The 144,179-nt window shown below is 42.6% G+C and overlaps 1 protein-coding gene across 2 annotated transcripts; it reads left to right on the forward strand.

Annotated features, from left to right (window-relative positions):
- The first annotated feature begins 42,723 nt into the window (after window positions 1-42,723).
- LOC135505735 (prospero homeobox protein 1-like) lies at window positions 42,724-96,665 on the forward strand. 2 transcript variants are annotated; one of them, XM_064924815.1, is made up of 5 exons: window positions 42,724-43,058; window positions 48,544-50,562; window positions 59,372-59,479; window positions 75,167-75,361; window positions 95,116-96,665. In XM_064924815.1, exons 2-5 carry the CDS (start codon window positions 48,610-48,612, stop codon window positions 95,299-95,301), a joined length of 2,442 nt encoding a protein of 813 aa, XP_064780887.1. In that variant the 5' UTR covers window positions 42,724-43,058; window positions 48,544-48,609; the 3' UTR covers window positions 95,302-96,665. The 2 variants fall into 2 exon arrangements, with proteins under 2 accessions (XP_064780887.1, XP_064780888.1); XM_064924816.1 differs by lacking the exon at window positions 42,724-43,058 and adding an exon at window positions 43,251-43,301.
- The last annotated feature ends 47,514 nt before the right edge of the window (window positions 96,666-144,179 follow it).

Consider the following 144,179-nt stretch of genomic DNA (forward strand, 5'->3'; position numbering starts at 1 on the left):
CTCTGTCCATAGGACAACAATCAGTTGTATATTGCACAAATCTGGCCTTTATGGAAGAGTGGCAAGAAGAAAGTCATTTCTTAATGATATCCATAAAAAGTGTTGTTTAAAGTTTGCCACAAGCCACCTGGGAGACACACCAAACATGTGGAAGAAGGTGCTCTGGTCAGATGAAACCAAAATTGAACTTTTTGGCAACAATGCAAAACGTTATGTTTGGCTTAAAAGCAACACAGCTCATCACCATGAACACAGACCATCCCCACTGTCAAACATAGTGGTGGCAGCATCATGGTTTGGGCCTGCTTTTCTTCAGCAGGGACAGGGAAGATGGTTAAAATTGATGGGAAGATGGATGGAGCCAAATACAGGACCATTCTGGAAGAAAACCTGATGGAGTCTGCAAAAGACCTGAGACTGGGACGGAGATTTGTCTTCCAACAAGACAATGATCCAAAACATAAAGCAAAATCTACAATGTAATGGTTCAAAAATAAACATATCCAGGTGTTAGAATGGCCAAGTCAAAGTCCAGACCTGAATCCAATCGAGAATCTGTGGAAAGAACTGAAAACTGCTGTTCACAAATGCTCTCCATTCAACCTCACTGAGCTCGAGCTGTTTTGCAAGGAGGAATGGGAAAAAATTCAGTCTCTCGATGTGCAAAACTGATAGAGACATACCCCAAGTGACTTACAGCTGTAATCACAGCAAAAGGTGGCGCTACAAAGTATTAACTTAAGGGGGCTGAATAATTTTGCATGCCCAATTTTTCAGTTTTTGATTTGTTAAAAAGTTTGAAATATCCAATAAATGTCATTCCACTTCATGATTGTGTCCCACTTCTTGTTGATTCTTCACAAAAAAATCATTTGAGAAACCAAGGCTGTTGAGTCTGCCAATAAGAATGCGATGATTGACAGAGTCAAAGGCCTTAACCAGGTTGATGAATACGGCTGCACAGTAATGTCTCTTATCGATGGCGTTTATGATATCGTTTAGGACCTTGAGCGTGGCTGAGGTGCACCCATGACCAGCTCTGAAACCAGATTGCATAGCGGAGAAGGTACGGGGAGATTCGAAATGGTTGGTAATCAGTTTGTTAACCTGTTAAAAGTGGGATGGCCAGTGAAATTGCAGGGCGCCAAATTCAAAACAGAAATACCATAATTAAAATTCCTCATACAAGTATTAGCCACGATTTTAAAGATAAACGTCTTGTAAATCCAACCACAGTGTCCGATTTCAAAAAGGCTTTACTGCGAAAGCACACCATATGATTATGTTAGGTCAGCACCTAGTCACCAAACCATACAGCCATTTTTTCCAGCCAAAGAGGAGTCACAAAAAGCAGAAATAGAAATAAAATGAATCACTAACCGTTGATAAACTTCATCAGATGGCACTCATAGGACTTCATGTTACACAATACATGTATGTTTTGTTTGATAAAGTTCATATTTATATCCAAAAATCTCAGTTTACAATGGCTCGTTATGGTTGGAAATGCATTGTCTCAAACACACATCCAGTGAAAGTGCAGAGAGACAGATAAAATGATAGAAATACTTATCATAAACTATACAAGTGTTAAACATACGAATAAAGATAAACCTCTCCTTAACTTTTTAAGGCTGCAGGGGCAGTATTGAGTAGCTTGGATGAAAAGGTGCCCATTGTAAACGGCCAGCTCCTCAGTCTCAGTTGCTAATATATATTATTATTAGTACTGGATAGAAAACACTCTAAAGTTTCCAAAACTGTCAAAATATTGTCTGTGAGTATAACATAACTGATATTTCAGGCGAAACCCTGAGGAAAATCAAAACAGGAAGTGGCTTCTTTTTTGAAAACTCCATGTTCCATAGCCTTCCTTTGCTATATTTAAAGGGATATGAACCAGATTCCTTTTCCTATCGCTTCCTCAAGGTGTCAACAGTCTTCAGACATAGTTTCAGGCTTTTATTTTGAAAAATGAGCCAGAACGATAACATTGCGTCAAGTGGTCTCATGAGTGGTCACATGAGTAAAGAATTCATTTGATTGCTTTTCTGATGTTCGCGACCGAGCTACCTGATGCTATGTGTACTTAATGTTTTATCGTACGATCAATAAACTTACACAAATGCTTGGATTGCTTTCGCAGTAAAGCATAATTTAAAAATCTGACGCGACAGGTGGATTAACAAAAGGCTAAACTGTGTTTTCCTATATTGCACTTGTGATTTCATGAATATAAATATTTATAGTAATATTTATTGCATGTAGCGCTATGCTATTCAGCGGTTGTTGATGACACTTATCCCAATATCGGGATCGCAGCCATAACCAGTTAATGCAACCGCTGTGTCAGATTTCAAAACGGCCTTACGGAGAAGACACACTTTGTGATTATGTTAGGTCTGCACCTAGCCACAGAAACCCATACAGCCATTTTCCAGCCAAGGAGATTGTCACAAAAGTCAGAAATAGCATTAAAATTAATCACATACCATTGATGATCCTCATCTGGTGGCACTCCCAGGTCTCCATGTTAGACAATAAATGTTAGTTTTGTTCGATAATGTCCCTCTTTATGACCAAATACCTCCTTTTTGTTTACGCGTTTTCTGCAGTAATCCGAATACTTAATAAGGCACTAATAAGTCCAAACGAAAAGTTTTTTTTAAGTACAATAAAAGTGAGTAGAAACATGCTAAACAATGTTTAAAATCCATGCTCCGGTTGTTTTTATCTTAAATAATAAATAATACTTCTCCCGGAAAAAAGCTTAGTCAATAAGAATGGAGAAACATGAAAGGCACGTTCCCGATCAGGCACATGGCTGATGAATGGAAATTTCCACTGGCCACTGATTGAAAGTGCTGTATCTCCCTCATTTTTTCAAAATAATAGTACTTCCTGGTTGGATTATCCTCGGGTTTTTGCCTGCCATATCAGTTCTGTTATACTCACAGACATTATTTGGTTTTCTATCCGAATCTACCAATTATATGCATATCCTAGCTTCTGGGCCTGAGTAGCACGCTTTTCATCCAAAAATTCCAAATGCTGACCCCTACCCTAGTGAAGTTACCTTGGCTTTCAAAGACCTTAGAAAGGCAGGGTAGAATAGATATAGGTCTGCAGCAGTTTGGGTCTAGAGTGCCTCCAACTTTGAAGAGGGGGATGACCACGGCAGCTTTCCAATCTATGGGAATCTTAGACGATACGAAAGAGAGTTTGAACAGGCTGGTAATAGGGGTTGCAACAATTTCGGCAGATAATTTTAGAAAGAGAGGGTCCAGATTTCTAGCCGGCTGATTTGTAGTGGTCCAGATTTTGCAGCTCTTACAGAATATCAGCTATATGGATTTGGGTGAAGGGGAAGTGGGGCAGGTTTGGGCGAGTTGCTGTGGGGAGCGCAGGGCTGTTGACCGGGGTAGGGGTAGCCAGGTGAAAAGCATCGCCAGCCATAGAAAAATGCTTCTTGAAATTCGCAATTATTGTGAATTTATTGGTGGGAACAGTGTTTCCTAGCCTCAGTGCAGTGGGCAGCTGGGAGGAGGTGCTCTTATTCTCCATGGACTTTACAGTGTCCCAAAACTTTTTGAAGTTTGTGCTACAGGATGCAAATTTCTGCTTGAAAAAGCTAGCCTTAGTTTTCCTAACTGCCTGTGTATATTTGTTCCTATCTTCCCTGAAAAGTTACATATCACGGGAGATGTTCGATGCTAATTCAGAATGCCACAGGATTTTTTGTGCTGGTCAAGGGCAGTCAGGTCTGGAGAGAACCAAGGACTATAACTGTTTCTATATTTTTTGAATGGGGCATGTTTATTTATGATAGTGTGGAAGGCACATTTAAGAATAACCAGGCATCCTCTACTGACAGAATGAGGGCAATATCCTTCCAAGATACCCGGGCCAGGTCGATTAGAAAGGCCTGCTCACTGAAGTGTTTTAGGGAGCGTTTGACAGTGATGAGGGGTGGTTGTTTGACCGCAGACCCATTACGGATGCAGGCAATGAGTCAGTGATCGCTGAGATCTTGGTTGAAAACAGCAGAGGTGTATTTGGAGAGCAAGTTGGTCAGGATGATATCTATGAGGGTGCGCGTGTTTGTGGATTTGGGGTTGTACTTGGTTGGTTCATTGATAATATGTGTGAGATTGAGAGCATCAAGCTTAGATTGTAGAATGGCCGGGGTGTTAAGCATGTCACAGTTTAGGTCACCTAGCAGCACGAGCTCTGAAGATAGATGGGGGGCAATCAATTCACATATGGTGTCCAAGGCACCGCTGGGGGCAGAGGGTGGGCTATAGCAAGTGGCAACAGTGAGACTTTTTTCTGGAAAGGTGGATTTTTAAAAGTAGAAGTTTGAATGATTTGTGTACAGACCAGGATAGTAAGACAGAACTCTGTAGGCTATCTCTGAAGTAGATTGTAACACCGCCCCCTTTGGCAGTTCTATCTTGTTGGAAAATGTTATAGTCAGGGATGGACATTTCAGGGTTTTTGGTGGACATCCTAAGCCAGGATTCAGACACGGCTGGGACATCCGGGTTGACAGAGTGTACTAAAACAGTGAATAAAATAAACTTAGGGATGAGGCTTCTAATGTTAACATGCATGAAACCAAGTTGATGGGTCTCTAGCAAGCCGGGAGAAAGGGCCTAGCATGGGATTCAGGCTAATTGGTGCTTGCTCCGGGACCGACATTAGCCAGTACTTGGATAGTAGCTAGCTAGCGCCGAAGATCCAGGTGAAAATGTCCTTAGCTCGCGGTAGGAATCCGGGGATACGGACAGATAATAGGTCCGGTATGCTCTGGTTTGAGACGCGTTGTACAAACTAGCGAGAGCATTCCGAGGTTAGTTGATGACCGCGAGCAGTGATTAGCTGACTGCTAGCTAGTAGCTAGTGAGCTGGCTAGTGAGCTGGCTAGCTTCTGTTGTGGGATTCCTTATTCGTGGTGAATAATACTTTAGAAAAAAACAGATCTGCACCACATTGGCTGAGGCGGGTTGCAGGAGAGTGTTTTGAAGTTGAGTTTTAGAAAAAAATATAAAAATAGATATGCAAAGAAAAATATATGAATAAATAAATACATGGGACACGATAAGATGAGGACAAAGGACGTCTGACTGCTACGCCATCTTGGATTGACAATAAATGGAGGTTGCTTAATCTTACTTTATGGGATAAAATAAATACTGTTGAAATGCTTGTGGCCCCACAGTTGAATTATGTGTCCATGCTCCGTGACCATTTCTCCCTTACTATTTAAGCAGTACATTCAAATGATTAAGGATTATCTTTGGGATGGGGACAAACAAAGACAAATGTGAACAAGTTACAGTGCATTGCAAAAGTATTCATCCCCTTGACATTTTTGCTATTTGGTTGCATTACAACCTGTAATTTAAGTAGATTTTAATTTGGATCTCATGTAATGGACATACACAAAATAGTCCAAATTGGTGAAGTGGAATGAAAAAAATGACTTGTTTAAAAAAAATGAAAGAATAAAAAACAGAAAAGTGGTGCGTGCTAAATACGATCTGGTGCAAACTATTACCTTCAGAATTCACATAATATTTAAATAAAGTCCACCTGTGTGCAATTTAAATGTCACATCATCTGTCACATGATCTCAGTATATATATACACCTGTTCTGAAAGGCCCCAGAGTCTGCAACACCACAAAGCAAGGGGCACCACCAAGCCAGTGGCACCATGAAGACCAAGGAGCTCTCCAAGCAGGTCAGGGACAAAGTTGTGGAGAAGTTCAGATCAGGGTTGGGTTATAAAAACATCTGAAACTTTGAACATCCCATGGAGCACCATTAAATCCATTATTAAAAAAAGGAAAGAATATGACATCACAACAAACCTGCCAAGAGAGGGCAGCCCATTAAAACTCACAGACCAGGAAAGGAGGTCATTAACAAAAGGCTAAGCCTGTGTTTGTATATATTTATTTCATTTTATTTGTGATTTTTTGCGTATTTATGTCAGCTGCGTTATGCTAATGCATTTGAGGCAGCGTAGCCTAGTGGTTGTAGCGTTGGACTTGTAACCGAAAGGTTGCAAGTTCAAATCCCCGAGCTGACAAGGTACAAATTTGTCGTTCTGCCCCTGAACAGGCAGTTGACCCACTGTTCCTAGGCCGTCATTGAAAATAAGAATTTGTTCTTAACTGACTTGCCTAGTAAAATAAAGGTAAAATTAAATAAAAAAATGATTACGCTCCCGGATATGGGTTTGCTTGTCGCAAGAGTTTAATCAGAGAGGCAACGAAGAGACCAAAGATAACCCTGAAGGAGCTGCAAATCTCCACGGGGGATATTGGAGTATCTGTCCATGGGACCACTTTAAGCCGTACACTCCACAGAGCTGGGCTTTACGGAAGAGTGTCCAGACAAAAGCCATTGCTTAAAGAACAAAAATAGGTAAGCACGTTTAGTGTACGCCAAAAGGCATGTGGGAGACTCCCCAAACATATCAAAGAATGTACTCTGGTCAGATGAGACTAAAATGTAGCTTTTAGACCATAATGAAAATGCTACGTCTGGCGAAAACCCAGCACCTCTCATCACCCCGAGAATATCATCCGCGCAGCATCATGCTGTGAGGATGTTTTTCCATCAGCAGGGACTGGGGCCCTGGTCAGAATTGAAGGAATGATGGATGGCGCTAAATACAGGGGAATTCTTGAGGGAAACCTGTTTCAGTCTTCCAGAGATTTGAGCCTGGGACAGAGGTTCACCTTCCAGCAGGACAATGACCCTAAGCATACTGCTAAAGCATAATTTGGATGGTTTAACGGGAAACATTTAAATGTCTTAGAATGGCTTAGTCAAAGCCCAGACCTCAATACAATTGAGAATCTGTGGTATGACTTGAAGATTACTGTACACCAGCGGGACCCATCCAACTTGAAGGAGCTGGAGCAGTTTTGCCTTGAAGAATAAGCAAAAATCCCAGTGGCTAGATGTTGCTGCAAATGTGGCTCTAAATACTTTCACAAGCCACTGTAGATGCTCCAGGGGATTAAGCAGGACTAGCATTACCCGATGTAGAACAATACACCATATCATTTGAAGTAGCCAAATTGGCCAGACAATGTGGCAATTATGATTCCCATTTGGGTTGGACTCAATTTGAGAGGTCTATCACAGCCTATTGAGGCCTTATCACCAAAACGCATAGAGAGGCAGCCAACTGAAGAGGCTAACCCAATCCTACAGCATTCCCAAGAGGTATGGGTTCCCAGTATTAAAAAAAGATTCTTCCATATTGCACAACCCATAGTTTTGCATAGGAAAACATACATGTATCTGGCAGGTATGGCTTAGACAAGGCCTGAATGCACAAGGGGATCTATATGAGAATGGAGTGCTTCTGTGCTCTTTTAATTAGCCAGATAAGGGAGATTTTTGGAAATACTTACAACTAAGGAGCAGCATGGGGTCTCTTATGAGTATTAACCTCCAGAGAGATGAAAACTTGTTAGAACAATATTTCATGTTACCAGGAATGTCATACTCCACTTCAGTGTGAAGCTGCATTACTCATCTCATATGTATATACTGTACTCTATACCATCTACTGCATCTGGCCTATGCCGTTCGGGCATCACCCATTCATTGTTGTTGTGAAATTGTTAGGTTATATTACTTGTTAGATATTACTGCATGGTCGGAACTAGAAGCACAAGCATTTCGCGACACTCGCATTAACATCTGCTAACCATGTGTATGTGACAAATACATTTGATTTGAGTGTTGTAACGGTTTTGACTTGAAGTTATTATTTATAGGGGTGCCAGGTAGGTTGTGCCTACCAGAGAAAATATTGGTTTCTCCTTTTGGTTTGGTAGGGAATGAGTCCCGTCTGGTCCATCAAGTCTACAGCAATACAAAGGACTTATATAGAAGTCAGGATGGAAAAACACTTTTCATAAACCCTTAACTTCATGCGACGAGCAATCCCGGATCCGGGATCCTATTTATAGCCTAAAGCTCATTAGCATAACGCAACGTTAACTATTCCTGAAAATCGCAAATGAAATGAAATAAATATATTTGCTCTCAAGCTTAGACTCTTGTTAACAACACTGTCATCTCAGATTTTCAAAATATGCTTTTCAACCATAGCTAAACAAGCATTTGTGTAAGAGTATTGATAGCTAGCATAGCTATAAGCCTAGAATTCAGCCAGCAACATTTTCACAAAAACAAGAAAAGCATTCAAATAAAATCATTTACCTTTGAAGAACTTCAGATGTTTTCAATGAGGAGACTCTCAGTTAGATAGCATACGTTCAGTTTTTCAAAAAATATTATTTGTGTAGGACAAATCGCTCCGTTTTGTTCACGTTTGGCTACGAAAAAAACCTGTATCCAGTTATAGCCTCAAGCTCATTAGCATAACGTAACGTTAACTATTTATGAAAATCGCAAATGAAATGAAATAAATATGCTAGCTCTCAAGCTTAGCCTTTTCTTAACAACACTGTCATCTCAGATTTTCAAAATATGCTTTTCAACCATAGCAAAACAAGCATTTGTGTAAGAGTATTGATAGCTAGCGTAGCATTTAGCGTAGCATTTAGCGGGCAACATTTTCACAGAAACCAGAAAAGCATTCAAATAAAATCATTTACCTTTGAAGAACTTTGGATGTTTTCAATGAAGAGACTCTCAGTTAGATAGCAAATGTTCAGTTTTTCCTGAAAGATTCTTTGTGTAGGAGAAATCGCTCCGTTTTGTACATCACTTTTGGCTACCAAAAAAACACGAAAATTCAGTCACCAAAACGCCAAACTTTTTTCCAAATTAACTCCATAATATCGACTGAAACATGGCAAACGTTGTTTAGAATCAATCCTCAAGGTGTTTTTCACATATCTCTTCATTGATATATCGTTCGTGGAAGTCTGCTTTCTTCTCTGAATTAAATGGAAAAATACTTGCAGCTGAAGTTTTACGCACCAATTTCGACGCAGGACACCGGGCGGACACCTGGTATGGTCAATCTTCCAATGATATGCCTACAAATACGTCACAATGCTGCAGACACCTTGGGGAAACGGCAGAAATTGTGGGCTCTCTCCTTGCACATTCACAGCCATATAAGGAGACATTGGAAAACAGCGCTTCAAAAATGTTGCTAATTTCCTGTTTGAAGTTTCATCTTGGTTTCGCCTGTAACATCAGTTCTGTGGCACTCACAGATAATATCTTTGCAGTTTTGGAAACGTCAGAGTGTTTCCTTTCCAAAGCTGTCAATTATATGCATAGTCGAGCATCTTTTTGTGACAAAATATCTTGTTTAAAACGGGAACGTTTTTTTATCCAAAATGAAATAATGCCCCTAGAGTTCAAAGAGGTTAAAACATTGGAAAGAAATTCAAAAACAACTGTATTCATTTGCGTGGGTTGTATTACCAACATAAATGATCACACACACACATAACAATATAACAAATAATGAGCTCTGGTTCCTCCAGAAATATCCTGTACCTCGGGCCTAAAAGAGTCCAGCCCGGTAAGGAAGTTCAGGGAACTCAAGTGACCTTTGTCACGCAATGTTTGTCCATTCATTCAAGTGTAGCATAAACCCCGTATCAAATCATACAATCAAAATAACAATTGTTTTACCACACAACCATCAAGCGTATCAACTTTTAATAAGTCCTCAACTACAACTAACTACATAAATCTTCACAGTATACATCACACCAAAACAAATGAAATACCGTATACAAAAAGGTTGTATAGTAAACTCACGTAAACTCGTACATCGCATTGGTCCGTTACAATTGCCCTTTTTTAGCGCCCCAAAAAAGTAATACTTCCAGATCAACTGTAATGTCAATACCATTTTAAAGCACAATTTCTCCCCCTTCCAACAAAATAAATGACATGACCTAAACGCTGCCCGTTTCTGTATAATTCAAGCAGGCAATGAGCCCCGTCGGGTGTTTTTTTAAATGGTGAGTGGGGAAGCGAAACTAATACGTGATAGTGAGAAGGAGAGATATCGTGTGGGAAAATTGCTTTTTTTCAATCGATCTGTCCAACTTATCACCTTATTGCCTCTAAAATGTAAATAAAACCAGATTCAAATGTTAAGACATGACATTTCAAGATATAGCGGAGGGTACGTTTTTTCAACTCTCCAATACTATAGAGCTATTACCATGTCGATCAACGCTTGAATAGAAACCTAGTTCACACCCCCGATTTGAAGTCAACACAATCGCTACAGTCCCATTCGTTTTCCTTGTAGCCTCTTTGAACGGATTGGGTGAGTTTAGGTTAGTCAGTCGGTCAGTCAGACAATCCAAGCCGCCAACAGATTTCCAGCATAGAAAGGCCACGAAGAACAACGGAGAGGTGTAGTCCACTGACGCAAAGAGTGGATCCGATCCTGGGTAAACTCTATTAGGATTCAAAACACACTTTTGAAGGCAACTTAACAAACGAATTAGAGATGCTTCGGAACTGAGGGTTGAACACATTCTCATTCACGTCTCCACCACAACCCCACTTTTGTGCAGCTGATGCTGGCTATTTAATTGGGAATTAAAGGGTAAGTGCCCTATTGGAAGGAGAAGCACTGAGACGGTTCAGAAAAATTCAGGGCCGTCACAGTGTTTTAAAAAAAGACTCTCATATGCACAATATGAAAACTGTGAGAAATTAAGGTTGATTTGGCAGAGGGATCTTAGTTGTGGCATTGAGGAGGATGTATGGAAATATGTTGTTTCCAATGTAGAGTGGTGTACCAGGGATACAAGTGGTAAATGTACACATTATACGATTATTCATAGATACTACTGGACCCCAGTTAGGTTACTTAAAATGGGTTTATTGCAAAATAATGATATGCTGGAAATGCAAGGGTGAAGTAGGTACCTTTCTGCATGCTACCATTTCCCATGTTGCTCCCTTTTTTGGAAGGGGGTTCTTAAGAAGCTTGAAGAATGGGTGGGACAGCCTATCCCAGAGTCTCCACAGCTGTGCTTATTAGGGGTTATAACTATTTTACTGCCAGGTATTAGCAAAGAAGAGTTTGGTCTTGCCTCAGTGGGTTTTCTTACCGCGGCTTGACTCATACCACGTAACTGGAAGGGAAGAGTTTGGTCTTGCCTCAGTGGGTTTTCTTACCGCGGCTTGACTCATACCACGTAACTGGAAGGGCGCAAATGGTCCGGAATCAACAGATTGGCTCAAACTCATGGTGGAGATTTCATCTTATGAATCAATGATAGCAAAATTACAGAAGAGGAAAGGGTCATTTTGTGAGTTATGAGAAACCCTTTTTGAATTATATAAGGGACTGGATGTGCGGGTGAGAAACTAGGGCATAAATTAGAACAAATGTACACTACCGTTCAAAAGGTTGGGGACACTTTGAAATGTCTTTGCACATTTTTTGGTCCATTAAAATAGCATCAAATTGTTCCGAAAAACAGTGTAGACATTGTTAATGTTTTAAATGACTATTGTAGCTGGAAACAGCAGATTTTTTAAGGAAAGTTTACATAGGCGTACAGAGGCCCTTCATCAGCAACCATCACACCTGTGTTCCAATGGCACGTTGTAATAGCTAATCCAAGTTTATAATTTTAAAAGGCTATTTGATCATTATAAAACCCTTTTGTAATTATGCTAGCACAGCTGAAAACTGTTGTTCTGATTAAAGAAGAAATAACACTGTCCTTCTTTAGACTAGTTGAGTATCTGGAGCATCAGCATTTGTGGGTTTGATTACAGGTTCAAAGTGGCCAGAAACAAAGACCTTCCCTGTCAAACTCGTCAGTCTATTCTTGTTCTGAGAAATGAAGGCTATTCTATGTGAGACATGTCCAAGAAACTGAAGATCTCGTACAACGCTGTATAGTACTCCCTTCACAGAACAGAGCAAACTGGCTATAACAAGAATAGAAAGAGGAGTGGAAGGCCCCGGTGCACAACTGAGCAAGAGGACAATTACATTTGTGTCTAGTTTTAGAAACAGACACGTTGGAGAAGAATAGATTTGAAATTGTGTTAACCTCTCTGGGCAACCCGACACGCAAGTGTCCCACCTTGCCAACAATAAATGCAAATGCGCTACGCCAAATGCTAATAGCACTCATTAAAACTCAAACGTTCATTAAAACTCACATGCAGGGTACTCAATTGAAGCTACACTCGTTGTGAATCTAGCCAACAAGTCAGATTTTTAAAATGCTTTTCGGCAAAAGCATGAGAAGCTATTATCTGATAGCATGCAACACCCCGAAATACCAGAAGGGGACGTAAACAAAAGAATTAGCGCAGCCGGCGCTACACAAAACGCAGAAATAAAATATAAAACATTCATTACCTTTGACGAGCTTCTTTGTTGGCACTCCTATATGTCCCATAAACATCACAATTGGGTCTTTTCTTTGATTAAATCGGTCTTTGTATACCCAAAATGTCCATTTATGAAGACTATCAGATCCAGGACAAACACCGTTTTTAAAGGCAACATTATTTTTTTAAATTAAAAAAGTTGCCTATAAACTTTGACAAAACACTTCAAACTACTTCTGTAATCCAACTTTAGGTATTAGGAAACGTTAATAAACGATCAAATTGATCACGGAGCGATCTGTATTCAATAGCAACAAGTTTGGAAAACGTAGTCCACTTTCCCCCTTCCATTTTATCCTGCTGTGTACCCGACGAACGGAAGTGCCTATAACTCAGATGAACAAGGATTTAGTTGCATAGATGTCACAACACTGGCGACATCGTGTGGAAGCTGTAGGAACTGTAAGCCCATCCTTATCTATTATGCCTTGCAATAGACAATACAGAGACTGGGGGATTGATTTTTTCTTCGCCGATTTTGTGATCAGGTTTCCTTGCGATTTTGACCACGAAACACGTTCTGTTATAGTCACAGACTTCATTGAACCAGTTTTAGAAACTTCAGAGTGTTTTCTATGCACACATACTAATCATAGGCATATACTTTATCCCAGCATGAGTAGCAAGACGTTGAAATGTTGCGCGATTTTTAACAGAATGTTGAAAAAAGTAGCCCGATCTCTAACAGGTTTGGACGTTTTCAGTGTAGGATTACATGTATCCCCTGGGAGCGGCCTACTGTACAAACACACCCACCCAAGCACAGAACTCATACTCATACACCAATGCCCTCACACAAATATGCATGAAAGTGCATACATACTGACAGGACAGTTTAAGAAACATGAGGCAAAACTTCACACATATGTACCATTTTCAAGGGGTTATTAAATGTAGACACTATCATAAGTACTGTAGGTGTGTATGAAATTTGTGGTGCAAAATTGTGTGTGTGTGTGTTGTGTGTGTGTGTGTGTGTGTGTGTGTGTGTGTGTGTGTGTGTGTGTGTGTGTGTGTGTGTGTGTGTGTGAGGTGGGGGTTAAATGGGGGTTGCTGAAGCATTCACATCATCACAGCCCACTTCCTCTCATAAAGTAAACCATTGTTTTCTCTCCCATTTAAATGTCTCCCCTTCAGGATGGAAATACAATAATCTCAGATTAGGAAAGATGGGTTAGGTTCCACACACTCACATACACAATAAGCCTGGTGTGTGTGTGCAGCATTGTTTTTGTTTACTGTACTGCTCAAACACCTGCGGGAGGAGGCTAAATGTTCTCACACGTCTACTGTAGTCAGCCTACTGGACGCTACGCTACAGACAGCTTCCTGCTGTCTGGGACATGGAACACATGGTCACAACTCTAATCAACACATGTAGGTTAAAGATGTAAACAATGTAATATTTTAGTGTAATACAATAAATGGAATGACTGTTTTAACTACAAGAGGCTGTGGTTTGTATTCCAATTGGACTGAACATTTTGAGTCGATTTACTTTCTTACAACCTTTGAGGCCTTGGATCAAACTGAACTGTTAAAATAATTTCAAATCACTCATGTTCAGGGAACCATATAAGCAAGGGTTACATTGGGATTTTGTAGGTGGTTGAACTCTCAATACTCTAAGATATTTAATATTTTACTCCCAATAGTGTGCTTCCCCTCCAATACCCCACATGTACATTCAGAGCCAAACAGAACATGTATAGGTACTAACATCTTAAAGCATCTGACAGGATGGCATCAACATACTCTGAGTATACCACATCTTCCAAATATTGAGTGCAGCTGGAGGACACCTAGCTTCCATCCAACTCTGGGTACATTGGCTTCAATATAAAGCAAATGATGCAAGAGAAATAGAGAGAGTGATTTTTTATTTCACTTTCAGTTTCACCTACTTAGCTAGCAAATGCAGCTAGCTAAATTAGCCTACTCAAACACCCTGTTTAAACAGAGGAATGCTATGTTAGCTTGCTGGCTATGACTATCCAACACAACACTGGAACTCTTCCAATGAAGCTCTTGGTTTTACAAATGTATTGCCACAGGGGACCGTCGATGTAAGTACTAAGCAGCTATTCTGACTGTACACTGTTGTACAGTTTTGGGTTTACAAACACGTTAATTCTATTAGCTATGTTGACTATGGTATTACTTTAGCTAATATGGTGACAACGATGTAGGCTCTGTGTAGCGGTTAGGATATGGTTTGGCTTGGAAAGTTTTTTTGCCTGGTCACATAGAGCAGATGCATTGTGCATTGAAGTCCACAGCGAAAGGAAAAGGAATACAACGTGTCTGCTATGAAAGTGAACCGTGGTTACACGTGATCAGGGGTGTATTCCTTCCATCAATTTTGTTGAAAAACATTTCTTAACCGGAAGCAAATGGAATGAAACTGGGATAAACATCCCTGAATTTGTCCAATAGAAACTCATTTGCAAATGTTGGACTAATTATTACACCCTAGATGCAGGCAAGAGTGTAATGCAGTATTGAATATGTCATTGTCTGTCCATATTTCACTGTCATCTCAAATTTTCTGTCTATCTCTGTGCATCTACATTGTAAACTTTTATTTATAGGGTAGGTTGTAGAAACCTCATGATGGGTATAGAGACAATGTGAGAATCATGTAGTAGCCTAAACCTATCGATGTAACATTGAGCTGGGTGAATGGATAATATAAATATCTTGTGGGGTCTCCCTGCAGTAAGGCAGGGGCTAAGGCCCTATCCCAACCATCATAGTTCTTGGCCAGTCATGCAAGAGAATCTGTGGGTCACAGAAGGGCTAGAAAAAGCTTGCAAGTTGTTCTCTGTGACAGATGTCCTCTGGAAGATCCCCCCTCTCCCTCCATCCCCCACCTTCACCCCTTCATCACCGATTTTTCACCCTTTATCACTCCTCCCTCCCTGTCTCCCCCATTCTCTCTGTCTTTCCTACCCTCACTCTGATAACTCAAAGCTGAGAGAGCAGTGACCGGAGGTCCCTAGCCTACTTCCCATGAAATGATGGGTGCGACGCATTGAGGGAAAGTGTCTGTGAGTGTGTTTACGCATTAGGATAAAGACAGTCTTAGCACTTTGCTCCAACTCTTTTATGAGTGGTAAAGACAACATGCTGCACCTCCCCACCCGACCCCATTAACCCAAACCCTATGACATCTATGTACCATGCTATACAAAATTAACTACTATATACGTGTTCAAATAGGGCACGGCTTACAGGTTAAACACTGGGGCATGAATAAGTGTGCCATTTCAAAAGGTGGGATGGACAGTGGAGATATACAGTACCAGTCAAAGGTTTGGACACACCTACGAATTCCATGAGTTTTCTTTATTTGTACTATTTTCTACATTGTAGAATAATAGTGAAAACATCAAAACTATGAAATAACACACATGGAATCATGTAGTAGCCAAAAAAAGTGTTAAACAAGTCTAAATATGTTATATTTGAGATTCTTCAATGTAGCTACCCTTTGCCTGAGGTAGTCACCTGGAATGCATTTCAATTAACAGGTGTGCCTTGTTAAAAGTGAATTTGTGGATTTTATTTCCATTTTTATGCGTTTGAGCCAATCAGTTGTGTTGTGAAAAGGTAGGGGTGGTATAGAGAAGATAGCCCTTTTTGGTAAAAGACCAAGTCCATAGTATGGCAAGAACAGCTGAAATAAGCAAAGAGAAACGACAGTCCATCATTACTTTAAGATATGAAGGTCAGTCAATGCAGAAAAGTTTCTTCAAGTACAGTGGCAAAATACGCCAAGCGCTATGATGAAACTCGATCTCATGAGGACCGACCCTGGAAGACCTTTCCAGAGTTACGTCTGTTGCAGAGGATAAGTTCATTAGAGTTACCAGCCTCAGAAATTGCAGTCCAAATAAATGTTTCACAGAGTTCAAGTAACAGACACATCTCAACATCAACTGTTCAGAGACTGCATGAATCAGGTCTTCATGGTCTAATTGCTGCATGGAAACCACTACTAAAGAACACCAATAATAAGAAGAGACGTGCTTGGGCCAAGAAACATGAGCAATGGACATTAGACTGGTGGAAATCTGTCCGTTGGTCCGTGAGTCCAAATTTGAGATTTTTGGTGACCAGATGATCTCTGCATGTGTGGTTCCCACCTTGAGCATGAAGGAGAAGTTGTGATGGTGTTCGGGTGCTTTGCTGGTGACACTGTTGGTGACAACAATGAGACAGCCTATAGGGAGGAGGTCAGTTACCTGGCAGTGTGGTGCCAGGACAACAACCTCTCCCTCAATGTGATCAAGACAAAGGAGCTGATCGTGGACTACAGGAATAGGCGGGCTGAACAGGCCCCCATTAGCATCAACGGGGCTGTAGTGGAGCGGGTCGAGAGTTTCAAATTCCTTGGTCTCCACATAGTCTTAACACAACAAGAGAGTCGTGAAGAGGGCACAACAACACCCTTTCCCCCTCAGAAGAATGAAAAGATTTGGCATGCGTCCCCAGATCCTCAAAAAGTTATACAGCTGCACCATCGAGAGCATCTTGACCGGTTGCATCACCACCTGGTATGGCAACTGCTAGGCATCTGACCGTAAGTCGCCACACAGATTAGAGTTGTTCTTCCTGTAAAAGTTGTATCGTACTGCAGCACACCTTGGGGGCTGCCACAGAATTCTATGGCACGTTATTTAATTGTCAGCCATTGTTACCATTAATGCAAGTTAGTGTTAGTTTGATCTCCAGAAGGCATCTTTGAGGAGCATTTGGTAGCCTTCAATATTGTACATTTCCGTTAGGAAAATATGGCGCTGTACAGTTTGGAGTAGGCTACAGTACTAAGAGCATAACATTTCACACCCCAATTGTAGTCTAACCATTACCCAAATGGATATTCTGTGAAAATCAAAATCAAATTGATTTATCAAGACTAGTCCCCATGCTTGTCTCAAAGCAGCACGAAATGGTGCTGAAATAGTTGACCACATTGGGTAGGCTAATGTGTCCAGTCCTATTGCTTCTAACTTCAATATGCTTTTTAAATAAATAAGACCTACATCACTTTTAACAGCACATTGCGCCACACTAGTGAGACACATTTTGCAATCGGTAAATCTACAGTATATCTAAAAATATTTTTTTAAATACGTGACTCTCCGCCAACAATAATATTTAGAGTAGGCTACAATTTTATTATATTTAGAATTAAATTAATATCTAAGGGGCATTTTTTGTTATGGCAAATCTGATCAGTGTTGAAAAAATACTAGTATTTTGGAGATTATTTCATTTTCAAATAACCGAATGGTTGTATCAGTCATAGGCAAAAATATCTGAGACACAGTATTAATGATGAACACCCGAAGGTTCGCTGGTAAGCCACATTTGCCTCGGGATCCATCCCAGTTGATATTCTGTGTTGACTCATGGTATCTCTTTTGTTACACATCCTTGGAATAGCAGAACAGCATAACGGACTGGACGGCCCCTGGTGAGCAGTTGGTTAAGTTCTGTTGTCAGAAGAGGAATGGAAACGGCAGATTACGGTCCTGACCCTGGAACGGGTAGCACCATAGAAAGATGCTGGCTTGATGAAAACAATGTCTATTTCGTCTGTTCTCTTTGGTCGCAATGTCATTTTATATTTTAAAACAGCTTGTTTTTAAATGGTAACTGTGTTAAGGGTGGAGTTTGTGGCGGGGTGAGGAGTCCTGGAAAGGTGGGATTTTCAGCTTTCAACAGGCCATAAGTACAGTGGGGCAAAAAAGTATTTAGTCAGCCACCAATTGTGCAAGTTCTCCCACTTAAAAAGATGAGAGAGGCCTGTAATTTTCATCATAGGTACACTTCAACTATGACAGACAAAATGAGATTTTTTTTCTCCAGAAAATCACATTGTAGGATTTTTTAAATGAATTTATTTGCAAATTATGGTGGAAAATAAGTATTTGGTCACCTACAAAGAAGCAATATTTCTGGCTCTCACAGACCTGTAACTTCTTCTTTAACCTCTTGCGATGAGCAAACCCGTATCCGGGAGCGTAATCATAGCCTCAAACGCATTAGCATAACGCAGCGGACATAACTACCCCTAGAAAAACGTTTCCTATTCATGAAAATCGCAAATGAAATGAAATAAATATATTCAAACACAAGCTTAGCCTTGGCATCTCAGATTTTCAAAATATGCGTTACAGCCAACGCTAGACAAGCATTTGTGTAAGTTTATCATGGCATAATGCTATGCTAGACTCTGCTGGCAGCAGGCAACATTTTCACGAAAATAAGAAAAGCATCCAAATTAAATAATTTACCTTTGAATAACTTAAAATGCTTTCACTCAGTAGACTCCCAGTTAGATAGCAAATGTTCCTTTTTTCCAAAAACGCAAGATTTTCTCCGGGAGACACCATGTGACCACTCGCTAAATATGGTCCCTTACAGCTATTCTCCAATGGAAATGCCTAAAAAGACGTCACAATGCTGTAGACACCTTGGGGAATGCGTGGAAAATGTAAGCTCATTCGGAGCTCATTCACAGCCATATAAGGATCATTGGCATGAGACGGTTTCAAAAAATGCGGCACTTCCTGATTGGATTTTTATCTGGGTTTCGCCTGTAACATCAGTTCTGTTGCACTCACAGACAATATCTTTGCAGTTTTGGAAATGTCAGAGTGTTTTTATTATATGCATAGTCGAGCATCTTTTCGTGACAAAATATCTTGTTTAAAACGGGAACGTTTTTCATCCCAAAATTTTTATAGCGCCCCCTAATGAAAAACTGGTTTTAAGAGGCTCCTCTTGTCCTCCACTCGTTACCTGTATTAATGGCACCTGTTTGAACTTGTTATCAGTATAGAATAAACCTGTCCACAACATCAAACAGTCACACTCCAAACTCCACTATGGCCAAGACCAAAGAGCTGTCAAAGGACACTAGAAACAAAATTGTAGACCTGCACCAGACTGGGAAGACTGAATCTGCAATAGGTAAGCAGCTTGGTTTGAAGAAATCAACTGTGGGAGCAATTATTAGGAAATGGAAGACATACAAGACCACTGATAATCTCCCTCGATCTGGGGCTCCACGAAAGATCTCACCCTGTGGGGTCAAAATTATCACAAGAACGGTGAGCAAAAATCCCAGAACCACACGGGGGACCTAGTGAATGACCTGCAGGGAGCTGGGACCAAAGTAACAAAGCCTACCATCAGTAACACACTACGCCGCCAGGGACTCAAATCCTGCAGTGCCAGACGTGTCCCCCTCCTTAAGCCAGTACATGTCCAGGCGCGTCTGAAGTTTGCTAGAGAGCATTCGGATGATCCAGAAGAAGATTGGGAGAATGTTATATGGTCAGAAACCAAAATATAACTTTTTGGTAAAAACTCAACTCGTCATGTTTGGAGGCCAAAGAATGCTGAGTTGCATCCAAAGAACACCATACCTACTGTGAAGCATGGGGGTGGAAACATCATGCTTTGGGGGTGTTTTTCTGCAAAGGACGAGGACAACTGATCCGTGTAAAGGAAAGAATGAATGGGGCCATGTATCGTGAGATTTTGAGTGAAAACCTCCTTCCATCAGCAAGGGCATTGAAGATGAAGCGTGGGTGGGTCTTTCAGCATGACAATGATCCCAAACACACCGCCCGGGCAACGAAGGAGTGGCTTCGTAAGAAGCATTTCAAGGTCCTGGAGTGGCCTAGCCAGTCTCCAGATCTCAACCCTATAGAAAATCTTTGGAGGGATTTGAAAGTCTGTGTTACCCAGCAACAGCCCCAAAACATCACTGCTCTAGAGGAGATCTGCATGGAGGAATGCGACAAAATACCAGCAACAGTGTGTGAAAACCTTGTGACGACTTACAGAAAACGTTTGACCTCTGTCATTGCCAACAAAGGGTATTTAACATAAACTTATGTTATTGACCAAATACTTATTTTCCACCATAATTTGCAAATAAATTCATAAAAAATCCTACAATGTGATTTTCTGGAGAATTTTGTTTTCATTTTGTCTGTCATAGTTGAAGTATACCTATGATGAAAATTACAGGTCTCTCTCATCTTTTTATGTGGGAGAACATGCACAATTGGTGGCTGACTAAATACTTTTTTGCCTCACTGTATATACTAGGCGGTGTCAGAGGAAAGCCCAAGAAATGGCCAAAGACTCCAGTCACCCAAGTAAAAGACTGTTCTACCTGCTACCGCACAGAAAGCGGTACTGGAGCGCCAAGGTCTTGGACCCAAAGGCTCCTTAACAGCTTCTACCCCCAAGCCATAAGACTGCTGAGCAAATAATCAAATGGTCGCCCAGACTATTTACATTGACCCCATCCCACATTTGTTTTTACACTGCTGCTACTTGCTATTTATTATCTATGCATAGTCACTCGACCCCTACCTACTTGTACAAATTACCTTGACAAACCTGTACCCCCACACATTTACTCAGGAAATGGTACCCCCTGGAAAAGCCTTGATATTGTTATTGTTATTTATTGTGTTACTTTTTTACATATTTTTTTACTTTAGTTGTAACAGCGTTCTTCGTTTGTCGCAAGAAAGTCGGACCGAAATGCAGCGTGTAGGTTACTCATGTTTATTTGTGAAACAAACAACCGAACTATACATAAATAACTAATAAATACAAAACAACAAACGGAACATGAAACCTATTACAGCCTGACTGGTGAAACTAACACAGAGACAGGAACAATCACCCACGAAAATACAAAGCGAAACCCAGGCTACCTAAATACGGTTCCCAATCAGAGACAACGAGAATCACCTGACTCTGATTGAGAACCGCCTCAGGCAGCCAAACCTATGAAACACACACCCCTAATCAGCTACAATCCCAATAACTAAAAACCCCACTAAATACAACAAACAATAAACCCATGTCACACCCTGGCCTGACCAACTAATTAACTAAAACACAAAATACTAAGACCAAGGCGTGACAGAACCCCCCCTAAGGTGCGGACTCCCGAACGCACCTCAAAACCATAGGGAGGGTCCGGGTGGGCGTCTGTCCATGGTGGCGGTTCCGGCTCCGGACGTGGACCCCACTTCATAAATGTCATTGTTCCTCCCCGTCGCGTCCTGGGATGATCCACCCTCTCCGCCGACCATGGCCGAATAGTCCTCACCCAGAAACCTACATAACAGAGGAGCAGCTCGTGACTGAGGGGCAGCTCGGGACTGAGGCAGCTCGGGACTGAGGGGCAGCTCGGGACTGAGGGGCAGCTCGGGACTGAGGGGCAGCTCGGGACTGAGGGGCAGCTCGGGACTGAGAAGAAGCCCAGTACTGAGAAGAAGCCCAGTAATGAGAAGAAGCCCAGTACTGAGATGAAGCCCAGCCAGGCAGTTGAATCCGGCAGATCCTGGCTGACTGGCGGATCCTGGCTGACTGGCGGATCCTGACTGACTGGCGGATCCTGGCCGACTGGCGGATCCTGGCCAACTGGCGAATCCTGGCTGACTAGCAGATCTGGCAGATCCTGACTGACTGGCGGATCCTGGCTGACTGGCTGATCCTGACTGACTGGCGGATCCTGGCTGACTGGCTGATCCTGGCTGACTGGCGGATCTTGGCTGACTGGCGGATCCTGGCCGACTGGCAGATCCTGGCCGACTGGCAGATCCTGGCCGACTGGCAGATCCTGGCTGACTAGCAGATCTGGCAGATCCTGACTGACTGGCGGATCCTGGCTGACTGGCTGATCCTGGCTGACTGGCGGATCTTGGCTGACTGGCGGATCCTGGCCGACTGGCAGATCCTGGCCGACTGGCAGATCCTGGCCGACTGGCAGATCCTGGCTGACTAGCAGATCTGGCAGATCCTGGCTGACTGGCGGATCTGGAAGAGTCTGGTTGACTGGCAGATCTGGAAGAGTCTGGTTGACTGGCAGATCTGGAAGAGTCTGGTTGACTGGCAGATCTGGAAGAGTCTGGTTGACTGGCAGATCTGGAAGAGTCTGGTTGACTGGCAGATCTGGAAGAGTCTGGTTGACTGGCAGATCTGGAAGAGTCTGGTTGACTGGCAGATCTGGAAGAGTCTGGTTGACTGGCAGATCTGGAAGAGTCTGGCTGACTGGAAGATCTGGAAGAGTCTGGTTGACTGGCAGATCTGGAAGAGTCTGGCTGACTGGCAGATCTGGAAGAGTCTGGCTGACTGGCAGATCTGGAAGAGTCTGGCTGACTGGCAGATCTGGAAGAGTCTGGCTGTCTGGCGGATCTGGAAGCGTCTGGCTGACTGGCAGATCCTGGCAGACTGACGGCTCTGGCTGCTTCAAGCAGACTGACAGCTCTGGCTGCCCCATGCAGACTGGCAGCTCTAGCTGCTCCATGCAGGCTGGCAACACTGGATGCTCCATGTAGACTGGCAGCTCTAGCTGCTCCATGCAGACTGGCAGCTCTGGCTGCTCCATGCAGACTGGCAGCTCCTTGCAGACTGGCAGCTCTAGCTGCTCCTTGCAGACTGGCAGCTCTAGCTGCTCCATGCAGACTGGCAGCTCCTTGCAGAATGGCAGCTCCTTGCAGACTGGCAGCTCTAGCTGCTCCATGCAGACTGGCAGCTCTGGCTGCTCCATGCAGACAGGAGGCTCCGACAGCGCTGGCGAGGAGAAAGGCTCCGACAGGACAGGAGAGGCGAGGTGCACTGTAGGCCTGATGCGTGGTGCTGGCACTGGTGGTATTGGGCCAAGGACACGCACAGGAAGCCTAGTGTGGGGAGCTGCTACCGGAGGGCTGGGGTGTGGAGATGGTACTGGATAGACCGGACCGTGCAGGCGCACTGGAGCTCTTGAGCACCGAGCCTGCCCAACCTTACCTGGTTGAATACTCTCGGTTGCCCTGCCAGTGCTGTGAGGAGAAATAGCCCGCACTGGGCTATGTAGGCGAACCGGAGACACCGAGCGCAAGGCTGGTGTCATGTAAGCCGGCCCAAGAAGACGCACTGGGGACCGGATGCGTAGAGCCGGCTTCATGGCATTTGGCTCAACGCTCAATCTAGCCCGGCCGATACGCGGAGCTGAAATATACCGCACCGGGCTATGCACCCGCACTGGGGACACCGTGCGCACCACTGCATAACACGGTGCCTGCCCGGTCTCTCTAGACCCCCGGTAAGCACAGGGAGATTGCGCAGGTCTCCTACCTGACGCAGCCATACTCCCTGATAGCCCCCCCCCAAGAAATTTTTGGGGCTGCTCTTCGGGCTTCCATCCACGTCGCCGTGATGCCTCCTCATACAAGCGCCTCTCCGCTTTAGCCGCTTCTAATTCCTCCTTGGGGTGGCGATATTCACCAGGCTGAGCCCAGGGTCCTTTTCAGTCCAGTTCCTCCTCCCATGTCCAATTCTCCAAATGGTGTAGCCTCTCCCACTGAAGCTGCTTCTGTTGCCTCTCGTGTATCTCCTGCCTGTTAACACGCTGCTTGGTCCGAGTGTGGTGGGTGATTCTGTAACGGCGTTCTTCGTTTGTCGCAAGAAAGTCGGACCGAAATGCAGCGTGTAGGTTACTCATGTTTATTTGTGAAACAAACAAACGAACTATACATAAATAACTAATAAATACAAAACAACAAATGGAACGTGAAACCTATTACAGCCTGACTGGTGAAACTAACACAGAGACAGGAACAATCACCCACGAAAATACAAAGCGAAACCCAGGCTACCTAAATACGGTTCCCAATCAGAGACAACGAGAATCACCTGACTCTGATTGAGAACCGCCTCAGGCAGCCAAACCTATGAAACACACACCCCTAATCAGCTACAATCACAATAACTAAAAACCCCACTAAATACAACAAACAATAAACCCATGTCACACCCTGGCCTGACCAACTAATTAACTAAAACACAAAATACTAAGACCAAGGCGTGACATTAGTTTCACTTGGTAAATATTTTCATAACTCTGTCTTGAACTGCATTGTTGGTTAAGGGCTTGTAAGTATGCATTTCACTGTAAAGGTCTATATCCGGTCAACACCTGGTGCGTGACAAATAGTTTGATTTGATTTTAACTAACCCTCGCTTTCCCACGAGATGTCATTCTGACTGAGACAATGTCAGTTCAATTAAATAGATGAAGGAGAGGTATCTTTAAATATCCCCGAGTGACTGTGAGGCCTCCCTCATCTTTTAATGTAATGAGATAAGAGGGAATAAAATGTTTGACCTCAGGAGGAAAAGGTGGTGTTTTTTTCTTGCCTTATCCTAATGTAGATTAGATGATAAACCTTGACAGGTGATATCTGGACTGAAGGTACTGTGTCTCTATGGTCAGTCTGCTACAGACTGCAGCCTCATCTCACTTAGACCTGGCTCTCTCTGTTGTCTAAGTGTGATGAGAAAATCAACATTAGTCATAGCCAATTTGTTGAGTGTATCAGTGTAAACACACTGCACACACTGTCTGTATCCCTACAATAAACACAATTTGTTGGTCAGGCAGGTTATTAGGGAATAAAATAGAAAAGGAGGGAGACAGATAGAGAGAGTGTGTATGTGTGTACATTTTCTCCATAATAATAATCCCTATAAAATCCAGATTTCTGAATCCCCAGCTCAAACTGACAGTTTAAATAAAATTATTCTAATCCGGCATGCTAAGAGGAATGAAAATAAATGGATTAAACAGAGGCCCAAACCCTCTCCCCCTCTCACTCTCAACCCCCCCTTTTTTAACCCTCTTTCTCCCACGCACTTTATCTTCAACTCTCTCACTTACTGTTGTTTCTATCTCTCCCTCTATATACCCACCACCTCTCTCCATGTCTAGCCTCTTTTTCATCTCTTTTTTCTTTTGTTGCTCCCTCTTCATCCTTTCCTCTGAAAGGATCATCTTTAGCTAAGTGCTGTCCACTTTATTTTCACTCTCTGCCTCAGTGACCATATGATCATCTCCAGGGGCGCAACTTTCCGTGGGGAAGGGGGCAAGTCCCCCCCACATTCTGAAATAGCATTTTTGTCCCCTCCAGTTTTATAATTGGAATGTGATACAAAACATTGCAACAGTGTGCTTTTGTTTAACTCAACCGAAGAAAAAAATGAAACTAGTGTTTATTCGCAGTGCTGAGCTAGTATTGTAACTGCCGTAACATTAGCTAACATTTAATTCCTACTCGACTGAGGTGAATGAATAAGCTACGCTAGCTAGTAGCTACCACAGCCAGGTCAGATCTAGCCTCTGGTTATCTGTCAGATAGTGATATCAGGTGGCGATTATTACTATCTAACAGCAGTTGTTTGTATGGACATGTTTTGTAGCCTTAGTTTTGTCACGTTACAGAAGTAAATTCACAAGCTTTTGACACTTGATGTACCGTTAGAGAGAGAGCTTGCCAAAAGTTGGCTTACATTAGCTATTATTTTTGCCTCAATCGAACTAGACCTGAATCAAATGATGAAACCATCAACCAAACAATTGAACATTGATATTCTGACATTTTTTTCAGTGCAATGCCATTTGCATTCGTCAGTATGTCAACGTTACGTTATTGGTCTGTTCCGTGCTTCTCTGCCCATGTATACTGTACATAGGCTGTAGCCTACTCTATTTAATTGAGACAGTGACACTTGCTACGTTTTGCATAGTCCTATAGGATATAGCCTACCTTTTAGGTTAGGAGGACAATTTCCATGCAGAGACAAATACATGTGTAATCCATATTTATTGAAAATGAAAAGGCGCAATGCTCACTCACCATAGTAGCCTAACCTATGTGAGCATTGTGATTATGATTGCGTTTTTTGATTGCACTTAGACTCAAGTTGGTTGTGCGCCCTTCCCTTCTTTTCATTATCAATATTTATTTACAGACACTGTAGTAAACCACAGTCTAATCATATTTAAGTTAATTTCACATTCAGGTAAACTGCCACAAGATTCTCCACCCATGTCGGCAGCCTACTCTATTTCAATGAGACCACACATTCTAGGTACACTTGAACTCTCACGCCCAACTAGGAGAGGTAGACTACTTGAGTTGAAGCAGTGAATTCTAAGCGTGTGAATAATGTGAAAAATATGTGCTTTTAATACAATAGGTATTAAATGCATACAAAGCAAGAAGAGGACCGTTTCAAAATAATCTGTGGGACTGCAAAAACATGTTCATCCCAAAGTCATCTGTCTTTTAGAGATAGAGAGGGGGAGAGACATTGGGGGGAGATAGAGAGGTAGAGATAAATGTCCATCTGCTCTTACTCCAAGAGCTTCTGGCATGGCCCTTTCCACCATGACTACAAGGCGTCAGTAGCCCCAGCAACTCCAGAGGACCCAGGGCCCAGCGCAGTCTTGACCCAGATCAGGAGCGTCATTCTGGGCTAACAGACTAGAGATCTGAGGTTATCAGGGACGCAAGTTTGGTTTTATAAGTGTGTGTGTGCGTGGGGCATCCATTTTTTAAATAACGTTCTGATTGTCTTCAAGACATCCTCTATGTCCAAATTCAGCCAGACCGCCCAGCCAATACAAGCCGCCTACACACCGACCCCCACCAGTCTAGTCAATAACAACACACTCCCCAACAAAACTTCCTTCCTATCTTTTATTTATGTCTCAAGGGAAAGGGTTCAAAAACAAAAGTTTAATGAAAACAAACATACACACATTAACACACAGAAACATCACATCCTCCATATAATTCGTAACATAGGCCTAAAAGTACCGTAGAGCTCTTTTTACTTGCACACAACATAGCTGGGTCGCCCCGACCTCTCCCTAGGGGTCCACGGCCCTGTAGCGCTCCAACCCAACACCCACACCCAACTCAGCTTTAGGATCTTAGCGAAACATTCATTATTGGTTTCAGGTGTGTTAGGGCAAGGCCAGAATGACAACAGTACAGCAGACCCCCAGGGCCAGGACTGAGCAGCCAAGCAGCTAGGGATTCCTAAATCTCCCTTGACATGGGCATGTTTTGAATACAGACTCCTTCTGTTGTACTGTATTACATTTAAGGCATCCAGACCTTATAAAAGTTGCACCTTAATCTTAAGTAGTTTTGTCATGGAACATGATATAAATCAGGCAGTTCATTTTGACTTTTAATTGTAGTTTGTTATTGAAAATTGTCAACAGTGTTCCTATCATCTTGTTTAAACAGTTCAGCAAAAATAATTACTTACAGAGTGCATCAAACACGATTTAGACCTTCTTTATAGAATAGTGTTTATTTCTGTATTTCATGTTTTCAACTTGCTGAAAATTGTCCACAGTGTTCCTATCATCTAGTTTAAACAGTTCAGCTGTTATTTGCAATGGTATTTATTTAAATATTTATTTAACTAAAATAAAGAAGAGAGAAAGTAATTGGTAGATACACATTTTACTAAGTTATTTCTAAGAAAATATTAAATAAGTCATGGACTGTAAAATAAACTGTAACCAAATGTTGACAATAATATTGTTTGACATTTGTTGAAGTAGCTGTTAGGTGACTGTTAGGTGATATTAAAATTGGAACCCCCAATCATTCTCTGGGTGTTTTCTGTCTGACCGCGCCACAATGATCTCTGTTGGGACCTGCGCACAATCATCTCTGTCGTGACACCCATGTCTTTGCAGGCATAATTACACCAAGGTAATTATTTGTCATGCCTCATTTTAGGAGGATCAGATGGTGACAGTGGCCTCAGCAGAGTCAGGCAGCCAGGGAAGACCAGCCTGTGACAGAGGTGAGGTGATTTTTGCAGATACAACACTTTATTCTCTCTGTCCAGCAAACACTGGACAAGCAATATGCTATTTTAAGGCAGTCTGACAAACCTCCAAAGTTGATTTCCAAACTGTATTCCCCGATGACACAAAACATGTAAAACAAAAATGTGAGGAACACCTGGGAGATGTTATTGATGGTGATGAATGGATACAGATATGTTTGAATGCCCAGTCATGTTCATAAGATCTCAGACATAAATGACTGCAGTTTAACACCCTCCATAGAACATACTATATGCCAGTGAAACTGAATTACATGCACTCAGAAATTGTATTCTTCTACTTGAGGTGTAAAGCATTAAAGGAGACATATTTTCATATGTAGTGGTCTTGTGAAGTCTGGCTGAAATCTGGCAAAGACTATGTTGTTTAATCTCAGCATGTCTGGTGATTGTTCCTGTCTCTGTGTAGTTTCACCAGATAGGCTGTACTTAGGTTTCACGTTCCGTTTTGTTGTTTTTGTATTTGTCTCAGTATTATTATTGTAATCGTCATTTGTTTCATAAATAAACATGAGTAACCAACACGCTGCATTTCGGTCTGACTCTCTTGTGACAAACGAAGAACGCCGTTACAGTCCATATATATCCAAAATGTCCATTTATAAAGCGTGTTTGATCCAGAAAAAAACAGCTTACAAAAAAACGCAACGTCACTACAAAATCTTTCATGAGTTGCCTATGCACTTTTCCAAAATATTTCAAACTACTTTTGTAATACAACTTTAGGTATTTTTAAACGTTAATAATCAATTAAATTGTAGACGGGGCAATCTGTGTTCAATACAGGAATGAAAACAAACCAGCGCCACTTTTCACGTCTTGCGCAACTCACAAAAGTGTACCCAGTTCCTAGTTGGCTTACTTCTTCATTGCACAAAGGAATAACCTCAACCAAATTCCAAAGACTGGTGACATCCAGTGGAAGCGGTAGGAACTGAACACAGGTTCCTAAGAAATATCCCTTGGCAATAATACTCAGGGAACAGAAAGAGGAAATAAAATTAAAACATTCTGAACAATTAGACCACAAAGTTTTGCCTGCTACATAAGTTATGTTATGCTCACAGACATGATTCAAACAGTTTTAGAAACTTCAGAGTGTTTTCTATCCAAATCTATGAATAATATGCATATCTTATATTCTTGGCATGAGTAGCTGGAAGTTTAAATTGGGCACGCTATTTATCCAAAAGTTAAAATTCTGCCCCCGAGCCCCAAGACGTTTTTAACTTCTCTGGGATATGTGGGACGGTAGCATCCCACCTCGCCAGCCAGTAAAATTGCAGGGCACCAAATTCAAAACAACATAAATCTCATAATTCAAATTCCTCAAACATGCAAGTATTATACACCATTTTAAAGATAAACTTCTCGTTAATCCAGCTAGAGTGTCTGATTTGAAAAAGGCTTTATGGTGAAAGCACACCTTGCGATTATGTTCGGTCAGCGTCTAATCACAGAAAACCACACAGCCATTTTCACAAAAGAAAGAAATAGCGTTAAAATGAATCACTAACCTTTGATGATCCTCACCGGATGGCACTCCCAGGACTCCATGTTAGACAATAAATGTGTGTTTTGTTCGATAACGTTAATCTTTATGTCCAAAAACCTAATTTGAAATTGGTGTGTTATGTTCAGCAATGCATTGTCTCAAACAAACATCCAGTGAAAGTGCAGAGAGCCACATCAAATTGCAGAAATACTCATCATAAACATTGATAAAAGATACAAGTGTTTAACACACAATTAAGGATAAGCTTCTCCTTAATGCAACCGCTGTGTCAGATTTCAAAAAACATTTTACAGTAAAAGCACACCATGCAATTGTGTTAAGTTGTCACGCCCCGGTCTATATTTATTATGTTATCTTCATGTATTGGGTCAGGCCAGGGTGTGACATGGGTTTTTTTGTAGTGTGTTTCGTCTTGGGGTTGTGTGGGGTGTATAGATTAGTCTATGGCTGCCTGAGGCGGTTCTCAATCAGAGTCAGGTGATTATCGTTGTTTCTGATTGGGAACCATATTTAGGTAGCCTGGGTTTCACTGTGTGTTTGTGGGTGATTGTTCCTGTCTCTGTGTTTGTTGCACCAGTCAGGGCTGTTTAGGTTTTCAACGTTTGTTGTTTTATATTGTTTGTGTTTCGTCAATATTAAAGATGTATCGAACGAACCACGTTGCATTTTGGTCCGATCCTTATTCCACCTCTTCGTCAGAGAAGGAGGTAGAAGAAAGCCATTACATAAGTCAGCGCCAAGACAGAAAAACATACAGCCATTTTCCAACCAAGGAGAGAGGTTACAAAACTCCGAAATAGCTTTATAAATATTCACTTACCTTTGATGATCTTCATCGGAATGCACTCCCAGGAATCCCAGTTCCACAATAAATGTTTGTCTTGTTTGTTAAAGTCCATCATTTATGTCCAAATAACTCCTTTTTGTTTGCTCGTTTAGTACAGTAATCCAAAATGCAACCGGAGCAAGCACTAGGTCCAGACAAAAAGTCAAAAAGTTCCATTACAGTTCGTAGAAACATGTCCAACGATGTATAGAATCACAGCCGTGCGCATGACTCACAGCTGCACGCATGACTTAGCTCATGGCATTCTGCCAGACCCTTTAGTCAAACAGCTCTCATTCGCTCCCCCTTCATTCATAGTTGAAGCATCTTTAAAACAAGGTTCTAAAGACTGTTGACATCTAGTGGAAGCCTTGGGAAGTGCAATATGACACCATAGACACTGTATATTCGAAAGGCAATGATTTGAAAAACTACAAACCTCAGGTTTCCCACTTCCTGGTTGGATTTTTTCTCAGGTTTTTGCCTGCCATATGAGTTCTGTTATACTCACAGACATCATTCAAACAGTTTTCTATTGACATCTACTAATTATATGCATATTCTAGCTTTTGGGCCTGAGTAGCAGGCAGTTAACTCGGGGCACCTTATTATCCAAGCTACTCAATACTGCCCTTCAGTCCCAAAGAAGTTAAGACACATTGATGTGTCATGTTCAATTTATTCTTAACAGCAGATAAGATTAGAGAATGTATGTCACATTGGTATGAATAATTTGGGAGACAGGCACAGGAATGCGTAAAAGGTTTTTTATTTACAATAAAAATTAGGGCATGCCGTGTAAAGGCTCGGGGACAAAGACTAGACAAACACTATACAAAAACACAGGGTAGAAACCCAAACAAAAGAGCAAGGAGTATCTCTAAAAAAATAACACACGAGCGCAATGATTAACACACGGGAACGAGACCCGTAATCATCTGCACAATCCACAATGACACGAAAGCCAAAACACACAGCACAGGTAGTCACACGCACCAATGGACATTGTAACAATAATCGACAGGACACTGGTAAACCAAGGGCACACTGATACAATTACTAATCACTGGGAATAGGGGCCAGGTGTGCGTAATGAAAGTTCCGGATCCGTGCCAATGTATCTAGAATGATACACAGGTGTTATGACTGTAGGTCATATATAGCCAGGTTAAACAATGTCTGTGACATGGAGGTATGGTGAAGCTGTCACGCGCACACACACTTACACACATACACTGCACAGATTGTCACAGAAGTAACAGACAGCTTGAGAGAGAAAGACAGAGACAGGGAGGGCTCGGGTGGGTTGTTTGCATTGCTTCACCCTGCATTATGTCAAAATCAAGGGGAACAATTACATTTTTATCCAACACTGCCTTCTTTTTCATTTGTTAGTTTTTTTTCTCTTAGTGGGAGAACGTCCACTATGAGCCTGGCTCACACCCTCTCTTTTTATATGGCCAGGTCATAAAACCTGTATTTTCTACGCAACACATCACATTCCAGAAACATTATACTTCCTCTGAGAGTGGAGTGTTGTAGTGAAAGGGGGATGAACCCAGGTAGTGTAGTGTGTCCAACTCACCTGAGCCCAACCAGGCACACGACAGGAAGAGGGAGTCGCCATCCTCAAGTTAAGTGCTCACTTCCTGCTATTTTCTGACCATCTCTTGAAGCAGGAAGTCGTTGGAATGGAAAAACGAGTGACCTCTAAACACGCGGAAGAGGGCCAACGTGCGAAAGAGGCGAGCTGAAGCAATCCCCAATGTGTGCCAGCCCAGACACCGATGCCAGCGAAAGAGGGGGGGGGAGGGAGAGAGGGAGGGAGGGAGGGAGGGAGGGAGGGGAGAGTGGGTTCATCATGCGCCCCTCCTGGGTCGCGTTTAGTGTGTCGAGCGGCACGAGAGGCAGGATGTTATGGTTTATTTAGCGCTATAGTGTGGGCGGCGTGGACAAGGTGCATGGTGCCCTCCACACCAGTCTCAACGTGATTTATGGCTGCGCTGGCAGACGCCTCTATCCACAGAGAAGTCTTTGAAAACACAGGGAGTATGTGCGTGTTTGTGTATCTGAGTGTATGTATGTGCATGTGGATGTATGTGCATGTGTGTGTGTGTGCACAGCGCTCTGTGTGAGTGCGTGCATGTGTGTTTTGAAGGAAGCAGCTTTGTGGTCCATGAGCTTCTGTAACCTGTAGCTGAAGTGTACTTATACATAGCCCAACTGAGAATGGATGAGGCAAGGCTCTGATGAATTAAAACACAGCACAGAAAATGGCATCACATTAAGAGATAGAATATTGAAAACAGAGTACAGCATATTCAGTACAAATTCAGTTCATGACAATAAGTAACAGACAGCTTGAGAGAGAAAGACAGAGACAGGGAGGGCTAGGGTGGGTTGTTTGCTTTGCTTCACCCAGCATTATATCAAAATCAAGGGAAACAATTACATTTTTATCCAACACTGCCTTCTTTTTCATTTGTTAGTTTTATTTTCTCTTAGTGGGGGAACGTCCACTATGAGCCTGGCTCATAGAGCCTGGTCATTGCCATTGGAACAGAAACAGAAAATATATGTTTTTATGCATAATTAAATTGATGTGCACCAAGCATTTTTAACACCACAGTCAACCAAACAAGTCCTGCAGGCTCTAATTTTGCCCTGTGGAATGGTCAGGTGCTGCAAAGAAGGACCTAGAAAATCTGGAGCTGGCCCAGAACTGGGCCAATGCCAACAGTGTGCATATCCGTTTCTCTTGGCTCAAAGTAGAGGAGAGATTGACTACATCAATTCTTGTTTTTCTATACAGATTGTCTGTATAGTCAACTTACATATACTACAAACAGAACAAATTTAAGGCAACCCACAGTATTAAATAGAGCCATGATCACATGGAACTTCCTTCCTTCTCAAATTACTCAAGCAAACAGTTAAATTTGCTTTCAAAAACACATAAAACAACACCTCACAATAAAACAACTTACCTAATTAACCTAGTTAAGGCATATGTATAGGTAGTAATGTATGTATGAGTGTAAGTCTATGTCTTTGTTAATGTTTTGATATGCCTGTAAATTGTAAAGTATTTTTGTCTGTGATGTATTTTTGGTTATGTGTCAGACTACAAGACTAGATGTCGACATAGACGTAGGCTAATTGGGATCCCAGTAAAATCTCAATCAAAATCTAAATCAACAAGTGTCATCAATGTAAAAAATACTATTGGCTAGTTTGTGCATGTATGTGAGGATACAGTGGCTTGAGAAATGTTTCCTATTTTGTTGCCTTACAACCTGGAATTAAAATTGATTTTCTTGGGGGGGGGGGGGTGGATATTATGATTTACACATCATACAACATGCCTACCACTTTGAAGATGCTACATATTTTTTAAATTGTGAAATAAGAAAAAAAAGACAACTTGCGCATGCATAACTATTCACCCCCCCAAAGTCAAAACTTTGGAGAGCCACCCATTGCAGCAATTACAGCTGCAAGTCTCTTGGGGTATGTCTCTGTAAGCTTGGCACATATAGCATATGGCAGGTTTGCTGTGATGCCATATTCTTTCCATTTTTGATAATGGATTTAATGGTGTTCCTTGGGATGTTCAAAGTTTCTGATGGTTTTTTTATAACCCAACCCTGATCTGAACTTCACAACTTTGTCCCTGACCTGTTTGGAGAGCTCCTTGGTCTACATGGTGTCGCTTGCTTGGTGGTGCCCCTTGCTTTGTGGTGTTGCAGACTCTGGAGCCTTTCAGAACAGGTGTGTATATATACTGAGATCATGTGAAAGATCATGTAACACTTAGATTACACACAGGTGGACTTTTTGTAACTAATTATGTGACTTCTGAAGGTAATTGGTTGCACCAGATCTTATTTAGGGTCTTCGCAGCAAAGTGGGTGACTACATATGCACACACCGCTCTTCCTTTTTTTTTTTTACAATTACTTTTTTAATTTCACTTCACCAATTTGGAGAGCCACCTTTTCCAGCAATTACAGATGCATGGGTCTTCATGTCCATTACATGAAATCCAAATTTAAATCTATTTAAATTACAGGTTGTAATGCAACAAAATAGGAAAAATGCCAAGGGGAATGAATACTTTTGCAAGGCACTGTAGCTGTGTGTGTTGGTGTTTACATGACCCCTCCAATACTCTAGAATGTTATTGGTTTGAAGGGACACTGAGAGGTCAACAAAGGTCATGGATGATAGGACACTCCAGTCTAGAGGCCTGCTGATAGCTAGCCCAAACATCCACACACGGGCTCAAAGCTCATGGGTGTATGTCAACTAGCAAAGGGGGTGCCAATGTTTAAGATAACAGTTAACAGACCATACTCTGGAAGAAATCTTCCGGCAACCCTGAGGAAGGTGTGTGTGGGGGGGCATGTGTGTGTGTGGGTGGGTTAGTTTGTGTATGGGTTACTGTACCAGTCTAGTATGCCATTAGATGAAAGTGAATGTGTCTCCCATCCAATCCTTTCCAATGTATTTTCCATAAAGTGTTGTTAGATTTAATTTGGCTTCTCTTTGATTTTAACACCCTTGCTTCTGTTATTGTAGAATATCTTAGCGATTCCTTGTAATGTGGTTTTATGATATGGAGAAGCGAATACAACACCCCCGGGGAGCAGCACTTACCTCCCCACCAACAAATATAATTACTGAGGATCACAAGAGCGAAAGCAGCAGACCGCCGCCCGCTTAGCATTTTTTCTATCTCTGTCACACGTTTGCCCGTGCAGGGGCTTACTGGTGTGGGCACATGACAGACATGTTGAAAACAGCTAAATATGAAATACAGCAGCTGAGGTCTGGAGGTGGGTGGGTATGGAAAAGATGGAAGTCCAGTGTTTATATCCCTGCTGTGCGCCCAAAGCCATCCCTCAACACTTCTAAATGGAGCAGCTTTGACACACCAAGGCAGGCACGCACATGGAGGCAGTGCAGAACTGGGCACTTATAATGCCTTAATAATCATATGGTTCACTGGCGGAGACGGTTGATCATGTCTTTGCAATCTGTAATAGACCCATATTAAAACCATGATTTAGGGGTAAAACCAGGGAAAATATTGTTGGTCCTACTGACATAAGTGTCACGCCCTGATCTGTTTCACCTGTGCTTGTCTCTACCCCCCTCCGTCTCCACCCCCCCTTCAGGTGTCGCACATCTTCCCCATTATCCCCTGTGTATTTATACCTGTGTTTTCTGTCTGTCTGTTGCCAGTTTGTCTTGTTTGTTCAAGCCTACTAGCGCTTTGTCTCAGATGTTTTTCTCTAGTGTATTTTTTCTCGTCCGCCTGGTTTTTGACCTGTGCCTGTCCTGACCCAGTACCCGGCTGCCTGACCACTGCCTGTCTCTGACCCTGAGCTTGCCTGCCGTCCTGTACCTTGGCCTATGCTCTGGATTATCAACCCCTGCCTGCCATGACCTGTCGTTTGCCTGCCCCTGTGGTTTCAATAAACATTGTTACTTCCCACAGCCTGCACTTGGGTCTTACCTTGATTCCTGATAGTAAGATTTGATTAGCCTACCCCAGCACCACATGTTTAGCCACAAAAGTGATATTTTTGAGTTGAAAGGTCAATATGAACAATGTTGGTCTCTCCTGTGGGTGCTGTGCATGTTTTCAATGACATGAGAGTGCGTGCAATCGCAAGAAGAGTCCCTCTCTGTGTGTTTCAGAGAGGGAAAGAGAGAACAGAGTTGGGGATACACGCAGACAGAGACTGAAAGAGAAAGTGCTGAGGGGGCTCTTTGACTTTGAGCACTATAAGCCCCTATTTCATGGTGCCATTGTTTGTTTTAAGGATGTCGGCTGGGTTTAATGTAGTTCCAGGGCATTTCAGAGCGTGTCTCTGCCGAAGCACCTCCAAGGCGTGCAGTGCTCTTCGGTCCGCTGCCTTCCTGGCGTAGATTCTATTTGACTTAGCCCACCCTCTGATAACAGTTGTTTTCTCTTTTTTTTCATCTACCATGTTGATTTATTATTGTGCATTTCAAGGTTCGGCTAAAGAGACACTCAACTGTGTGTGTAAAAGCTTCCTGTAGTACCAAAATCTGAAAACCAGAATTGAGATGAACATTTGCATTTCTAGCTGCAGTTGTGGCTCATAGAACAGCCGAAGATGTAAAGTAGATCATTGTAAGACCAATTAAGATGTTTAGAAAACAACTGCAATTTTAATGAAGGTTTGATTGAAGCCATGTTTGTTACAGCTTCAGTGAGCATTGTTTTAATTGCCCATTATTTCCAAGATGTGTATTCTGAACTGGAAGTCATGGTATCCAAATAACATGACACTTCTCCAGATATGAGATTGTGTTTATTTTTTCTTAGGCTATAGCACGTTATTCCCTATTATTACTTTTAAAAAACTCTTAAGGATCCACCCCTTTAAAATAAACTTTAGCCTAAAATGACATACCTAAATCTAACTGCCTATAGCAAGTATATGCATATTCTTGGTACCATTTGAAAGGAAACACTTTGAAGTTTGTGGAAATGCGAAAGGAATGTAGGAGAATCTTTATTTTACCTTCATTTAACTAGGCAAGTCAGTTAAGAACAAATTCTTATTTTCAATGATTGACTAGGAACAGTGGGTTAACTGCCTGTTCAGGTGCAGAATGACAGATTTGTACCTTGTCAGCTCAGGGATTTGAACTTGCAACCTTTGCGGTTACCAGTCCAACGCTCTAACCACTAGGCTACCCTGCTGCCCCAAAATAGCACAATAGATTTGGTAAAAGATAATACAAAGAAAAAATGTCATTTTTTTGTACCATCATCTTTGAAATGCAAGAGAAAGGCCATAATGTATAATTCCAGGCCAGGTGCAATTTAGATTTTGGCCACGAGGTGGATTTTAGCCACTGATACAATGAACCATTGCATTTCTGTTAAAAATGTTGTATCAAGACTGTTCAAAAATGCCTAATTTGTTTATTAATAACTTTTCAAGTTCAAAATTGTGCACTCTCCACAAAAAAATAGCATGGTATTCTTTCACTGTAATATTTACTGTAAATTTGACAGTGCAGTTCGACTAACAAGAATTGAAGCTTTCTGCCAATATGAGATATGTCTATGTCATGGGAAATTGTCTTGTTACTTACAACCTCATGCTAATCGCATTACCCTCTACGTTAGCTCAACCGTCCCGTGGACGGGACACCGATCCCGAAGAAGTTTTAACTCTTATCAACAGGTAATATGTCAAATTGTGTTGGCAATTTGACATGCTACCTGTAGATGGCAGGGAGCCTAGTGGTTGGTTGGGCCAATTTCCGAAAAATCTGCCAATGTGCCCTTGAGCAAGGCACTTCACCCTAATTGCTACTCTAAGTTGCTCTGGATAAGAGCGTCTGCTAAATTACTAAAATTTAAATGTGTGCGTGTGTTTTTTAAATGTGTCCCACTCCTCTCAGAGAAGATTTGGAGAGACCTCGGATTGGATTATTCATCATGAAATAGGCCTTGGTTACAGTATCCAGCAATTGAGGACCCCAAAACACAACCAAACCCTCCCAAACCCGACACAGTGCTACGCCTACCCTCCTATATTCACCACCAATGCCCAGGGGTGAGGAGAGGCACTGTACCAGCTCTGGTATAACTCTGCCAGTCAGTCGTCAAAAGGAAAATGAGAGGGGCGCCACAAACCACAGTCTCACTGTTATTCTGCCATTTAATCATAATGTGGACAATTCATTTGACTAGCCATTTTGTGGAGGTAGATATCTCTCCAGTATATACAGAGCTATAGTCGGTGTTTACACAGGCAGCCCAAATCTGATCATCTGCCTAATTATTGGCAAACGATATGATTGGGAAAAAGACTAATTATTGGCATAAAATCAGAATTGGGCTGCCTGTGTAAACACAGCCTATAGACACAGATAGCAACGGAATAATCCTAAATTTTCCTCTTAGAAGTAATGTCTCCCACTCATTCCTAGCTACCATCTCCTCGCCTCTCTTCTCTTGAAACAATTCAGTTGTTTTCCAAGGACACAGAACCTCTGGAACAAAACAGCTTTTAGTCTTACCTCTCTCTGCCTGTATTTTCACAAATAGCACCTCTCTTTCCCTCCCTCTCTCTCACCCACTCTCTCTCTCTCTCCTCCATCTCTCTCTGATAATTTTTCTGACAACTGTGTCTTGTGAAAAGTGTGGAGCGTTGTGGTCAGACAATCATGTCATTATCTGATTGAGGAGCTTTTGTAACCATAGGTGCTTAACAGGCTAGTTCCACACATACTTTTGTCTGTTTATGTTGATAGCCTGATTCTAAGAATAATGGCATGATAGGTAGTTACTTGGGAAATCATATTGCACTGGCTTAGTTTGTTTTTGTGTTATAAACCGATTGACATTCATGCACTAAGATTCTGGGGAATGTGTATGAAAAGGCTACATGTTTCTTATGATTCCAGACTCTAACATTGTTCCTTCTGGTATTTTTTATTTCTTTCCTTTTACTTTTTGCATTAAGTGTGTATTGCTTTGTATTGCTAGGTATTATTGCACTGTTGGAGCTAGAAACACAAGCATTTCGCTGCACCTGTGATAACATCTGCACATCTGTGTATGCACCGATAATCTTTGATTTGGTTTTATTAATAGTGGAATAGATTACATTTGAATTATCATTAAATAATACAATAATAACAATATCCATAGAGTGAAATAAAAATATGACATAATTACATGAAGTAATGTTTCGGTGAAATTGTGTCTGTAATAGCATAATCATTATTATTATTGTTATTATTGTTATTATAAATTAATTATGCTTATTGTAATTAATCACCATCCAAAATGTTTCCCTCTTTAGGCCCATTGTTGGGCCAAATTAGTGAGGAGGGAAATAGGCCAGTGACCCACCTCAGCACTGAGGAATGCCTGCCTTCCCGGTTTGTGCGCGCGCCTACTACCATGACTGGCCAACAGATTATGGTTAAAAAATTACGCTGATAAAACCTCCGAGAGAAAATCATGTTGTCACTCTCTCCCTTAATGCCTCCTCCCATGTCGATACACCAACTTAAACCATAATAATACACATGTCAATAAAGCACATATCAGCGCGTAACGCTCAATTTATAAGCCTTGCAGCATCAAAGTGGTGATTCGGCGCACTCTATAGAAAACCAAAATGAGTCTGAAATAAATAGGGTTGGTCTGGAATGGACCGAGATAAGAGGTGCCAGTGTTAACGAACACGTTTCCGCTACACCTCATCCGAGTCTTCCTTTTCCAAACACAGTCTCTTTAATGTCCCGGACTGTTTTTCCATGGAGTGTATGCACCGAGGGCACCATGGGGAGTTGAAGCCAAATGAGCTGGCCGAGTTGGGGAGCGGGGACCGGGACACCTGCTTTGAAAAAGAGACTCCAGACACTAAATTTGCTGACTTCATTGCAATTTATTCGTCCTCAAAAACACTTGCTTGCGACATGGAAAAGAGACGCGCCTTTCCTTTTTGGCATTTGACAGAGACATAGGAAAATCACAAGACTTCTCATTAAGCACATCAGAATCCTGTTTATGTCACGGATAGTTTTATTATTGCCGGCATAATGGACTGAAAAAAGTTGGACTGAAACTTTTCAGCTAAGGGTTTAAAAAACAACTCTAACTCCATAAAAATAGGTGCAATTTATAGCCTATTTGATTCAAGATAGCCCAGTCTCAGCTGATAAATGCTTGTTTATTTTCATAGGCATTAGAAATAGGCTACATGATGATGATAACAATAATAATAACAACAATTTACACTTATTTTTAAAGCTCCTCTAGAAAAATAAATTCAGGGGACATATGTCTTCACATTGATGGATAACCACATTTCTGATTCCTATGAAATCGTATTAACAGTGATATCAGTGTATGTGAAAGTAGCATCAGCCACAATAAGAAGTAGCCTACACTGTAACAGAAAACTGCAAATTGTAGGTACATATGAGGTATTATCAAGAGTAAAATTCTCTGAGAAGGTTTACTGCAACATACTGTAAATTATGGTGCATTGTGGGAAAATGTTGTGGGTGGGGAAATACTTGCTGCTGTATTTCGAATGGTACTTTAATTCCATCCAACAGAATATGGTACACTGACATATCACATCTTTGGAGCAACGAAAACCTTTTGACCACTAGTTGGTGCATGGTATTTTTGTGTATGGCTGATTAACATATTTTGAGGCGTGCCTGAGAATCTGACCGATTTAACTCCAATGTCGATTTATGGTGCCCCATCAATGTGTATAGGGGACAGATTGGAGTGGCAGCAAGTCTTTAACCTTTAATGGTTTTGCCATGCATTTTGCCATGTCCTTTTGGTCTGTTTTGCCTTGTAGCCACTGCCAGTTTGGAAGCCTTTATTTTGTCCTCTAGAAGTGCAAGTGATATATATCATTCCTATACCTTAATGTGTAAACACTTTACCTAGCAGCCAACCTGCTTGCACCAATCCCTTGTAATTACAGTAAAATACTGTTAATACAAACCCCTCCCCTCAATTAATGTCATGAACTAATTAATTCCAATTACGGAAGTATTTACTTTTTTACTGTATAATACCGTCAAGTTTAGGCATTGCAATGTGTGTCATTAGACAGTACTTTCTTTGATACTATCTTAATATTGCAGTAGGTGTACTATAATATGAAATACTGAATTTGACTTTCCATCGAGCTGCCTGTAAGCTACTGTCAAATTCACAGGAACCCCTTTACAATGAGTGTATAACGCGGTATCGCGTCCATTATAAATCAATGTTGCAGATTGAAAGTCATGGACGCTCTGAAAAATTATTCGGCATAAAGAGGAGCCTGTTGAAAAATGTTTCAACACACGACTTAATAAACCATTAGAAAACATATATCAAAAATAACAAATAATGCTATTCACACATTTGGATTGAAATACATAACCTATATTTTAATTTATGGGGGACATTTAGCCTCTAGTTATACTTACTATGAACACATGGAACTAGGGCTAAAGACATTAGATTATTTTACAGAAGACCGGTTCTGATATTACATTTACATTTTAGCAATCTACTACAAACATGCGTGAGAATTGTACACTGAAATTCACTAGTCTATAAATCACAAATATGTTGAAGTGGATAATATGCTTATTCAGTTGATTAGGTGCTGGTTATTTGTTACAGGTGTCTTCAATTAAAATGTACGGAGGGTAAAAAGTAAGGCCAAGAATTGCAAAGAACAAAATGAAAATTTTCCGAAGCAAACCTCTTGCAAACTGAACGCCGTAACTAATTGTCTAAATGTCAAATGACAAATATAAAACATAAAATGTGAGGATTACGTAGCCTATAATTGATCATCTAAATTGCCCACTTAAATGTATAGGCTATACTAAAAGACACACATTGATGTTAGCTCAGTAGTAAATACAGTATTAGCCTAATATGCAGTGAAACAGAGGGATGTAATTTTGTTAAAATCCGTGACAGAAATACCTGTGAATGAAATAAAATGTAACATAAACTCGTATTTGAAATGACCCTGGTCAGTGTTATCAGGCAATAATATAATAACATTTCCATGATATAGTGTATTCAAACCTTAGCGTGTTCGTCTGTGGTTGGTAAATCAAACCAGGATAGTGATATACCAACACCATGCCTTTCTGAGCCCCTGCGCGCAGTTACGTTCAACCCCTGGACTCAGGAGACTCACAAAGTTAATCGTATCGTTGTTACAAGGATAGTGTTGCACTAAACACAACTCAATCGGTCTAACCGAGACACGACAATTAATCTCTTATCGAAAGGCAAACTTGGAAATAAAAAACTAAATGAAACAATCTTGCGTAAAATTTGTGAGGAATGTGTCTTTAATGGACACCGTTTAACATGAGTTTAAATTACATAAACACGTATTCAGGACATTTAAAATATAAATGTTGTGCCTTAAAAAAACTGCTATTATCATATATCCACAATAACATGTCCATAAAATGAATGTTCATGCAAACATTAAGCCTATTAACAGTATTATAATGCCTTAAGCTACTTCTCAATGAGGGTTTCTTACATATTAAATCATTTATTTGTAAACAAAATAAGATAATTTTTTGGTCTGTTGAAGTCCCGTTCCTCGGTCAAGTTCAGTGCATTGTATTCCTCCGTATACGACGGACGGTTCTTATTGGTAGGTGCGATCCGTTACATCACCAAGCGTGTGACGCGCCGTCTTCCTGTTTCCTTCAGCTGTGTCTTAAAGTGAATCTTGTTGGTGGAGGAGAGCTCGAGCGTCGAAGCTCTGCATCGCGTGCGCCTCGGTCAAGCTGCTACGACATCATCACCAGTCGTTCACCCCTCGAGAGAAGATGACAGAGAGCGGAGCGAAATAGCTCTTGTATGTCTATTTTTATGTCCTACGGTCGCGCTCATCACTCACTTTACTCATACTCTTCATTCACTGAGAAATTATAATATTGAACGTTTCGCGGCGAAGCTTCCATAGTCCGTATTATTTTTTTCAGCAGTAAAAAAAAAGGCCTTTCCCTTCATCTGCGGGTAAGTAACCTCCTCAGATACCTCCCTCTTGTTCTTTTGCGTCGAGTGCGTGTGGTGGGCAGAAAAACAAAAACAAATCAAAAGATAAACAGCAGAATTTATTCTAATGAAAGACAACATTAGCTGTCTTTGACGATATTAGTAGGCTGCATTTTTTTCTATAACCTAAAGTGTGACTAAATTGCTTCATTGTTATGATGTGTAGAATACTTTATTATTAGAGATTATTTCTCACTTTTAAAAGTAAGTTACTGTCTTTTAAAATGTGTTATTTGTGAATAAATGTTTTTTTTAGCATATAGGCTAAAGACTTTCAAGGCTGTCTGACTTGGTTTGATTTGATCAAAGGCTCAAGTCCGTTATCTTTCAATCTGTGTGGGCTACACCTTCAAGTCTCGTATATGGTCTTTGTGTGTAGTCTTATTCGTTCAGTGTATTACGCTTGTGAGTCGTTTCAATTTTAACAAGCTTGGTTTTATCACTATTAATATCTGATATATATCATATCAGATAAATGGGATCTACTCGTTGAATGTTTCAGTCTAGTAGTGGTTTAACTGTTTCCCTGGAATAATTATTGTGGTGATAGTGCCAAGAACGAGCAAATGTTGATGAGGGAAAAAGCGTCCAAAGTGCACATTATGGAGACAACAGGGATATTTGGCACAGACACACACAACCTGGTCATGGCTAGAAGGAAACAGCTTTTGTCAAATGTTATTATCATTATTTTCAATTTTAGCTAACCCTAACCCTTTTCCTGACCTTAACCTAATTCTCCTAACCTTCTGCTCTGCTGCCTAAATTCTCCCAAACTGCTAAGAGAAGTCAAATCTGACTAAATCTGCGGCCTAACCCTTTGGGCACATACTGGTTGATTCAATGTTGTTTCCACGTCATTTCAATTAAATGATGTTGAACCAACGTGGAATAGAAATGTAATTGACATGATTGGGAGTCCCATAGGGTGGCACCCAATTGGCCCAGCGTCGTCTGGGTTTGGCCGAGGTCGGTCGTAATTGTAAATACGAATTTGTTCCTAGTTAAATAAAGGTTAAAAAAGTCAGACTTGCTTGAATAGTTACTTTGCCATGTTACAAATCCAAAGGGTTATGAACTTTTTTTAACCTTCATGGTGCCCCGTTCTCTCTCTCTCAGAGCTGTAAAGATTTTGGGAACACACACAACTGCACCACCTATCACACTTTCACACAAAAAAAACATGAAGACATGGCTAAAGGCCAATCAGACTTGTGAACATAATCCCTAGTTGTCTATTGTCGCTTTCCATGTTGTCTGTTGTCTGTAGCTTGTGAGGTGTGGAAACACTTTGTTGCTTTTATGGTTTTTGTCTTGTTGCTTTTTGTGCTATGTTGGTCTGTCTGCATGCTATGTCTTGCTTGTCCAATGTTGCCCTGCGTGTGCTCACTGCTTATTGTTTGTCTGTATTATTATTGTAATTGTTTTTAATAACCTGCCCAGGCACTGTGGTTGAAAATTAGCCGGCTGGCTAAAACCGGCACTTTTACTGAAACGTTGATTAATGTGCACTGTCCCTGTAAAAATAAACTCAAACTCAAAATGAGCGAGGGGGGAGAGATGAGCGTGGCTCATTGTTCAAATGCGCTCATATTTCCTTGAAATTGTTGAAAGGTATTCCAATAGACTGCGCGTGGGCAATGGGGGTGGCACGTGTGCCATCGGAAACGACAGATGCTAGCGACTTTATTTTCGAGCGACAATGACCTGGCCCATTGTTAAGCTCTTGTGGCACCCAAGTCAAAGTTTTCTTGGAGATATTTCACCCTCGTTTGAACTTCTGGAGATGGATGGATGGATGGATGGATGGATGGATGGATGGATGGAAAGAGTTGAGCCAGAGCCATTTGTCATAACTAGACACAGACATGCTTTTAATCATTTTAATAATAGACCGACATTTGTTTAGTCTGTGTAATATATTTAATTTTGTTTTGCCAGAATTTGTTTCTGTAATGAGATAAAACAAATCTGTCAAGCTTCCCCAACCTTGTTTCTTCTTCATTTAGTTACACCAATAATGTGCTAAATAGTGTACATCTTACCGCATGTTGCTCTTGTATTGCTTAATAATACAGTAACAAGCGTATCTCAAACTGTTTCTATCTAAAATTGTTTTTGTGTGTGTGTGTGTGTGTGTGTGTGTGTGTGTGTGTGTGTGAGAGAGAGCGAGAGAGAGGGGAGGGAGTGTGAGAGAATGTGAGTTTGTGTTTATTAGAAGAGAAAATGATGCTTGTTATGCATGGTTACTTATGGCATCAATTACATTGACATATATCCTATAGGTGATTTTTACTCCCAGTTCAACTAGGTGACGGGGGGTTACTTTATAGACGGAATGGGCTCAGATTATAAATACTTTTACACTGGCCCCATTTTTATATCCGACTCTGAGTGGTTTGAGCAGAGATCTAAACATTTGTTTAAAAAAATTACATTCTCCCTCAAAATATGTCTTGACAAATGAGTCAAAACACTGATCAGTAACAATATGGGCTGTTGATGAACATTTAGATATACCTATATACATCTATATTTTGTCAGTTCAAAATGTCTTTAACAGTCTATTTGCATTGTCTGTTTTATTGCACTTAAATCCTAAATAGTGTTTGACAGATTTAAATGAATGTATTCTACTTTGGTTCTCCAGTAAGAACTCACACAATTGTCAAGCGTAGAAAACCCTATTCACCCTATACATATATGTTATTAATATAGATTTCCTATTAGATTATCTCACCGCTGTTCTGCTTAGCAGGGCTTTAGTGGTCTTTAAAGGATCAGGCTTTGAGTAAAACGACTCTCCAGGATGAAGTCTTATTATCTTACACAGTATTGTCTGCACAGATAGACAATAGTTGAGATACGTATTTTCCACCATAATTTGCAAATAAATTCATAAAAAATCCTACAATGTGATTTTCTGGATTTTTTTTCTAATTTTGTCTGTCATAGTTGAAGTGTACCTATGATGAAAATTACAGGCCTCTCTCATCTTTTTAAGTGGGAGAACTTGCACAATTGGTGGCTGACTAAATTATTTTTTGCCCCACTGTATATGTCCATTCTATGAATTCTATTTCTATGACTGAAATTATACCCACCCTGAGCTCAAGAGTATTCTGTGTCTCAAACGATTGCAGGCACAATACTAACACCAAATATGATGTAAAATCATGTATAATCTACAACATGGGAAAATGGAAAAGAATCCTGACTCCATGCATTTCCAGATAATTGACTTTAAACGTAAAAAAATGTACATATTTTGTATTAAAACTTTATATTTCAAGAAATTACAAACCAAAACAACCATGTTTGTAACATTTATAAAATATTGCATAAAATTGAACTGTTTATATTTTCAAGTGATGAAGGAATGGATGTCTCATCATAGGATTGGATGTGCAAAATGGTTCAACTTTGAGCACCTCTATCTCCAAATATTTTTGACATTCAAGTCCAAAAGTAACTTTCTACCACCGGCAAGTATGCATAGAAAGTTTTGTTGAAATCAAAAGGGGTGTGGTCAAAATGTGATTGAAATCAAATTGAAGAACCCTACATACACGTAATGAATTGCTTTGGGTATGGGCAACTTCTAATCTAAATGACTAAAATGTAACCTAAAATGTAAATGACCTACAGATGACTTTTGGAGAAGAGATTGTAATTAAATCAGAAAGGAGTTCCACTGAGTTTACTGTGTCGTTGTGGTATTCTTAATCCAATCTCAGCCTTTCTCTTTAGTCTTTTGACTTAATGGTTTTCTGTACCGGCTTGAAGCCGCACAAACATGGAAATGAGGAAAAGTGCTTATTAATTATCATCATTTTATGAAGCTTTGTGTTGCGTGGGAACTGGTTCAGTGTTGCGCAGGCAGGCAGCGTGGAACAGGGGACAGACAGAGAAAATGTAGGGTGCGTGTGAAATGGCACCCTATACCACGGTTTCAGAAGCAGGACAAGACACCCTATTTTTGTATGATGACTTGACACAAGGGGCATGTACACGATAGGCCTATCTGGTTCATATGATTATGATGTTCATAATGCTTCTTGACAGTGCCACAAAGTGTATTTTCTTAGTCCAATAAAGTGACACAGGATGGTCATAATTCTTCATGCGGTGTCATGAAGTGTATTGTATTTTATTTGAAATATAATGAGAAAAAAACGTGTCTGTGAAGAATTCATAACAACAACAAAGGACTTAACTTCTTGAAACTCCCCATCCCGGATCCGGGTTTGTGACTAAAGCCTCAGGCTCATTAGCATAACGCAACGTTAACGATTTCTGAAAATCGCAAATAAAATGAAAATAATGCGTCTGCTCTCAAGCTTAGCCTTTTCTTAACAACACTGTCATCTCAGATTTTCAAAATATGCTTTTGAACCATAGAAATTGACTAATTTGTGTAAGAGTATGCAAAGCTAGCATAGCATTTTGAGTAGCATTTAGCACGCAACATTTTCACAAAAACCAGATAACCAAATAAATAAAATAATTTACCTTTGAAGAGCTTCTGATGTTTTCAATGAGGAGACTCTCAGTTACATACCAAATGCGCAGTTTTTCCTGAAAGCGTCTGTGTGTAGGAGAAATCGTTCCGTTTTCTACATTGCGTCTGGCTACCGAAACGAACCGAAAATTCAGTCACCTACAACGTAAAACTTTTTCCGGATTAACTACATAATATCGACCGAAACATGGCAAACGTTGTTTGGAATCAATCCTCAAGGTGTTTTTTCACATATCTCTTCATTGATATGCAGTTCGTGGAAGCTTGCTTTCCTCTCTGTATCCCGTGGAAAAATACTGGCAGGTGACTTTTGCGCACCAATTTCGGCGCAGGACACCGGGCAGACACCTGGTAAATGTGGTCTCTTATGGTCAATCTTCCAATGATCTGCCTACAAATACGTCACAATGCTGCAGACACCTTGGGGAAACGACAGAAAGGGCAGGCTCATTCCTCTCGCATTCACAGCCATATAAGGAGACAATGGAAAACAGAGCCTCAAAAATCCTTGTCATTTCCTGGATGCCATCTCATCTTGGTTTTGCCTGAAGCTCACGTTCTAGGGCACGCACAGAGAATATCTTGGTATTTCTGGACACGTCAGAGTGTTTTCTTTCGAATGCTATCAATTATATGCATAGTCGAGCATCTTTTTGCGACAAAATATCTTGTTTAAAACGGGAACGTTTTTCATCCAAAAATGAAATAGCGCCCCCATAGATGTAAGAGGTTAAGAAATACATTTTTCAAACGAAGGAAAACTTCTTGACAGGGGAAAACACATTAGAATAAATATGGCTTTTGACACTCTTATGTTGTTGTCATAACCAGCCATAAAATAACACAATATATGTCACAACAGGTGTAAATATATCGGCCATGACAGTGTTATGACCATGTTTCCTTTATGTTTTCATTCTACAGGTGTCATTCAGCAGTGGTGCTAGAGGAGTGGCTTTGTGGGATATGGCCCAATAGCAGCAGACCGTGATGCCGGACCATGACAGCGACTCCTTCCTGAGCAGACAGACCAAGAGAAGACGAGTGGACATCGGGGTGAAGAGGACTGTGGGCAGCAACGCTGCCAACGCAGCAGCAGCAGCCACAACAAGCGCCGACATCGCCCATGCCAAAGCAGCAATCTTCGGTGCTATGAACTCTCTCAACTCCCACCACCATGGCTCCGATGCAGACTCCATGGACTGCTCCATGGTGCAACCGCACGGCCACGCTGGGGTCGTCACAGCAACCAACAGCGAGTCCAAGTCCAACGTGCTCCGGAAGCTCCTGAAGAGAGCCAACTCGTATGAAGACGCCTTCCCCGGTGCCACTATCATCTCCCAGCTCCTCAAGAGCAACATGGCCAAGAACGGAAGAGGAGAGAGAGGGGAGAGAGGAGATAGAGAGGATGGGGGGTTCCCCAGGTCAGGCCTCTCCAGTGGGGGTTCCGAAGCCCCCCAGGAGGACGCCTGCAGTAATTCATCCCAGGACAGCCCCCAGGAGTGCCTTTCCCCTTTTGGCCATCCCCCGGCTCTGGGCGCCTTTGACCTAGAGCGCCTCAATGACGAGCACCTCCGGGCCAAGCGTGCTCGAGTGGAGAACATCATCCGGGGCATGAGCCACTCACCCGGGGTGGTGGTGCCCACACGCCACCTCGGAGAGCGGGACCACGAACTGGAACAATGTGGACGGGAGAGAGAGCGAGAGATGGACGGTGACAGGGACAGAGAAATGGAGATGAACTGCCCCCCACAGCCGCCCAGCCCCAGGGGAGAGGTGTGCAGCCGGGAGAACAAAAGGAAACAGCGCCTGCCCCAGCAGCAGCAGCAGAGCTTCACCCAGCTGGTGTGCCAGCGTAAAGAGCAGAAGCATGAGGAGCGCAGACAACTGAAGCTGCAGCTGGAGGACATGCAGAAGCAGCTGCGCCAGCTGCAGGAGAAGTTCTTCCAGATCTATGACTCCACAGACGACTCGGAGCATGACCTGGCCCATGACCTAGGCAACATGTCTGAGGACAGCGCTGGGAGGTCTGATGCTGGAGGAGATGACCGGACAGACCGTTCCGACAATGAGATGTCAGACCTGGATCCGGGACACTTCCTGGACCGGGCAAGGGCGTTGCTCCAGGAGCAGGCCCTGCTGGCCGAGGGGGACAAGCTCAGGAGAGAGGGGCTGGTCTGGGGGAAAGGTCCTGGTCAGGGCCCCTCCTCCTCCATGCACCATGCAGAGGGCAAGCTGCTGGCTGAGACGTTGAAACAGGAGCTTAACTCGGCAATGAACCAGGTGGTGGACACAGTGGTCAAGGTGTTTGCCAAGCCCCCTCGCCCCACACCACCCCAAGTCTTCCCTCCCCTCCCCATGCCCCCAGAGAGGTTTGGTGTCAACGTCAAGGGCCCCAACTTCCACACAGCCAACCAGCGCCTGCAATGCTTTGGCGACGTCGTCATTCCCAATCCCCTGGATTCGTTCGGCAGCATACCTGTGCCCGGCGCCAATGACCAGACGGAGGCGCTGCCCCTGGTGGTGAGGAAGACGCAGACGGAGCACCATCACCAATCCTCAGCCGTGGGCGCCCACGGGGGCCATCACCACCCCTCTCTGCACCCCTCCTCCCTCTCTACCTCCATGGGCTTCAGCCCCCCTTCTTTCCGCCACCCCTTTCCCCTTCCTCTCATGGGTTACCCCTTCCAGAGCCCTCTGGGCCCACCCTCCGGCGGTTACCCAGGGAAGGACCGTTCCTCCCCAGACTCCATGGACCTGTCCAGGGAGACCACCAGCCTGCGGACCAAAATGTCATCGGGGCATCATGTGGGGCACCACCACCGGTCTTTCTCTCCGACCAACCCTGGGAGCACTGCAGAGGGGCTCTCCCTGTCCCTCATCAAGTCAGAGTGTGGAGACATGAGCGACATGAACGACATCTCACCATACTCAGGCAGCACCGTATCCTTCACCACACAGAGAGAGGGAGGGAGGTGGGGAGGGAGAGAGAGTTAGAGATGCTATAGAAGGGCTGGTTGTTCATCTTAGATAGTTTAATATATTGTTATGATGACTATTGCATATTATTGCTAAATCAGCACATTTATTTTATTTTCAGTTCTCTCTAAAACATCCATTTTTTTATTTGATCATATACCTTTTGCTCTACTAATTGGTTGAAAGCACTCTAGTCACTCCACCATTGGTCAGATAATGTCTCCACGACATTTATAGCCCTGATTCCCATTTGAAACATGACTGAAAGAGACAAACGCTATAGAAAGCTGAAGTTGAGCACAATGGCTCTCTGTACTGATAGATTCACCCCTGTATACCTCAATCATGGGCTGCAGACAAAGAGGTAAGGTACCTATGGGATCATCACAGTCAACCAACTGGGACTGGGCATAATAGCCTCAACTGATCTGTTCAGTTTGCCCTGTTCTCCTATATAGGCTCCCTCCCTATCCCTCTACCATTCAGACCTGTCTTTGCAAAGACCTTTCACTCATGAAGCCTCCGTAGCAGTTATTTTGCGTGATCACTGTCACTGAAAATGTTATATCAATGACACACACGACACACATGTACAGTGTATACTGAGTGTACAAAACATTAAGACCACCTTCCTAATATTGAGTTGCAAGCCCCCCTTTTGCTCTCAGAACCACCTCAATTTGTCAGGCATGGACTCCACAAGTTGTTGAAAGTGTTCCACAGATGCTGGCCCATGTTGACTCCAATGCTTCTGATGGCACACATACACAATCCATGTCTCCAATACCTTCTTTAACGTGTTCACACTACACGTTCCCCAAGGGCACCCCACCCCCCCAACTCAAAAAGTGGCGCACAGAATGCAAAAATATTCTTAGAGATATTTAACCTCCACACATTAACAAGTCCAATAGCTCAAATGAAAGATAAACACCTTGTTCATCTACCCAGCGAGTCAGATTTCTAAAATGTTTTACGGGGAAAACATAGCACATATGTATGTCAAACCACCACAAAGACACAGACGATATGTAGCCATTTTGTCGAACAAAAGATGCAATCACAAACGCAGGATTAAAAGAAAAATAATTCACTAACTTTTTTGAAAATCTTCATCAGATGACAGTAATAGGACTTGTTACACAGTACATTTATGTTATTTTCAATAATATGCAATTTATATCCATAAATCTCCGTTTACATTGAAGCCATGTTCAGAAAATGCTAAAAAATGTCCGGAGAAATTATAGATAGCTCCGCCAGATAACGCCAGATAACAGCAATACACATCATAAACTTTGACTAAATATACATGTTCTACATATAGTTAGAAAGATACACTGCTTCTTAATGCAATCGCTTTGTCACATTTATTTTTAACGTTACAGAAATCGTTCACTACTCAATAATCTGAGACGGCGCTCAGACATAAGCAATATTTCTCCGCTATGTTGGAGTCAACAGAAACACAAAATTACAACATAAATATTCCCTTACCTTTGATGGTCTTCGATCAGAATGTAGTAGAAGGAGTCATACTTACCCAATACATCGTTTGGTTTCAAGTCGTGTGTCTTTGTATTAGCATATGCTTCAAGTTCCAGCTGAAATGCATCCAAAATGACTTCTGGTCTCGAACAGTTGCGCATCAAAAGTTCAAAATTACATATTATATGCCGACTAAACTGGTCAAACTAAGTGCAGAATCAAGCTTTAGGATGTTATTAACGTACAAAACAATTGGCGATTCCACCAGACAAAAGCAATTCTTCTCATACAATCTGGAACGGAGGAATGACTGTGTACAATTCGCGCCCGAACGCGCATCTATTTTCTCGCGACACTGCCAAAGAGTCAAAGCTCGCGGGATTTGCCCAATTAAACGCTCTACTGATAGAGGACATCTCGCGGAAGACATAGAAACTGTTCCCAGATCCATAGCTGGTTGGTAAGGGTGGGGGCGATGACGTCAAAGTTGGCCCAACTTTCTGGATGAGAAAACTAGTTTGGGAGATTGGCTGCCCCGTGAGTTCTGCTATACTTACAGACATCATTCAAACAGTTTTAGAAGCTTTAGAGTGTTTGCTATTCAATAATAATTATTATATGCATATATTAGCAATTTTGGACAGATTTCTTTTAAGTTTACTATGGGCACGCAATTCATCCAAATGGGGCAGTATTGTCCCGAGCCTTAACAGGTTTTAACCTGTCTCCTTCCCTTAATCTACACTGATTGAAGTGGATTTAACAAGTGACATCAATAAGTTATCATTGCTTTCACTTGGATTCACCTGGTCAGTCTATGTCATGGAAAGAGCTGGTGCCCTTAATGTTTTGTACACTCAGTGTATCTATGGTCTAACAGGCTTGGACATGTTTTGGCTGAGATTCGACAGAGAGCATGTTTTTTTTTTTACTTGAGTGTGTCTAAAAGTTAGACATTGACGAAAGCATCTAACATGGGTGCTACTGTATGGCTACTGTATGTTAGTGCTAATCTATGTCTGTGTTATGATCACCTCAGGGCTTGGCCTTTGTGTGTGTGTGTGTGTGTGTGTGTGTGTGTGTATGGTAGATAGGGTTCGCCTGAGGACTCAGTAAAGATGTTTATTTTTGGCCACCTGTGTCTTATCATCCCCCATTGTAAAAACAAACAATCGTTGACATTTCTTTTCTATTTCTTTCTCGTTTCATAAATATCTGTCAACAGCCCGGGGAGCTTTCAGCAGTTGCTTGGCACCCAAATACTTTAAAAAAAGGTTTCTTTCTCTCCCGCTCCTCCCTTTCTTTTTTTTGAAATGGACGTTAACAGGTGTACGCTGCGAACTGCTTTTCTTTCATAACAGTGATTGTCTATATTTGTCTTCTGACCAAAAGGGGAGGAGCACTTCCCAGAGATCCATAATATCCTCTGCTACACTGTTTCTCCTGATGGGAGGATGACGAGAGAGAGAGAGAGAGAGAGAGAGAGAGAGAGAGAGAGAGAGAGAGAGAGAGAGAGAGAAACACAATAACTAAAATTGATGTCGGAAGTTTACATACACTTAGCAGGGAGTCATTAAAACCACTCCCCAAATTTCTTGTTAACAAACTATAGTTTTGGCAAGTCGGTTAGGACATCTACTTTGTGCATGACACAAGTCATTTTTCCAACAATTGTTTACAGTAAGATTATTTCACTTATAATTCAATGTATCACAATTCCAGTGGGTCAGTAGTTTAAATACACTAAGTTGACTGTGCCTTTAAACAGCTTGGAAAATTTCAGAAAATGATGTCATGGCTTTAGAATGATGTCATGGCTTCATTTGATTCAATTGTAGGTGTACCTGTGGATATATTTCAAGACATACCTTCAAAGTCAGTACCTCCTTGCTTGACATCATGGGGAAATCATAAGAAATCAACCAGACCTCAGAAAAAAAAGTGTAGACCTCCACAAGTCTGGTTTATCCTTGGGAGCAATTTCCAAACGCCTGAAGGAGCCACGTTCATCTGTACAGACAATAGTACGCAAGTATAAACACCATGGAACCACGCAGCAGTCATACTGCTCAGGCAGGAGACGCAGTCTGTTCCCTTAGAGATGAACATACTTTGGTGCAAAAAGTGCAAATCAATCCCAGAACAACAGTAAAGGACCTTGTGAACTTGCTGGAGGAAGCAGGTACAAAATGTTCAATATTCACAGTAAAATGATTCCTATATCGACATAACCTGAAAGGCCCCTCAGCAAGGAAGAAGCCACTGTTCCAAAACCACCATCAAAAAAGCTAGACTACGGTTTACAACTGCACATGGGGACAAAGATGGTACTTTATGGAGAAATGTCCTCTGGTCTGATGAAACAAAAATAGAACTGTTTGGCCATAATGACCATCATTATTGTTTGGAGGAAACAGGGGGATGCTTGCAAGCCGAAGAACATCATACCAACCGTGACGCACAGGGGTGGCACCATCATGTTGTGGGGGTGCTTTGCTGCAGTTGGGGCTGGTGCACTTTGCAAAAGAGATGACTACATGAGGAAGTAAAATTATGTGGATATATTAAAGCAACATCTCAAGACATCTGTCAGGAAGTTAAAGCTTGGTGGCAAATGGGTCTTCCAAATGGACAATAACCCCAAACATACTTCTAAAGTTGTGGCAAAATGGCTTAAGGACAACAAGGACAGCTTGTGGAAAGCTACCCTAAACGTTTGATCCAAGTTAAACAATTTTAAAGGCAATGCTACCAAATACTAATTGAGTGTATGTAAACTTCTGACCCACTGGGAATGTGATGAAAGAAGTAAAAGCTGAAATAAATCATTCTCTCTTCTATTATTCTGACATTTCACATTCTTAAAATTAAGTCGTGATCCTAACTGACCTAAGACATGGAATTTCTACTAGGATTAAATGCCAGGAATTGTGTAAAATGGAGTTTAAATGTAGTTGGCTAAGGTGTACGTAAACTTCCGACTTCAACTGTACATACATGCCAGATGCTTTTATCTCTAATGTGGCATATAATTTTGGGGCATTAATTAACAGATGTACTCTCTTTAATGGGAAGAATAGTTAGAACAACACGGCCATGTGTTACAGGTTTTTAAAATTTCCGCCACATGTTAATTTCACGTCTACAATAACTAAAGACAACAGATTGTCAGACATTTTGTATTGAAGTTCATCTGCGTTCCTGAGCGTCGCGCAGCATCAGTTTCCTCATTGTATATTGGCCTTACACCTGAAATGAGCAAGTGGAGCAGCTATTTTCTCTCTTGACTTGGGAAGAGCTGGGGAGAATGATGATATCTTGTCAGATGTGCTCAGATACCACTAATCTTGCTGGTACAAGGGCACCAACATGGCTAAATAATTGCTGTGTGTCACCCCAAGTCCAATCACTATTACATTTGCAAGCTGTTAGAGATATTAATTCATCAAGATTCACTGTTGCTTGATATTGAAGCATAGGGAGAGGATCCTGTGTTTGTGGATTTTTGCAACTTCAATTTATTTATATATATAAATCTAATCTATGTAATGATGGGATTGTCATTTGTTTTGAATTCATTTTGATTTAGAAGCGAGAGCGTAGTAGTCTCATTTGAAAGCCCAGTCTTATGAGACTAACATGATTGTGTCTTTACAGCAGCAAGTCATCTTGCCAGACTTGAAGAGAACAACCCTCTCCCACTCTGTCCATGCCTCTTTTTCTTCTGTCTTGCTTCCCCAACTCTCAATTCAATATTCAATTTCAGGGGCCTTATTGGCATTGGAAACATATGTTTACATTGCCAAAGCAAGTGAAATAGATAATAAACAAAAGTGAAAAAAACAATAAAACATTTCCAGTAAATATTACACTCACAAAAGTTCCACAGGAATAAACACATTTCAAATCATTCCCTCGCTCCCTCTGAGAGGCCATGGTATCCCTCGCTCCCTCGCTCGCTCTGAGTGGCCATGGTATCCCTCGCTCCCTCACTCCCTCTGAGAGGCCATGGTATCCCTCGCTCCCTCGCTCCCTCTGAGAGGCCATGGTATCCCTCGCTCCCTCGCTCGCTCTGAGAGGCCATGGTATCCCTCGCTCCCTCGCTCCCTCTGAGAGGCCATGGTATCCCTCGCTCCCTCTGAGAGGCCATGGTATCCCTCGCTCCCTCGCTCGCTCTGAGAGGCCATGGTATCCCTCGCTCCCTCGCTCACTCTGAGAGGCCATGGTATCCCTCGCTCACTCTGAGAGGCCATGGTATCCCTCACTCCCTCGCTCTGAGAGGCCATGGTATCCCTCGCTCGCTCTGAGAGGCCATGGTATCCCTCGCTCTTGGAGCAGATGATGTGGAGAGTGGAGTGCGCTCTTTTGGCCAGGCCTGTTGGCCAGGACTGCTAGGGTTCTCCCCATAGGCCAACCCTCCCTCACTATTTTTGGACATAAAAGACTGTAAAAACACCAACAAATAAGCTCAAAGTGATTTTATTTTGGAAATCTGTGATTTGAAATGATTATGATTATGTTTTAGACAAATATTATATCTGTTTGGGCTACATGCTGTCAATTTGCAGTCTACAATAAATTTCTAATTATGTTCTGTCCAATCCGCTTAAGAAAAATTCAGCCCATGGCTGAATCTAGTTGATGATCCCTGCTTTAGGGCCTAACTGTATGCATGCCAAATACACATCAATCACCAAATGCTTTTGAGAACTTGGGCAGAAAAAGTTAATGTCGATCCAATGAGGCAAAAGGGACGATGTCAAAGTTGAATCCAAGAAGAGACAAGCTGTGAAATGGAGAGTTGAAAATAAAGAGAAGGGAGGGCCAGAACAGTAATGTTCGGGGAAGATTTTGTGAACTGGTAAAAGAGGACGATAGCAGTGCCGGCTATGTGTGAGGTGCTATTTGAGAGTCACAAGACAGGGACTTCAAATATGACACGTCAAGGGAACTGTAGGCTTAATAGGCTTACTGTACAGATGGGTTACATTTAATAGCCTAACTGAAATCTGGACACTTACTGTATAATATTAACCCCTGCAAGGTTTAAGCATTTCTTGCAGTAAAATTACACACTAAATGTAAATGTTGACTTGAGAACAGGAGTGGATAAATATGATTTCTTTCTTTCAGCATCTTGAGAGAAAGAATGTGCAGTTAGGGACCATCTGTAAAGGTGCTATATTTATCAGCATCATAGAAACTGATAGTTTTTCAACCACATAAGATATTCATCCAAGCCAAACTTAAATCGTATTAGAAACATGTTGGGTTGTTTTCACTGCTTTAAATTTTGTTAAAAGCGGTCAAACTGAAATGCTGCACGAAAAATATATTAAAAACATGTTTTGTATTTTCTCACCGGCCCCTAAACACCTGCTGCGTGAGAGAAGCAGAGATTAAATTAATTAATTCATCGATTTCATCGAGCAAGGGTTTATTTAGTCTTCTAGGGCTTCTAGGGCAGTTATGACAGAAGTGAAGCTGTATGTATCTAGTAAGACATGTTGACTTACAAATACCCAAACAAATTATAAGCAGAAACATATATAAATTAGGCTAAAAAATAAATCCTGCATCTCCTGTCATAAAATCGTTCCACCGTCTGACTGTACAGCGCATTTTTTATCAGCCTATTTGCGGGTTTGGGTATTCTACGAGGAGTCGGAAACGTTCCACATGAATGTTGGTCCATGCTGAAGCGATGTCATCATGCAGTTTCTGTAGATTGGTTGGCGGTACACTCATGCTGTGTCCTATCTTTTCCCAAAGATGCTCTATTGGGTTGAGGTCTGGTGACTGTGCAGGCCACTCAAGTAAACTGAACTTGCTCTCATGTTCCAGGTGATGTATATGTACACAACAAACTGGCCAGGTGAGTGAGTAGGGCGGTTACGGATGGGTTATTACCAATTGCGGACAGGTGCGGGTGAACAAACAGCTGACCCGCGCATCAAAACAGCTGATGCCTTCCTTGACTGACTGACATGACACCCCATTATTGAGTGTAGAAACATTATACCATGAAAAGTTCCAACCGTAGCTAAATAAACATACAATCCAGAAGGAAAAGGTATTGTCCTACTTACAGACTTACAGAGTAGCCCTTTATTTGTCGGTTCAAGATATAATAGTTACGAGAGATTGCTTTCCGCTCAACGAGAGAGCGGGTTTACCCTCATCTCTTTTCATTGTCTTAGCCCCAGATTGATATTAGCTGAATTATACAGCCATTAATTCACCATGGAAATGGTTTGGGCCCGTCCGCAGCACAGATGTGTTCCAGGGATGCAGCGCCCATCGCTGGAGAGATTCAATGCCTTGGAGCCCCTCTTCCTCCTCCTCCCAAGGTTTGGCAGCACTAGGAAGGCTGGAGGCTGGGGGACGAGCAGGGGGTGTAAATGAAGTTGAAACAACTCTATCGTTCAATGTGCCTCCCCCCATCCACCCCCTGCTTCCTCCTGAGACTTCCCTTGGAAAACCTTAGTCTCTAAAATCTATGACGTGTGTATTTTAAATGAATAAGGTCTACAGCTCTGTTATAGAGAGACAAGGCACTTAAAGACTTCGTCAGGGTTGTCCCTTTAAAACCTTATTTTTATATTAATATGAAGCCAACGTCACGTTAGTGGATCCTGTCTTTGGTTGTCATGTCTTGTCGCCAAGCCATTAGGCTCCTCTCTCATAACCAGTGTTAACTGCTTTCTTTGTCTGTGATATGCAAATTTCATTTTTTTCCCCTTCCTTTTTTGGGGTGGAGGTTGGAGGGGGGTATGATGGGGGGAAGAGGGAAAGGCGTTTGCTTACTTTGACTGTGAAATTAGCTCCTTATGTAAAGGCACCAGCTGTGGCGCTGGCCAACGTTTTATTTACCGTGACACGCTCACACCTGATTAATAGTGGATGCTAATCGCAAGCAAATGGTTTGGCCCTGGTTCACTCACTACTCTCTAACAACTGATTCAAGATCAGCCCTACCCTTCTCCAGTGCTATCACTATCCTAAAATAATGAATGTGAAACGCATAATATTGGTTTGGCCTATATCTATTATAGTCTTCAAGGAAAACAATTAACTGACTAATTATTGTACATTAAGTACATGTTAGTTACATGTTATTTATATTAAAAAAACATCAACTGAAATAGCAGTGGTTTTAGGTCAAGTTACCCTAACATAACTATATGACTACACATTGAGAAGCATTGCAAGGTCAGCCATTTTAATTATAATTTTCCACCCTCCCCCCAAAAATATACATTTCCTTGACGGCAGACATGTTCAGATTCAGGAGGGTCTTTCCCCCAACCACCTGAAGAAGGCCAAGCTCATGTTCTTCTACGCCCGTTACCCCAGTTCCAACATGCTCAAGATTTTCTTCTCCGACGTCAAGGTGAGCCACACCCCGGGACCCCAACCTTTACCCCTCACCTTTCCACCTCTATCATCATGAAAAGGAGTAGGATGACGTAGGCCCTAGACGAATGTAGTTCCCTGAAGTAGAAGTTGCCATTGGGCACTGATCTAAAATCAGATGACCCTCCCAAAATCCTAAACTGAATTATTTACCCAGTGGTTATGGTAAGGATTTGGTGAGTGTAAGCTGATCCTAGATCTGTGCCTAAGGGATAAGGGCTACATGAAGCTCATGAAAACATACTCTGGGCTGGCACTCCTCTCCATAGTTATCTAACTGTGCATGTGTGTTCAACACCGTCTGTGTGTCTGTCCTTTGTCTTCCCAGCGGAAGTGACTGTCCTTGCCCCCAGTGACAAGTTGTCAGGACAGATCACCATGCCTGGACTTTTCTTCCTTTACTTTTTCTCTGTGTTTTTCTATGCCTGTGCTCTCACCTCAGACTGCAGTTAAAAGTTGAGTGAAGCAATTACTCTTCTCACTTCCCCCGAGATGTTCTTCCGGCATAGTGCTGTACTAATGTGAAGTGCCTGTTGTGTGTCTTACATTGCTTCTGTATGAGGAACTTTTCCCTACTAAGTCATGGCTTTATGCAAAAGAGAGAGGATGAGGAAGGTGCAATAGGTAATATTTAGAAGGGAGCGGGGGAGCATGGAGGTTACAGCATGGCAAAGGAAGTGAGAGGGAGCGATAGACATGGGGTAGATTTTTTTTAAACCTTTATTTTACTAGGCAAATCAGTTAAGAACAAATTCTTATTTTCCAATGACAGCCTCGTGGGTTAACTGCCTTGTTCAGGGGCAGAGCGACAGATTTGTACCTTGTCAGCTCGGGGATTCGATCTTGCAACCTTCGGTCCAATGCTCTAACCACTAGGCTACGCCGCCGCCCCATCATGAGATAGCGTGCAGTAAAGGAGTTATCTGAACGGTAGGGACAAGTGAGGGATAGACATTGGGGAGAGGACAGAATAGAGTGTAGAGAAAGAAGAGGGGGTATCTGAGCAGGTGTAAGGGTGGGAATGGAGAAGGAGGGAGTGGGTGAGGGAAATGGTAAGGATGAGCATGAGGTATGTGGGGACAAGGCCAGGGAGTGATCAAACAGCACAAGTTGGCTTGTGAACAACGCAGCAAGGCTACACAATAGCTGTGCTGGTGTCTTATATGCGGCCAAGTTTTGTTGTTGTTTTTGTTGAGTCCCTCTCGGACCATAAGGAGGGTAAAAACTGTGACCGATAGTTAAGGGTATTAAGATTGTAGGGTCTTTGTCTTGGCTAACAGTGGAGGACAATGGAGGAGGCAGAGCTAAGCTAGTGTCCGTATATGGGAATGGGAGCTGCCAGTTCATATACAGTCAATGAACTAAGCAGACCAGACCCAGCTTCAATCGGATTGGTGCCTATGGGAGAGCCACCCCTTAACGAGAATGGAACTGTGACAATTATTTTCAATGGTGAACGGCATGAGTGGGACACCTTCATTCATCCACCATCTTTGGAGACGCTAGTGGCTAACTAATTAGACATGGCTAGCTGATGCAAGGCAAGGAGAGTGGCATTCTTAGACATGTGCTCTAAGAGCTAATAATATCTTGACTAATAAGGTACAAGTTCCCAGTTGTTTTGATCACGGCATTATTCTTAGACTTTTTAAAAACATTTTACCTTGATGACCTTAGCCTACTGGATAGGCTTTTTTTTAAATAGCAGAACCCTGCTTAACTGACCGGTTAATGTCTGCTTGAAAGAGCCCGCCAGGGAGTTGTGAAGTGTGAAGTGTTACCAATCCTTAGGAAAGTTATGGAAAATATGGTGTTTGACCAGATACAACGCTATTTTACAATAAATAAATTGACAGCCTATAGGGAAGGATATTCAACAAGCACAGCATTTACACAAATGACTGATGATTGGTTGAGAGAAATGGATGATAAAAAGATTGTCTGGGCTGTTTTGTTAGACTTCAGTGCGGCTTTTGACATTATCGATTGTAGTCTGCTTCTGGAAAAAAATATGTGTTATGGCTTTACACCTCCTGCTATATTGAGGATAAAGTGTTACCTGTCTAACAGAACACAGAGGGTGTTCTTTAATGGAGACTCTCCAAAATAATCCAGGTAGAATCAGGAATTCCCCAGGGCAGCTGTCTAGGCCCCTTACTTTTTAAAATCTACTAACGACATGCCATTGGCTTTGAGTAAAGAATGTGTGTCTATGTATGCAGATGACTCAACACTATACATGTCAGATACTACAGCAACTGAAATGACTGCAACACTTAACAAAGAGCTGCAGTTAGTTTCAGAGTGGGTGGCAAGGAATAAGTTTGACCTAAATATTTAAAAAACTAAAAGCATTGTATTTGGGACAAATCATTCACTAAACCCTAAACCTCAACTAAATGTTGTAATGAATAATGTGGAAATTGAGCAAGTTGAGGTGACTAAACTGCTTGGAGTAACCCTGGGTTGTAAACTGTCATGGTCAAAACATATTGATGCAACAGTTGCTAAGATGGGGAGAAGTCTGTCCATGATAAAGCGCTGCTCTACATTCTTAACAGCACTGTCAACAAGGCAGGTCCTACAGGCTCTAGTTTTGTTGCACCTTGACTACTGTTCAGTCGTGTGTTCAGGTGCCACAAAGAGGGACTTGGAAAATTGCAATTGGCTCTGAACAGGGCAGCACAAGTGGGCCTTGGATGTGCACAGAGAGCAAACATTAATAATATGCATCAATACTTGTATCTGTGAGAGGTATTGACATGTTGAAAGCACCGAGCTGTTTGTTAAACGACTAGCACACAGCTCAGACACTCATGCATACCCCACAAGACATACCAACAGAGGTGTTGGCAGCAGCTAATGGAGATCCATAGTAAATACAAATACTAAATCGAATGAGCGTGGGAAGTGGGTTGGCCAGACAATGGCGTGATGCTGCGCCGTCTTGGCGCTTGTTTACTAGGGATGGTGGAAGAACGTTCTTACTACTGACCTGATAGGTACAGTGCCTTGCGAAAGTATTCGGCCCCCTTGAACTTGGCGACCTTTTGCCACATTTCAGGCTTCAAACATAAAGATATAAAACTGTATTTTTTTGTGAAGAATCAACAACAGGTGGGACACAATCATGAAGTGGAACGACATTTATTGGATATTTCAAACTTCTTTAACAAATCAAAAACTGAAAAATTGTGCGTGCAAAATTATTCAGCCCCCTTAAGTTAATACTTTGTAGCGCCACCTTTTGCTGCGATTACAGCTGTAAGTCACTTGGGGTATGTCTCTATCAGTTTTGCACATCGAGAGACTGACATTTTTTCCCATTCCTCCTTGCAAAACAGCTCGAGCTCAGTGAGGTTGGATGGAGAGCATTTGTGAACAGCAGTTTTCAGTTCTTTCCACAGATTTTCGATTGGATTCAGGTCTGGACTTTGACTTGGCCATTCTAACACCTGGATATGTTTATTTTTGAACCATTCCATTGTAGATTTTGCTTTATGTTTTGGATCATTGTCTTGTTGGAAGACAAATCTCCGTCCCAGTCTCAGGTCTTTTGCAGACTCCATCAGGTTTTCTTCCAGAATGGTCCTGTATTTGGCTCCATCCATCTTCCCATCAATTTTAACCATCTTCCCCGTCCCTGCTGAAGAAAAGCAGGCCCAAACCATGATGCTGCCACCACCATGTTTGACAGTGGGTATGGTGTGTTCAGGGGTGTGTTCAGGGTGATGAGCTGTGTTGCTTTTACGCCAAACATAACGTTTTGCATTGTTGCCAAAAAGTTCAATTTTGGTTTCATCTGACCAGAGCACCTTCTTCCACATGTTTGGTGTGTCTCCCAGGTGGCTTGTGGCAAACTTTAAACAACACTTTTTATGGATATCTTTAAGAAATGGCTTTCTTCTTGCCACTCTTCCATAAAGGCCAGATTTGTGCAATATACGACTGATTGTTGTCCTATGGACAGAGTCTCCCACCTCAGCTGTAGATCTCTGCAGTTCATCCAGAGTGATCATGGGCCTCTTGGCTGCATCTCTGATCAGTCTTCTCCTTGTATGAGCTGAAAGTTTAGAGGGACGGCCAGGTCTTGGTAGATTTGCAGTGGTCTTATACTCCTTCCATTTCAATATTATCGCTTGCACAGTGCTCCTTGGGATGTTTAAAGCTTGGGAAATCTTTTTGTATCCAAATCCGGCTTTAAACTTCTTCACAACAGTATCTCGGACCTGCCTGGTGTGATCCTTGTTCTTCATGATGCTCTCTGCGCTTTTAACGGACCTCTGAGACTATCACAGTGCAGGTGCATTTATACAGAGACTTGATTACACACAGGTGGATTGTATTTATCATCATTAGTCATTTAGGTCAACATTGGATCATTCAGAGATCCTCACTGAACTTCTGGAGAGAGTTTGCTGCACTGAAAGTAAAGGGGCTGAATAATTTTGCACGCCCAATTTTTCAGTTTTTGATTTGTTAAAAAAGTTTGAAATATCCAATAAATGTTGTTTCACTTCATGATTGTGTCCCACTTGTTGTTGATTCTTCACAAAAAAATACAGTTTTATATCTTTATGTTCGAAGCCTGAAATGTGGCAAAAGGTCGCAAAGTTCAAGGGGGCCGAATACGTTCGCAAGGCACTGTAAATGTTGTGACAGTTGAAACATACTGTGACTGCAACAGTTTAGCATTACGCTATCCTTACACTACTTCCCATGATGGATTAACTTGTGTGCTTTGACATGGTTCAGTTAGCCATTAGTATTGATCGCCAATTACCAGCTTCTCTGTTTTGACAAATGCCCAGACAGGTCATACATATGTTATTGTTATGGTGTGATGGATGAACAAGAGTTAAAACACAATCTTAGCGTTATGTCTGGTTTCCATATTTCAGACGTTACTTGAGAAAATATGAAGTTGATGTGATGTCAGATACAGTAAATGTCAGTGTTGTTTTAAAATGTTGGGGTCATAAATGAATGCTAAATACACAAACAAGGCTGTCCCAAACTGATGCTGTTGTGAAAATCTTTCTCTCTCTTTCTCTCTCTTTCTCTTTCTTTTCATGAAAGCACTTGTTTTGGACACTCACTGCCCCCACAACCCTCTTTCCCTCTCTCGTTTTCTCTCTCATTTTCTCTCTCTCGTTTTCTCTCTCTCGTTTTCTCTCTCTCTCTCTCTCGCTCTCTTTCTCTCGCTCTTTCTCTTTCACTTCATCTCTTTATCTCTCCTTCTGTCAGGCCTTTGTGTGTATTCGGCACACTGGCCTCAGTATTTGTACAAGTCGTGCTGTGGAGTGGATGAGGTCAGGAGGTTTTTCCTTTTACATGTCATTCCTTGTCTTTTCTTTTTTTCGCTGATGGTGTGGCATCCTCCCCCCGCACGACGAAAAGCCAGGCGCTGGATTTCAGGACTGGTTTTTGTAGAGTCAGCCAATAGACAACGAGAGATTATCTCCCACAATTCACCCCTGCAAAAACAGGAAGCGGTAGAAAGCCCTGATGACTGTGGGTGGGCTTTAGTCAGAGAGGGACGGGCCCCTTCTCTTTCTGCTCCTCTTGTTGTTTTTCAAATAGCTTGTTGGTCTGAGGTCATGTGTATGGATTCTTCCTCCTCTCCATTGTTTGGAAGGCAGGGAGCTAGATGGACGCAGAGCAGAGTGTACCTGTTTGTCTGTCCAGAGCAGAGCTGCTGGGTGACTTTGACATTACTGTCAATGTCATCACAATGTGCAGGAGACACCTTGTTGGTGTGTCTCTCTCCTTTGAGGTCTTGCAGTCTGCTGTATTTGTAATGTCATACTACAACGATCACTGATAATACAGAATGGGGATTTAACATTATTTAACATGACTTAAATTTACTCAGCAGCTCTCTAAAATATTACTGGATAAGATTATGACATGTACAATACATGACTAACAATATGTGGACATCTGCTGGTCGAAAATCTCATTCCAAAATCATGGGTATTAATATCGAGTTGGTCCCCCTTTTGCTGTCCCAACAGCCTCCACTCTTCTAGGAAGGCTATTCACGAGATGTTGGAACACTGCTGCAGGGACTTGCTGTCACGTATTATCAATGTGGGTGGAATCAAGCGCAGAGAGCAGATTAGTGATACGACAGTTTATTCTCCGGCGCACAAAAAACACGGTCAACCCAACACACAGGGTGGACAATCCAACACAGGATCAAAGACAGACCGGAGAATAAAACACAAGCACTACACCATCTGACATGAATACAAATAACAATCCCGCACAAAACAAGGGCGGGACAACCTACTACATATAAGGACATTAATTAAACTAAAATACACACAGGTGAAACTAATAAGACAAAACCAACAGACAAACGAAAAAGGGATCGTTAGTGGCTAGTAGGACGGTGACGACGACCGCCGAGCACTGCTCAAACAGGCAGGAGAGCCAGCTTCGGCGGAAGTCGTGACAGTACCCCCCCTCTGACGCGCGGCTCCCGCAGCGCGCCGCCACCGTCCTCGAGAACGACCCGGAGGACGAGGTGCCTGGCAATCCGGGTGGAGGCGGTGGAAATCTCTCAGGAGAGAAGGGTCCAAAAGGTCCCCCACCGGAACCCAGCATCTCTCCTCCGGACCGTACCCCTCCCAGTCCACAAGGTACTGTAGGCCCCCCACCCGGCGTCTCGAATCCAGAATGCCCCGAACTGTGTACGCCGGGGACCCCTCGATGTCCAGAGGGGGCGGAGGGACCTCAGCCACCTCACCTTCTTGCAGGGGACCAAGAAGGTGGCTCTGATGCCATGGAGCCAGGACCGGCTGGTAACCTAACACAGACTCAAAAGGGGACAAGTTAGTTGAGGAGTGGTGTAAGGAGTTCTGAGCTAGTTCAGCCCATGGAACATACCTTGCCCACTCACCAGGCCAGTCCCGGCAATAGGACCGCAGAAACCTGCCCACATCCTGGTTTACGCGCTCCACCTGCCCATTACTCTCGGGGTGAAAACCTGAGGTTAAGCTAACCGAGACCCCCAGTCTCTCCATAAACGCCCTCCATACTCTGGATGTGAATTGGGGACCCCGATCAGAGACGATGTCCTCAGGCACCCCATAGTGCCGGAAGACATGGGTAAACAAGGCCTCCGCAGTCTGCAGGGCAGTAGGGATACCGAGCAACGGGATGAGACGACAGGACTTAGAAAACCGATCCACAACGACCAGGATCGTAGTACTTCCCTGGAACAGGGGAAGGTCGGTAAGAAAGTCCACCGATAAGTGTGTCCACGGCCGTTGTGGAACGGGGAGGGGTTGTAATTTCCCTCGAGGCAGGTGCCGAGGAGCCTTGCTCTGAGCACACACTGAGCAGGAGGAGACATAAAATCTCACGTCTTTAGCCAGTGTGGGCCACCAGTATCTCCCTCTCAGACTCCGCACTGTCCTCTCGATGCCAGGATGACCCGAGGAGGGGAGAGTATGAGCCCACCGGATCAGCTTGTCCCGGACCCCCCTCGGCACGTACTGAATCCCCAATGGACAGTTAGGGGGGGCCGGCTCTGACCGTGAGGCCCTCTCTATCTCCGCGTCCACCTCCCATACCACCGGTGCCACGAGACATGACGGTGGAATGATGGGAGTTGGTTCAACGGACCGCTCCTCGGTATCATAGAGGCGAGACAGTGCGTCGGCTTTTGTGTTTTGGGAGCCTGGCCGGTATGAGAGGGTAAAAAACATGGCCCATCTAGCCTGACGTGGATTTAGTCTCTTCGCTGCCCGGATGTACTCGAGATTACGATGGTCAGTCCAGATGAGAAAAGGGTGTTTAGCCCCCTCAAGCCAATGTCTCCACACCTTCAGAGCCTTGACTACAGCTAACAACTCCCGGTCCCCCACATCATAGTTTTGCTCCGCTGGGCTGAGCTTGCTCGAAAAGAAAGCACACGGGCGGAGCTTGGGTGGCACGCCCGAGCGTTGGGACAGCACGGCTCCGACCCCAGCCTCGGACTCATCTACCTCCACTATGAACGCTAAAGAGGGGTCCGGATGCGCCAACACGGGCGCATTGGTGAACAGCTCCTTCTGACAACTGAAGGCTCTGCCCGCCTCTGCTGACCAGCGCAAGCGCACCGGTCCTCACTTCAGCAGTGAGGTGATGGGAGCAGCCACCTGACCAAAACCCCGGATAAAACTCCGGTAGTAATTGGCAAACCCTAAAAACCACTGCACGTCTTTCACCGTGGTCGGAGTCAGCCAATTATGCACGGCTGTAATGCGGTCATCCTCCATCACCACCCCAGAGGTGGAAATACGATACCCAGGAAGGAAACGGACTGTTTGAAAAACTCACATTTCTCCGCCTTGCAATACAGGTCATGCTCCAGCAGTCGCCCAAGTACCTTACGCACCAGAGACACATGCTCCACGCGTGTGGCAGAATAGATCAAGATGTCATCGATGTACACTACCACTCCCTGCCCGAGCAGGTCTCGGAGAATCTCATCTACGAAGGATTGGAAGACGGCTGGAGCATTCTTCAACCCGTATGGCATGACGCGGTACTCATAATGACCAGATGTAGTACTAAATGCGGTTTTCCACTCATCTCCTCCCCGGATACGCACCAGATTATACGCGCTCCTCAGGTCCAGTTTTGTGAAGAAGCGCGCCCCGTGAAATGATTCCACCGCCGGAGCGATGAGAGGTAACTACTGTAACTACCCCACTGTGATGGAATTTAGACCTCTATAATCAATGCACGGACGCAGACCTCCATCCTTCTTCTTCACAAAAAAGAAGCTCGAGGAGACGGGTGATGCGGAAGGCTGAATGTACCCCTGTCCCAGCAATTCAGAAACATATGTTTCCATCGCTACCGTCTCCTCCTGGGACAATGGATACACATGACTCCTAGGAAGTGCAGCGTTCTCCAGAAGGTTTATCGCGCAGTCCTCTCGACGATGAGGTGGTCATTGGGTAGCCTTCCTTTTACTGAAGGCGATAGCCAAATCGGCATATTCAGAGGGAATGCGCACGGTGGAAACTTGGTCTGGACTCTCCACCGTAGTCGCACCAACGGCAACTCCTATACGCCTACCTGAACACTCTTCTGACCACCCCTTAAGAGCCCCCTGTCGCCAGGAAATCACCGGGTTGTGTTGAGCTAACCAGGGAACCCCCAACACCACTGGAAACACAGGTGAATCTATAAGGAACAGACTAATCTGCTCCTTATGATCCCCCTGCGTTAACATGTCCAGCGGCACCGTAGCCTCCCTAATTACTCCTGACCCTAATGGTCGGCTATCTAAGGAGTGCACGGGGAAAGGTAGGTCTAACGACACCAGGGGAATCCCTAGCCTTAACGCAAGCCCACGATCCATGAAATTCCCAGCTGCTCCTGAATCGACTAGTGCCTTATGTTGTAGAGAGGGAAAAAACCCAGGGAAAGAAGTGAACACATACACATGACCGACAGGAAGCTCTGAGTGAGTGTGGTGCTTACTCACCTGGGGTGATCGAGCAGTGCTCCGCCTGTCCTCCTGACTCCCAGACGAGTTCCTCCAGCACCGGTCGGACGTGTGCCCTCGTCGACCACAACTGGTGCAGGAGGATACTCCTCCTCCGGTCCCCCTCGAAGCCGCCCCTCCTAATTTCATAGGGATAGGGGCAAGGGGGCTGGGAAGGGGAGACGACAGGGCCTGATCCGAACGCCCGCGGGCAGCCAGCAGGTTGTCGAGACGGATAGCCAAGTCGATGAGTTCATCGAACAGCCGTTCACCCGCCGCCCGACCCTCTGGTGGATGGTCAAAAATAGCTCGGAATCGGCGGGTGAACTCTGGGTAATTATCCTTCGCCGAGTCCGGACCATTCCACACTGCGTTGGCCCACTCGAGGGCTCGCCCAGTCAAGCAGGAGACGAGGGCGCTCACGCTCTCCTCTCCGGAGGGAGCAGGACGCACGGTAACCAGGTATAGTTCCAGTTGAAGGAGGAAACCCTGGCACCCAGCCGCCGATCCGTCATACTCCAGTGGGAGTGTCAGCCGAAGAGCCCCGGAGCCAGTTGTGGTTGCAGGAACAGGAGGTGCTGGAGAAGGGGGTGCTAGAGATGAGTTGGGGAGGCCACTCCTCTCACCTCGATCCATCCTCTCCATCATTTGGTCCATGGCAGAACCAATCCGGTGAAGCACGCTGGTGTGATGGAGGACCCTCTCTTCCATCGATGGGAGAGGAGACGCGGCTGCTCCTGCTGATTCCATGGTCCGGGGCGGGATTCTGTCACGTATTATCAAGGTGGGTGGAATCAGGCGCAGAGAACAGATTAGTGATACGACAGTTTATTCTCCGGCGCACAAAAAACATGGTCAACCCAACACACAGGGTGAACAATCCAACACAGGATCAAAGACAGACCGGAGAATAAAACACAAGCACTACACCATCTGACATGAATACAAAATAACAATCCCGCACAAAACAAGGGCGGGACAACCTACTACATATAAAGACGTTAATTAAACTAAAATACACACAGGTGAAACCAACAGACAAACGAAAAAGGGATCGGTTGTGGCTAGTAGGACGGTGACGACGACCGCCGAGCACCGCTCAAACAGGCAGGAGAGCCAACTTCGGCGGAAATCATGACACTTGCTTTCATTCAGCCACAACAGCATTCGTGAGGTTGGGCACTGATGTTGGCCGATTAGGCCTGGCAAGCAGTCAATGTTCCAATTCATCCCAAAGGTGTTCGATGGGGTTGAGGTCAGAGCTCTGTGCAGGCCAGTCAAGTTCTACCACTCTGATCTTGACACACCGTTTCTGTATGGACCTCGCTTTGTGCATGGGGGCATTGTCGTGCTGAAACAGGAAGCAACCTTTCCCAAACTGTTGCCACAAAGTTGGAAGCACAGAATGATCTACAATGTCATTGTATGCTGTAGCGTTAAGATTTCACATCACTGGAACTAAGGAGCCTAGACCGAACCATGAAAAACAGCCCCAGACCATTATTCATTCTCCACCAAACTTTAAAGTTGGCACTATACATTGGAACGTCAGGCAGCCTGGTGGTTAGAGCATTGGGCCAGTAACAGAAAGGTTGCTGTATCGAATCCCCGAGCTGACAAGGTAAAAATCTATCATTCTGCCCCTGAACAAGGCAGTTAACCCACTGTTCCCCTGTAGGCTGTTTTGTAAATCAGAATTTGTTCTTAACTGACTTTCCTAGTTAAATGAAGGTTAAATTTAAAGTCAATTCTGCTGGCATCCGCCAAACCCAGATTTGTCCATCGGATTGCCAGATGGTAAAGCATGATTCATCATTCCAGAGAACGCATTTTCACTGCTCCAGAGTACGATGGCGGCGAGCTTTACACCACTCCAGCAGAGGCTTGGCATTGCACATGATGATCTTAGGCTTGTGCACCCTAATGAACAGTTCTTGTGCTGACTTTGCTTCCAGAGGCAGTTTGGAATGATTTTTACCTGCTTCAGGACTCGGCGATCCCATTCTGTGAGCTTGTGTGGCCTACCACTTTGTGACTGAGCCGTTGCTGCTCCTAGACGTTTCCACTTCACAAAAACAGCACTTACAGTTGACCGGGGCAACTCTAGCAGGGCAGAAGTTTTACAAACTGACATGTTGGAAAGATGACATCATATGATGGTGCCACGTTGAAAGTCATTGAGCTCTTCAGTAAGGCTTTTCTACTGCCAATGTTTGTCTATTGAGATTGCATGGCTGTGTGCTCAATGTTATACCCCTGTCAGCAACTGGTCTTGCTGAAATAGACAAAATCCACTAATTTGAAGTGGTGTCCACATACTTTTGTATGTATAGTGAATGTCCTTGTTGTCTTACAGAAAATGAATAGGATTTTGTTTCGGTGTTGAAAAGAGCTTAATCATTGGGACTAGAGTGTTTTCCTTCTCTGGCACTGTGTGCATAGTTTTATGTAGTTTGCATGGTAGGGAAGCGTGTGTTTGTTTTGTTCCTTTATAGTTAACGCTTAAGGTTGACCTTTTGTAGGCTCTCGAGTGTGAGTGTGAGAAATACGCTCTCACCGTTCCTCTTAGCTAATCACGCCTACACATACAGGCACACACACACACTCCAACAGGCCATGGACATCTCATGTCTCTCTTGGCTCAGATTTAGGAGTCCCGGTGATGTGTTGCTTTGAACTAGTTCCCCCCGCCAGAACACTGACGGACCACTGAACACTCTGGTCCCTAGCTGATATCAGGGGATATTTCTCCCCCACAAGCAACTTAATGAAACAAGAATGGGTACCTGATTTGTTGTAACAACAAAGACTTTTAGTTGACACACATTGAATCTCTTACTTTCTCTCTCTCTGTATACATGTAACGTGTGATTAAACCACATTTCATCCGCGTACAGTAGATATTCCATACAGTAGATTTAACCATGCTTTGTGTCAGATAGATGTTGAGGTATAAAGCCTAGCCTGTATAATGAAAGCCATCCCTGTCCAAAGTGACAAGTCTATCAGTCAGAGGGCTGAAGTGACACTAAAGGTCTCCAGTGTGAGTGATCTCTTTCACTGACTTTAATCTCAGTATGCAGCCCTCAATCACACACACACACACGCACGCACACGCAAACACGCACGCACACACACTCCAACACATCCAAGAGAGAGTGATGTGTCTGAGTAGTGACGTATCTGTGATAGTGAACTCGCAAATGTATGTGCATGTGTGTGTGTGTCTCAGAGTCTGTGTTGTGGATGTTGGTTCTTGCCTGTGTACAGTAATAGCCCCTGTGTGTGTGTAATTGTAAGAGTCAGTAGTTTGTTTGTTTGACACTTCGATGTCATGAGCCTTGCTTGCTGACAGCTCACGTTCCTATACTGCCCTGGTCTATTGTCCAGCCCTGCAGTTCTCTATACTCCTCTCTCTCCCCCTCCTAACTCTAACCCGCCCGCTGTTCTGCTAACCCTGCACTTTAGGCCTCGTCACTCTGCCCCCACCCCACCCCTCCCCTCAACCTTCCCCTCGCCACCCGACCATGCCAAACAATGTCAGGCAGACATACTCTTTCAGTCCTCCTCCCATTATGTCACCCACAGACCATTCCAGAAAAGAGTGACCCCTCCTTTCCCCCCCTCCAGTCCCTTTCTCTCTCATACTCTCCCTATCTCACTTTATCTCTCCCTTTTTTGCTCTCTCCTTCTTCTCTGTCCCAGCCCATGCCTAGCTCAAATGAGGCCGTGTGTGAGCCTGCGCTAGTGTGTGTGCATGTGTGTGTGTGTGTCGGCCCGGATCAGATGAGAATGTGTTCTGGAACAATAGCCAGAGCCTAATCTCCATGTCAAAACCGCTCTCCCACCCCAGTGAGTGGCTGCTCAGCATTTAGTAACATTTTGTCTCCTATTCTAACAGAATCACAAAAAGAGCAGAGAGGAGGGGTGAGAGTGGGGGAGTTGGTGTAGGGGCGGGGCAGGGATAGGGGGATAGGGGGGTGTAAGTCTTTTAGGGGAGGGGGAAGGGCTGAGGAATAAGTTAAAGGCTTTTGGGGGGCTGAGGGCTGAGGTAAAGGGTTTTGAGGGATGCATGCATGTGTGCGTGTGCATGTGTGTGCGTATGTGTGTGTGACTGTCCAGGCTGGGGACTGTGCTGGGCCCTGAGGTCCTTATCTCCCTGTCTGGCTGTTTGGACAATGTGTTTTCACTAGCGAGGCAAAACGGAAGACAGCTCCAGCGCCACTAGGCCTTTAATAGGTTTATGTCCTATTGAATCCATGCAGCCACACAGATCAGATAGCCAGACCTTCTCAGCACTCATCATCTCTCTCTCTATATCTCTATCCCTCTCTCTCTCACTTTGTTTTCCTATTCCCACTTTCTTTTCTTTTCTTGTAGTCTGAGAGGTCTGGAGAAGCAGGGTGCAGTGCAGGGTAAATGGTGAATGGGGTTAAGTACATGTTTGAGCCCCCCGCGGGCAAGGGAGCTTTAGATGATGACTTAATCGTTTTCCTGGTCAATTATGTGTTTGTGGTCGCTCCCCTCCCAGCCCCGGTTATGATAGGGGGAGGTCCGTCCCCCAGGGGAAAGAGTAACAGACACACACGCTTGCTCTTTTTTTCTCTCTCCTTCTGTCTTACTTTATGTCTCTCTTTATTATTTTCTCTCTCTTAGTCCTGCTGCGGTCTTTCTCTCTCTTGTCTAGTATCTCTCTCTCTGTTATCATCCTGCCTCCAGACTCCCTGATGTGATATGAATCCCCCTATGCCCCCTTAACTACGCTCAACATTGATGTCTTCATCACAGAGCCCAGAAAGCCTTAAAACAATCAGTTCTGGACAATAATGTGGCCCTATATACTTTATAATGTCAAATAAAATAAAATCCAATATTATCAGTGTTGGTATTATCATGATGTCAATTAATTATCCAGGTTAAATAAATAACCATTCTTTTTTAAATAATTATTTTCATAATTATGATAATTATTATTTAAAATCTCTCTGACCCTTTATCTCTCACAGTTTAACTACCAGGGTTGGGCTCAATTCAGAATTGAATTGAGAATGCCTCCTGAATTCCAATTCAATTCTTGAATTTGATGTAGTAAAAACGATCAGAATCACAATTTCAATTAAAGGACATTTAATTTAATTCAGTTAAACTCATTGAAATTCAAATGCCTCTTCTATTTTATATTAGGTCTAGTCTATACAAATAAACATCTTGTACAATTTTCAGGACTAACTCTTCAAATTAATGATCAAGAAAAACAAAATCTGTATGCAAATATTATGCTAAGTTGTTATATTTCATTAATCACCTACATGTAGTTTTAATATGGTGTAAATACTACATTTCCCAGAATGTTAGTTTAACCTAAAATACATCATTTGAAAATCAAGACAAAATGGCTTCTTGTCACAAAAAGCTTAGAGATGTGATCTGAATAATGTTACTTCCCACCCTCCAATTCACTAACAAGGCTTTGGATGCAATGACTATTGGGCCAAATTGCTGTCATTTGCTTAGTTAAGCACCCAGATGAGTTTTAGCTATCATTTTTGGGAACAAGTCTATGCTAAGTGATAGAGCTATTGTCCCATATGTTTTAAATTGGTTGTCTACATTTGTATTGTTTGTAACCATGGGGGGGGGTTACATTCTCCAAGAATCAATGGGTTTACATTACATCCAAAAAGTACATGTCCACAAAATCTTTGCAGCAATCACGGATTGTGGCTTTAGAATACATAACACAATAAGGTAGCGTCTAATATAACTGCATTGTTTGTCGAGAAAATATAATTGCCTCTCCACACACTAAGGTTAAAAGAGTATATGAACATTGTTTCTAAGTGACATGTTTTTGGTGCTAGAGAAAAGTGACATGTTCTTTGGTGTCTGGAAGTGTGACCTGTTAGATTCAATGAAACACTCATGTTCTATGACTGAGTGCAATTTCATTGAATTACACTGAATTAAATTATATTTCCTGTCACAAACTCAAATTCAATTTCGACATCCTGTGAGGTGTGGCCATTCAATTCAAATATCAACTCAGTTGAATTGAGGTTAATTCCAAAATTCTGAATTGATGCCAATCCTGTTAACTTCTATAGTGTGAAAAAATGCATTCTAACAGTATTGTCATATCATCCTTATTATTAAAGCCTCTCTCCTCTCCTGTAGTTTAACCGCTGCATCACGTCTCAGCTCATCAAGTGGTTCAGTAACTTCCGGGAGTTCTACTACATCCAGATGGAGAAGTTTGCCCGGCAAGCCATCAACGATGGTGTCACCGGAGTGGAGGAGATGAGCGTCAGCCGCGACTGCGAGCTCTACCGAGCCCTCAACATGCACTACAACAAGGCCAACGACTTTGAGGTAGAACCGCTTTTAGTGCGACATTTACTGCTGTGCGACAATAGCCTCGCCTGAAAACTAATGTGATGCACAGTTTAATAAGGCTAATGGTGTTGAGGTAGGACACCGTTAAGTGCGACACTTATTCAGTACTACTCACTACCTGTCAGCTCACTCAGTATGTTTTTTATGTACAATAAAAGTGTCCTGAGACCAAACATACAGTAGACATACACTACCTGGAAAGGGTTAGTTCCCCTTAGGGGACTAGATAGATGTCTTTGACAATTTAAAACACAATACAATCACACGTGCATGGATATAAAATCATCAAGGATGAATTGTGGTCCTCTTAAATGAATAGTTAAGAAACTAACAAACATAAACGAAGTAGGTCCATACTTCGGAACATTAGAAAAAGTTTACAATTTAGCCTGGACCCCCTTGTCATTGGCATTAGCCAATTACAATTGTCGACGTCATTGCATGTGATAGGACGTTACATTGGAGCTGGTCCCACCAGATAACCTGGCACACGTTAGGCCTATGGTAACCTCACTAGCTGACAATGATACTTTTGTTCTACTTGGTCTGTCTCAAGTGTAGAGTGCCAATATTTCAAGATCCTTGACTAGGCTACTAGCTACTAACATTAGAAGTTTTCACGTACAGGTATATGACAAAATACCACGTTTTTGCTCATCGTTTCAGATATACTTTACATGCGCTTTTAAGGAAAAAAAGATAAAGTAGGTCTATACAACATTTAAGTTGTCATATACCGTCTTCATCATTGCTTCATTGACAGGCCACATTAACTGTGGGTTTGAGCCCCCCTCGCGTCAAGCATTTTTGTTAAGGAAAACACTGTTCACTGTTGGTCATTGGTCCTTGATTAAAATAACCCATATGTGAAAAAGTGGATGAATATTATTATACATATAAAATATTTATGTAACATAGCCTATAGCCTACAGTAGCAATGATTATTTATGTAGCAGTGCCAGTGCCTACTGTATGTGTCTGTCTGCAAGAGGGACTCCAACAAGAAGCTCCTCATTAAATGTATTCGTAATCTTAATTTAAGGTTTTCGCTACACATTTCTTCTCAACCCACTCAAAAACTATGAACGTATGAATGTAATTATACATTTCAAAGGGCGGGGGGGGCATGTGGAATTCGCACCCTTGCTACAATCTCCGACAAATACGAGGAGCTAACCACTGGGCACAGACATCAGTTCAACGTCTAGTTTTGATTTACACGTGGTTGATTTCACCAACGTGAATTCATCCTGAATCAACAAAAAAGGTCACATTTGTATTGGATTTCGGCTAAAAGTTGGGTGAAAACAATATGAAATGCCCTTACGGTGATAACTTTTTGCAAATCCAATCAGTTTTTCACATTGATTCAACATCATCACATTACGTTTTTGGTGGGTTGAAATAACGTGGAAACAATGTTGATTCAACATATGTTTGCCCAGTGGGATGGGGCTCTACACTGAGGCGTATGACCAATCAGTCAAACACATTTGATATCAGAACGTGCCGTTGGACTTCTGTTAAGTGCATTTTCATGAACAAGTGTTGGATCACATCCAACTACGTCAACGATTTGAATGGGCTGTTATGAAATTTGAACCGGATATAATCACGGCCATCTGTGCAGGTTAGGAAAGTCTGCCAGGTTATCTGATGAGAACAGCTAACATCGCTTTAGACCACGTGCACTACGTCAACGATTTGAATTGAATGATCTGCGTTTTGAGACGGAGGTCCGGGTTAGACTTAAACTTTTGCTAATGTTTGCAAGTATGACCTAGTAGGCCTAGCCTACACAGTAGACCTAGCCTACTTGGGTTCGTCAACGATTTGAATTGAATGCCTAAACTTTTGCTAATGTTTGCAAGTATGACCTAGTAGGCCTAGCCTACACAGTAGACCTAGCCTACTAGGCTTACTTGGGTTACACATATAACACGTAACAAAACAAAGGACAGGACTACATTGTCATAGTCTAGAGCAGGCCTCCCTCAGAAGATCAGCAATCCCAGGCTCCTAAACTGAGTTAGATGATGGTGATGCTAGATGATGGTGATGGAGTTGATTCCAGACGATGGTGTTGGAGTTGGCTTGCTGACCCTGATGTCGCCCTCCGCTCAGCCTCTCTGTAGCCTGGACTTGATAGTCCTCCACAACTAACGTGTAGCACCTACTTGGGTGGTTCCTCTGTGGCTGCTACAGCGCTAACAGCCCAGCACACATCAGTCCAGAGCAGTCACCATCCTCCCTATGAGCTCTCTACCATTTCAGTAATGCAGTAAGGTTTCATTGATCAAGAAGCACCCAGTGCTGGGATGCATATTTTAAATGCAAAAAAATGGCTAGCTAGCTAGCCAAACCAGACAAGTCAAGCTGACATCAGTCCTGCAACTGTAAGAATATCCAGATACTGTATATCCAATCAACAACTCAATGACTCAAAAACAAAAAAAGCTCATTAAAAAACACCCTCTTGTGTTCCCTGAGTGAGAACTACAGTAAGAGTGTTCTAAAGGCTTATGAAACGTGGCAGAACATCAAGTCCAGCACAATATGCCTTCAATGTCAGCTGACAATAGGCCTTAAAAAGTCTGCAGCTGAGAATGGCCTGGAGTAGTGGGTGTGTGTGTTTTGTTGTTGCTGCATTTCCCAGTGTCCTGCTCACCTCAAAGGGTACAGCCGTCCCTTGGACCGGCCGCCGTGCTGGCGAAGCACTTCTCCAGTGTGTGTGTGTGTGCATGTGTGTGTGATTGTGTGTCACTTTCAGGAGGGAAAATCTCACTGTTGTCAAGGTTAAGCGTCCCACTGTTTTAGCAAAAGGAAGAGGGAGAGAGAGAAAAAAGACAGGCTGAGAGGGAGATGGATAGAAAAGGGAGCGATGTAGGGGGAGAGCAGGGGGAATAGAGAGAAGATGAAAAGGGGGAGAAAAGGGGCAGAGAGAGGGAGAAAGAAGGATAAGAGGAGAGAAAGACAACGCTTTGTGGAGAGTGCCCTTGTGGCAGGGGAATTCTGTAGCGCTCACATTTAAAGTGCCTCTCTCTCCCTCTCCTATGTCCGTTATGTGTCTGTTGGGGCTCTTCTTCTCTCCTCACACCCACACACATACACATAAACACACACACACCTCCCCCATACACTCTTGGCCCACTTTGGGATTTGAACTACTCTAAGAGGAACAGAAGCACTTCCATATGAAGTCATAAGGCCAAAATGTACAGCATAACAGCAACCCAAGTTCCCCAACTCAAATCAGACAAGACAGACCAGGCATTCTTCTCCTGTACCAGGAAACTAGCCTTGGCCTGGGTTAGGGAACTCTCAATTTACATACATGAATGTAGAAATTTGCAAGCAGACAGAGAGAGGGAGAGGGAGAGGGGGAGAAAGAGATGGTGCAGGTGAATAAGTCTTCTATTGACTGAGGAGCTGGTACGGGGGTGTGGGGGAGGAGGGTGTAGACGTTTTGCATATTAAGGTTTTTCGCGGCAGGTGTCTGGGAGATATAAGAGCTGATTACAGAGGAGCACAAGAAAAATTTGCCCAGCGATGCAAATACACCACGCCGACACAAACGAACTGCCTTGGCCCGTGTGAAGTCTGCCAGTGCGTGCGTGTGAGGGTGTTTTGTCTCTCTGGTGTGTGTGTGTGTGTGTGTGTGTGTGTGTGTGTGTGTGTGTGTGTGTGTGTGTGTGTGTGTGTGTGCCCTGTGAGTCAGAGATGTGAGGTGTAGATAGAAATATACTGGATTTGTATCTAGATGCCCCCAAGGAGAAGGAAGGGAAGTGATCTATAGAAAAGGGTCTTGGGGGCATCTAGATACACATCCAGTATTTTTCCATCTACACTTCACATCTCTGACTCACAAGACACACACACACACACACACACAGGTCTGTGCTTTTTCTTGTTTGATGATATTCTGATCTGTCACTGTGCTCCACTAATACACTCCCATCTCACTAATACACTCCCGTCTCACTAATACACTCCCGTCTCACTAATACACTCCCGTCTCACTAATACACTCCCGTCTCACTAATACACTCCCGTCTCACTAATACACTCCAGTCTCACTAATACTCTCCCGTCTCACTAATACACTCCAGTCTCACTAATACACTCCCGTCTCACTAATACACTCCTGTCTCACTAATACACTCCAGTCACACTAATACACTCCCGTCTCACTAATACACTCCAGTCTCACTAATACACTCCCCGTCTCCTAATAGTCTCACTAATACACTCCAGTCTCACTAATACACTCCCATCTCACTAATACACTCCCGTCTCACTAATACACTCCAGTCTCACTAATACACTCCAGTCTCACTAATACACTCCAGTCTCACTAATACACTCCCGTCTCACTAATACAGTCTCACTAATACACTCCCGTCTCACTAATACACTCCAGTCTCACTAATACACTCCCGTCTCACTAATACAGTCTCTCCCGTCTCTCACTAATACACTCCAGTCTCACTAATACACTCCCATCTCACTAATACACTCCCGTCTCACTAATACACTCCAGTCACACTAATACACTCCCGTCTCACTAATACACTCCAGTCTCACTAATACACTCCCGTCTCACTAATACACTCCCGTCTCACTAATACACTCCAGTCTCACTAATACACTCCCATCTCACTAATACACTCCCGTCTCACTAATACACTCCAGTCTCACTAATGCACTCCAGTCACACTAATACACTCCCGTCTCACTAATACACTCCCGTCTCACTAATACACTCCCGTCTCACTAATACACTCCCGTCTCACTAATACACTCCCGTCTCACTAATACACTCCTGAGCTCTTCTTTTGTAGTTATTGTTTTCTCTCCTCTTTCATTTCTCTCCCATCTTTCTTTCTCTCTACCTTCTGTTGCCTCTCTCCTTTCATTCTTTCATCCCACTTTTTGCATGTCTTCTGCCTATCCTTCCCCCGCCCTCCATCCCCTCCTCTCCCCCTGTTCTGTTTTCCCCCCATTAGGAAGTTTTTATGGCATAATTGCCACATTCCTTCTGGCACAGTGAATACCAGCTGTAATTAAAGAGCATGTGTTAATTACCTGCCCCAGCTCTCTCTCTTGCTATCCTTTTTTCTCAGCCCTCTCTCCTTCTTTCTTCCCCTCTTCTCTCTTCCATATCTCTCTTCTTTTTCGCCCCATCATCAAAATACCCTGTCTAACCCCCGTCCTCCTCCCAGATTTGTTCTAACCGTAAAAGTCAAACTCCCCCATTCATAAAGGTAACTGTCCTTTCTATGCTTTCCTGACACCCCAAAACACCATAAGACTTTTTCTTCCTCACTTTCTTTCTCTCTGTCGCCTTCTCTTCTATATCTCTCAATTTCCTCTCTCCCTTTCATAAGGCTGAATGGTGGGAGAAAAAGTGTCAGAAATAGAGGCAGAGAGAGTAGGGGTGGGGGGTGATGAAGATACATTTTTATGATGGCTCAAGGAACATCTCATATTTCCATAAGAGGGACTAGGCCAAGTTTCCACTATTAGTGCCCCCCCCTCCCACACACACACACACACACACACACACACACACACACACACACACACACACACACACACACACACACACACACACACACACACACACACACACACACACACACACACACACACACACACACACACACAGGGACACACACACACACACACACAGGGACACACCCGACAGAGCATTTAAAAGAGGAAGTCCCTGTGATCTCTGTATTTAGAGAGTGAAGTACCAATGACAGCACACACACACACACTCATCCTCAGGGTATCATGTGTCCACCCTTATCAGCTGCTTCCTCGTATTGGAAAGACGTCTCTCACTACTTTTGTCTCTTTTCCTCTTTTGTCTATCCATCCATCTGTCATCCCTCTGTTTGATTTGATACGGCCCTCCCACGGTTTGTACTCTCTCATAGCCAAGGGGTTTTCTGTTCATCAACGACAAAATCCCCAAATTATAGAAAACTTTATTGTCCGTTCAAGTGAAACTTGGCTTTACCGCTTTCCTCTAAACCGCTCCTTCCTTCTCTTCTCTCTTGTAACCATCCCTATCTCTTCTCCATCTCTCTCTCCTCTCCAGTCCCTGTCCATTAATGGTACCTTAAGAGAGGCTAAGACGAGATGCTGTCTTGAGACCTTGGGACTATAACTATAAGGTTTTATATGAACAAGCAGTGTTCTGAGATATTGAGCATGACAGTTTTCAAATTCCAGATCTCAGAAAGGTTTTGTAGTGAATTCTTCTTTCATAACCCATTAAGGTCATAACCTTTAATGTTACTAAAGTGCAGAGCATTAAAATCCCAAGTAAATGAACTTTTTTAGCGGAATGGAATCTCGATATGGCTCTGAAATGTCAATCTGGGTTTGGTCAGAAAGTTCTATCTAGCAAAGAATGTTAAAATTATTTCAATTACAACAGAAACATACAGACGTATAATGATTAAATAAAGGGAAAACCCTTCCTTCCTTCTTTCTTTCTTTCTTTCTTTCTTTTTTTTTCTCCTAATTCCGTGTTATCCAATTGGTAGTTACAGTGTTGTCTCATCGCTGCAACTCCCATCGCTGCAACTGTCCGCTTAAAACTTCTTGTGACTCTCAAACCTGGGTCCGGGAGCGTAATCATCGCCTGACACTAATTAGCATAACGCAACGGAAATAAATCTTCCTAGAAAATCTTCCTATTCATGAAAATCACAAGTGAAATATATTGGAACACAGCTTAGCCTTTTGTTAATCACCATGTCATCTCAGATTTTCAAAATATGCTTTACAGCCAACGCTAGACAAGCATTTGTGTAAGTTTATCATAGACTAGCATAGCATTATGCCTTGCTAGCAGCAGGCAACCTTGTCACGAAAATCAGAATAGCAATCAAATTAAATTGTTTACCTTCGATGAACTTTGGATGTTTTCACTCGCGAGACTCCCAGGTAGATAGCCAAAGTTAATTTTTTACCAAAAGATTATTTTTGTAGGCGAAATAGCTCCGTTTGTTCTTCACGTTTGGCTGAGAAATCGCCCGGAAATTGCGGTCACCACAAGCCGAAAAATATTCCAAATTAGCTCCATAATATCGACAGACAAATGGCAAACGTTGTTTATAATCAATCCTCAAGGTGTTTTTCTAATATCTATTTGATAATATATCCGTCGGGACAATTAGTTTTTCAGTTGGACTGGATTGGAGTAATAGTCAAATAACTAATTTATCATGAAATACCATAGTAACATTAATTTAGATCACCCACACACTAGATACCGATAGTTTCACTGTGTAGTTGTTCGTACAATCATTAAATATTGTAGTACAAAATATGTGATACATGTTTCAATATGCTACTACATGTAAATACATCACTGTAAAATGACTAGTAGAGAGAATATTAGACACTGGAATCATTGAACAAAATCTGACATTTATTGATAAAATACAATAAAATCACAACATAGGTTTCTTTGAATCAAAGCAAAAATAATTAGCTACCAAAAAAGAAAAAAACTACAGTAAAACTGCAGTGTTCCTCACCTGGCTTACTGTAAAAAGCCAAACAAAGGGTTGATTACTGTACTTCTATATTTCCATCAACCCTGTCTTGTGGATTTGGCCATAGGTTCTCATCCACATCACAATGGATGTTTTCATTAGCCAAACATCTTGGGAAGAATCTTTGGGCATGGCGAATCCAGGCCTGACACTGGTGTGCCGTGATGTCATTGCATGCGTCATCCATGGCCTGGAGAAGGGCGGCTTGTTCGTGAGGGCGCCTATCATGTACCTTCCACCTCCATGTGGAGAAAAATTCCTCAATCGGGTTAAGGACAGGAGAGTATGGGGTTAAGTATAGGGTGGTAAATTGTGGTTGGAGCCTGACATTATCCCACACAATGACATAGGTCATGCCATCAGCTCTACAGACCTGATTTAGCTCATCAATGAAAGTTACATTCGAACAACGAATCATGTGGCTGCCTGCAACTCAATATATAGAGTATATAGAGTAGAGAGTTTTACATGTTGTTCGACCAAACATTAGAACAGGCAAGATGAGTAATCTAAGCCAGTTTGACTGTGGTATGATTGTTGATGCCACACATGGTGATTCTAGCATCTCAGAATCAGCTGCCCTCCTGGGACTTTTACGCACTACAGTCTCTAGAGTTTACAGAGAATGGTGCGATAAACAAAACAGATTCAGTGAGCGGCATTTCTGTGGGCAAAAACACCTTGTTAATGAGAGAGGTCAGAGGAGAATGTCCAGACTCATTCAAGCTAACAGAAAGGCCACAAATGCTCAAATAACAGCTGTTTAAAACAGTGGTGTGCAGAAGGGCATCTCTTAACGTACAACACCGTGAATAATTCAGGCTGTTGTGGTGGCAAAAGGGGGTCCTACCCAGTACTAGATAGGTATACCTAATAAAGTGGCCAGTGAGTGTACAATAATGTCAAATCTGAAACCATCGTCTGGAAAAGTGGTACATGGGACCACAGAAACAGTGTCTGATAAAGAATGATGATGAAATATTACATCCATAGATAATATAGTCCAATTTGTTCATGTTCCACGGTATTTTGGTGTCAATGGACCTCGTTATCCTGAAACTTTCATGATCTAAACATGGAATATTGTTTATCAGTTTCCATAAAACTATGCATTAAGAGTAATGCAACAGTTACTTATCATTTTGAGCAGTTGTATCAATTGATAGTTAGATCATTGTAATGAAATGAATAGACAGTCATCTCAGATGTTATGTGTGAATTGCATTTTGAAATGGTAATACTTTGATGTTAAGTTGTGTCATTTTGAACAGGTGATTTTAGTTCAAAGTTTTAGTTCAAAGTTCAATGTTCTTAGCTTTATGTGTATTGTATCCAAGCAATTGGAAAAAGTGTTTGTTTTGAAAAATGTGCATTTTGATCATCGGTTTTGAGTTTTGTGTCTAGAGTTTTGAAAAATGACATCAAGGTTCCAAAATTAGTGACAAAGTGATTGTAAAAAACTGTAATACATCTTCATCTCACATCTCACATCTCGCAATAGTTCCCTAACATGACAAATACACTATATCCTTGATAAAGCTTAGCTCTGGATGAGTAAACTGATATACTGGTCTGGTCTCTGACACCCAAAGTCAATAAATGACTTGCTAGTTGTCAATACAATGTGGTAAGTTTATAATTTTTATGAATACCCCTTCGATGGAGGTTTTCATATTGACTCAAAACAAGACAAAATGCCTCTCCTAAGGCACCTGTATTTATTTGTTTCTACTATATACGAGCATTCTTCTGAAAAAGTGGCGTATTTTAAAAGAGGACCAGAGCCTATGACATGAATAATCAAAGACGTGGGACTGTAAGGTTCTATCTGCAAAATGTAGTTTTGAGATTATGAGTATTTTTCAAGTCCCAGAATTCAGAAATGTTTTGTGATGCCTTCCTCTTTCATGACTCAAAAATGATATCACCTTACATACAATTATTTTGGATTGACAACCCAGCATTGTGCGATTGGATTTCAGATGGAATCTTTTAGCACCAAGTTAAAAGGTGTTTGCACAGATTTTTTATATATTTTATTTTTTTCATCTTACATTTACTCAAAAATCTCACATGTAAAGGACCACATAAATAGCACTCTATGTGAATAACACATTTTTGACGAACATGTCAGATTTATAGTCCCAATGTCAGGGTCTCTCCAACTGCCGTGCCCCATAGCACTGCTTAAGCTTCACATCTCCTTCCCCTTTGCTCCCTCATTCTCCTCCCTCACTCTCCTCATCCCTCACATTTGCTCTTTTCCAAGAGGGTAATGTCTGTCCTCTTCCCTTCTGTCTGTCTCATTCTCTCATTCCTCTCTGGTACACAGCGGGTGTGTTTGGTGTGGTGTGTGTGTGTGGTGTGGTGTAGTATGTTTGTGTGTGTGTGTGGGTCATATCACTGACCTGCATTTAACTCTGAGGGGTGTGGGGTTGAAAGGTCATGTCCAGTGGACACAGAGCAGACACACACACGTTAAGTGTTTTCAATAAAAGCCGTATGTGTGTATGCGTGTGTGTCTGTGCGTGTGTGCGTGAGTGTCTGTGTGTGGTGAGTGTGTGTTTGTGTGCGTGTGTGTATCTGTGTGTGTGTGTGTGCGTGAGTGTTTGTGTGTGCATGGTGTGGTGTGTGTGTGTGTGGTGTGGTGTGTTTGTGTGTGTGTGGGTCACAGACCTGCATTTAACTCTGGGGGTGTGGGGTTGAAAGGTCATGTCCAGTGGACACAGAGCAGACACACACAGGTGTAGTGTTTTCAATAAAAGCCTTACGTGTGTGTGTGTGTGTGTGTGTGTGTGTGTGTGTGTGTGTGTGTGTGTGTGTGTGTGCGTGTGCGTGTGCGTGTGCGTGTGCGTGTGCGTGTGCGTGTGCGTGTGTGTGTGTGTGTGTGTGTGTGCGTGTGTGTGTGTGTTTGAAAAAGAAATAGACAGATACAAAGAGAGATAGATTTGACATGTTTCTGGCATACATACTGAAGTGTCTAATAGAGAACAGTAATGATGACCTGAGGAGAGCAAGGAGGAGCAACACTGATGAGCCTGTAAGGCTCACATTCATTTACATCTTCATTATCCTGGTTTTACAATGTGTTACTGTAACTGGCACTGTAGGTTGCTGTGAGAGTGTGTGACAAAAATGGTTTTAGCTGTTAACCTTGCAGACTTTAGTTTAATGCACCAAAACAGTATTAGCAATCTCTGTGTTATTAGCCTCTAGTAGAAAGGGGAAAGAAAGAGGGTAAATAATGAAGGAGAGAAGAGAGCTGCAGGTCACTCTTCACTGAGTGTCCTGCAGCTTTAAGGCCTCTGTTTGAAAAATATGGCAGGTCCTGTCTTTCGTGTGCATGTGACTGTGTGTTTATGTTTGAGTGCTTATTAAGTGAGCAGAACTGTGCTTGAAGCCTGGAGCACCAGGGATTTTATTTTATCTTACTAGGCAAGTCAGTTAAGAACAAATTCTTACTTTCAATGACGGCCTAGGGTTAACTGCCTGTTCAAGGGCAGAATGACAGATTTGTACCTTGTCAGCTTGGGGATTTGAACTTGCAACCTTTCAGTTGCTAGTCCAACGCTCTAACCACTAGGCTACCCTGCCGCCCCCTCTGCCCCTGGATGGGGTAGACTTACTTAATGGGACCTCCTTGTGGTCTGACTTCTCTTGTCTTTTTACATTTTTAAATGTATTTATTTTGTGCATTTTTTGTTGTTGCTTTGCTCTGACTTCTCTTGTCTCTCATACACACACACAGATACTATATCTCTCCGACACACTTCATATTCCATAGCCATATACTAAATGAGAATAACTGCATACTCCACTCCATTTGATCCTCTACCCCCCCCAACCTTCTGTCCCTGGTCACCTTGTGAGGGGCAGCCTGCCTTGTGGCACAGCTGCTGATTATGTCATTATTCCTGGACGTTTTCGCTGTGTGTGACTAATGAAGCATGGCAAAGGGACCAGTGCCAGAATAACCAGGGTATGCATCAGAGCTGCAGATGTGACAAAGACCCTCCCTTTCACACACACACACACACACACACACACACACACACACACACACACACACACACACACACACACACACACACACACACACACACACACACACACACACACACACACACACACACACACACACATCCCATTTCCCAGTCAAATGATTGCCGACTCAATACCTCCTCCAATCTGCAACATTATTCTCTTTCTTTCTCGTCCACCCTTCTTCCTTTCTCCCTAATTCCCCTCCTCTCTGCTCCTTACTGCCCCCATCTTTGTCAACCCGCCCACCCACACGCTCCTTCACCCTGGCTCTTCTATTCTTCCAATCTCTCCTCCTCCCCTCCCTCCATTCTCTTCCTCACCAGATGTCCCTGTCCTATCTTCCAGATTCCCTCTTTATTTCCGCCTCCTGGTCTCTCTCTGGGAGCTTGCCTGGCTTACTGATATAAGAGGCCCCAACACACCACTCCCTGACCCCCATTTAGATCACCGTCTGGGTCGCTGCTGGGTTGGGGAGCATATCAAATAGATAATGAAATGTGTGCTGTGTGTTTCAGTCAGAGAGTATTGTGCCTTTTGCTAATCTTAATAGACAGTACTGAGAGAGCACAAAAGCTAGAGTTGCATTTCACTCCTGTATTGCAGTATTGGTTGTGTTCCTATAATTTTGCAGTTGTAGATGACAACATACATGAAGAGGTCTTTCATGATGGACAGGTCTCTCTGACTAACTTACTACCCATCTGGAGAGAGTTAATGAGGAGGGGAGGGGATAAGAGGGATATGATTGCGGGGAATGGGGGGGGGATGAGGGATGAGGGAAAGCAGCTTCTTCGACACTGTCCTGTCCTTCACTCCCTGCCTGTGGTACACCTTAAGAAACACACAGATGACACTAGCCCAGTGTTTTCTCCTACGAGGAAAAGCACACGATGCAGCAGCCAAATGCAGGAAGGCAGCAGCCCCTAAAGGCTCCAGGTAAGGCCCCAAGGCCACCTCTACCCTACCACTATCAGTACTACAAGGATCGTATTTACACAGCTTTCAGGTTGGTTTCCCCTTCTCCTCTCTTTCCTTTTCTTTCTTTTCCTTTCATTTAATGTCCTTCTCTTCTCTCCTCTCCTCTTGGACTCTTCAGCCATGGCATTGTCTTATCAGCTAAAGTGGGGTTGCGGGAGACAGACAGGGAGGAAGGGGGAGGAATGGGCATTGGTTCTGTTTGCCCAAATTGACAGTGCAGTCCAAGAGTTTATCAAAGCCGTTGCAGATTATTGATTGACGTTTTGCCCAACAAAGATCTTATATTTTCTCAAAGTTATGATTCTGTTTCCCTGCTGAACAGTTTCCAACATCAACCATTCAGAATTTGAAGCTGGTAAAATGTTGAAAGAAATTGTGTTACGTTGTCAGGGCTCAACCTCCACAGAATTCCGTGTATAGTAAAATCAGCCAGAGCCCCCAGCAAGAGCGAAAGACATGGGAAGCGTTCCTACTCCCAGGCCGGGTGAAGGTTAGGAATTACAGTGGCTTGCGAAAGTATTCAACCCTCTTGGCATTTTTCCTATTTTTTTGCCTTACAACCTGGAATTAAAATAGTTTTTTGGGGGGTTTGTATCATTTGATTTACACAACAGGCCTACCACTTTGATGATGCTAAATATGTTTTATTGTGAATCAAACAAGAAATAAGACAACAAAACAAAAAACTTGAGAGTGCATAACTATTCACTCGCCCAAAGTAAATACTTTATAGAGTATCCTTTTGCATCAATTACAGCTGACAGTCTCTTGGGGTATGTCTCTATAAGCTTGGCACAACTTTCCACTGGGATTTTTTCCCATTCTTCAAGGCAAAACTGCTCCAGCTCCTTCAAGTTGGATGGGTTCCACTGGTGTACAGCAATCTTTAAGTCATACCACAGATTCTCAATTGGATTGAGGTCTGGGCTTTGACTAGGCCATTCCAAGACATGTAAAGGTTTCCCCTTCAACCACTCGTGTGTTGCTTTAGCAGTATGCTTAGGGTCATTGTCCTGCTGGAAGGTGAACCTCCATCCCAGTCCCAAATCTCTGGAAGACTGAAACAGGTTTCCCTAAAGAATTTCCCTGTATTCAGCACCATCCATCATTCCTTAAATTCTAACCAGTTTCCCAGTCCCTGCAGATGAAAACATCCCCACAGCATGATGCTGCCACCACCATGCTTCACTGTGGGGAAGTTGTTCTCGGGGTGATGAGAGGTGTTGGTTTTGTACCAGACATAGTGTTTTCCTTGATGGCAAAAATCTCTATTTTAGTCTCATCTGACCAGAGCATTTCTGCCATATGTTTGGGGAGTCTCCCACATGCCTTTTGGCAAACACCAAACATGTTTGCTTATTTTTTTATTTAAACAATAGCTTTGTTATGGCCACTCTTCTGTAAAGCCCAGTTCTGTGGAGTGTATGGCTTAAAGTGGTTCCATGGACAGATACTCCAATCTCCCCTGTGGAGCTTTGCAGCTCCTTCAGGGTTATCTTTGGTCTCTTTGATGCCCCTCTGATTAATGCCCTCCTTGCATTGTCCGTGAGTTTTGGTGGGCAGCCCTCTCTTGGCAGGTTTGTTGTGGTGCAATATTCTTTCCATTTTTTTATAATGATTTAATGGTGCTCCATGGGATGTTCAAAGTTTCTGATATTTTTTATAACTCAACTGACTTGTTTGATGAGCTCCTTGGTCTTCATAGTGCTGCATGCTTTGTTGGTGGGTGCCCCTTGCTTCGTGGCGTTGCAGACTCTGGGGCCTTTCAGAAGAGGTGTATATATACTGAGATCATGTGACACTTATATTGCACACAGGTGGGCTTTATTTCACTAATTATGTGACTTCTGAAGGTAATTGGTTGCATCAGATCTTATTTAGGGTCTTCATAGGAAAGGGGGTGAATACATACAGTGGGGAGAACAAGTATTTCATACACTGCCTATTCTGCAGGTTTTCCTACTTACAAAGCATGTAGAGGTCTGTAATTTTTTATCATAGGTACACTTCAACTGTGAGAGACGGAATCTAAAACAAAATTCCAGAAAATCACTATGCTTGATTTTTAAGTAATATATTTGCATTTTATTGCATGACATAAGTATTTGATACATCAGAAAAGCAGAACTTAATATTTGGTACAGAATCCTTTTTTTGCAATTACAGAGATCATACGTTTCCTGTAGTTCTTGACCAGGTTTGCACACATTTCAGCAGGGATTTTGGCCCACTCCTCCATACAGACCTTCTCCAGATCCTTCAGGTTTCGGGGCTGTTGCTGACTTTCAGCTCCATCCAAAGATTTTCTATTGGGTTCAGGTCTGGAGACTGGCTAGGCCACTCCAGGACCTTGAGATGCTTCTTACGGAGCCACTCCTTAGTTGCCCTGGCTGTGTGTTTCGAGTCGTTGTCATGCTGGAAGACCCAGCCACGACCCATCTTCAATGCTCTTACTGAGGGAAGGAGGTTGTTGGCCAAGATTTCACGATACATGGCCCCATCCATCCTCCCGTCAATAGTCGTCCTGTCCCCTTTGCAGAAAAGCATCCCCAAAGAATGATGTTTCCACCTCCAAGCTTCACGGTTGGGATGGTATTCTTGGGGTTGTACTCATCCTTCTTCTTCCTCCAAACACAGCGAGTGGAGTTTAGACCAGAAAGCTATATTTTTGTCTCATCAGACCACATGACCTTCTCCCATTCCTCCTCTGGATCATCCAGATGGTCATTGGAAAACTTCAGACGGGCCTGGACATGTGCTGGCTTGAGCAGGGGGACCTTGCGTGCGCTGCAGGATTTTAATCCATGACGGCGTAGTGTGTTACTAATGGTTTTCTTTGAGACTGTGGTCCCAGCTCTCTTCAGGTCATTGACCAGGTCCTGCCGTGTAGTTCTGGGCTGATCCCTCACCTTCCTAATGATCATTGATGCCCCACGATGTGAGATCTTGCATGGAGCCCCAGACCTAGGGTGATTGACCGTCATCTTGAACTTCTTCCATTTTCTAATAATTCTCACCAAGCTGCTTGCCTATTGTCCTGTAGCCCATCCCAGCTATGTACAGGTCTACAATTTTTACCCCTGATGTCCTTACACAGCTCTCTGGTCTTGGCCATTGTGGAGAGGTTGGAGTCTGTTTGATTGAGTGTGTGGACAGGTGTCTTTTATACAGATAACGAGTTCAAACAGGTGCAGTTAATACAGGTAATGAGTGGAGAACAGGAGGGAACAGAAAAACTAACAGGTCTGTGAGAGCCGGAATTCTTACTAGTTGGTAGGTGATAAAATGCAAATGAATTACTTAAAAATCATACAATGTGATTTTCTGGATTTTTGTTTTAGATTCCGTCTCTCACAGTTGAAGTGTACCTATGATACAAATTACAGACCTTTACATGCTTTGTAAGTAGGAAAACCTGAAAAATCGCCAGTGTATCAAATACTTGTTCTCGCCACTGTATGCACACACCAATTTCTTTTCATTTCAATTCAGCAATATAAAATATTTTGTGTATGTCCATTACATGTCAAAATTCATTTAAATGACAGGTTGTAATGCAACAAAATAGGAAAAACACCAAGGAGGATGAATACTTTTACGAAGGCACTGTAACCCAGGGGAACTCAGAGCATGTGGGCTCTGTGTGTGGTGTGCTTCTTTCAAGGCTTGCCCAGCACACACAGTGCTTATCTTCTAGGTTCTCTTTTTGTTTGTCCAGCGCTGAGCAAATAGAAGGTGCAATACATCTCCTGACAGTTCCCAAAGGCAGGCATAAAACACGCTGGCCAAACAAACACTATACCCTGAGTCACCTAGAGGAGCTTTCTCAGGCTTTGCAGAACATAGATTCCCGCCCCCTTAAACAGTAGTGGATTTAGGCCCCCTGGCTGGCTACCTTTCTGCTGTTGATTTAAGCAGTCTTAAGACAGTCTGGATGATGTTGTGTGAATATCCCCCAGCAAGCAGTCTAGGAGCTGCCATTGTCCTCTGCCATATTTTATTACCCCATCAGAAAAAGAGGAAATCCGATTCCCCCTTTCTGCAAGAGAGCTTATCCTGCTGTCTCAAAGCAAGCTGTCATGAGAGAGAGAGAAGGGGAAAGAGAGACAGAGAGAGAGAGAATGAGAGAGAGAATGAGAGAGGAAGGGGCGAGTAGGGGAGACAGAGGATGAATGAGAGTAATTAAATGCCTCATCTGTGCCGCCTGTCCATGGAACCCCCTCGTTTTCTCGTTTCACCCCCCCCATCCTCAGTAGGGGGGGTGATAGGTCCACTTCTCCTTCATCAATATTTACTACCCTAACAGCAGGACTTGGGTTGGGCCATGGATGGTGGAGGGTGAGCGACATGCGTGTTGTGAGAGGGTACACAGCGGGATGAATGAATGCTGGGTAAAATATTACAACTTTTATTGTCACCAAGCAACACTCTGGCACTTTTTTTGTCCTTCCTTTTTCTGGCTCCCCCTCTCTCCTATTCACCTACTCTCATATTGTGTTATACTGGGCAAGAGCAGTATAATATCACTTTACATGAAAGCTCTTGTTTTGTTCTGGACACTCTCTTACTGCCCCCCCTCCCATTCTGCTATCACCAACGCCTCTGGAACAAAGGTCCAACAGCTGACCCAAGGAAGGAGGGGGGACGGAGTGGGGGACACAACAGTTAGAGCTCTCTGCTGGCCACGACAAGCAGGCAGCTCGTAAGCACACACACACACACACACACACACACACACACACACACACACACACACACACACACACACACACACACACACACACACACACACACACACACACACACACACACACACACACACACACACACACACGATGACAGACAAAGGGCTCAGGGACAAGAATAACTCTCTCTCTCTCTCTTGCTCCTGCCTCTCTCTCTCTCTCTCTCTCTCTCTCTCTCTCTCAGTCAAGAGGATCTGAAATACCAATACCCTTTTCTGCTTGACATTGCCTTCTCCTTGCAGTCAGCATTTTGCTGTCCTTATATAGTCAAAACGTCAGGAGAAATTCCCTGTAGGAATATTCTTAGTAATGCGGCACTCCCTGCGTCTCGTACTGCACTAGACCGCTGCCTGCCTGTTTGCCTGCCTACCAGTCTGGTGTCTATAGGGGACACAGTCACAGTCTCCTGCCATCCAGTTTATTGTGTCACTGTGTTTCACAGGTGACACCGGGCCAAACACTGATTTCTTTTATTTTTTTATTGTGTCGTAAAAGTGTTATCCATCAGTAAGATATGGTGTTTTGTACAGTAGGTTGTATTGACTGCTGTTATCCCTCGATGGCACACTTTTGCTGAATCTGCACACATACATTCACACGCTGTATTTTTCTCACTCTTTTCTCACACGTACACTTTCTTATTCACAACTCACCTTGTCACACAAAGAACAGTGGACATACACACATTCCTGCACACACACAAACATGTGCGCACACACACACACACACACACACACACACACACACACACACACACACACACACACACACACACACACACACACACACACACACACACACACACACGCCATTCATCACACTGAGGGTGGTGTTTGGTTGTCCCGTGCCTGTGTGTGTTGTGTGTGTGTGTGTGTGTGGGTGTGGGTGTCTGTGTGTTCCGGTGGCCACTAACCTTGCTGTGTCCTGACGCTCCTGATGAGTATCTGCAGGACACAGGAGGAGAGGAGCGGAGTGCTCACTGTCAGGCGTTTGGGTAAGCTGCCAGGTGTGTGTGTGTCTGCCCGCATGTCTGCCTGTGTGTGTATGTATGTGTGTGTGTGTTAACATGTGTGTGTGTGTGGCTGCAGAGGGAGGCAGGCAGAGGGACAGTCAGCATTAACCAAGCAGGTGACCCCTGAATCCTGTATTGCTCTGGGGCTTTGAGTGAAGGAGAGAGGTTCAGCCAAATAAACCAGGGCTGTGTGTGTGCGTGCATGTGTGTCTGTGTGTGTGTGTGCATACATTCGTACACGCACGTGTGTGTGCATGTGTGTCTCTCTCTCACAGTGTGAGGTGTGTCATCTACTTGGTTAAATCAGGTGTGTGTGTATGTATGTGGACGTGTATGTGTGTGTGCTCCTTAACATGTGTATGTGTGCTGGCGTGGGGTAAAGTGTCACAGAGTTTCCAGGTTCTATGGTGTCAGTGAGCTTTGCTGTCATGGACACTAAAGAGCCTGTGTGTCTGTGTGTTCCCAAAGCATTTAGTACTACTTCCTCTTTTCAGGCTGTTGTGTGGGGTCATATTTACAGTACACTCATAAAGACGTCTTTCTGAAGCTGGGGAGCGGAGGGGGGAGGAGGAGGGTGGGATATAAACCTGAGAATTTGCAAGAAATAAGCCATTATGAGTCACAACACAAGTGTACTGTATATATCAATAGATTTTTTTTTAGGAAGTCGCGACTAAATAGACAGGTGATACACAATGTTACAGAACACCACAGGGCTTCTCAATACAGCCACGAACTCAACCCTTTATTGTTGTGATAATGGTGTGTTACTGTAAACGATACAATTACTTTCTACCACACTACTACTCTCACCTAAGTTGTGATATACAATACATTTTGATACGTTTTAATAATAGTATTACTAATGGAAGGTCTCTGATATTATAATATATTATTAGGTATTATATACTTAAGCAATAAGGCTTGAGGGTGTGTGGTATATGGACAATATTCCACGGCTAAGGACTGTTCTTATGCTCGACGCAACACAGTGCCTGGGTACAGCCCTTGGCCGTGGTATATTGGCCATGTACCACAAAACCCAGAGGTGCCTTATTGCTATTATAAACTGGCTACTAACATAATTAGAACAGTAAAAATGAATATTTTTCCATTCCGGCGGTATATGGTCTCATATACCACGGCTTTCAGCCAAACAGCATTCAGGGCTGGAACCACACAGTTTAGAAATATAAGTTTATATATATATATATATATATGTATATATATAGTGTTACAGTTCATACATACATTCAATGTATGTGGCAGTCATCAGACCCACAACTATGGTGTTGCTATCACCATGCTCCAACTAACCATGCCATCAGGAGAACCTGAACTAACGCCCCCTGTCTTCTGTCTGTGTTGGTGCAGGTTCCAGAGCTGTTCCTGGAGGTGGCTACAATCACGCTGCGTGAGTTCTTCAACGCCATTGTGGCAGGAAAAGACGTGGACCCATCCTGGAAGAAGGCCATCTACAAGGTGATCTGCAAGCTGGACAGCGAGGTGCCCGAGGTCTTTAAGTCGCCCAACTGTCTCCAGGAGCTCTTACACGAGTAACCTATCATGACCTGCCTTCAACTCCCCCCCCCCCACCCCCCGCCCGACACTTTTTTTGCTTTTCATGTTTTTATTTATTTATTTATTTTTATCTGATTTTCTTGCTTTTTTGAATGTATGAAGTATGAAGTTGCATTCCTCCCAATCTGAGGCCTACTGGGCTGTCCAAGTTATCTAGCTATTGTGTTGTTGTTATTATTATTATTATTCATTTCATCATGACTATGATTATTATTCGTTTTTTTTAAATTATTCTGCGAAGATACTTTTATCCTATTGAGCAGGGGTGTCAAACTCATTTGATGGAAGGCCTATTGTCTGTTTTTTTTGTTTTTTCTTTCATTTAAGCCCTAGACAACCAGTTGTGGGGAGTTCCTTACTAATTAGTGACCTTAATTCATCAATCAAGTACAAGGGAGGGGCGAAGACCCACAGATACTCGGCCCTCCATGGATTGAGTTTGACACATGCTATTTGGTGGTTGGACTGTGTGAAACCTGATCTATCTGCCCTGATGTACTAGAAACACTAAATATGGGTCCTCACTATGCCCAGGCAAGGGATTCCCACGACCCTGTACCCTACCTACTCTAAGAATGACCCTACAATGCTAGTGTGGTCACCGATAGATTTTGGCCCACTACACTACGAAAGGGGATAGGGGTCCTCAATAGGCTCTCCCCACTATGCGAGGTGACTCCCCAATAGGTGCCCAATACAATGGATATCCCACGGAGGACAACACTACACTACACTTTATTAACTACTGAACTATACTGGAATACTAGTACTGGTCTGTATTGGTATACTGGAACTGGACTGGTATCAGTCATCTACTGAGCTCGACCTTGATACTTTAAAGTGTGCTTTCTGTGATTAGGACATTGTGTTTATTGGGTGTATATTATTAATATTATTTTTCCTGTTGTTATTGTTGTTTTTTTATTATTATTATTTGTCATCATTGCTTGATACAGATTGGCACTTCCAGATTTGTCCCTTGACAACGTTACAGGAAATAAATTATTATCATTGTTCCAAAAGAGTATAAATTCTCTACATATAATTACTTTGCTCTCAGCAATTTGGGCAAAAACATCTTGCTCATTTTCATATTCCCCATCCCTCCTCTTTCTGTTTGTATAGGTCCACGTTTTGTTTGAACTTCCCTGCTGATAGGGAAGACAGTGGAGTGAGAGTAGGCTTCTGTCCTGGGGCTCAAGTAAATACACAAGGGGGAGTCTCCACCCTACGCTTTGCACAGCTAGAAAACATTGCTGTAAAAGGTGTTGGTTTGGAAGAGCACATGGTGCAACCAGTGGCAGTGCACAAATACAGAGGTGTGTGGGGCAGTGACACACACACACACACACACACACACACACACACACACACACACACACACACACACACACACACACACACACACACACACACACACACACACACACACACACACACACACACACACACACACACACACACACACACACACAGAGACATGCAACTTATGACCTTTTGGTATTAAGACAGACCAGTTACTGCTTGACTTATTGTTTCAAGGCTGAATTTCCACATTTACTCCAGCATTGAGGACTAAGGACTACATCATTCATTCATTCGTTCATACATACATTACCAGTCAAAAGTTTGGACACACCTACTCATTCAAGAGCTTTTCTTTATTTTTACTATTTTCTACATTGTAGAATAATAGTGAAGACATCACAGCTATGAAATAACACATATGGGATCATGTAGTAACCAAAAAAGTGTTGATAATGAGAGCTTTGCACACTCTTGGCATTCCCTCAACCAGCTTCACCTGGAATGCTTTTCCAACAGTCTTGAAGGAGTTCCCACATATGCTGAGCACTTGTTGTCTGGTTTTCCTTCACTCTGTGGTCCAACTCATCCCAAACCATCTCAATTTGGTTGAGGTCGGGTCTAAGGCACTGCATCTCCAATCGAAACAAATTTGTCACATGCGCCAAATACAACAGGTGTCAACCTTTCAGTGAAATGCTTACTTACAAGCCCTTAACCAACAATGCAGTTTAAAACAAAGTGTTAAGTAAAATATAAATAAGAAAAATATTATTAAATAGCAGCACTAAAATAACAGTAGAGAGGCTACTATATACAGGGGGTACTGGTAGAGTCAATGAGTAGGGGGCACAGGTTAGTGGAGGTAATTGAGGTAAAATGTAGGTAGAGGTCAAGTGACTATGCATAGATAATAAACAGAGAATAGCAGCAGTGTAAAAGTGTGTGTGCAGACTAAAGTGTGTGTGCAGACTAATGCAAATAGTCTGGGTAGTCAATTGATTAGCTGTTCAGAAGTCTTATAGCTTGGGGTTAGAAGTTGTAGAGGTCCTGGATGGCAGGAAGCTTGACCCCAGTGTTGTACTGGGCTGTACGCACTACCCTCTGTAGTGCCTCTGCAGTTGCCATACCAGGCAGTGATGCAAACAGTCAGGATGCTCTCAATGCTGCAGCTGTAGAACTTTTTAAGGATCTGAGGATCCATTCCAAATCTTTTCAGTCTCCTGAGGGGGAATAGACTTTGTCAAGCCCACTTCATGACTGTCTTGGTGTGTTTGGACCATGATAGTTTTTGGTGATGTTGACACTAAGGAACTTGAAGCTCTCAACCTGCTCCACTACAGCCCCGTCAATGAGAATAGGGGTGTGCTCAAACCTCCTTTTCCTGTAGTCCAATGGTGGTTTTGGAGTCGTGAACAGAGTGAACAGGGAGTACAGCACGGGACTGAGCACGCACCCCTGAGGGACTCCTGTGTTGAGAATCAGCGTGGCGGATGTGTTGTCACCTACCCTTACCACCTTGGGGGCGACCCGTCAGAAAGTCCAGGATCCAGTTGCAGTCCCAGGGTCCTAGCTTAGTGATGAGATTTGAGGGCACTTATGATGTTGAACGCTGAACTGTAGTCAATGAATAGCATTCTCATTTATGTGTTCCTTTTGTCCAGGTGAGAAAGGGCAGTGTGGAGTGCAAGATTGCATCATCTGTGGATCTGTTGGGACGGTATGCAAATTGGAAAGGGTCTAGGGTTTCTGGGATAATGGTGTTTATGTGAGCCATGACCAGACATTCAAAGCACTTCATGGCTACAGACGTGAGTGCTACGGGGTGTTAGTCATTTAGGCAGGTAAACTTAGTGTTCTTGGGCACACTGACTATGGTGGTCTGCTTGAAACATGTTGGTATTACAGACTCAGTTGATATTACAGACAGGTTGAAAATGTCAGGGATGACACTTGCCAGTTCGTCAGTGCATGCTTGGAGCAAACGTCCTGGTAATCTCAGTGTTAGAGGTGTCACTACAGACCATGGTTTGATCCCCGGCTGTATCACAACCAGCCATGATTGGTAGTCCGTAGGGCGGCACACAATTGGCCCAGCATCGTCCGGATTAGGGAGGGTTTAGTACAAATAAAGAAAAACCCTGAAATGAGTAGGTGTGTCCAAACTCTTGACTGGTACTATAAATGGATAAAATGGAAGGTAGAAATGTTTTCTTTAACAGTCCTACGAGGTAACAGGAGCTACTTACTGCTACTTGTGTTGTAATCAGGGATGAAATGGTATGCAATGGTGCTTAAATCCCAGAGAAACTAAACTATAATTACTAGGTAATAATTCGGTTTTTACCATTAATAGTACTGTTTACTTTAATACCAAGTAAATGTTGGACCTTAAAAGGACTGTAAAATAAGGCCCCAGTTATGTCTGTAATGATTGCTTTTTGCAGTGGAGTTTATCTCAACAGCATAATTCTGTGAGGAAGCTAATTACAATTAACTAAGAGGATACAACATGAAGCTACTCTCCAAGCAAATTAAAAGTTGGTTTAATATTTTATTACAACAGCACTGTAATAATCTGGGATGTAATTATTTTTTTGCAGATATGTAGCTAGGTAAATAGATGGCTAGGTAAATACATAGATGGCTTGCTGAATATTAGAGAGAGGAGAGATCAAATCAAATCACATTTTATTGGTCACATATATATGGTTAGCAGATGGTATTGTGAGTGCAGTGATATACTTGTTGCAAAGTTTCCTAAGGACTAGAAGAGAGGCAGCCCTCTTGTCAGCGCCATACTGTAGGTAATGGGAGGGAGGAGGAGAGGGATATTTTCTTGACCATGTCATCTAACCAGAAAAAAACGCATAGTATGGCTATAGCCTAAAACTGGGGCCTAGAATTTTGCCTTGTCAAGTCACAAGGTCAGGAAAAAACGGAGATACAAATACACACACAGACATTCAGAAATTGTATGGACACAGACACGTTTCTCCTCCTATATCCTCTTCTCTTCTTCTCTGTATCATTAATCTGGCTCAGCACTAGCTGCTCCCTTTCTTCTCTTCCTGAACAATACAAGGTTAGAGTTCACCACTCAGCCTAGAGGGAAATGTAGAACCTCTCAAAGACCGGATACAAAGACTCTGCCCATGATACAGAATCATTTTATTAGAGTGCTTATGCCTAGTTTATTCAGTAATTGATACATTAATATATATATACACCATTCCTTGATTTATATCCAGTGAAATACATTAACTTTCAATATTTAGCCTTTTGTTTTGATATTTTTTTTTTGATCTAGTTGAATCCCTTTATCCTGTTTTGTTTGAAGCTGCCTGCTCTGGCTTTGTTATTGATACAATATAGTTAGTAGTAGTTCCTTGACCTTCGATAAGTACATTCTAAGCACTGAAAGATCACATACTGTATGTGTGTGTATGTATGTCTGTTTGTTTTATTTGTCTGTGTGTGTGTGTGTGTGTGTGTGTGTGTGTGTGTGTGTGTGTGTGTGTGTGTGTGTGTGTGTGTGTGTGTGTGTGTGTGTGTGTGTGTTGTGTGTGTGTGTGTGTGTGTGTGTGTGTGTGTTTGTGTGTGTGTGCTTACTTGTTATTGCCCCCGGCCACATCGGCTTTGGTTCGCAGTATGTCAAAAAATATCCAAAGGAGCAGCGTGCTTAACCTGCTGACTTGCAAAGGCGACACATAGCGTTTGGGAAAAAAGGAGGAGAGAAAGACAGAGAGCTACTCCCTTCATTATGTTCACCCCCAGACACTGTTCTTCTTAAGATCCAATCCCTGAGAGAGGCCAGGAGAGGGATTTCTCATTGAGGGGATGGGTTTGTCTTAAAGTCTCAAGGCACCAGCCAACGGCTGAAAAGATCCTGTAACACAAGACAAAGGAGAGGAAGGACACTTATCTGATACATGGATTAATATCCCCCTCCCTCCCCTCCTACAACCCCACCCTAAAAAGTTGTTCCTGTGCGTTGTGCAGCTACAAGGAACACATTATTCCTGCTTTAAAGGACTCTTATTTACATGGATTATGACGACCTTAATACCACCTCACAAACATTTTTTGTTTGCGTTTTATTTTGGATTTGTTTGGTTTCTAGAATATTGTTATCGAAATGCATATAAATATGGTATTTTTTAAGAATGATCAAATGTAAATCTATTTAAAAAAGCTAATAATAGAGTGAACCTTTGGGAAGGATCTCTGGCAGGAATTGTGTCATGAAGCATAACGTTTTGATGGTATTTTTTGTGATTTCTTAGTTTCGATCTATTGCAGAAAAAAGTTTATTTGTTGGTGTCTTAAAAGTAGAATAGAAGCAACAGCAGTAGTTTTTGCAGGTTTAGTGATTGCGAAGACATTTCATTTGATTTCTCTGCATTTTGTTTTGAACGGGTGTGTTTTGGAGATAAAAAAAAACGTTTTTGATTCCTTTTTGGGGAGCATAACATGTGATGCTGTAACTGTACATATTGAAAAAGGGAATGATCGCTTAGATCTTTATCATGGTGCTCCCGAGTCTAACATGACTTGGAAGGGGATAGAGGGAGTAGGGATTAAAAGAAAAAGACAGAGCGAGCGAGTGAGATATGAAATACTCTCTCTACCTGCTCTCCAATCTCTTTTCCCCAAAGACACAGAGGAGAAGTTTTTACACCATGCAACACCCTAAAAATATTGTCTGTTCCCCTCTGTGGGCGATGTCCTTGAAAACTGCACCAGCATCCCTTTTCTGTTGACGGAACATGGCGTAGGTGTCCCTTTATTATGATGTCATAGTGCCCCGTTGGCAGTGGATCCAGACTGGTCCACACAAGGTCGTTGGTGTCTCTCTTTACAACCCAAGAGAGGCCTTAGTGAGAAGAAAACTGGAATGTATTGTCCCCATAGACTACTGGTGAAAGAATGGAGGGGGAAACTATTTTTGTAAACATACTGTATGACAGTCAGTTACCCAACATTCACTGGATTCTGTCATTGGAGTAGAATATAACTGGTCTAAAAACTGGAGGTACAGAATTAAGAAGGGTTTTGATGCACATACACACTCCATTCATCACACTGAGGGGGGTGTTTGGTTGTCCCGTGCCTGTGCGTATGCGCGCGCGCGCGTGTGTGTGTGTGTGTGTGTGTGTGTGTGTGTGTGTGTGTGAATGCATACGTGTGCCAGTGTGTGTGTTTTTGCAAAGTTTCTGCATGTTGAATTATGACTTAAAAGGGGTCTATTTCTCAATGGTTTCACTAGTAGTTTTTTTGGGGCTATTCTTTTGTAAATATCAAGTACGTGGAATCTAAAGTGATAAATACTGCCGTTGTATACAACTTTTATTTATGCTTTTTGTATAATATTATTATTTAAATCTAGTGCAGTAATTCCAACTAAAATTGCCATTGCTCATATATACAGTCTCATTTATTATATACAGAGTTTAATAAGTTATATAAAAAATATATATATTTCTATTTGTCTTTCAGATTTTATGTCATTTATTGGTTTAATTTATCCCAAATTATTCAATGTTGTGTTTTCTTTTTTTTACCATGTGAAGGCTGTTTTGTATTTCATGAGGTAGAACCAATCCAATTGAACATACACTATATATCAAAAGGTATGTGAACACCCCTTCAAATTAGTGGATTCGGCTATTTCAGCCACACCTGTTGCTGACCGGTGTATAAAATTGAGCACACAGTCATGCAATCTCCATAGAGAAACATTGGCAGTAGATTGGCCTTACTGAAAAGCTCAGTGACTTTCAACGTGGCACCGTCATAGGATGCTACCTTTCCAACAAGTCAGTTCGTCAAAAATGTCTGCCCTGCAAGAGCTGCCCTGGTCAACTGTAGGTGTTGTTATTGTAAAGTGGAAATCTCTAGGAGCAACAACTGCTCAGTGTGAAGTGGTAGGCCACACAAGCTCACAGAATGGGACCCCCGAGTGTGAAGCGCATAAACATTTTCTGTCCTCAAGTTCCAAACTGCCTCTGAAAGCAACGTCAGCACAATAACTGTACATTGGGAGCTTCATGAAATGGGTTTCCATGGCCGAGCAGCCGCACACAAGATCACCAAGCACAATGCCAAGTGTCTCTGGAGTGTTCTCTGGAGTGATGTATTGTTTCTCTATCTGGCAGTCAGATGGATGATTCTGAGTTTGGCACATGCCATGAGAACCTTGAGGTCAGGGCAGCCTTCCAATTCATCGCCAAGGTGTTCGATGGTCTTGACCATCACCAATGCTCGTGGCTGAAGTCCCAGCAGCAATGTTCCAACATGTAGTGAAAAGCCTTCCCAGAAGAGTGGAGGCTATTATAGCTGCAAAATGGGGGGAGGGGCAACTCCATTTTAATGCCCACGATTTTGGAATGAGATGTTCGATGAGCAGGTGTCCACATACGTTTGGTCATGCAGTGTACTTTAAAAAGAAGAAGATACTTGAGCACTCAATCAGTTCTCTGAAATTGTCACATGAGGATTTTGACAGCTAATATTAACTGGAGAAGTGTAGGAAAGGTTATGTTTTGTTAGTGGACAGGTATAGAGTGCTAAAAGAAAAGTTTGAAGCACTCTTTGTATTTTCTACAGACTTTTCCCACTCTACTGCTTTGGCCCTCCCCACAGACAGAGTAGTTGAATTGCCTATTGTGCCTTCATCCTCTATGAACTGAATGTATGTGCAGTATAAGTGCAAGCTTGAGCAAGCGTGTGCAAAATAAAAATGTAAAAGAGATTACAGAATGTCTGACTCTCCAAACTCATTTCTAAATTCAACCTACCTTTGTGTGTGTGTGTGTGTGTGTGTGTGTGTGTGTGTGTGTGTGTGTGTGTGTGTGTGCGCGTGCGTAAGGGGGGTCTTTGACACATCTGTCGCTCTGATGCACACCCTGGTTATTCTGGCATAGATAGAGGACGGAGAGAGAGAGAGAAGAAATAAGTAGTGTGGTTATTTATGCATTTGTAACTGTATGCATGCTTGACTGTGTGTGCTCGCTATGATACTTTTCTTAGAAGAAAAAAAACGTAGAGTCGATGACCGTGCCCGGTGAAAATCTAATTAGCATAATAAAGATAATAATCCCCATCAAAAAGCCATCTGGCTAGAGATACCTGCATGGGCTGCATATCAATCAACCAAAATAGCCCACGTTAACATATGTAGCTTAAGAAACAAGGTTCATGAAATCAATAATATGCTAGTAACAGATGGCGTTCATATTCTGACAATTTCTGAAACTCACTTAGATAATACCTTTGATGATACATTCGTAGCAATACAAGGTTATAACATTTATATAACATATTGAAATGCCAATGGTGGAGGTGTTGGTGTTTAAATTCAGAACCACCTCCCTGTAAAGATTAGAGGATCTCATGTTAAATACTGTTGAAGTAATATGGCTACAGGTTCATTTGCCTCACCTAAAACCCATACTGATGGGAAGCTGCTATAGACAACCAAGTGCTAAGTCAGTATCTGGATAACGTGTGAAATGCTTGATAATGTATGTGATAACAGAGAGGTATATTTTCTGGGTGATTTAAATATTGACTGGCTTTCATCAAGCTGCCCACTCAGGAAAAATCTTCAACCTCTAAATAGTGCCTGCAACCTGGATCTGGTTATCAGTCAACCTACTAGGTTAGTTACAAACAGCACATTAATGAAATCCTCAACATGTATTGATCATATCTTTACTAATGCTGCAGAATCCAGATCCATCAGATGTAGTGATCACAATATAGTAGCCATATCTAGGAAAGCCAAAGTTCCAAAGGCTGGCCCTAATACAGTGTATAAGAGGTCATACAAGAAGTTTTGTAGTGATACCTATGTTGTTGATGTAAAGAGTATGTGTTGGTCCATGGTGTGTAGTAAAGAGAAAGCAGACGCTGCACCTGACACATTTGTGAAATTAGCTTATTCCATTTACTAATAAGCATGTACCTATTAAGAAAATGACTGTAAAACAGTTAAATCACTGTGGATTGATGAGGAATTGAAAAAAATGATATGGTTGAGAGGTATTAGGCAAAAAAAGTTGCAAATAAGTCTGGCTGCACAACCGATTGGCAAATGTATTGAAAATTGAGAATTCATGTGTCTAAACTGAATAAAAAGGAGAAAAAACTAGACTATGAAACAAAGATAAATGGCATAAAGATTAATAGTAAAAAAACTTCGGAGCACCTTAAATGTAATTTTGGGGAAAAAGGCAAACTCAGCTCCAACATTTATTCAATCAGAGGGTCATTCATCACAAAATTAACTGATATTGCAAACTACTTTAATTATTTTGACATCATCGATCACAGTCTGCTGCTGGAAAAACATATGTTTTATGGCTTTAAACCCCCTGCTATATTGTGGAAAAAATAGTTACTGAATATACTGTTTTCCATACTATTCTACGGTATCTCATTCACTTAATAATGTTTACATATCTTGCATTACTCAAATGTATATACTGTATTCTATATTATTCTACTGTCTCTTAGTCTGTTCCACTCTGACATTGCTCGTCCATGAATACAGTTGAAGTCGGATGTTTACATACACCTTAGCCAAATACATTTAAACTCAGTTTTTCACAATTCCTGACATTTAATCCTCATAAACAATACCATGTTTTAGGTCAGTTAGGATCATCCCTTTATTTTAAGAATGTGAAATATCAGAATAATAGTAGTGAGAATTATTTATTTCAGCTTTTATTTGTTTCATCACATTCCCAGTGAGTCAGAAGTTTACACACACTCAATTAGTATTTGGTAGCATTGCCTTTAAATGCACAGTCAACTTAGTGTATGTAAACTACTGACCCACTGGAATTGTGATTAAGTGAATTATTGTCACATACGTCGTCTTGAAAATGACCGGACCAAGGTGCAGCATGGTGAGTATACATTATCCTTTATTATAAATGTCGCCAACAAAACAAGAAACAATCAAAACGACCGTGACGCTTACTAGGGCTATACAGGCCACTAACAAAGACAACTACCCACAACTAAAGTGGAAAAACAGGCGGCCTAAGTATGATTCCCAATCAGAGACAACGATAGACAGCTGTCCCTGATTGAGAACCATACCAGGCCAAAATATAGAAACAGAAAACATAGAAATAAAGAAACTAGAATGCACCCCAGTCACACCCTGGCTAAACCAAAATAGAGAATAAAAGCCTCTCTATGGCCAGGGCGTGACAATTTTAAGTGAAATAATAATAATAATCTGTCTGTAAACAATTGTTGGAAAAATTACTTGTGTCATACACACAGTACAAGTCCTAACCGATTTTCCAAAACTATAGTTTGTTAACAAGAAATTTGTGGAGTGGTTGAAAATGAGTTTTAATGACTCCATCCTAAGTGTATGTAAACTTCTGACTGTATATAGTCTTAATTCATTCCTACTTAGATTTGTTTCTATTGGATATATGTAATTTTTAAGATACAGTGCCCTGCAAAATAATTCATCTACCTTGGTGTTTTTCCTATTTTGTTGCATTACAACCTTTAACATAAATATATTTTTATTTGGATTTCATGTAACGGAAATACCCAAAATATTCCAAGTTGGTGAATTGAAATATAAAACAATTTCTTATTTCAAAAAATGCCAAAAAAATCAAAAACTGTAAAATGGAGTGTGTATATGTATTCCCCCCCTTTGCTACGAAGCCCCTAAACAAGATCTGATGCAACCAATTACCCTCAGAAGTCACAAATGGAAAGAATATGGCACCACAACAAACCTGCCAAGAGAGGGCTGCCCCCTAACATCTTATAGACCAGGTAAGGAGGGCATTAATCAGAGAGGCAACAAAGAGTCTAAAGATAACCCTAAAGGAGCTGCAAAGCTCCACAGCGGAGATTAGAGTATCTGTCCATGGGACCACTTTAAGCCGTAAACTCCACAGAACTGGGCTTTACGGAAGAGTGGCCATAAAAAAAGCCATTGCTTAACTTCACTTGGGTAGGGGGCAGCATTCAGAATTTTGGATGAAAAGCGTGCCCAAATTAAACTACCTGCTACTCAGGCCCAGAAGATAGGATATGCATATAATTAGTAGATTTGGATAGAAAACACTCTAAAGCTGTTAAAATAATGTCTGTGAGTATAACAGAACTGATATGGCAGGCAAAAACCCAAGGGAAATCCAACCAGGAAGTACTATTATTTTGAAAGGCTATTTTTCCATTGAAAGCCTATCCACCATACAAAGACTTAGGACCCAGTTCACGAGCTCTGTGGCTTCCTCTACACGTGGTCAGTTTTTAGGCATTGTTTCAGGCTTTTCCTCTGCGAAATGAGGGAGATACAGCACTTTCAATCAGTGGCCAGTGGAAATTTCCATTCATCAGCCATGCTGATCAGCCTGATCGGGAATGTGCCTTTCTTGTATCTCCTTTCCTATTGACGAAGCTTTTGTCCGGTTGAAATATGATTGATTATTTATGACAAAAACAACCGGAGGATTGATTTTAAACATTGTTTGGCATGTTTCTACTAACTTTTATTGTACTTTCGTCTTTAAAAAAAAACATTTTGTCTGGACGTATTAGTGCCTTAAGCATTCGGATTACTGGACAAAATGCCCGAACAAAAAGGAGATATTTGGTCATAAAGAGGACATTATTGAACAAAACAAACATTTATTGTCTAACATGGAGAACTGGGAGTGCCACCAGATGAAGATCATTAAAGGTAAGTGATTAATTTTAATGCTATTTCTGACTTTTGTGAAACTCTCCTTGGCTGGAAAATGGCTGTATGGGTTTCTGTGGCTTGGTGCAGACCTAACATAATCACAAAGTGTGCTTTCTCCGTAAAGCCTTTTTGAAATCTGACACAGCTGTTGCATTAAGGAGAAGGTTATCTTTATTCGTATGTTTAACACTTGTATCGTTTATCAATGTTTATGATTAGTATTTTTATCATTTGATGTGGCTCTCTGCACTTTCACCGGATCTTTGTCTGAGACCAAGCATTTCTGACCATAACGTGCCAATGTAAACTGCAATTTTTGGATATAAATATGAATTTTATTGATACCCTAAAATGTAATCAAACTATAAATGTAATCAAACTATTATTACGGATAGAAGTATGTTCAATAGAAAACCTATTTTAGCAGGTGCATCCTGTTTACATGACGTGCGTAAACCTGAATTTCCAAGACTGTGTCCCTGTACTAAAACTGATATTTATTATTTGTTTTTGGAGTTACAAGACTGAAACCTTGAACATAGACTGCTGACACACTGTGTAAGCTGTAGGAATTGCATCCATGGGAGCTAATTTTCAATATGACCTTTTACTTGTCCTTCTAAGATGATGATCTCTCAAAAAAAATCTGGTTGGTTTTGCTTTGGATTTTCTCCAACCATATATATTGTGTTATATTCCTATACATTATTTTAACATTTCTACAAACTTCAAAGTTTTGTCTTTCCAATGGTACCAATTATATCCATATCCTGGCTTCAGGACCTGAGCAACAGGCAGTTTGCTTTTGGCATGTCATTCAGACAGGAAGTGGAGAAAAAAGGGGCCTAGCCCTGAGAAGTTTCAGATTGCTATACACCAGCGGATCCCATCCAACTTGAAGGTGCTGGAGAAGTTTTGCCTTGAAGAATGGGTAACAATCCCAATGGCTAGATGTGTCAAGCTTATAGAGACATACCTCAAGAGACTTGCAGCTGTAATTGCTGCAAAAGGTGGCTCTACAAAGTATTGACTTTGGGGGGGTGAATAGTTATGCACGCTCAAGTTTTCAGTTTGTTTGTCTTATTTCTTGTTTGTTTCGCAATAAAAACATATTTTGGATCTTCAAAGTGGTAGGAATGTTGTGTAAATGAAATGATACAACCCCCCCCAAAAAAAAATATTTTAATTCCAGGTTGTAAGGCAACAAAATAGGAAAAAGGCCAAGGGGGTGAATACTTACGCAAGCCACTCTATTACTTGTTAGATATTACTGCACTGTCGGAGCAAGAAGCACAAGCATTTCACTCAGAGCTCTAGTGACAATTTCTCCAACCTCATGGCTTGGTTTTTGCTTTGACATGCACTGTCAACTGTGGGACCTTATATAGACATGTGTGTGCCTTTCCAAATCATGTCCAATTAATAGAAATTACCACAGGTGGACTCCAGTCAAGTTTTTGAAACATCTCAAGGGTGATCAATGGAAACAGGTTGCACCTGAGCTCAATTTCGAGTCTCATAGCAAAGGGTCTGAATACTTATGTAAATAAGGTGTTTTTGTTTTTAATTTGAACTAAATTTACAACAACTTCTAAAAAACAGTTTTTGCTTTGTCATTATGGGGTATTGTATGCAGATTGATGACAAAAAAAATGTATTTAATCAATTTAGAATAAGGCTGTAATGTGGAAAAAGTCAAGGAGTCTGAATACTCTCCGAATGCACTGTATGAGTTCACAGAAACGTATGCGGACACAGCACATGGAGACAAGATGATGTGATGAAGTTTAGACTGACAGAGGGACTTTGATACTGATGTCTCTGAATGAAGAGAGACATGGCACACAAACATTTTACTAGACAACTTTCACTTGCGTCGTCTTTTTTATTACTGAATTGAATGGTATCATTCCCTATGGCGATGTAGAACTGTGTATTCTGCACCAGTATCAAGGAACTCCTATTGTATACGGGACACCACACAGGAAGGCATGACCACTCTGATATCTTTGCCATTACCACTAGACAAAATGTTCGTCGGCACTGCATCTGTACTGGATGGGAATGAGAATAAAATATGAAAGGGTCACATTGTTAACTGAGCAGAACACTGTATCTATGGTATTAAGTAAAGGGTTGTTGAAAGTTATCAAAATACTTAGTTTAGAAAACCTATATCAATTTAGCAATTACAGTCTTCTCATATTAATCTGTAGGCTACTGACCTATTCAAAGCCTCCTTCAGCATCTCACCATACCTGTAGTTATTGAACTCAAGCTGCAGGGTGTTTGTTTGTTGCGATTGAGTGGGGGCAACAGATGTGGGCAAGGTTCTGACGGATGGGTTTGTCTTGGTAATGGCAAGGACACACCCAAGAAACACAAACATCGAACCACACCCCCCAAGCCAACTCATGTTTGGCTTTTGTATTTCTTGCGGAGCAAGCCAAAAAACAAGGCAAAATCAGTGGATGTTGAACCTGCCTTAGTAGCGTAGGCCTATGGTAAGGGTAGTGGAGGGGTTGATATGAAGTGGAAATCAAGCAATCTGTTTTTTAAAACAAAAACAACATTTCTAAATAGGATGGGGTCAGAAGCATGACATCATAAATGGCCTCTCTCGTTCCATGGCACTGTGTGCAGCACACGTAGGCCTAAATGTTTTCACGCATAACATTTGCACATCTCTTTGTATCGTTGCCTATTTGCAAGGCAAATTTTCCAAAAATCTGCTATTGATAATGCATGTCTTTGGTAATTGGACCGATGGGGAGAGATTGCTTACTTGAACAATAAATTAAGTATGTAGGTATGTGAACTATGAATAATTAAAAAGTATCAGGGCTGAAACCTCCGTAATATGTCAAACAACTCACATTAGACCATTTATTACCCCTTTATTCATAGGTTACTTGGCAAACGGTCAGGATAAAAAGTCCAGTGCACCAGTTTCTCCATGACGAAATTGCAAACAAACGTGCATTTGACACTTGCGCCTCTTTAGAGCCAGATCAAAATAAAGCCCTCTCTCTCTCTTTTTGCTAGCCTTAACCGGGAGCTATGGCTCCTTAGGTAGGACTGAGGCATCGTACTTGTACAACACCAACCGTCTGCTATGTAATCAAATACCATCTGTCTCCGCATCAGAAGACTCTCACGCACAAGCACGCACGCACACTCGCACATATACGCTTTCACTCTGGTTATCTTTGTATTTGTGTATTTACTATCAAGATTCCCTCTGTCCCTGGCCTGATGAGGAAGTTGGTTGGGTCACATTAGTAGCTTCTATTTTCGATAAGTCCCCACAGTGAGTTCAGAGGTCATTGTCATTGGGTATCCCATGTTTGTTCTGGTGCCTGTGTGTCTCTGTGTCATGCAAACATTGGCTCCCGTCTCTGCACTTCCCAGCAGAAGAGATAGTGGACTTTACCTACAGCCTTACTCCCATCCTTAAATCAATGGCCCACTATCTCAGGGCAGCAAACGTTTCCCAATGTTGACACACAACTTTTACACAAACACCAAGGTCCTCCATGTCCCTCTTCCTCAAGGTTAACTTGTTTTGCACTCAGGTTTACAGTTTATGCAATAACACTGAATTAGAGTTATCACTTAATAACATTTGCTTTTCAACCAATGCAAACTGACCCTTTTGATGATATACTGTAACCTTCTGAAAATGTTATGTTTTATTCATTTAATTCATATATATATAACAATAAATTAAGTATGCAGGTATGTGAACTATGAATAATTGAAAAGTATCAGGGCTCTAAAGAGGCGCAAGTGTCAAATGCACGTTTGTTTGCAATTTCGTCATGGAGAAACTGGTGCACTGGACTTTTTATCCTGACCGTTTGCCAATATATATGAGATTGGTCAAGTCTATAGACCGATAGCTGTGGGATAAATAGATTGCAGAAAAGACAGATATATGTCTCGTTAAGGGAAGGCCTTTAGGTATGGGGACATCTAGTGGTGAGAATGTGTGGTGCATTCAGTGAGCCAGGTCATCATGATAACTAACTACACAGCTGGACTGGCAACATGTCAGTGATGTGTGGTGAGGTTATTGGCTGGGTAAGCACCATCGGTGTAGTGCTGTTTTTGTAGGTACCGGAGAGCACATTTTTTGTTATGTCATAATTTCTCAATCATAGTTGGTACCGACATGTTGCCTATTGTATGATATATAGCATGCATTTTGTGACAAAATAAACAAATGACGAATACAATTTGATTTGATATGTTTCATTTATACTGAACAAAAATATAAATGCGACATGCAACAATTTCAAAGACTTTATTGTGAGGAAATCAGTCAAATTAAATAAATGACTTAGGCCCCTAGTCTATGGATTTCACATGAAAGGTTGCAAGATTGAATCCCCGAGCTGACTAGGTAAATATCTGTAATTCAAATCAAATTTCAAATCAAATTTATTTATATATAGCCCTTCTTACATCAGCTGATGTCTCAAAGTGCTGTACAGAAACCCAGCCTAAAATCCCAAACAGCAAGCAATGCAGGTGTAGAAGCACAGTGACTAGGAAAAACTCCCTAGAAAGGCCAAAACCTAGGAAGAAACCTAGAGAGGAACCAGGCTATGAGGGGTGGCCAGTCCTCTTCTGGCTTTGCCCGGGTGGAGATTATAACAGAACATGGCCAAGATGTTCAAATGTTCATAAATGACCAGCACGGTCAAATAATAATAATCACAGTAGTTGTCGAGGGTGCAGCAAGTCAGCACCTCAGGAGTAAATGTCAGTTGGCTTTTCATAGCCGATCATTAAGAGTATCTCTACTTTTCCTGCTGTCTCCAGAGAGTTGAAAGCAGCAGGTCTGGGACAGCCTGTGAACAAGGCAGTTATCCCACTGTTCCTAGGCTGTCATTGAAAATAAGAATTTGTTCTTAACTGACTTGTCTAGCTAACAAACAAAAAAAAAGCCCTAAAAATTGTCAAAGACTCCAGCCACCCTAGCCATAGACTCTCTCTGGTACCGGAGCAAGAGCAAGAAGCCAAGAGGCTTCTAAACAGCTTCTACCCCTAAGCCATAAGACTCCTGAACATCTAATTAAATGGCTACCAAGACTATTTGCATTGCCCCCCCCCCCCCCCACCCGATCTACGCTGCTACTCTCTGTTATTATCAATGCATAGTCACTTTAATAACTCTACCTACAAGGAGAGTCGGACCAAAATGCAGCGTGTAGATTGCGATCCATGTTTAATGAACAAACGTAAACACGAATCAATACAAATACTACAAAACAAAAGAACGTAACGAAAACCGAAGCAGCCTATACAAGTGTAAACTAAAACAGATACAGGAACAAGGACACTAAGGACAATCACCCACGAAACACACAAAGAATATGGCTGCCTAAATATGGTTCCCAATCAGAGACAACTATAATCACCTGACTCTGATTGAGAACCGCCTCAGGCCAACGCTAGACATCCCACAAAACCCCAAGACAAAAACACACCACAATAACCCATGTCACACCCTGGCCTGACCTAATAAATGAAGAATAAACATAATAAATATAGACCAGGGCGTGACATCTACACCTGTTGTATTCGGCGCATGTGACAAATACATTTGATTTTATTTGATTGATTTGATTCATGAAACACGGGACCAACACTTTACATATGGCATTTAGATTTTTGTCCAGTACATAGGCTAAAATGCATCATCCAAATGTAGGCCTAACAATTACATATGCCTACAGTGGCTGAAAGAAAACATTCTATTTTTATTATCCTAAAACACCAAATTAGGCCTACTTTATTATCAATTAGGCCATCATCATTCTCAATGATAGTTCTTCGCATCAAAACATACATGCTGCATCTGTATGCCACAATACATTTCATGGGAATATGTATTTCAATCTTATTCTTCTGTAAGTAGCTACACAAAGGCCCACCAACTGGGGAGCCAGGCCCTGCCAGGCCCACCCAATCCGATTGAGAAAAAACAAAACCATCATCACCTCAGGAGATTTTGAGCATACAAACCACCCACATCATTGAGAAAAAAAACCTTTCATAACAGCTTTTTTAATTAGATTACCATAGGGTAAGCACTACCACCTTGCCTATCCTGACTGCATGTCATTGCAACATGTAGTACACCTGGTGGTAAAGTCATGGTATGTATCTGTGTCTGTGTGTGTGTGTGTGTACAAATGTCAATGAATGCTTTACCACACTTCTAATATGTTACATAATTACTTTCACACTCTCCACCTCTCCCTCTTGCCTCCTTTATGTCACACAATATTTTGATGTCCCTCTCTCCTCTACATCTTTCCCTTTCCCACTCTCTCTCGCTTCTTTCTCTCAGCCCCCCTTCCTCTGTGTGTGTTTTCTGGAGGCAGATTCCAGTTGGACAGATCATTGTGTCCTCTCTTTGATTCTTGCCGGGGTTCTGTTCCTGGCTGGCCCCTGACGCAACTGGAGCCTCGGAGGCTCAGGAGAGGAGCCTGGGAAGGCAGAACAAAGGACAGCTCGTCCTTCTGCACCTCCGTTACTCTTCCTGCCCTCCCCTGCTCCCCACATACTCCTTTCCTACCCACTCCTTCCTACCCTACCCACTGCTCCAAATTGAGACAGACAAGGAAAATGGGCCTGTTAACCAGGGTGAATGAGACACAGAATGAAAGAGAGAGTGTGAGAGAGAAAAAAGAAAGAGAAAAAGAGCGAGAAGTAACTAACATGCCAAGAGGAGCTGCATCACAGTGCAGTCGTTGTTAGAAAGCAGGGTCCTTGCTTGTTCTGTGTGAAACTGTCAGTGTGTCAACTAGTGCTGAGACACACACTCATGCATACATGTTTGTGTGTCTGTATTTCTGTCTGTTTGTGTATGTGTGTCTGTGTGAGTGTCATGTTAGAACCTCTAACAGCTCTTTGCCCCTGGGCCTCCCAGCACACATTGAAGAGTCTTTTCTCTGTCGTCAGTGTCTCTCTCTATAATGTCATCAGTATTTTCATCCATGAATCTGGGCAAGAGGTACGAGGAGAGGACCCAGCTACATAGAGAAAGACAGTGAGAGAGAGAGTCCAACACAGATGGCACTCAGGGCAAGGCTGGATTATCCTCCAAAAACACGCACACACTCCTATCCAGTCTTTTGGTGCCATTATTGGCATCCTTTGCCTCTCCCAGATCTCTGAATCGACATGGCCATGCATGGAGAGCTGGATTAAATCTAAAGCATTTCATAATCCTTGATAATTCGAATGTTTTAATTACTTAGATGAACAGGAGGTGTTTGAGCAAAGCCTAATCGCTGAGACATATGGGATAAACTCAGTGAGAGAGAGATAGAGAGCGAGAGAGAGACAGAAAGAGAGAAAGATGCATTGTCTTTGTATTATCCTTCAAAACAGACACAGCACACAGAGGGTTGTTCATGAAATATCAGCACCGTATTACGTTTACCACCTGTTATCAACAAGATTTGTTTTTTATGCTCTTTGTATTTTTTTTCTAGTGTATTTTCTATGTGTAATTTGTGGTGTAATTGTAAGATGCATGGCTCGTCTGCAAACCGACCTTGGTCACAATGGGTCTCCATGTTAATGTGAAGGTCAAATAAAACATTTGACACTGTATTGAAGTTCTAGGAAAAAACTGTGAGCATATTTCTGCAAAGGTGTCTCAATCAGCAGTATACCGTAAATTCTGTCAACCAGACTGCAAGACTAAGGGATCTAAACTGGGTGCTGTGACTTCATGTCATGGTGCCAGGTCCACTCTGTTCTTTTCATTCAACTCCCTTTGTGTCTAGGGCAGTTTGTCAGATGCTGTTGAGTACTGAGAATTGCCTCTCAGGCGCCCCCCGGGACCCCCGGAGCCCCACCAGCCTTGAGCCTTAAAACAGGGATTGACAACCAGGACAGCTGCAGGGGTTGGAAACTGGTCTCGGCAAGACAAGCTCCCCTACTACCCAGTCGAGGTGGGCGAAGCAGCCAATCAATCCATTGTTTCTGGCATGGCCCGAGGAATTGGATACTTGACCGACATACACTGGGCTCTCCAAAAAAGACACTGGGACAAGCCTGCTGCCCCCTCCTCCTCCTTCTCCTCAAACCCCCCTAAGGTCGATGTCCGTGCCCACAAGAAAATCTAATTATTGTAATAAAAAAATTCCCATAAAAATCTGTCAGTTTAAGCTCGAGACATCAGTTTTTTTGTAACACTTCCGCATCTGCAGAAAAAGGTGAGCGGTGTTTATCAGACCATGAGACACCATGAAAATTGGTCTGTAAGCATCCGAACGGTTTGGCCGACAAACTGTGGAAAGAAAATACTTTCACAAACCCGATTGTGTTCTCCATGTTGCTATAGGACGCCCCACAGGCCTCACAAGGCTAGTCTGATGAAGCAGATGCTAAGCTACAGGACTGTTTTACAAGCACAGACTGGAATATGTTCCGGGATTTTTCCTATGGCATTGAGGAGTACACCACATCAGTCACTGGCTTCATCAATAAGTGCATCGATGACGTCGTCCCCACAGTGACAGTATGTACATACCCAACCAGAAGCCATGGATTACAGGCAACATCTGCACTGAGCTGAAGGGGAGAGCTGCCGCTTTCAAGGAGCGGGACCCTAACTGGGAAGCTTATAAGAAATCCCACTATGCCCTCCGACTAACCAACAAACAGACAAAGCGTCAATACAGGACTAAGATTGAATCGCACTAAACTGGCTATGACACTCATCGGATGTGGCAGGGCTTGCAAACTATTACAGACCACAAAGAAAAGCACAGCTGCGAGCTGCCTAGTGATGTGAGCCTACCAGACAAGCTAAATTACTTCTATGATTGCTTCGAGGCAAGTAACACTGAAACATGCATGAGAGCATCAGCTGTTCCGGACTACTGTGTGATCACACTCTCGGCAGCCGATGTGATTAAGACCTTTAAACAGGTCAACATTCACAAATAAATTTGCATACCGCCCCCAAATTTGCATACCGCCCAAACAGATCCACAATTGGAAGTGGAGTGGGTCGAGAGTTTCAGTTTCCTTGGTGTCCACATCACCAACAAAGTATCATGGTCCACCAAGACAATTGTGAAGAGGGCACGCCAAAACCTTTTACCAATCAGGAGACTGAAAAGATTTGGCATGAGTCCCCAGATCCTCAAAAAGTTCTACAGATGCACCATCGAGAGCATCCTGACAGGTTGCATCACCGCCTGTTATGGCTACGGCTCCGCATCTGTCTGGAAGGCACTAGAGTGTGTAGTGCGCATGGCCCAGACATCCAGGACATATATACTAGACGGTGTTAGAGGAAGGCCCAAAAAATAGTCAAAGACTCCAGTCACCCAAGTCATAGACTGTTCTCTCTGCTACCACACGGCAAGTGGTACCGGAGCGCCAAGTTTAGGACCAAAAGGCTCCTTAATTAACAGCTTCTAACCCCAAGCCACAAGACTGCTGTTACGGACACAGGTATTCTGTGTGTGTATTCTGCCCTAGTCACAGGCGTCACTCATCAGTCGCAAATCGCCAAGTACCCTAGTTAGAACTGGGTGGACCACCCACTGTATTTGATTGGTTATGTAGCTATAGCTGTGCTTGAAGCAGGTAAGACCAGCTAAGGGTTTTTTGGAAATGTATTATTTCCTTCCTTGGGTCCAGCTCAGCCCCCCCCTCCCCACCCCCCCTGTTTACTGTGTGTTTAACAAATAAACCATAAGTGTTTGACGGTAGATTTAGGTTGTATTGTTGTTATTAGTCCTCACTTTTCCTTTTTCACTATTATGATTTGCATGAGATTTGTTTCGGGTCCCGTTTCCATCCCCCCCAGACTGCAGGGTCAAAGGGGTTCGATACAACTGCTGAACAACTAATCAAATGTTCGCCCGGACTATTTACATTCACCCCTCCCAATTTGTTTTTAAACTGTTACTACTCGCTATTTATTATGTACACATAGTCAATTTACAAATTACCTCGACTAAACATGAACCCCCGAACATTGACTCGGTACCGGTACCTCTTCTATATAGCCTCATTATTTTTATTTATTATTTTTTATTTTACCCCTTTTTCTCCCCAATTTTCGTGGTATCCAATTGTTTTGGATCTTGTTTCATCGCTACAACTCCCGTGCGGGCTCAGGAGAGACGAAGGTTGAAAGTCATGCGTCCTCCGATACACAACCCAACCAAGCCACACTGCTTCTTAACACAGCGCGCATCCAACACGGAAGCCAGCCGCACCAATGTGTCAGATGAAACACTGTGCACCTGGCAACCTTGCTTGGTTAGCACGCACTGCACCCGGCCCGCCACAGGAGTCGCTGGTGTGCGATGAGACAAGGATATCCCTACCGGCCAAGCCCTCCCTAACCCGGATGACGCTAGGCCAATTGTGCGTCGCCCCACGGACCTCCTGGTCGTGGCCAGTTACGACAGAGCCTGGGCGCGAACCCAGAGTCTCTGGTGGCACAGCTGGCGCTGCAGTACAGCGCCCTTAACCACTGGGCCACCAGGAGGCAGCCTCATTACTGTTATGTAAATGTCTTGTGCTACGTTTTGATTAATATATATATATTTTATTAACTCCATTTCTTGAACTGCATTTTTGGTTGAGGGCTTGTAATTAAACATTCGGCGTATGTGAGAAATACGATTTGATTTGAATAATCAGCCACTCACACATTCCACTGTGAAATAAGGGTAATATAATAAAAACATGTAACAAAAAAAGGATGGAGCTGAAAACAGACAACTCGTTAAGGGGGATTTTGGGTTTATGTAGGATCAACGAGCCAGCTACAAACACAGCTACTATAGACACATCCACAGCCTCTGCTAGCTGAAAACAACACCAAACAAGTCATCTCAATAAAAAAATGCCTTCCTCCCTGCCAAGGGCACTCCTTGGCAAAACAATAGGACATGCACCTTTTTCCCTCCCTCCCCTTTATCAAAGAACATTCCAGCACCAGAGCCCCTAAGTCTTGACTCCCTCCCCATGTGACACGCAAGTCATCTTTAAGAATTGATTCACTCTGGTATCTAAAGCCAAGGGAGCCTAGCTGCCAAGATAGCCAGCATACATGCTGCATATGTGGCCAGGTGCGCAACAGCTGCTCCCCAACAATAACGGAAGAAAAATGGGAGGCACTCGGAGAAGAGAAGATGCAGCCTAAAATCTCTCCCTGTCCCTGACTGGTCACCTTGGGCCAGTTGTTGCCCGCGGCTACAGTGGCAGTTGGGTCCAAACCCGGGGGATGGCTATAGAGGGACAACTATAATTCACAATGTGGAAGAGGGGGAGAAAGAGAAGGGAGGGAGGGGTGGATAGAACAATGGGGAGATATTTCCCCTTCCTTCCTTCCTTCCTTCCTTCCTTCCTTCCTTCCTTCCTTCCTTCCTTCCTTCCTTCCTTCCTTCCTTCCTTCCTTCGGAGAAGCACATGGTGCGGTGTGTGCCACCAAGATTGCTCTGTGACACATGGACGGCTGTAAAGAAGACAATGGTATGGAGTTCTTTTCAGAGGGAGGTCATCTGGGAGTCTCTCTGGAGGTCATGTGAAGAGGATGTCAGAACCCATCCAGCGCCCTGACGGACACCCACTCACACACACACATACAGCCACTCACACTGTGGAGGATCAGAGTTATCAGAGTCAGATAGGGAACATTATGAACCTGGAGATACAAATCACCTGTAAGGAGACAGGACAAATGTTACCTCACAGTTTGAAGTGCTTATTTAAACCCTGGTAAGCCAAACCCTAGTCAATTTCTGTCACTCCTCAAGCTGGATGAGTCTGGTTTATAAATTGAAAAAAAGGTGTGTGTTGTTTGCCAACCATCTATAAATTGAGATGATTGAGGAATAAAGCATCTGGATGCACAGAAAAAGATGTGCCCCAAAATCTGGCGGGTCCCTAGTCCATGTCAATAACCCCCATACCACAGAGTAGTGATTCGGGGGACATACACAGGAATAGCATAATAGAGGTTTTTATTAAGCCCAAATTACGGCGTGCCGTGTAAGGGCACGGGGACGAAGACCAAACAAACACGTAACAAAACACAGGGTAGAAACATAAAACAAAAGAGCGAGGAGTACCTCGAATAAATAACCCACGCGCACAATGATTATCACACGGGACGAGACCTGTAATCATTTACGCAATCCACAAGGGAATGAAAGCCCAACAGACACAGCACAGGTACCCACATACACCAACGGACATAGTAACAATAATCGACAAGACCATGGAAACCAAAGGCACACTTATACAAATACTAATCAGTGGAAATAGGGGACAGGTGTGCGTGATGAAAGTTCCTGGAGGGATCTGTGACATCATCTCCCTGAACCTCGTGAATTTACACTCACACTTGACTTTCCCCCTCAAACTATCACTGACTTTGCTGAAAATTGTACTTATGACTTGTCCCACCTAGATATTTCAAGATGAATGCACTTGACTGTATGTCGCTCAGGATAAGATTGTCTGCTTAATGACTAAAATGTCAATGCAACCGTTACACTACAGAACAATCCATGTCCTTAACCCCTATTCTGCAGAGTAGTCCCTACAGAGAGGCAGCGACAAACATATTGATGCGACAGGAGGCACTCTTTTTTTATCTTTTCTTCCTCTTTTCCAATTGCTCTTGCTCTATAAACAAAATAATGAAGAAGGTGTGAGAAAGAAACAAGAGAGAACGAGCTTGGGACAGACAAAAGAGCAAGCGAGGGCACAATTGAAAGTGCTGGAAAGATAATTACAGAATTACAGAGAGATAGAAGAAGAGAGAGAGGGGCAGTGAGAATTGGAGTGAATAGCTTGCTTCAAGCCTAACCGGTTGGCTTTGAAAACCCTCGGGAGTAATAGGAGGGGGGGTAGAGAAAAGAGAGAGAGAGAGAGAAAAAGGGAGAAAGAGAGGGGGAATATACCAAAGCAGCTCAGGGGGCCCTCATTATGATATTAAACAAGATTTAATAAGTGAGAGTGATTTGATGAGGTGATTATCGTGCCCATTAATCAAGCAGGCTTCTGTTCCTCTGTAATATGGCCCATCTTTCCCCTAAACGCACCAAAGCCTCTTTAGACGCTGAGCTCCTTACTGTACTGCAGACGGGATTTCAGAAAAACAAAGAAAAATGGACATATTATTTTGATTAGGTATGGGCATTCTGGATGCTCTCTCCTGTTCAGTGCATCTAGTAAATTGAACCCCTTAGCATGTGGGTCAGGAAGTAAAATCTCAATAGCCACTAAGAGAGATGACAAGTTTGGAAGCATCTGTTGGTGTAAAAGTCGTGATTTGAGGGCTGAACAGAAGGCGTCCATGTGGACAGACTGGGCTGAATTGGGATTGGGAGGGTGGAGGGAGCATGAGCCTCTCTCTGAATCACGTTGGTCCGTCAGATGTCACAGAAGGCTTCTAAGGAAATTGAATGAAATACAGTACATATGAGAAATCAGTTTTGCAGATATCGGACAAATTATGTCAATGTCGAGGCAACAGAAAAAGGAGGTAGATGGTCAAAACTATCAAATCTAATCTAATCAAAATTAATTTGTCACATGCTCCGAATACAACAACTGTAGACCTAACCATCAAATGCTTACTTACAAGCCCTTAACCAACAGTGCAGTTCAAGAAGAGTTAAGAAAAGATTTACCAAATGAACTAAAGTAAAACAATTTTAAAAAGTAACACATTAAAATAACAATAATGAACACATAGGTGTTCCTGTCAAGTTGGTAGTGATCACTGCCATTTTCAAGACTTGCCATAGATTTTCAAATGATTTAGGCTAAAACTGTAGCTACATCACTCAAGAACATTCAATTGATGTCTTGGTAAGCAACTCCAGTGTATATTTGACCTTGTGTTTTAGGTTATTCTCGTGCTGAAGGGTGAATTTATGTCCCAGTGTCTGTTGGAAAGCAGATTTTTCTTCAGGATTTTGCCTGTATTTAGCTCTAATCCATTTATTTGAATCCAAACAACTCCCTATAGTCCTTGACAATGACAAGCATACACACAACATAATGCAACCACCATGCTTGAAAATATGAAGAGTGGTACTCAGTGATGTGTTATGTTGGATTTGCCACCAAAATAATGATATAAAGTTCATCTCTATGACCCATTTTTTGCAGTTTTACTTTAGTGACTACAGGATGCATGTATTGGAATATTTTTTATTGTGTACAAGCTTCCTTCTTTTCACTCTGTCATTTAGGTTAGTATTGTGGAGTAACTACAATGTTATTGATCAATCCTCAGTTTTCTTCTATCAAAACCAAAACACAGTTTTAGAGCCACCATTGGCCTCATGGTAAAATCCCTGAGCAGTTTCCATCCTCTCCAGCAACTGAGTTAGGAAGGACGCCTGTATCTTTGTTTTGACTGGATGTATTGATACACCATCCAAAGTATAAGTAATAACTTCACCATGCTCAAAGGGATATTCAATGTCATCTTTTCTATTTTTTACCCATCTACCAATCGGTGTCCTTCTTTGTGGTTGAATCTGTGTTTGAAATTCACTGCTCGACTGAGGGACCTTACTGATAATTGTATGTGTGGAGTACAGAGATGAGGTAGTCATTCAAAGATCTTGTAAAACACTATTATTTCTACACAGAGTGAGTCCATGCAATTTATGATGTGACTATTTAAGCAACCGTTAACTGATGAGCTTACAGTATTTAGGGGTTGAATACTTATTGACTCAAGACAGCTTTTAATAGAAATGTATTTGTACACATTTCTAAAAACACAATTCCACTAAGACATTATCGGGTATTGTGTGTCGGCCAGTCATACAAAATCAAAATTTCATCCATTTCATATTTAGGCTGTAACACAAAAAAATGTGTCAAAAGTTAAGGGGTGTAGTATATATTAATATTCTATGCAGAATTGTGTGTGTATTGTTTGAATACATTTACACAGGGTACAGGTGAATTTAAAACGTCCTTTCCCCACTTCAGAGGTCCACGATGAGAATAACCATGGTAGCATCTCTTTGGGGGGAAGAGTTTTAGGAAGACAGTGTAACGGCGTTCTTCTTTTGTTGAAAGAGAGTCGGACCGAAATGCAGCGTGTAAGTTACTCATGTTTAATAGTGAAGACAAACGAACGAACTATACATGAACAACTAATAAATACAAAACAACAAACAACGAGAAACCAGTTACAGCCTGACTGGTGCACACTACACAGAGACAGGAACAATCACCCACGAAATACAAGGCGAAAACCAGGCTACCTAAATACGGTTCCCAATCAGCGACAACGAGAATCACCTGACTCTGATTGAGAACCGCCTCAGGCAGCCAACCTATTTAACACACACATACCCCTAATCAGCTACAATCCCAGACACTACAAACCCCAATACGAAAACACAATACATAATAACCCCATGTCACACCCTGGTCTGACTAACTAATAAACTAAAACACAAAATACTAAGACCAAGGCGTGACAGACAGAGAACCCAAACATTTTAAAAGCTCAAGTGGAAGAAGATTACCTCAAAGCAGGCATGGGACAGAGGTTTTTCTGCGAACTACCTCAGAGCATCAACAGTAAGCATGCAAAATATAACACAAGGAACTCTCCTTATCTTTCATCAGTCTCAGTGGACACAAACACAAACTTTATCTCTTATAAGCTCAACCCCGCTTATTAAATCAACAGATCATCGTCAAGAGCGTTTTATCACTTAATTCAAATCTGCACTGCGACCTTTGACCATAATGCAGATATTTGCATTATGGTCCAGATAGATAAATAAGCAAACAACGGCTCAAAATTACTGATCTTTGAATGTTGCACTGTAAGATCCAGTTATTCAGGTGTTAGGATAAATCAACCCTGTCAAAGATTACAGTATGTCAGCACATTGTTTAAGATGCTATTGACCTTCACTAATTCATTAAAAGACTCAAAGAATCAAAGAATCAAAAGCGGAGGTGAATAAAGATGGCGGTCCCCATGCACCTATCACAACTTCCTCGTTCCCTGCATTGTACATTGCTCTCCTTTACTCTTTTTTAAGTCGTTATAAGCACAGCATACATTGATACCAATTCTAGCTCCAAGACACCAGCAATTAAAAAAAACCGAAAAAGTATATTGCGCTGAATTATTCGCACATCTTTATGCACCTTCACCATTGGTGACAATCCGATAGTGGTGCACCGGATCTGACAGACACAAAAAGATAATCATCACTACTTATAATCTATTGCCAGGTAAAATTCCATGACTGTAAAATAAAGCTAGACTGTTTAAAAAAAGGGCAAAAACAGCATTTGTAATGACGTGCTTTCTAAGAAAGACAACAAGTGACTTTATCCCCATTTCTCCATTTCTGTGCACTCCCTCCCTCTCTCTTTCTCTCCGTGGCCGTGTATCTAAACAACGTAATTTGAGTAAATGACAGGAGAACATCTGCTGTGCATAAGAGAGGGGCCAACACTTTAACATGCAGATGTCTCTCTCCATCTGCATTTGTTCAATAATTACTGCAATGCAATGCGGGGAAATCTATATTTTTATAGCTTTAGACCATTCTTAACAGTTGCTGATGCGAGATGTGTGTGTGCATGAGTGTGTGTCTGCAGAGGCGGATTATTACACCATTTGGCCAGAGCAAGCTGTAACAGCAGAGAATCACACTAATTCCATCATGCCCTTGGCGTGCCACTGACGTGCTCCGAGTAACCGATGATGCCTCGATGCCACTACTTGGCCACCAGAGGTTTGGCACATAATATGTAAGGGTAAGGCTTGTGGTTATTAAGGCTTGAGCATTGTGTATATAAACACTATGAAAGTGCAGGTCAAGCAGGTCAGGGTTTTGTTCTACCTGTGACTTTGGTCTGATGACATTTCCTGATAGAAGACAATTGTGCTTTGGCTGGCATTGATGATTGGGATAAAGAAATTGGACCTTTGAGGGTGTAAGTATTTTCATAATAAAGTAGAAAGTCATTACAATATCAAAAGGTTACTTCAAACACATCACATTCATCAACAGCATTTATAAAGCAATCATACAAATCAAATCATAATGTCTATATTCAGAGTATTTCTATTTATTATGGATCCCAGTTAAACAGTACAGCAGGATAATAGCTCTTATTGAACATTAATTGAAAGGCTAGAGTGACAGTTATCCACGAAAAATTATCCACTAAAAAGATCCATTCAAGAAAATAGGAAATTGCTCCCAAGGATGAACCAGATTTGTGGAGGTCTACAATTTTTCTTGGCTGATTTGTTTTGATTTTCCCATGATGTAAAGCAAAGATGCACTGAGTTTGAAGGTAGGCCTTGTAATATATCCATAGGTACACCTCTAATTGACTCAATTTATGCCAATTAGCCCCTCAGAAGCTTCTACAGCCATGATGTCATTTCATGGAATTTTCTAAGCTGTTTAAAGGCACAGTCAACATAGTGTATGTAAACTTCTGACCCACTGGAATTGTGATAGTGAATTATAAGTGAAATAATCTGTCTGTCAACAATTGTTGGAAAAATTACTTGTGTCATGCAAAAAGTAGATGTCCTAACCGATTTACCAAAACTATAGTTTGTTAACTTCTTCGATATAGGGGGCGCTCTTTTAATTTTTGGATAAAAAGCATTCCCGTTTTAAACAAGATATTTTTTCACAAAAAGGTGCTCTACTATGTATATAATTGACAGCTTTGGAAAGAAAACACTCTGACGTTTCCAAAACTGCAAAGATATTATCTGTGAGTGCCACAGAACTGATGCTACAGGCAAAACCAAGATGAAATTTCAAACAGGAAATGGCCCAGATTTTGAGGGCTCTGTGTTCCAATGTCTCCTTATATGGCTGTGAATGTGCCAGGAATGAGCCTACACTTTATGTCGTTTCCCCAAGGTGTCTGCAGCATTGTGACATATTTGTAGGCATATCATTGGAAGATTGACCATAAGAGACTACATTTACCAGGTGCCCACTTGGTGTCCTCCGTCGAAATTATTGCGTATTATTGCCGATCACTGCAGCTGTACATAGTCCATCGGTAAATAGCCCACCCAATTCACCTACCTCATCCCCATACTGTTTTTATTTATTTACTTTTCTGCTCTTTTGCACACCAGTATCTCTACCTGCACATAACCATCTGATCATTTATCACTCCAGTGTTAATCTGCTAAATTGTAATTATTCGCCTACCTTCTCATGCCTTTTGCACACAATGTATATAGACTCTGCAACGATTCTCGTGTTGTGAAGGAGAAGCGGACCAAAATGCAGCGTGGTATTCTTGAGACATGTTTAATAAAGAAAAAAACGAACAATACAAAAACAACAAAACGGAACGTGAAAAATCTATACAGTGTCACGCCCTGGTCGAAATATATTATGTTTATTCTTCATTTATTCGGTCAGGCCAGGGTGTGACATGGGTTATTGTGGTGTGTTTTTGTCTTGGGGTTTTGTGGGATGTCTAGCGTTTGTCTATGGCTGCCTGAGGCGGTTCTTAATCAGAGTCAGGTGATTTTCGTTGTCTCTGATTGGGAACCATATTTAGGCAGCCATATTCTTTGTGTGTTTCGTGGGTGATTGTCCTTAGTGTCCTTGTTCCTGTCTCTATGTTAGTTTTACACTAGTATTAGGCTGTTTCGGTTTTCGTTACGTTCTTTATTTGTATTGATTCTTGTTTTACGTTTTTTCATTAAACATGGATCGCAATCTACACGCTGCATTTTGGTCCGACTCTCCTTCGCCTACAGAAAACCGTTACAGAATCACCCACCACAAACGGACCAAGCAACGTGTCAACAGGCAGGAGCCACAGGAGAAACAGCGTTAGAAGGACTTTTGGACTCCCTCTCCCGTTGAGGAAATCCTCGACGGGAGAGGACCCTGGGCTAAACCAGGAGAATATCGCCGCCCCAAAGAAGAACTGGAGGCGGCGAGAGCAGAGAGGCTTTGGTATGAGGAGAAGCAACAGCAGCGGCAGGAGCAACAATATCGGGACTACACTACTTGGGAGGAAATAGACAGGTGGGCAGTCGACCCAGGCAGAGTGCCGGAGCCCGCCTGGGATTCACTGGAGCAGTGCGAAGAGGGTTCTAGGAGAATGGAGATGGCGAAGCAAGCACGGCGGCGCGGAAGGAAGCCCGAGAGTCAGCCCCAAAAATTTCTTGGGAGGGGGCTCACAGGGAGTATGGCTACGCCAGGTAGGAGCCCTGCGCAAACTTCCTGTGCTTACCGGGGGGCTAAAGAGATCGGGCAGGCACCGTGTTATGCTGTGGAGCGCACGGTGTCTCCAGTGCGGGTGCATAGCCCGGTGCGGTATATACCAGCTCCTCGTATTGGCCGGGCTCGAGTGGGCATCGAGCCAGGTAAAGTTGGGCAGGCTCGGTGCTCAAGAGCTCCAGTGCGCCTGCACGATCCGGTCTACCCAGTACCACCTCCACACCCCAGCCCTCCGGTGGCAGCTCCCCGCACCAGGCTTCCTGTGCGTGTCCTCGGCCCAGTACCACCAGTGCCAGCACCACGCATCAGACCTACTGTGCGCCTCGCCTCTCCTGCGCTGCTGGAGCCTCCCGCCTGTTCAGCGCTGTCGGAGCCTTCCTCCTCTACGGCGCTGCTGGAGTCTCCCGCCTGTTTAGCGCAGCCAGAGCCTTCCTCCTCTACAGCGCTGCTGGAGTCTCCGCCTGTTTAGCGCAGCCCGAGCTGTCAGTCTGCATGGAGCAGCCAGAGATGTCAGTCTGCATGGAGCAGCCAGAGCTGTCAGTCTGCATGGAGCAGCCAGAGCTGTCAGTCTACATGGAGCAGCCAGAAGCTGTCAGTCTACATGGAGCAGCCAGAGCTGTCAGTCTGCATGGAGCAGCCAGAGCTGTCAGTCTGCATGGAGCAGCCGGAGCTGCCAGTCTGCATGGAGCTGTCAGTCTGCAAGGAGCTGCCAGTCTGCAAGGAGCTGTCAGTCTGCAAGGAGCTGTCAGTCTGCAAGGAGCTGCCAGACTGCATGGAGCTGTCAGTCTGCATGGAGCAGCCGGAGCTGCCAGTCTGCATGGAGCTGTCAGTCTGCAAGGAGCTGCCAGTCTGCAAGGAGCTGTCAGTCTGCAAGGAGCTGTCAGTCTGCAAGGAGCTGCCAGACTGCATGGAGCTGCCAGACTGCATGGAGCAGCCAGAGCTGTCAGTCTGCAAGAAGCCGCAAGAGCTGTCAGTCTACATGGAGCAGCCAGAGCCGCCAGTCAGCATGGAGCAGCCAGATCCGTCAGTCAGCCAGACTCTTCCGGATCCGCCAGTCAGCCAGACTCTTCCGGATCCGCCAGTCAGCCAGACTCTTCCGGATCCGCCAGTCAGCCAGACTCTTCCGGATCCGCCAGTCAGCCAGACTCTTCCGGATCCGCCAGTCAGCCAGACTCTTCCGGATCCGCCAGTCAGCCAGACTCTTCCAGATCTTCCAGTCAAAAAGAATCTTCCAGATCTGCCAGTCAACCAGACTCTTCCAGATCCGCCAGTCAGCCAGACTCTTCCAGATCCGCCAGTCAGCCAGACTCTTCCAGATCCGACCAGTCAGCCAGACTCTTCCAGATCCGCCAGTCAGCCAGACTCTTCCAGATCTGCCAGTCAGCCAGACTCTTCCAGATCTGCCAGTCAGCCAGACTCTTCCAGATCTGCCAGTCAGCCAGACTCTTCCAGATCTGCCAGTCAACCAGACTCTTCCAGATCTGCCAGTCAGCCAGGATCTGCCAGAACTGTCAACCAACCAGGATCTGCCGGATCCAACTACCTGGCTGAGCTTCCTCTCAGTGCTGGGCTTCCTCTCAGTCCCGAGCTTCCCCTCAGTGCTGAGCTGCACCTGTCCCGAGCTGCCCCTCTGTCCCGAGCTGCCCCTCTGTCCCGAGCTGCCCCTCTGTCCCGAGCTGCCCCTCAGTCCCGAGCTGACCCTCAGTCCAGTGGGGTTCTGGGTGAAGACTTCTCGGCCATGGTCGGCGGCGAAGGTGGACTATCCTAGGACACGAGGATGGGGGACTAAGACATTTATAGAGTGGGTTCCACGTCCCGCGCCAGAGCCGGAGCCGCTACCATGGACAGACGCCCACCCGGACCCTCCCTATTGTTTTGATGTGCGTCCGGGAGTCCGCACCTTAGGGAGGGGGTTCTGTCACGCCCTGGTCGAAATATATTATATTTATTCTTCATTTATTCGGTCAGGCCAGGGTGTGACATGGGTTATTGTGGTGTGTTTTTGTCTTGGGGTTTTGTGGGATGTCTAGCGTTAGTCTATGGCTGCCTGAGGCAGTTCTTAATCAGAGTCAGGTGATTTTCGTTGTCTCTGATTGGGAACCATATTTAGGCATCCGTATTCTTTGTGTGTTTCGTGGGTGATTGTCCTTAGTGTCCTTGTTCCTGTCTCTATGTTAGTTTTACACTAGTATTAGGCTGTTTCGGTTTTCGTTACGTTCTTTATTTGTATTGATTCTTGTTTTACGTTTTTTCATTAAACATGGATCGCAATCTACACGCTGCATTTTGGTCCGACTCTCCTTCGCCTATCTGGTGTCAGCCTATCTGGTGTCAAAAAACACAGAGACAGGAACAATCACCCACAAACACACAGTGAAACCCAGGCTACCTAAATATGGTTCCCAATCAGAGACAATGACTAACACCTGCCTCTGATTGAGAACCATATCAGGCCAGACATAGAAATAGACAAACAAGACATCCAACATAGAATGCAGACTCAGATCACACCCTGACCAACCAAAACATAGAAACAAAACATAGAAACATACAAAGTAAACTATGGTCAGGGTATGACAGACTTCTTTTTTTCTACTGTGTTATTGACTTGTTTATTGTTTACTCCATGTGTTGTTATCTGTTCACACTGCTATGCTTTACCTTGGCCAGGTCGCGGTTGTAAATGAGAACTTGTTCTCAAATAGCCTACCTGGTTAAAAAAAGGAAATAAAATAAATAAAAATGAGGTCAGGATGTTTAAGCCCTCTTATATCCACTAATTCCAATATATACATGACATTCATGAGGGTGATAGTTTGTAGTGTGATTTCCTTTACAGTCCATAGAGGTATTTATAAACATATTATAATCTCCTACCATAAGAGTCTTGTATTGCTTGTAGGGCTGATCATTTATTATATATATTTTCAAAGAAGCGTGGATCATGGTTATTTGGACCGTATAGGTTAATGAGCCATATCTGTTTAAGGTCCAATGACATATTTAAAATCATCCATCTTCCTTGAGGATCTGTTTGGACAATTTGCACATTTGGATCAAAATTACTGTTGAATAATATCATCCCCCATTTGGATTTTCTTCGCCCATGGGAGAAATATATTTCTCCCCTCCAGTCCTTTTCCACACAATTCATCTAAAATTGTTGAATTAATTTCCTGTAAACAATAGATATTATATTCCTTCTCTTTCACCCATGTAAATACCGACCTTCTTTTCTTATCTGCTTAGCCATTACAATTATAACTGTCTATACTTATTTCACCATTTACCATAATATATGTTTGTAAACTCACCATTATAAAGTACCAGAGTGATTGAGTGTCCATATAGCTATACGATGATATTTGCATGGCTACTAAGTAAACCAATTTAACCCCACTATTCCACCCATTAAAACCCCACCCCATCCCGAGTTAAGGTTGTCATCCCAGTGACCGGCAGACCACCCCCGTCCCCCCGGATCCCAGGGCCCCGAGAGTCCGGGACCCATCCGTCGAAAAGAGCACACAGTGCCACCCACATAATAGAAACAGATCAGCTGCCAAAAGCATTTCCATCACCCTCACCTCAATTTGTATTATATATATAGCTAATAAAAAATATATATAAAAAATCCTGCTTAATTTCCATGAACAATATTTGTAATAGGGTAGGTAGATCATGCAAAGGATTGTTACCTCTTACCAGGATTACCATTAGCAACAGTTGTGGGGCACACACACACACACACACACACACACACACACACACACACACACACACACACACACACACACACACACACACACACACACACACACACACACACACACACACACACACACACACACACACACACACACACACACACACACACACACACACACTCACACTCACACTCAACCCCTTTCCCCCACAAACAACCATAAACTCAGATGCTCAACAGTTGTTCCATTCCAGACCCCAACTCATGAAAGTCCTTGATTTACGAATGCATATACAGTTGCAGCTATATGTGAAGGCATGCAAAAATGTGCAAAAATGGGGAGATTTAATTAACCATTGTCAAGTCCTAGGTGATGGAGATCAGATACCCCCTTTCCCCTGAAACATCCATACGCTGGTCCCCCGTTGTGACTATATTCCCAAGCATCTCTGCGCAATCAGACCTTTGATGATTTTGTGCCACCAGGGCAACAATAATATGCCCCCTCTCTGAATGTCCGATTGTGACCCCTTCCCCATGGGTTACTGCAGCCAGTGTTGCCAGCACTGCCACTGCCTTGGTGGGGGTACCACACTGGAATCCCCACCTGCAAGGTATAAGGTAGTCAAGGTTCTAATTAACAGCTTCGAATTTCCTTGTATATTATGCTCTCATATCTGGGGGCTTTGGCTTTGTAGGACCAACCCTGCCAGGCAGGCTCAGAATCTTGAAGGGGCAGTGCTGCTTCAGTAGATCTCTGATCACATTAATGTTTCTGATTTGGCTCTTTATAGTAGGCCCATAAAACAGATGACTTCTCTTTAGTGTATGGGTCTCTCAGGTGGGTGTCTGGGGGTATAGAGTTGGGGACCGTTCCATCATGATAGGACAGTAAATAAATAAATATTAATAATTTATTTTAAAATGTATATCCCATATCTGCACAAAATCGAAAGCTCTCTCTCACAGCCCCTGCAACCCCTATCCCTTTTCTCACTTCACTCCACATTTTTCTAAACACAAAACCACACACCCCACCTTCCATCACAATACATCCGCCTCATACCCAACATACTGTGCCTTCTATGTCCTTTGTGTTTTATCTCTACCATGTTACATTACATTACATTTGTGTTCCAGTTCCTTATATTTGAAGTTGTATTATTTAGCTAATTATCCTTCTTCTAATGCTGTCTTATCAATTTATGAAATACTATAAATGGAAAGTCTAAAATAAATTATTTTCCAACATTTCCTCATCTAGAATGGTATTGTGTAGTTGTTGTTTATTTCTTTAACAATTGTTGTATTTTATTGCTTTTCTATATATAAAGTGCCTTGCAAAAGTATTCATCCCCCTTGGAGTTTTCCTATTTTGTTGCATTACAACCTGTAATTTAATGGATTTTTATTTGGATTTCATTTAAGCACACTGCTAAAGCAACACTCGAGTGGTTTAAGGGAAAATATTTAAATATTTTGGAATGGCCTGGGCAAAGCCCAGACCTCAATCCAATTGAGAATCTGTGGTATGACTTACTGATTGCTGTACACCAGCGGAAACCATCCAACTTGAAGGAGCTGAAGCAGTTTTGCCTTGAAGAATGGGCAAAAATCCCATTGGCTAGATGTGCCAAGCTTATAGAGACATATTTCAAGAGACTTGTAGCTGTAATTGTTGCAAAAGGTGGCCCTACAAAGTATTGACTTTGGGGGGGTGAATAGTTATGCACGCCCAAGTTTAACGATTTCTTTGGTCTTATTTTTTGTTTGTTTCACAATAAATCATATTTTGCATCTTCAAAGTGGTAGGCATGTTGTGTAAATCAAATGATACAAATCCCCCTCAAAAAAATCCATCTTAATTCCAGGTTGTAAGGCAACAAAATAGGAAAAATGGCAAGGGGGGTGAATACTTTCGCAAGGCACTCTATTTTTAATTACAATCCCTACCATGGCTAGTATTGGGTGTTCCATTATTCGACTCCTCTATGGGAATTTTGTAATATTTAGAATAGCCAATAGTCTTTGTGTCTCCGAACATTTGGTTATCAATATACAGTTTATCGACTATCAGAGCTACACGTTTCCTTTTTAATCTATTTTCCTTGAAGATTTGGTACTGATTTGGTTCAGTTGGATTTTGGTGACAGCTTCGTGTGGGATCTGAAGCTCTGTTAGGAGTTTTTTTTAGGATAAAAGGAAAAGGAATAGAGCTAAGCACAGGCAAAGTCCTAGAGGAAATCTTGGTTCAGTCTGCTTTCCAACAGACACTGGGAGACAAATCCACCTTTCAGCAGGACAATAACCTAAAGCGCACAGCCAAATATACAATGGAGTTACTTACAAAGATTACATTGAATGCTCCTGAGTGGCCTAGTTAAAGTTTTGACTTAAATCGGCTTGAGAATTTATGGTAAAAAAAAAATCCTTGTCTAATCCTTGTCTAATCAATAATTCAAGTTGATTGAACTTGAAGGATTGTAAAAGTAATATTTTTCCATTTAGGTTTGCAAAAAGACAGCTTTAATCACAACCAAAGATCATTCTAACATGTATTGACTCAGGGGTTACTTATCTAATAAAAATACATTTTATTTTTTTTATTTTAATTCTCGACTTTGACATTACATAGTATTTTGTGAAGATCATTGACAAAAAAAATACAATTCAATCTATTTTAATCCCACTTCGTAACACAACAAAATGTGTAAAAAGTCAAGGGGTGTGAACACTTTCTGAAGGCACTGTACATGAAAAATTGATGCCTTTGTATGAAAAAGAACAATATATACTATATATATATATACTCTTCAAGGAATACCTAGGATAGGATAAGTAATCCTTCTCACCACCCCCCCCCCCTTAATGATTTAGATGCACTATTGTAAAGTGGCTGTTCCACTGGATGTCAGAAGGTGAATTCACCAATTTGTAAGTCGCTCTGGATAAGAGCGTCTGCTAAATGACTTAAATGTTAAAAATGTACTATATAAATATACTATATATATATATATATATATATATATATATACTATATATACTATATATATATATATATATATTATATACTATATATATATATATATATATATATATATATATATATATATATATATATATATATATATATATATATGTATCTTGATTTACTACTGCTCAAGTCGAAATATCTGGAAGTAGGTGAGCGGAGAGTGGAATAGTTGTACTATTTGTGTAAGACAACTTTCGACCGATTCTACTTCAACCACCACAGAACTAGTTGCAAAGAGGATAAGTCAACATGCTCTCTAGTAATCCACATCCAGGAAGAAGATGACTATGGCTTTAGGAGAAATAAAAGTAAAAAAATAAAATTATAATGATATTAAATATTGAAATGTTGAAACAAGTCTTCACTCTATATTATAAATGTCTGCCTTACCATAGATTTAGAAAGGTTTATGGACTTCGACAGTGGACTTAGAATACTTGATCGCAAACAACAGTGCCCTCTCCTGTTTTTTTAAAGTAACACCTGACATTTTACACCTTCACTTTAACTTATGTTCAATGGAGAAATTAATGGAAATGTGTAATCTAATTGACTGGGTGAAAAAAATACAGTTTCTTGTTTTAACAATACAGGGCTGTACAAAAATTTAAATGTATAACCTGTTCATACATTTCGGTTCACTTTGATCAGCAAGGGTGCATTACCCTTACATTTGAAATTGCATGACAATGAAATGGGAAATAATATATTTTTTATGTTAATACAAAAATTTTGTTTTAGAGGAATACATATGAAAATGCTGGTAGTTTCTTACCTGTTTTTAAAATCAAATGGTCATCCTTTAGCATGTGACTTTAAATGCTAACATCTAGCATGCTAGTCTGGTCTGTACCATTTCCATAGCCATCTCAGGTTTCTCCATTGACCAGACATAGGCCAGAGAGGCTAACACAAATACAAAGAAAAACCATCTAGTTCCAACATAAAAGAGAGACAGACTGAATAGTAGGATGCTTTTCAGATTAAATGTGGATGTATGAAATATACACTCTTTGTCATTAGCTTGTTTGGAAAAAGCAGTTGTCACTGGCTGTGTTCAAATCCGACAACATAACTACTTTCCCCTGCCCTTAATAGGACTAGATGGATGTAAGCAATATGCCGGAAACTCCTCCTAACCTATCACAGGGCTGAGCGAGGCCATCACCATGCTACTCACCCCTACCCAGCCTTCTTAGGACCATGACGTGGGTGTCAACACTGTGCATAAGTCCAAAGATCTTAGAAGTTATTTGCTGTACCAGTATTACATTGCCCTTGTGTCAGGCCATGTGGGACCATGTCAGAGGTCAGAAGTGAGGGTACAGATTAGGTGTGAATTCTTGAGAAACTGGATAAGGACCTCGTAAACAAACTTGTACTGGGAGATGGTCTGGACCATGAGTATCTTCTGCTGCATCAAGTGACCCAACATTATAGGGACCTCCACCCTCTGAGAGAGAGAGAGCCCACACTTGTGTTATGATATAGAATACATGATGTGTCAGTGTAGTAACAGTTTGGAGAGTAACAGTGACCCACCCCAGTAAAAACAATCTCGGGGCAGATTGCCCCTTACCTCGTTGTGCTCAAGGCAGCTGAACATGAGTTTGTTGAGGATAAAGACCCCGGTGCATGCAACGCCAGCTCTACAGTGGACCACCACAGGGTGTTAAGGCTCTTGGAGGTGTCCAGCATGCTGTTAGTGTGTCTCCTCAGTGACTGGATCTCCTCCAGGTATGCTGGGGGAGGGACGGGGGTTAGTGTCATCCTGTATCAATCAGAGGAGGCTGGTTGGAGGAGCTAAAGGAGGATGGACTCAACGTAATAGCTGGAATGGAATAAACCCTGTTTGACTCCGTTCCATTAATAGCGTTCCAGCTATTACAATGAGCATATCCTTCTAAAGCTCCCCCATAGCCTTAATTTCTCAGTACAAGAAGTATTTGTTTCTGGCCATTTTGAGCCTGTAATCGAACCCACAAATGCTGATGCTCCAGATACTTAACTACTCTAAAGAAGGCCAGATTTATTGCTTCTTTAATCAGTACAACAGTTTTCAGCTATGTAAACATAATTGCAAAAGGGTTTTCTAATGATCTCATTTTGCCTTTTAAAATGAGAAACTTGGATTAAATAACAATGTGCCATTAGAACACAGGAGAGATGGTTGCTGATAATGGGCCTCTGTAGGCTTATGTAGATTTTACATAACAAAATCTGCTGTTTCCAGCTACAATAGTAATTTACAACATTAGCAATATCTACACTGTATTTCTGATCAATTTGATGTTATTTTCATGGACAACAAAAAATATGCTTTTCTTTCAAAAACAAGGACATTTCGAAGTGACCCCAAACTTTTGAACGGTAGTGTACATCATACACATTTTACAATTTGAAAAAAAATTATTTGGATCAGCACATCTGCATGCTTAACGTGTATGAACGTTTGCTCAATTTGACCATTTAGGAATTTACTTTCAAAGCTTACTTACGCCCTTAACCAAATTTTAAAAAATGAAAAAGTAAAAGTTTCACCACGCAACTGGATGGAATTTAGCTCATGTTAACAGTTAGGTAGGTAGCTGTGGACATTATATAAGTATATTAGAAAGTGGCTTCACCAGGGCACAACCGCAGCATTGAATCAAAGTGGCGGGGAGGGGGAGAAGCCTGCCACAAAGGCCAAGGCCGTGGAGCCATGCTAATCACAGAGGCCAAGGCCGTCGAGCCCAGCAGTAAAGGCACCTGCGTAACCGTCTTGCAGCCTGGTGACATAGGAGGTAACCAACTCGAGGAGGGGCCTGCATCTGCCAAGACCAAACCTAGCAGCGGCATCACCAGGGAATTACAAGAACTGACACCTCTATTAGTTCCTGACGACCTCGGTGATGAGGAGCCAGCGTAGGTTTGTCTGGGGAAATACCCAACCCGCCTGTACTGTGGGAGAAAATGGGCATTTTGAAGCGTGTGGTTTAAAGGTAGAGAGTGGCTGGAATTTCCTGCAAGGAAACACAAGCACATGGAGAGCCCCGCTCCAAGTAAACGGTAAAGAATAGTGAGTAGTAATCTGAAGGAATATGTGGTCAAAACAACAATGGGCCAGCAAGAAGAGGATAATGAGAGGAAGTGCAAAATACTGTTTTTCAGCATTCTGGATGCTATACTGGGAGAAATGCAGCAAGATTTAACAAACGAAACAGCCAACTTGATGAGGCCTTGTTCGCCTTACACCCAGAGAATGAAAGCTTTATGGATGTGGAAAAGGTGAAACCACTGCTGGACTTAATCTCAGGAGACTTTGTGGAAACTGAGTTTACAGATTGAAATCGCCTGATCTGGATACGAAAAATGAACTAACGTTACACAGAGCAACACCTCTAACAGCAATGCCTACTGTGATGATTGCATTGAAGCTGGGATTAACATTTGGAGCATCCACGGCAACTTGCGGGAACTCTTTTTCAACATTGAACATCGTATTAAGTGAGCACAGACGGACCATGTTGCACAGGAGGAGGGTGCAGCTGATTCAAATGACATTTGAGAGGGATCTTACTTACAAATCCTGTGGGCAGTGGCAGCCGCAAAAGGCTTTTGAATCTGGGTAAGAACAGGCAGCCTGGCTGGGCTGGTATTTTTTGCTATTTTCTGGCTTTTATAAATGCATGGTAAATGACAGAAATAGGTGTGGACGTGATTTTATTTTTTTGCCGTTGCTGCCAAGTCTACTGCTTGATTTCTGTGATTGGAAATGTTTGGTTTATAATATAATTGGACTGTTTTTAATGTTGAGCTGCTTTGCATTACGTTGATGAGGGTGGGCAGACCTTGACCAATGGTTGAGTAACGATGTAGCTATAGCGTTGCCTTAAATCATTTGTTGCTATGAAAGACTATGTTCTCTGTTATCATATGCAGTATAGTACGGCACTCTTGTGGGAAGACAGCTTGGTAGCTGCGTCCAAGCTGCATTGCACCGATAAGTTGTGCGAGTGCATTGTACTTTATTGTTAGCTTTCTGCGATCGGAAATGCATTGTATTGGCATGGAGAAGTGTTATTATGGTAATTAGCAACTGTTTTGCATTGCATTGATGGGTATTGTGCATGAAGCTGTGTAACATTTTATAACATGAAATTTCTCGAGACAGTTATTATTTGTCCATGTTTGTAAAGCAGTGCAGTAGCCTGTTTCCTTGTGACAAGACATCCATGCGTGGCTGCAAATACATTGTGTGTGATTGTACAATCGATTATTATCCATCCTGTTTTATCAGCAAGCGAAAATAGTTGTGCCCCCTTGCTGAGTTAATCCTGCCGCCGGGCCTGGATTTCATGGTAGGGGACAATTAACATGGTCTACACAGTTGTGAAGAGGGTATGACAGCGCCTCTTCCTCCTCTGGAGCCTGAAAAGTTTTGACATGGACCCTTAGATGTTCCAAAAAGTTATACAGCTGCACTATTGAGAGTATCATAACTGGCTGCATCACCGCTTGATGTGGAAACTGCAAGGCACCCGACCTCAAGTCGCTACAGAGGGTGATGTCCAGTACATCACTGGGGCTGAGATGCCTACCATCCAAGACATTTTACCAGGTAATGTCAGGGGAAGGCCCAAAAAATTGTCAAAGACTCCAGCCAGCCAAGCCACAAACTGTTTTCATCACAGACAACTTTAGCATTTTAGCTAACCCTTCTTCTAACCCTAACCTTAACCCTTTTAGCTAACCCTTTCCTAACCCTAACCTTAACCCTTTAACCTAACTCCTAACCTTAACCCTAACCCCTAGCCTAGCTAACATTAGCCTGCTAGCTAACGTTAGCCACCCAGCTAGAATTCACAACATATCATACGTTATGCATATTCCTAACATATGTGTCACGAATCCGTTTGGCCCTGCAGTCTAGGGGGGATGGAAACGAGACCCGTAACAATATATTGGAAAGATCATATATTCCAATCATATATTATCATATACAATCATATATTATCTACAGCTGGTGGGCCTTTCCTACAAGTTTTATTATATTATTTATTGATTGGCTATGGCTTTCCAGACCGCCCAACACTGCTATTTGTAAGGTTAATTTTAAGTGCATGTTGTGATATTTTTAACCATTCCTGAACCTGTGACCAGAAGCAAGCTACATAGCGGCAATACCAGAAAAAATGATCTATTGATTCTGTCTCTTCGCAGCAAAATCTACAGAGCTGAGATTGTTGTATGCCCATACACAGTTGAAGTCTGAAGTTTACATACACTTTGGTTGGAGTCACTAAAATGCATTTCCCCACCACTCCACAAATTTCTTGTTAACAAACTATAGTTTTGGAAAGTCGGTTAGGACATCTACTTTGTGCATGACACAAGTAATTTTTCCAAAAATTGTTTACAGACAGATTACAGACACTTATTATTCACTGTATCACAATTCCAGTGGGTCAGAGTTTACATACACTAAGTTGACTGTGCCTTTAAAAAACGCTTGGAAAATTCCATAAAATGATGTCATGGCTTCAGAAGCTTCTGATAGGCTAACTGCCATCATTTTAGTCAATTGGAAGTGTACCTGTGGATGAATTGCAAGGCCTAGCTTCAAACTCAGTGCCTCTTTGCTTGACATCATGGGAAAATCAAAAGAAATCAGCCAAGACCTCAGAAAAATTGTAGACCTCCACAAGTCTGGTTCATCCTTGGGAGCAATTTTCAAATCCCTGAAGGTACCACGTTCATACACGTTCATCTGTACAAACAATAGTACTGTCGTTTCTTTGGCTATGCCGGATTAATTGCTAAAACATGCTATTCTATAAAATAATTTTTCCATAATTAATATCACCTGATTGAGCTAATCATGTAAATGTAATTAACTAGAGAGTCGGGCACCACAAAATAATATTTATATAGCTGTTATCTTCTGTTACCTAAACTAGTGACCTAAACTGGTACATGCTTAAACCACCTGAGTCCTAAAGTCCTAAAGCAATGGGACTCCCTAAATATTTCTCAAATGATTACTAATCCCCCAAAGTATGACTCCAAACACCCAGAAAAGGCTACTCTCCTCAATGTTATCCTCACAAATAATATTGATAGGTATCAGTCTGGTGTTTTCTGTAATGACCTTAGTGATCACTCTTTTACAGCTTGTGTTCATAATGGCTGCTGAGTGAAATGGCCTGTCCTGATTTGTCATAGACGCTTGCTAAAAAACTTCAATGAGCAAGCCGTCCTCCATGACCTGGCCTCTCTAAATTGATATAGAATCAGCTTGATTCTCTCTGTCGACCATTTTCAGTGGTTTTGTTAACAAACAGGCCACCATAAAGAAAATTAGAATTAAAAACAGTTCAGCCCCTGGTTCAACCGTGATCTTGCAGAGTTAATCCACCTAAAGAATTGCATTTAGCGAAAGGCTCGGAATACTCAGGCTGACTCGCTCTCGTTCAGGCACATGAGATATAAGTGCACTCAGGCTATCCGGAAGGCCAAAGTTAGTTACTTTAAGGAGCAGTTCTCTCTCTGTGGGCCTAACCCCAAGAAGTTCGGGAAAATGGTTAAAGACCTGGAGAATAAACCCTCCTTCTCTCAGCTGCCCATGTCCCTTAAAGTTGATGATGTGGTTGTTACTGACAAGAAGCACATAGCGGAGCTCTTTAATCACCACTTCATTAAGAGAAAATCTTGGAGGGAGCAGGACCCTGGACAAGGGCCGGGGAGTATCGCCGTCCGAAGGAGGAGATAGAGACAGCGAAAGCGGAATGGCAACGATACGAGGAGATAGCTCAACGAAGCAAGCACGAGAGGCAGCCCCCCAAAAAATTTGTGGTGGGGCACACGGGGAGATTGGCGGAGTCAGTGTTCAGACCTGAGCCAACTCCCCATGCTTACCCTGGTGATCGTGTGACTGGTCAGGCACCGTGTTATGCGGTGATGTGCACGGTGTCTCCAGTGAGCATTCACAGGCCGGTGCGCTCTGTGCCAGCTCCCCGCATTTACCGGGCAGAAGTTGGCATCCAGCCAGGACGGGTTGTGCCAGCTCTACGCTCGAGACCTCCAGTGCGCCTCCACGGCCCAGTGTATCCGGTGCCTGCTCCACGCACCAGGTTTCCAGTGCATCTCCCCAGTCCGGTGAGACCGGTTCCAGTTCCACGGACCAGGCCTCCACTATGTCTCCCCAGCATGGTAAGCCCTGTGGCAGCTCCACGCCCAATTTTTCAGTTTTTGATTTGTTAAAAAAGTTTGAAATATCCAATAAATGTTGTTCCACTTCATGATTGTGTCCCACTTGTTGTTGATTCTTCACAAAAAAATACAGTTTTATATCTTTATGTTTGAAGCCTAATTGTGGCAAAAGGTCGCAAAGTTCAAGGGGGCCGAATACTTTCGCAAGGCACTGTATATGATGAACAGAGAGTAGCAGTAGCGTAAAAGAGGGGTTGGCGGGTGGTGGGTGGCGGGACACAATGCAGATAGCCCGGTTAGCCAATGTGTGGGAGCACTGGTTGTTCGGCCCAATTGAGGTAGTATGTACATGAAAGTATAGTTAAAGTGACTATGCATATATGATAAACAGAAATTAGCAGCAGAGTAAAAAGAGGGGGTGGGGTCGGAGGAGCAGACAATGCAAATAGTCGGCTTCAGTAAAAACTGTTTAAAGCCGTTTTGTCCTAGACTTGGCACTCTGTGTCACTGTCATTATATGGAGGAGATCATGGTTCAGCGTTTTAAGTGTACATACTTATTTTAATGGAAGAACAAACACTGAACAAAACAACAAAACTAACCGTGAAGTAATTATGGCTAGTGCAGACAGGCAACTAAACATAGACTAAGAACCCACAAGCTACCCAAGGAATATGGCTACCTAGGTATGGTCCCCAATCAGAGACAACGATAAACAGTTGACTCTGATTGAGAACCAATCTAGGCAACCATAAACATATAAACACCTAGACAATACAAAAACTAAACAAACCACCCTCGTCTAACCCTGACCTAACCAAAATAATAAAGAAAACTAAGATAACTAAGCTCAGGGCGTGACACTCTGGTACCGCTTGGCATGTGGTAGTAGAGAGAACATTCTATGACTGGGGTGGCTGGGGTCTTTGACAATTGCTAGGGCCTTCCTCTGACACCGCCTGGTGCAGAGGTCTTGGATGGCAGGCAGCTTTGCCCCAATGATGTACTGCGCCGTATGCACTACCCTCTGTAGTGCCTTGCGGTCGGAGGCCAAGCAATTGCCCTACCAGGCAGTGATGTAACCAGTCAGGATGCTCTTGATGTTGCAGCTGTAGAACGTTTTGAGGATCTCATGACCCATGCCAAATCTTTTTAGTTTCCTGGGGGAATAAGATTTGTTGTGCCCTCTTCACGACTGTCTTGGTGTGTTTGGACCATTCTAGATTGTTGTTGATGTGGACACCAAGGAACTTGAAGCTCTCAACCTGCTCCACTACAGCTCCGTCGATGAGAATGGGGGCGTGATCGGTCCTCCTTTTCCTGTAGTCCACAATCATCTCCGTAGTCTTGGTTACTTTGAGGGATAGGTTGTTATTCTGGCACCACCATTCCAGGTCATTGACCTCCTCCCTATAGGGAGGTCTCGTCATTGTCGGTGATCAGGCCTACCACTGTTGTGTCATCTGCAAACTTGGCCATGCAGTCGTGGGTGAACAGGGTGTACAGGAAGGGATTAGGCACGCACCCCTGTGGAGCTCCAGTGTTGAGGATCAGCGTGGCAGATGTGTTGCTACCTACCCTCACCACCTGGGGGGCGGCCTGTCAGGAAGTCCAGGATCCAGTTGCAGAGGGAGGTGTTTAGTCCCAGGATCCTTAGCTTAGTGATGAGCTTTGAGGGTACTATGGTGTTGAAAGCTGAGCTGTAGTCAATGAAAAGCATTCTCACATAAGTGTTCCTTTTGTCCAGGTGGAAAGGGCTGTGTGAGGTGCAATAGAGATTGCATCATCTGTGGATCTGTTTGGGCGGTATGCAAATTGGAGTGGGTCTAGGGTTTCTGGGATAATGGTGTTGATGTGAGCCATTACCAACCTTTCAAAGCACTTCATGGCTACGGGCGTGAGTGCTAAGAGTCTGTAGTAATTTAGGCAGGTTGTCTTTGTGTTCTTGGGCACAGGGACTATGGTGGTCTGCTTGAAACATGTTGGTTTTACAGACTCAATTAGGGACATGTTGAAAATATCAGTGAAGACACCTGCCAGTTGGTCATCACATGCCCGGAGCACACGTCCTGGTAATCCATCTGGCCACGCAGCCTTGTGTATGTTTACCTGTTTAAAGGTCTTATTCACGTCGCTACGGAGAGCGTGATCACACAGTCGTCCGGAACAGCTGATGCTCTCATGCATGCCTCAGTGTTGCTTGCCTTGAAGCGAGCATAGAAATTATTTAGCTCATCTGGTAGGCTCGTGTCACTGGGCAGCTCGTGGCTGTGCTTCCCTTTGTACTCTTTAACCTGTAGTGACACCCCATCCCGTGAACAGGACCATTGTCATCGTCTGACACTATTAGCATAACGCAACGGACATAAATCTTCCTAGAAAAATCTTCCTGAATCATGAAAATCACAAGTGAAATATATTGGAACACAGCTTAGCCTTTTGTTAATCACCCTGTCATCTCAGATTTTCAAAATATGCTTTACAGCCAATGCTAGACAAGCATTTGTGTAAGTTTATCATAGCATTATGCCTTGCTATCAGCAGGCAACCTTGTCACGGAAATCAGAAAAGCAATCAAATTAAATCGTTTACCTTTGATGAACTTCGGATGTTTTCACTCACGAGACTCCCAGGTAGACAGCCAAAGTTCATTTTTTCCAAAAATATTATTTTTGTAGGCGAAATAGCTCTGTTTGTTCTTCACGTTTGGCTGAGAAATCGCCCGAAATTGCGGTCACCACAACGCCGAAAAATATTCCAAATTAGCTCCATAACATCGACAGAAACATGGCAAACGTGGTTTAGAATCCATCCTCAAGGTGTTTTTCTAATATCTATTCGATAATATACTCACAGACAATATCTTTACAGTTTTGGAAACGTTAGTGTTTTCTATCGAAAGCTGTCAATTTTATGCATATTCTAGCATCTTTTCCTGACAAAATATCCCGTTTAAAACGGGAACGTTTTTTTTTCTTCAAAAATGAAAATACTGCCCCCTAGCACCAAGAGGTTTTAATCAGTTATTTTGTGATGTGAATATATACTACATGATATTAATATATGTGGATACCTACTTGTCAAACATCTCATTCCAAAAGGATGGGCCATATATGGATTTGGTCCCCCCTTTGCTGCTATAACAATCTCCAATCTTATGGGAAGGCTTTCCACTCAATGTTGGAACATTGCTGAGGGAACTTACTTCCATTCAGTCACAACAGCATTAGTGAGGTCGGGCACTGATGTTGGGCGATTAGGCCGGGCTCGCAGTCGGCATTACATTCATCCCAAAGGTGAATGATTGGGTTGAGGTCAGGGCTCTGTGCAGGACAGTCAAGTTCTTCCACATCTATCTTGACAAACCATTTCTGCATGGACCTCGCTTTGTGCACAGGGGCATTGTCATGCTGAAACAGGAACGGGCCTTCCCCAAACTGTTGCCACAAAGGTGGAAGCACAGAACTGTCTAGAATGTCAAGTATGCCGTGGTGTTAAGATCTCCCTTCACTGAAACTAATGGGCCTAGGCCGAACCATTAAAAACAGCCTCAGACGATTATTCCTCCTCCACCAAACGTTACAGTTGGCACTATGCATTGGAGCA

The sequence above is a fragment of the Oncorhynchus masou genome, chromosome 19 (assembly GCF_036934945.1).
Source record: "Oncorhynchus masou masou isolate Uvic2021 chromosome 19, UVic_Omas_1.1, whole genome shotgun sequence".
Classification (NCBI taxonomy): domain Eukaryota; kingdom Metazoa; phylum Chordata; class Actinopteri; order Salmoniformes; family Salmonidae; genus Oncorhynchus; species Oncorhynchus masou.

Coding starts and splice junctions, on each gene's coding strand:
- LOC135505735 (XM_064924815.1), top strand. CDS start 48,610: ATGCCGGACCATGACAGCGACTCCTTCCTGAGCAGACAGACCAAGAGA. Junction 50,563..59,371: donor CACCATACTCAGGCAGCACC/GTATCCTTCACC, acceptor AGACATGTTCAG/ATTCAGGAGGGTCTTTCCCC. Junction 59,480..75,166: donor TTTTCTTCTCCGACGTCAAG/GTGAGCCACACC, acceptor CCTCTCCTGTAG/TTTAACCGCTGCATCACGTC.